Consider the following 144,179-nt stretch of genomic DNA (forward strand, 5'->3'; position numbering starts at 1 on the left):
CAAGGGTTTTCCTAGTTCCTCTGTTCTCCCCTTTCTGAGCCTACCCTCTGCTTGGTGAAGTTGTCAGAGTAGTCTTCTCACAGACTTTCAGGCATCAGAATCATAAACATTATCTTGGTGTCTCCATCATCCTTTGGAAACTTTAATCCCAAATTGGAAGAAGGGAGAAGACCCTGTACTAATGTCTTAACCCTTTATAGTTGTTCTATAGCATTTTTACCTGATCCAAGAAGGGATTCTTCTCCTCCCAGGGGGTGGTAAAATGCAATTTTACATTACCCAGCACCCTTCCATGTGCGCTGATTAACTTTTTAATTTTTTTTTTATTTTTTAACTTTACAATATTGTATTGGTTTTGCCATATATCAAAATGAATCCGCCACAGGTATACATGTGTTCCCCATCCTGAACCCTCCTCCTTCCTCCCTCCCCATACACATTTATATATGTTCTGGTCCTTTACCTTGGCTCCTTGTATTACACAAATTCTTTCCTTTTTGAATATAGCTTAGCTCTCCCAAGTGAAAGCCTTGTCTCCAAATTGGACTTTGTTTTGTAAGTGTAAAGATGAACATTTCTCCTTTGGTTCTGAGTTCTGCTTTCCTCAGATGATGGACATCACATTCCTATTGAGGGGAGGGCTGTCTATTAGCAAGAATTACCACATATGATATCATTTTATATGGAAAACATTCTCTCCTTCCTACTCTTTATATAGGAAATACTAGTTCTATTACTTCCTAGATCACATTCCTGCATTGTTACTTCCTCCCAGCTCTAATGATCACTCTAGTCCCTATTAAGCAGTGTATGCTCAAATGATCTCAAACTCTGCAGCTCCAGGGAGAAAAGTGTTCCTTGTCCTATACAACTAAACTAAAGGAAGCTCAGAAGCTTCATGCTCTGTGCTAATTTCTGTTCTGGTTCCTCTGTCTCAACCATGTCATGTATTCAAGGCTCTTGACATCTTCAGAAGAATAAAGGAACATTTCTTCATTATTTAGGCCCATCTTCTCCAGTGCCTATAGTACTGAAGAGAGTATGCCCAAGACCAGCCACTTAGCAAAACCCAAAAGCTTACTTCTGAAATTATTAAAGATGAAACTCTCCAATTCAAAGAGGGCTTTATAGAATGTCTGATTTTCAGAAGCTTCTGAGATCACTTCCTGCTTCTATGACCAGCATTTATGAGTATAATGAATTCTTCTGGCAAGGAGTTAGCAGAAGTGTTTTTACAGCCAAAATCTACCTCAGGGAAAGGGATTTAGGAGTGAAACACATGAAATGTCCTGCAGAGCAGGCTTTCCTTTTGCCCTTCTGGACATACACCTGTCAGCTGTAAGCCTGGGCTCTGTGCCAGTTTAAAATGCTGGATCACAGATCTGCAGGGTCCAGACAGGGACATTCCAAACCCAAAGGCATCCCCCCATTTTCTGTTAAGTCTTCTCTGAGAAGCTGGGGAGGCGAAATCATTTTTGTTTAGTTGTTAGCAAAACTTTGATCTTTATAGACAACATTTCTAATGTACCTGTTTGTCTTTGGCCTGCCCATTCCCTTATAATTGTCCCCCAGAACTCCAGAATGGTGCCCCAGCTGTATACTCTGATATTATCCTATGTGTGTCTTCATAGGTTTTAGTTGTTTATAAGTGTTTGTCTCATTTTCTCTCTCAGCTCATGAATGCCATGGGGGAGTCACCTTAATATCCCTAGTCCCTAGTCCAGTTCCTGGCATCATATGCATTTGTGGCTGAGAAGATAATGGGCTTTTCCTTTTCTTAACACTCTTGGAAACGGCTCTTTATCACAGCTCACGGGAACTGGATATTAAACTGGGTGAATGTTTAATATCCAGTTCTGTTTAGCTGGATATGCCTTTGGGTGTCATTTAGCTTTGGTTTCTTAACTCATAAGAACATTTAAGATATCTTTTGACTTTGATTGCCTAACATTCTAAACATCTAACATATCCTTCCATATATTCCAATATTAGCCATTGGAACTTGTTCCCCAGTGAATTTAATAGGACTAAACACATTTATCTTTATAGTGCTTTAAGAGGAAATAAATTAAAATTCTTTGTAGTACTTATGTTTTTAGGAAACAAAGTGATAATTTTACTTCATGGGCTCAGCAGTTTATAATTATCAATAAAGTTAACAACTATAGCAAAAACCAGGGTCTTGCCAGGTGGTGCTAGTGGTAAAGAACCTGCTTGCCAATGCAGGAGACATAAGAGACGTGGGTACAATTCCTGGGTTGAGAAGATCCCCTGGAGGAGGGCGTGGCAACCCACTCCAGTATTTCTGCCTGGAGAATCCCCATGGACAGAGGAGCCTGGTGGGCTACAGTCCATAGGGTAGCAAAGAGTTGGACAGGACTGAAGCGACTTAGGGTACATGTACATAGCAAGAACACTCTCAAACATTCGTTAGTAAAGGATATTCTTATAGAATTCTCTCCATTGGTATTTCAGAGAATTATCCACTCAATCCTACAGCACAGATCTTATTTTGCTGAATCTGTTCCTGGGTAGTTATTTTCTTTTCTTGCCTTCATCTTCTCCTTTCCCTTCCCTTTCTCATTTTCCTTCTCCTTACCTTTTCCTGTATTCATTAAGTCAAAGGCCTTTTTCTCTTTCATTCATTGCAACTCAAAGTAACTTTAGTTACTTTTTGGCATACCTGTTTACCATACTCTGGGCTGTTAGCAGCCTTGCTAATATTTCTCTCTTTTCATTTGAAAGCATATTATCTTTTGTCCTTTACAGAGAGCTTCTTTGCCTGCAGAAACCTCATCTCCATAATTCTAGGAGCCTTTTACTTCCCTGGGTATTTCTGACCTGAATTTTGGCCAGTTGTGTCTTACAAAGTCAGCAAGTTTCCTCCAAATATTATCATTAAGTGTTTCCTGTGTGAAATCCTGTCCTTTCCAGTGTACTTAGAAGAAGGAAGTAGAAAAAAACAATGTGGATATTTTTATAGGCTTTTTTTTCTCCTTGAAACCGACTGCTTGCAAATCCTTAGATAATTTCAGTGAGAGTAAAGTAAACTGCTGATAGGGACTAGGCAAATAGAGGTTAGGATGGTTGAAGTATTTTCCAGTGTTCTGTAGGGGATAATCAGGCTTGCGTGATTTTAGCAGAACTGTTTGAGTTAATTCCCTTTATGTCAGGGAATCTGAGTATTTCTCTAGAATTGAAGGTATTATTGTACCCTTTGCAGAGTGGAGAAGTACAAAGCACACAGATTAATCCTAGATCTAGGAAATTCTATAGAAGTTTAGTCCTAGGAAGGATGAACACTAATGACTGATTCTTACTTTTCAGGTATTAGGTATCTGAAATGGGAGGGTGGGGTAGTTCTGGAGAGTGAGCAATAATATTTAAGTGAGTATAATTGGTAATGAAATGATGGAGAAAATCTTGAATAGAAACTTTGGATTAAAATTATTTTTAGAGAATATAAATATTGAATGTGGGTTATAAAAGTAATGTTGAACCTTGTTGAAACTTAACTCTTAGAAGACTTAAGAAAAAAATCTTTGTGTTTATTGTATTTCTATGAAAATATTACATAATTTTCTTTTGCTCCTCATTCCTTCCTTTTTTCTCTCATCAACCACTTATGGGGCCTTGGAAAAGCGCCAGGTTTATGCTATGCATTACTGATTTCCCTTTTCTGGGCCAGCACTTCCACCTTTTTTTAAGTCATAAATCTAATACTGCTTCTATGCCTTCTGTTCTATGAAAACATCTGATAAACTAGTCAGCAGTAAAGTGATACTAACAATATTTTACTTCTTTCAGAAATATTTATATTTAAAATAAGTCCAGGAAAGGTCTAATGCTAAAATGAAAGAAAGGAAGCCAGTAGGAAACTTTCAGGCTTCTTGAGTTGATTGAATGAAGAATTTAGACACTGATTTTTCTCTGAAGGCTCAGCATATATTAACTTACTGAGATCGACAATGAAGTACCTCAAAATGACTGTTATCTACTCTAAACCCCAGAAATCCCCATTAATTCAAAAGTTTTCTTTTCCATAAAATGGAAGGTATTTGGTCAGTTGTACTCAGGAGTAGCTCAGTTTTAGCCAGCTGACCAGGAACAGGTGCCAAGTGTGAAGAAGGAGAGTGAAAAGATTTGCTCATATGGCAGAACTTGCTCTGGTCTTTACCACGGAGGTCTACAGTGCATCTCATAGAAGGTATTGGCAAGGCTGTCTATTGCTGCCTCCCTGCAGAGAAGTTGAAATCAAAGTCATCAGTCTAGGAGTGAGTGAAGGGAGGTGAGTGGGTTGGAATATTTTGGGGACATATCATTAGATATCTTTAGCTGTTTTCTAAATAAATCCTGGAGAAATTTCTGGTAGTGTGAATCACATTTCATTTTCACAAAGTACAAGTCTATGTTTGTTGTTTGGCCTAGGTTGACTGTGAAAAATGAATCTCAGCCTCAATTATGGCAATTATGAGTATAGTGAGCAAAGTAGAAAGAATAAAGCAGGTTGTTAAAATTAATATTTGTGGTACTGAAGGTGTAATCAAGTGTTCTGTTTAGAATGAATGGAATTTGCAGTTTATAATTACAAAGAATTAACGTACTATGGAAAAAGAACAAAGAAGTCATAGCTTGTATTATAACATTTATAGGCAAAATAACTATTAAGCAGCTAGTATGTTGCAAAAGAAAGTACACTCTTTTCATGAAAGTTATATATTACATAATTAGCACAACTTTAGGACAGTGTGGCCTAGAAAAGTGATTTTGTGCGTGAACTTTGGGGTCAGAAAGTCCTGGATTTACATTATGTTTCAGGTTGTTACTGGCTAAGTGACCTTAGGCAGTCATTTAAAGTCTTTCTGAGACACTCTTATCTGCAAAAATAGGGATAAAAATGATTATTATAAAGTATTGCTTAGTCTCAGATTTTAATTATACCATTGACGGGAGACTCATGAGACATCCAGAAGAAAATCTTCCACTCTATTCTGTTTGCATTCAGATTAGAGGACTGGGTCTGATATGGTCTGTTCCCTTATCACACACACACAGGCATGCATACTTCATGGATTAAAGAAGTTGAAGAATTTCCAGAGAAGTGAATTCATAAACGAATAATATTGATAATTGATACTGAGGAAAATAGTGCAGTAAAGAGGAATAGGAAGTATTGTAGGAAAAGAGAGGTTATCATTTTAAATAGTGGCATTTAAAAAATTCCTGAAGAAGATAAAAGAGATAAGCTGTGATAATCATTGGGGAAAAGGAATTGCAAGTACAGGGCTTCTGCTTGGCTTGTTTCAGCAACAATGAGGAGACCAGTATGTTGGAATGAAGTGAACAAGGCAGACTGAGGACATAGGAAGATATGAAATCAGAGTGGTAGTGGTCACGTCACTTAAATCCCTGTAGGCTATACTAAGGATTGTGGTTTTTCCATATACTGAAATGGGATGCTATTGGAGGGTTTTGATGGGATCAGTTATGTTGTAACAAGGTCGCTTTGGGTGCTGCATTGAGAAAACCTGTAATGTGGCAAAGATAAGGGCAAGGAGATCTGTTATGATGCTACTGCAGTAATCCACACAGGTAATTTGTAGAGAAACAGGAAGCCTAGTAGTTTGTACTCAGGTGGTACCTGCATAGGGTGCTGACATATTGGATGTGCAGTATGAGAGAAAGAAAGATTTCAGCCTACTCTCCTGGAAAAATAGAGTTGAAATGGGGAAGACTTTAGAGGTGAAAGCTTGAGAAGGAAGATCAAGAGCTCAAATTTGGACATTTTAAATTTTAAATAGCTTTTAGACATTTAGATGTTATTTAAGGTTATTGAAGCACAAGCTGGAATCAAGATTGCTGGGAGAAATATCAATAACCTCAGATATGCAGATGACACCACTTTTATGGCAGAGAGTGAAGATGAAAGTGAAAGAGGAGAGTGAAAAAGTTGGCTTAAAGCTCAACATTCAGAAAACGAAGATCATAGCATCTAGTCCCATCACTTCATGGAAAATAGATGGGGAAACAGTGGAAACAGTGTCAGACTTCATTTTTTGGGGCTCCAAAATCACTGCAGATGGTGACTGCAGCCATGAAATTAAAAGATGCTTACTCCTTGGAAGGAAAGTTATGGCCAACCTAGATAGCATATTGAAAAGCAGAGACATTACTTTGCCAACAAAGCTTCGTCTAGTCAAGGCTCTGGTTTTTCCTGTGGTCATGTATGGATGTGAGAGTTGGACTGTGAAGAAGGCTGAGCACCGAAGAATTGATGCTTTTGAACTGTGGTGTTGGAGAAGACTCTTGAGAGTTCCTTGGACTGCAAGGAGATCCAACCAGTCCATTCTGAAGGAGATCAGCCCTGGAATTTCTTTGGAAGGAATGATGCTAAAGCTTAAACTCTGGTACTTTGGCCACCTCATGTGAAGAGTTGACTCATTGGAAAAGACTGATGCTGGGAGGGATTGGGGGCAGGAGGAGAAGGGGACGACAGAGGATGAGATGGCTGGATGGCATCACTGACTCGATGGACGTGAGTCTGAGTGAACTATGGGAGTTGGTGATGGACAGGGAGGCCTGGCGTGCTGAAATTCATGGGGTCGCAAAGAGTCAGACAAGACTGAGCGACTGAACTGAACTGAACTGAACTGAAGGTTATTGAGAAGGTGCTTGGGTTTGTGAATCTGGAGTTCAGGGTTATAAATTAGGGAATTATTAGTATATGCATGATATATGTGGTAAAGAAAGTGCCTGAAATGCAGGAGACATGGGTTGGATCCCTGGGTTGGGAAGATCCCCTTAAAAAGGAAATGGAAGCCCACTCCAGTATTCTTGCCTGGAGAATTCCATGACAGAGGAGCCTAGCAGGCTACAGTCTATAGGGTGATGACAGGCTACAGTCCATAGGGTGATTTGGACATGACTTAGTGACTAAACCACCACCACATTCTATATAAAGCCATGAATCTGGGTGAGATCGTCAAAGGAAGAAGACTGGAAAGAGAGGAGAAATGGTCTGAGGACTCAACCTTAGAGTATATCAACAGTAATAGATTGAGGAAAAGACAAGGAGCCAGCAATGTAGACTGAGAAAGAATGGCCAGTGAGATAGAAGGTAAAGCAAGTGAGTATGGGATGCCAGACATTATTGAATGAAGTGTTAACAAGGCAGGGGGTGTAAAGTAAAGAACAGTAAAGAACTGTTTCAAATACTGCTGCAAGTCACATAAAAGATAGCTTGGAAACATAGAGCATTGGGTTTTAACAACTTCAAGGTGAATTAGGTAAATGAAGTTTTGTGGGAGTGGTAGTTGTGAAATAACAGAAACTGTATCTATTGGTCTCTACATTTCCTCGGAGAAGGCAATGGCAACCTACTCCAGTACTCTTGCCTGGAAAATCCCATGGACGGAGGAGCCTGGTAGGCTGCAGTCCATGGGGTCACGAAGAGTCAAGGACTGAGCGACTTCACTTTCACTTTTCACTTTCATGCATTGGAGAAGGAAATGGCAACCCACTTCAGTGTTCTTGCCTGGAGAATCCCAGGGATGGTGGAACCTGGCGGGCTGTGGTCTATGGGGTCGCACAGAGTTGGACATTACTGAAGTGACTTAGCAGCAGCAGCAGCTACAGTTCCTGGTATAGGGGTCCTGAAACTTCTGTAATTTCATGAATGATAAGAGAACTAGGAGCATCCTTTGTTCTAATACTTGTTGTTTGATTCTGGTTCCTGACCCAGAGCCCCCAAATCTCTTGGAATTTCCTAGGTGATAGGAGTGATTTTGTTCTAATGATGTGACTTTGGGTGAGCTCCTTGATAGTTTCTGGATGTGGCCCTGTTATCTGAAAGACCAAGCCATGAGGTGAAGCTTGAAACTTTCAGTACTGCCACTACCTACCTCCTCTAGAGAGGGGAGAGGAGCTAGAAGTGGAGTTAATAGCTCATCATGCCTATATGATGAGGTGCCTATATCCTGTCTCATGCATCGAACCTGGACTGGCTATCTGTTTTATATATGATAATATACATGTTTCAATGCTATTATCTCTAAATTTAAATGATAAATTAATATCAATGATACTTATAAAGGGCTCCCCAGGTGGCTCAGTGGGTAAAGAATCCACCTTCATTGCAGGAGTTTCAGGGGTCACAAGTTGGAAAGAGCCCCTGGTGGAGGCCAAGGCACCTCACTCCAGTATTGTTTCCTGGAGAATCCCAAGGACAGAGGATCCTGGTAGTCCATGGGGTTGCAAAGAGTCAGGCATGACTAAAGCAACTGAGCACACATGCATGCATGCATACTTAAAAAAAAAGCATGTATTTGGAAATTAAATTTCCATTTGTAAATGATGGCTACATCTAAGAAGCCATAAACAAGGAAAATTAGAAATATTTGTAGCAAAATAAAAATATTTGTAACAGAATTTATCAGAATTTGTTGTATGCAGCTGAAGCTGCTCAAAGCAACTAAATACAATACGGAATTCTGAATAAGGTATGAAAACAAATAATAGCACAAAACGTGAAACTTGAATAAAACCCATACCTTAGTTACTAATACTGTGTGTGCTTAGTCATTCAGTTGTGTCTGACTCTCTGCACCACATGGACTGTAGCCCCCCAGGCTCCTCTGTCCATGAGATATTCCAGGCAAGAATACTGGAGTGGGTTGCCATTTTCTTCTCCAGGGGATCTTCCTGACCCAGGGATCAAAACCTGGGTCTCCTGCATTGCAGGCGGATTCTTTATACTTATCACATGTTAATTTTCTGTTATTATTTTTTTGCAACAAGTATTTCTTTATATTTTAAGAATTGGATTAGAAGCTTCAAATCTCATTCAAAAAAATTTTTTTTAAAGTCTCTAAAATAAGCTTTCTAGACTTTTAGCAGTAATACTAGATGCCAGAATAAATGGAACTATATCAAAGTTTTGAGTGAATATAAATTAGGAAACTAACATTCTGTTCATATTTAGTCAAGCAAGTAGAAACAAAAGCTAAGCAAAAATTCACAAGTTTTCAAAAAAAATATATAATATACTTATTATACATATGTATGTATGCATACAAAAACTTTTATACTGCACTTGATAAAGGCTTGATAAAGAACAATAAAAAAGGAGATGGAGAAATTGGAAAACACAAACTAAATGAAGTAAATAATATGAAATAGAAAATGTGAAACAAACTAGAGTCAAAGATCATCATATATTCAAGTTTTTTAAAAACATGGCTGCTCAATAGAATCACATTTGGAGCTTTGGAGGAAAAAAAAATTGGGGCATCTGTATTTTTTAAAAAATTCCAAGATACATCAACATGAATTAACCTCCAATTAAATTAAATAAATTTGTATTAAAAAATCCAAAATAATTCCAATGTGCATCTGGACTTTAAAAAGTGATTACAGGTTTTTCTATTAAGTGGTAGTTTTAGTGATATAGGATTCTAATTTTTCTGTTGACCAGTCATGATGGTACAGTAGTATTAAAATGAATACTAGTTGCATAATCACAATAGTAAAAGATGTCTATCCTTTTTCACAATTAATAGCTAGAAAAAAGATTAAAGATAATTACAATTGTAAGCCATAATGGAAACATGATTAACCTAACAGTATTAAATAATTACATACAATTTGGGGGTTTAAGTAGAGTGATGTGATAAGTGGAAATGTATACATGCACATGTCTTCATCCACCCAGCCAGTCTATGTCTTTTTGTTGGTGCATTTAATCCATTTACATTTAAAGTAGTTATCCAGAAGGTATGATCCTATTACCTTTTCCTTAATTGTTTGGGGTTTAATTTTTGTAGATCTCTTCTTTCTCTTGTGTTTTCTGCATAGTGTGGACGTTCTGTGGTAGGGGTAATGCTGTCCTCCAAGAGGGCTCACTTGCCAAGGAGCACCTCCCAGGACTTCTGCTGCCAGTGTCCCTGTCCACACAGTGAGCCACTGCTGACCCACACCTCCACAGGAGACCCTCCAAAACCAACAGTTAGGTCTGATTCAGTCTCCTGTATGGTCATTACTCCTTTCCCCTGAGTCCTGGTGCATATAATATTTTGTTTGTGCCCTCCAAGAATGGAATCTCTGTTTCCCCCAGTCTAATGGAAATCCGATAATCAAATCTCACTGGCCTTCAAAGTCAGATTCCTTGGGAATTCTTAGTCCCTTTGGTGGATCCCCAGGCTAGGAAGACTGACATAGGGCTCAGAACCTTCAGAACAGTGGAAGAACTTCTTTGGTATTATTCTTTTCCAGTTTGTAGGTCACTCATCTAGTATGGGATTTCATTTTATCATGATTATGCCTATTCTACCATCTCATTGTGGCTTCTCCTTTGTCTTCAGACTTGGGGTATCTTTTTTTTCTTTTATTTTTTAACTTTAGAATATTGTATTGGCTTTGCCATATATCAACATGAATCTGCCACAGGTATACACGTGTTCCCCATCCTGAACCCTCCTCCCTCCTCCTTCCCCGTACCATCCCTCTGGGTCGTCCCAGTGCACCAGCCCCAAGCATCAGACTTGGGGTATCTTTTTTAGTGTGTTCCAGAGTCTTCCAGCTGGTTGTTCGACAGCTAGTTGTGGTTTTGGTGCTCTCATTGGGAGACATGAGGGTACATCCTTCTACTCTGCCATCTTAATTTGATCTTCCCTGGAATATATTTTAAAATGAAGTTGATAGAAGTTGCTAATGAATTGGATGTGGGTATAAGCAAAAGAGAGAATTAAATATTATTCCTAATTTTTAGATGAACTGACAACTGGTGCTGTAATGCTGAGGTTGAAAAGAAGCATATCCTATAGGAGGGAAGCAGGAGCACTCTTTTGAAGATATTCAGTTTGAGATAGTAGTACCCAAGAAGAAATATCAAATAGCATGAATACAATTCTAAAGCAAGAGATAGAGGTCAGGATTGCAGCCTGAGGGTGAGCAAGAGGATGGCGTTAAAATTGGTGAGTCTGTGGGAGCTCATTCAGGGAGTGACACTAGGAAGAGAGTACACACTATGTATTTATCAGTGAGCACGGAGACAAACATGAAGTATGTTCAACCAAATAAAATCAAGGTCAATAAGAAATGAATTTGACTTTCAAGGAAGACATAAGATATCTTCTTTAATTCCTCTAGGAAGAGAAAGCAAAACCACCTTCCAGGATGTTGGGCAGCTGGAAAAAAACTACCTTTGCTCCTCCACAGGTTCCTCTACACCTCTACACAAACTTACTTTAACCAGGTCAGACCATCACCAGAATCACTAAGGAAGCTATTTTCCTTCTATAGTTTTTGTAATAGAATAGTCATTGAATGCTGTCAACATATTCTAATATCTGATGAGTCAGCTGACACTTGTTTTCATATTTATGTGTTTAGTGCAAGGCTGACCTTGTAGAACCATGAAGACAAATGCTAAAGTCTTAGATCTTTAAAATAATAATTTATAAGTAGTGATATTAGGATAGTAAGGCAATTTTAACTTTTTATTTATGATTGAAGAACACCTTCATTAATGAATACTATTTCACACGGAAACTGAGGAACCTTTAGCTTGTCTAGAATTGTTTACTGACTGAGAGGTTTTTCATATAAGTGTATTGCTCCTTTCTACATGGAAAATTCACAGCTTCAAATTTTTGATTGTTCCTTTGGTAACAGCCCACAAGTACACCAATCAAATGTTCTTTTGTGGTTTGATAATAATTTTACCCCAAGGAGCTCTAATTATTTTAGGAATATGAAAATCTGATCCCCATTTGGTGAAAAACAAGAATAGGGGTCCTGAGAGAGAGGATGAATTTTGTAATGTTTCAAAATGAATTAAAGGCTAAATCAAGAAAACATCTCAGAATCTAAGGAGCTATGGCTAAAAATGTGTATTCGTTTTGAGAGATTGTTTTCCCTTCCTTTCCCATCTTTCTCTTATCCCTCTTGCCATACCTTCCTTTTATTTTTTCCATCCTTTCCTTTCCTTTTATTTTTGCCTTAACTTTTCCTAATTAGAAACATCTATGGGTGGAATCAGTAATGATCATTTCCTCTGTTCTTTGAAGAGAGACTTCCTTTTGTTTCACGGTTTTAGCTACACAGAGAATTCAATTCAATAAGTATCCACTGTGCACTTAGAATTAGGTATTGTGCATGTACTACTATGGAGGAAAACATATGACCTTTTGCAGTAAGTTTTTTAACTGAAGAATAAAGGATTTATATCATAAAGTTTAAGAGTGTGAACTTTGGAGCAAGAGTGCATGGTACTAATGTAGGATGTTGGGCAAGTTACTTAACCTCTGTGTGTCTTAATTTTCTACTTAATAAAACAGGAATGCTAGTAGTACTTATGTCCTAGACATATACTTGGACTGTACCCAGCATGTAGTAAGCATTATATAAGTGTAACTTTTATTTATAATTAAATATATATGAAAATTTGCAAAATTATAATTATAGTGTTTCATAGGTTGCTTCCCGTTTCCCTTATATTACCAACATATTGGAAATAGTAAGTCACAAAAATTCCTCCTTCCCTAGTTTCTTAGCCTTTTTTCTTTTCTTTTGTCATCTACTTGACTATCCCTTTCCTTTGTTCTATGACTCTACATGTGCTCAGTTTCTAATTGTTGATGTATTCTTCTGTCCTCATTTTTTCTCATTCTAAATATTGTTATGAGAAATCTTACCATTCTCAAGGCTTGTATAATAAGCCATATACAACTGATCCCAATTTGATTTCTAATGTCTAGGCTTATGTTCTGAGCACTAACCTCCATCTCTAACCATCTACTGAACTATGGAAAATACTGGGTAGACTATGGCACTCTCACCTTACCACTTTTCACCTATCCTCCAAAGCTGCTCCATGACTTGGATTTCCATTCTAATTAATGGTACCACCATTACCCAGTAACCCAACTTGAAAGCCTGGAAGTCACCCATAATTACATTCAATCAGTTACTTCAGCTCTGCCAATTCTAGCTTTCAAGGAAGCCCCAGCTTTCTCTACCTTTCCTTCTGTGTATAACTCACATTCTCTCCTCAGTTATTAGATCTACCATAATGTTCTCCTATCTGGTTCTTTTACCTCCAGAGTCACCCTACCTCCCTTCAGATCAGCATTCACATTGTCACTAGATACCTTCTACAGTGAAAATCAACTCACACTTTCCTGAAGAGTTTCTGAAGGGAAAAGTAGAGAAGGCCTCAGACCTTCATTAAAAAAATCACCTAGGATTTCTTTTAGAAGTGAAAATTGCTTGACCTTGATTAGAAAACTGGAGGTTGAACACAAGTTTAGGAATTTATACTTTTAAAAGCTCTTCAGTGTTGATTTTACTCAAACTAAAGCTTGAAAATCATTGTCCTATAGTGTAAATTCTAGACACTGAAGCCATTCCTGATTCTGTTTCACCCTTACTATTCCTTCTTTGCACCTTTCTTAGATCTACAGAATTGTTAGATTTTTCCAAGCACAAAACAAAATTTCCTACCTAGGTAGGATGTCTTACCTCCCAATTCTTTTCCCACATCCAATTTTTCATGAGTGCTCTTTTTCTCCTTTGAATACCCCCCCCCTTTTTTTATCATCTTAAGATTTACCACACAAAACATCACTAAATCACTAAAGAAGTGTAGGTTTACCTTCTCCTTGATCCTTCATACTCCTTGCTTCACCATCATTCTTCAACCAAGTTAAAAATAAAGACCAGAGTCCCAAACATGGCCCAGGGTTGCATGAACTGCCTCCTGCTCTTGCTGTACCTCCTCCTATTTTATCTCCCCTCCCTGTAGTGTTTTGTAATTGGTCTTTCTTCAGTTCTCACATGTGCCATTTTTTTTGCTAACTCAAGGCTTTCATATCTGCTGTTATCTCTGCCTAGAATTCCATTTCTACTCTGCTCTTTCAGTAAATCAGTATAAATTCTTCAGAGGTCAGTTTAAAGGACATTTCCATGATCTTGTAGGTGGGGTCAGAGTTTCCCAACAGTGTCACTATGACATTGTGGAAAAGATAATTTTTGAGTGAGAGCTTCCTTGTGCATTGTAGGGTGTTTAGCAGCATCTGCTGGTAGTTCTCCCAAGTTGCAACAATAAAACATGTCTTCAGATGTTGTCACATGTCCCCTGGGAAGCAAAACTGCTTCCATTTGGACTAGATTTATTGTCATGACTCTATGCTGTCATACTTTTTATTCTCCAAGTTGTGCCTGTAATTAAAGAATCATGTTTAATTGCTATTTTCCTACTAAAATGAAAGTGCTATGAGAAAAGGGACCATTCTTATTAAATTTTCATCCCCAGAATTTAGCACAGTGCCAATTACTAAGTGTTATGGCCTAATTTGGGTCCCCTCAAGATGCATATGTTGAAGTCCTAAACCCCAGTATCTCATAAAGTGACTCTACTTGGACACAGGGCCTTTAAAGAGGCAATTAAGGTAAACGGCAATCATATGGGTGGGCTCTAATATGACAGATGTCTTGGTAAGAAGAGGAAACTTGGGCACAGACCATGCACATAGAGGGAAGACCATGTGGACACACTAGAAGGAGATGGCATCTACAGGCCAAGGAGAGAGACCTTGAAAGAAAACATCTTACTCATAGATTTCTAGCCTCCAGAACTGTGAGAAAATAAATTTCTGTTTTAAATCACCCAATATGTGGTATTTGTTATGGTAGCCTGTGGTGGGACTCTTTTTTCATGTCACACTTTAATATACCATGCAGTTAATGTCCTGAGTAAATCAATTTGGCTATATTTAGCTGCAAATCAACTCAATGACCAAATGTTGGGAGACAGGTATTTCTAGGTTTGGTTAATTCACTGGTCCAACATGTCATCAAGCGTTTTCACTTTGTTTTCTAGCTTTCTATTGTGTTAGGTCCGAGTTAGTTGGGACCTTAGGCTTCTCCCCACCAGGGTATTAAGATATCCCATTTTTAGTCAATGCAACAGACAGAGCAAGTTGAACAGAGGAGGCAATGTTGCTTTCTTGTGTGTTAGTTGAAAACTTTAAAAAACTCCTTCTCTCTCAATTCCTTTTAAGTCTGTTTCATTATTCCAAACTGGATTACATACCTGTCCATAAACCTGCCATTGGCGAAATAATGGGATAACTACAGTTGGTTTGGGCTAACCAACATTTACCTGTGGTTTGCAGGTAAGAATACCTTTCCCAGGGGTGGAAATGTGAGTAAAATAGCTGTTCTGTTTTAAAGGAAGAAGGGGACAACAGGTGTTGAGTGTACAATCAAAATATCTGCTGTACCATGGAATAGACATGAGTAATCTCATGTAGAAGATTAAATGATCGGTTTCCAGTTTCTGAATTCCAATTTGTATTCAGTTGTTTTTCAAGGGTTAAAAATGTCTTTGAATATAAGTTCACTTTGTGTATACAATCAGGAATCTACTTCTATTACAGAGGAATATGTGTCTCTCTTAATTCCTACTGTTAAGTCTACTCCACTGTAATTGTAACAGCTTTGCATTTTGTTCAATTTGGATATTTCACCCTCTCACTTCTTGTCTTTGTTTCAGATTCAAGCAATAGTCTTTCAGGCAACAGTCTTTCTTGTGTGCGTACTGTGTGCTTACTCGCTCAGTAATATCCAACCCTTTGTCACCCCATGGACTGTCATCCACCAGTCTCCTCTGCCCATGGGGATCCTCCAGGCAAGAATACTTGAGTGGGTTGCCATCCCCTCTTCCAGGGGATCTTCCTAACCCAGTAATCAAACCCAGGTATCCTGCATTGCAGGTGGATTCTTTACTGTCTGAGCTACCAGGGAAGCAAAGTAAAAATTGCTCAGTCATGTCTGACTCCTTGTGACCCCATGGACTGTAGCCTGCCAGGCTCTTCTGTCCGTGGAATTCTCCAGGCAAGAATACTATAGTGGGTAGCCGTTCCCTTCCTCCAGGGGATCTTCTCAACCCCGAGATCAAACCCATGTCTCCCATATTGTAGGTGGATTCTTTACCATCTGAGCCACCAGGGAAGATCTTCTTGTAATCAAATTCAAATATTGCTGTCTAAATCTTCCCCTAATTATATCTTTCTATTGATATTCTTCCACCATACCATTTCCTCCGTGTCAATTAAAATCCATGCTCCTTGACACTTCGATGCTTTGCACAACACTCTAAGTTCTTTTCATAAGTAGTGTCTACCTTTGATTTCCATAAGATGTCTTCTTGATAGAGTCTTCTCCTGTCCCTAATTTCAATGTGTAATGAATCAGGAAGTTGGAGCAGCCATTTTCTTACTTGCCTAGTGCTGTTTCTAAGACATTACACTTAACTCTTGTTCTAAATAACTCTTTTGTAGGATTTGGGTATTCCAAATAGATAAACTTCTATTTTTCCTTCCAACAAATGAGTCATTGAAATATTTATCAAGAACATTAAGCATCCATATCATGTTCTTCCTTTCCATTCTTTATTCTGACCATGTGTGATTGTTCTGGGCTCACAGTTTCTTTATTCCATCCTCTCTGCCCCCTCCCTGCATCTCTCTCTCTCTCCCTTTGCCTATCCCTCTCTACTTTCCTCTCCCTCTCCCTCATTTTCCCCTTCATGCTCCCTTTTTCTTCCTCTTCCCTCCTTCCTTTATCTTTTTTCTTTCTTTTCAGCTTTATTGAGGTTTAACTGATAGGCAGTTTAATAACTGCACATATGTTTAAAAGGTACAATCTTATAAGTGTATGAGTTATCTATTACTTTATGATAAATTACCTTAAACCATAGTGATTTAAAACAACAAAAATTCTGTATTTCCTCATTTTTAACTGCTGAGTTGGGTACTCTGGCTTAAATGAAAGTGTTGGCCAGAGTTAGTCATCTCAATGTGGAACAAAGTGTGAATCTTCTTTGAAACTCACTCCCATGACTATTGGCAGGCTTCAGAGATCCATTTCCAAGTTCACTCATGTGGATTGTTGGCTGGATATATCAACCCTTGCTATTGTGAACCTCTTCAGGGCAGCTTTTTCCCCTCAGAGCAAAGTATATATACAGCTTGAGAGAGAGAAAAAGAAAGAGAAAGAGAGAGAGAGAAAGTGTCCCAGGTTGAAGCCATAGTTGTTTCTTTGTAATCTAATCTTGAAGTGACTATGCATCACTTCTATCATATTTGATTCACTAAAAGTGAGTTGTGCATTTGTGCTAAGTCACTTCAGTCATGTCTAACTCTTTGAGACCCTGTGGACTGTAGCCCACCAGGCTCCTCTGTCCATGGGGATTCTCCAGGCAAGAATACTGGAGTGAGTTGCCCTGCCCTCCTCCAGGGGGTCTTTCCGATCCAGGGATCAAACCTCATCTCTTACGTCTCCTACATTGGCAGGCTGACTCTTTACCACTCAGTTTAGTCAGTTCAGTCTCTCAGTTGTGTCCGACTCTTTGCAACCCCATGAATCGCAGCACACCAGGCCTCCCTGTCACCAACTCCTGGAGTTTACTCATACTTATGTCCATCGGGTCGGTGATGCCATCCAGCCATCTCATCCTCTGTCGTCCCCTTCTCCTCCTGCCCCCAATCCCTTCCAGCATCATGGTCTTTTCCAATGAGTCAACTCTTTGCATGAGGTGGCCAAAGTATTGGAGTTTCAGCTTTAGCATCAGTCCTTCCAATGAACACCCAGGTCTGATATCCTTTAGAATGGACTGGTTGGATCTACTTGCAGTCCAAGGGACTCTCAAGGGTCTTCTCCAACATCATAGCTCAAAAGTATCAATTCTTCAGTACTCAGCTTTCTTTACAGGCACCACCTAAATAATATGTTATGTGTCAACTATGACTAGATTACAAAAAAGTGAGTTACTAAATGCAACTTACACTTAAGCAAAGGGGATTCCACCAGGGCATGACTCCCAGGAAGTGGGGATTGTTGGGGCCTTCTTAGGAGTGTCTACCATATGAACGATGACATATGTACACAATGAGGCTATTGCCACATCCAAAATAAAGCCATTTCCATAACTCCCACCCCCCAAACTTTTCTCACCTCCCTTTGTAATTCATTCCTCCTCCCATCTTCTTTTCCTGGCATGTACACCTCTCTCTCTCTCTTTTTTTCTTTTCTGTAAATGTAGATTGCACTTTCTGGAATTTGATTAAATGGAATCATACAATGTGTATTCTGGTTTGGTTTTTCATTCAGCATAATGATTTTGAGAGTCATTCATGTAGCTTACATTTTATTAGGGAGTGATATTTCATTGAATGGACATTATAATTTATAATTTATATCTGTTAATCTGATGATGGGCATTTTGAATTGTTTCTAGGTTGGAATCCTTATGAATAAAGCTGATACTAACAATTGTGTACAAATCTTTATGTAGAGGTGATGGTTAATTTTTTGTGTGCCCTTGGCTATGGTGCCCAGTTATTTAGTCAAATACCAGTTTAGATGTATCTGTGAAAATATTTTTTAGATGTAATTAACATTTAAATCAGTAGCTTTTAAGTAAACTGGATTACATTCCCCAAGGTGGTGGGCCTCATCCATTCAGTTGAAGGCCTCAAGAGCAAAGACAGGTTTCTAAAAGAAGGAATTCTCAAATTTGCAACATAGAATCCTTGCCTGATTTTCCAGGCCTTTGATCCATGAAATTCATACCCTAGACTACAACATCAACTATTACATGAATTTCTAGCCTGATATCCTGCCATACAGATCTCCAACTTTCTGGCTCCCACAATTGTATAAAACAATTCCTTAAAAATCTCTCCCTTTCTTGATACTGAAAGAGGTTATAGAAGTGTGTAATCTTAAGGATGAATTTTCTGAATTGGTTCTCAGACTTCTGGAATTGATTCTCTAACCTTATTAGATGTAAGGCATTGATGACTGTATATCTAGTAGTAAAAGGAGCACTGCCAATATAGGTCATGATCTAGTAATGGAGATAGACAAAAATCACCATTAGATACTGCTGCTGCTGCTGCTGCTAAGTCGCTTCAGTCGTGTCCGACTCTGTGTGACCGCATAGAGGGCAGCCTACCAGGCTCCCTGGTCCCTGGGATTCTCCAGGCAAGAACACTGGAGTGAGTTGCCATTTCCTTCTCCACCATTAGATACTACTAACCAAATAATTATATATAATACATAAGGTTCTGAATGACCATGTATATGATAGTTATCTTAATCAGCTAGGGCTGCCATAACAAAATACCATAAACTGGGTGGTTTAAATAACAGGAATTTATTTCTCACAGTTCTGAAGATTGGGGGTCAAAATTCAAACTGCCAGCAGGATTGGTGTCTGGTGAGAACACTTTCCTTGAGTTTCTGTATCCTCACATAACCTTTCCTCAGTGCATGTAAGTGGAGAGAAAAAGAGAAAACACTCTCTCTATAAGAACACTAACTCCATCAGACCAGGCCCCTCCCTCATGATCTCAGATCACCCTGATTATTTCCCAAAGACCCCATCTCCAAACACCATTTGTGGAGAGAGAGCAAATTAGCCAAGATGGCATGTTCAGGCTCTCTTGCCCCACATTTTCTAAATAATGACTGGGTAACAGCTGAGATCAAATACAGTACTGCACATGCACATCATGAGATATCCATTTGATCATGGTTACTTTGTGTGGTATGCCTGTATGAGCTTCACCTGGAAAAGTCCTGAAGGGTTGTGTGCAGTTATGTTGTGATATTATGTCTGCTGCTATGGCTGCTGCACCAGCCAGGAGAGAATAAATGTGTCTACAGTTTCTATGGATCCTCACATCTTCCAGCCTCTTAGCTCATGCCTTGGCTACACTGGGTTCAACGAAGTGTGCACAGTGTGAACAGCAAGACAGTTGGCACTGTGAGCAGGATCAGCAACATTATCACCTTAGGGTTAAGGTTTCAGAACAAATGTTGGGAAGGACACAGACTTTCAGTCCATAACAGTATGTTAAAACACTTTTGTCAAACCAATGTGGAAAATGAGTTTGGATGGTTACTTCTAATTATGCTGGACAATGTCTTTAAAAAAAAAATTACTTTATTTTAATTGGAGGCGAACTATTTACACTATTGTGGTAGTTTCTGCCATACATTGACATAAATAAGCCATGGTGTGCATGTTTCCCCACATCCTGAAACCCCCATCACCTCCCTCCCCACCCCATCCCTCTGGGTTGTCCCAGAGCACCATCTTTGAGTGCCCTGCTTCATACATCAAACTTGCACTGGTCATCTATTTTACATATGGTAATATACATGTTTCAATGCTATTGTCTCATATAATCCCACCCTTGCCTTCTCCCACATAGTTCAAAAGTCTGTTCTTTACCTCTGTGTCTTTTTTTGCTTTCTTGCATACAGGGTTGTTGTTACCGCTTTTCTAAATTCCATTTATATATGTTAACATACTGTATTGGTGTTTCTCTTTCTGGTTTACTTCACTCTGTATAATAGCCTCTAGTTTCACCCACCTCATTAGAACTGACTTAAACACATTCTTTTTTTTTTATAGCTGAGTAATATTCCATTGTGTATATGTACCATAACTTTCTTATCCATTTGTCTGCCAATGGACATCTAAGTTGCTTCCATGACCTAGCTATTGCAAACAGTGCTGCAATGAACATTGGGATACATGTATCTCTTTTATTTCTGGTTTCTTTGGTGTGTTTGCCCAGCAGTGGAATATCTGGGTTGTATGGCAGTTCTATTTTCAGTTTTTTAAGGAATCTCCACACTCTTCTCCATAGTGGCTGTACTAGTTTGCATCCCACCAGCAGTTTAAGAGGCTTATCTTTTCTCCACACCCTCTCCAGCATTTGTTTGTGGGCTTTTTGATGGCAGCCACTTCAGCCGGTGTGAGATGGTACTTCATTGTGGTTTTGATTTGCATTTCTGTAATAATGAGTGATATCAAACATCTTTTCATGTATTTATGAGCCACCTGTATGTCTTCTTTGGAGAAATGTCTGTTTAGTTCTTTGTCCCACTTTTAGATTGGGCCATTTATTTTTCTGGTATTGAACTGTATAAACTGTTTGTATATTTTGGAGATTAATTCTTTGTTGGTAGCTTTCCCCATTCTGAAATCTACCTTTTTACCTTGCTTATAGTTTCTTTTGTTGTGCAAAAGCTTTTAAGTTTAATTAGGTCCCATTTGTTTATTTTTATTTCCATTACTCTGGGAGGTGGGTCATAGAGGATCTTGCTGTGATTTAAGTCAGAGAGTGTTCTGCCTATGTTTTCCTCTAAGAGTTTTATAGTTTCTGGTCTCACATTTAGATCTTTAATCCATTTTGAGTTTATTTTTGTGTATGGTGTTAGAAAGTGTTCTAGTTTCATTCTTTTACATGTTGACCAGTTTTTCCAGCACCACTTGTAAAAGAGATTATCTATTCTCCATTGTATATTTTTGCCCCCTTTGTCAAAGATAAGGCGTCCATAGATTTATCTATGGGCTTTCTATCTTGTTCCACTGATCTATATTTCATCTTTGTGCCAGTACCATACTGTCTTGATGACTTTAACTTTGTAGTATAGTCTGAAGTCAGGAAAGTTGATTCCTCCAGGTTCGTTCTTCTTTCTCAAGATTGCTTTGGCTATTTGAGTTTTTTTGTGTTTCCATAAAAATTGTGAAATTATTTGTTCTAGTTCTGTGAAAAATACCATTGGTAGCTTGATAGGGGTTGTGTTGAATCTATAGATTTCTTTATGTAGAATACTAATTTTCATTATATTTATTCTTCCAGTCCATGGGCATGGTATATTTCTCAGGATTTATTTGTGTCATCCTTGATTTCTTTCATCAGTGTTTTATAGTTTTCTGTATAGGTCTTTTGTTTCTTTAGGTAAATTTATTCCTAAGTACTTTATTCTTTTCATTGAAATGCTGAATGGGATTTTTCCCTTAATTTCTCTTTCTGTTTTTCATTGTTAGTGTATAGGAATGCAAGGGATTTCCATATTAATTTTATATCCTGCAAATTTGCTATATTTATTGATTAGTTCTAGTAATTTTTTTTTTTTTTGTCTTTAGGGTTTTCTATGCAGAGGATCATGTCATCTGCAAACAGTGAGTTTTACTTCTTCTTTTCCAATCTGGATTCCATTTATTTCTTTTTCTTCTCTGAGTGTTGTGGCTAGGACTTCCATAACTATGGTAACAATAGTGGTGAGAGTGGGCACCCTTGGCTTGTTCCTGACTTTAGAGGAAAGGCTTTTAATTTTTCTCCATTGAAGATAATGTTTGCTATGTGTTTGATGTATATGGCTTTTATTTAGTTAAGGTATGTTGCTTCTATGCTTGCTTTCTGGAGAGTTTTTATAATAAATGGGTGTTGAATTTTGCCTAAGGCTTTCTCTGCATCTATTGAGATAATCATATGGTTTTTATCCTTCAATTTGATAATATGGTGTATCACATTGACTGATTTGTGAATGTTGAAATTGTAAAGTTTAAAAATAAAATAAAATTTAAAAAAAAAAAAAGAAAGAAAAATCCTTGCATCCCTGGGGTATCTCACTTGGTCATGATGTATAATCTTTTTAATATGTTGTTGGATTCTGTTTGCTAAGATTTTGTTAAGGATTTTTGCATCCATGTTTATCAGTGATATTTGCTAGTAGCTTTCTTTTTTTGTTGCATTTTTGTTCGGTTTTGGTTTCAGGGTGATGGTGACCTCATAGAACGAGTTTGGGGGTTGACGTTCCTCTGCAATTTTCTGGAAGAGTTTGAGTAGGATAGCTGTTAGCTCTTCCCTAAGAGCTAATTCTTTTTGGTAGAATTCACCTTTGAAGCCAACTGGTCCTGGACTTTTGTTTGTTGGAATTTTTAATTACTGTTTCAATTTCCGTGCTTGTGATGGGTCTGTTAGAATTTTCTATTTCTTCCTGGTTAACTATTGAAAGGTTATACTTTTCTAAGAATTTTATAATTTTCTAAGAATTTTTCCATTTCTTCCAAGTTGTCCATTTTATTAGCCATGTGATTACTTTAGTAGTCTCTTATAATCTTTTGCATTTCTATGCTATCTGTTGTAAATTTTGCATTTTTGTTTGTAATTTTATTGATTTGCTTCTTCTCTCCTTTTTTTCTTGATGAGTCTGGCTAACAGTTTGCCTATTTTATCTATCTTCTCAAAGAACTAATGTGGACAAAGTCTTAAGGATCTTAAAATATATTAGGGATTTTTTCTTTTTTATTATCTTTATTTTCCTCTTTGGTTTTTATTCCTCGTGGTTGACTTCATTATCAGGCTGGCTTTTCTCTTCTGCACAGTGAACCCTTACACTCAAAGCTTGCTTTATTCTGGTATGTAGCATTTTAAAAAGAGAAAATGGCTCTGTCTTGATACTTAATAGTTAAATAATATTCTGTGAAGGATTTTGACTTAGACTGGGTCACATGTCCATCCCCTAGTCACTGAAGGATAAGTTATTCTGATTATCTGGCCCAGGGTTGTATGCTTATCCTGCAGCTGGAAATCTTGGTCAGTCTTTTCAAACCATGTAGACTTTGTTGAGTGAGAAGATTTTGCAAAAGCATGAGAAGAGTTCATTTAATGAGAAGAGATAAAATGGATGTACAGCATCTTCTATAACTCTTTGCTTCCCCTCATATTTTTATTACAATTGGTACATGCCTTAATTAAAGTCATTACTGCATAATAATTTTCTGTTAGTCATAGATGATTCTCCTTGTGAATATAGATTCTGTGGGGACAGAAACAGTGTATTTTCATCTTCATATCTCCATTGCTTAGCATGGTTTTCAGTTCATAATGGTGCTAAACAAATATTCGTGACTGGATTTTATGTTTAATTTTATCTATAATTGATCTCTTGCTGGAGGTCTCTTGGTTCCTGAACACTAGGCTTTGTCTCATCAAGTATATTTTTCTTAGGTACCTTTTAATTCATTATTTACCTTTTACCAAACAGTCTCTCTTTTAAAATTTCCCTTTCAATTTTTTTGAAATAGGAGTTAAGACTCTCTGCCTCCTGTTTTCTGCCACCCACTGATTAACCCCTTATTTTTCTCTTTATTGTCATGTTGCCCTATGAAAAGCTATCAGTCATTTAGTCCTTCTTAACCATGCCACAGCCTCTGGCATTGATTTTTCTTTGGTTTTCACTGTTCTGTGTATGTTCCTAACTTACTTCTAAATCTTTGCTTATTAGCAAACCATTTTCTTGTCTTTATACAGTATAAGGTGCTGGGTACCTTGAGTATAAAAAGTAATGATGATGCCATCAGAGTTTTTAAACCAGTTTTTCACTTCCCATTAAGAAAAAAAAAAACTTATACCTACTTCTATTAACTGAATTTTGTACCTGCAGTTATGCTCACTAGTCAATTCAAAACACTTGAAAGTTTATCATACTAAATATGTTCCTTTGCTTAGGAGCTTTCCGTTGCCTTTATTAATGATTCAGCTACCTTGGAGAGTTGACCTTCTTTGTTAGGCCCTGCCTGTTTTCACAGTGGAATCTCTTTTGCTTTCCTTGCTATATCCAGCTTTCTAGGCAACCTTGAATGGCTCCTACCTACTCACTTACTTTCTGTAACATTACACTTAGGATTTTTGCCTTCATTCTGCCTGTAATATGTAGGAATTAATTTCCTTCACATCTTTGCCTTTTGAGGCACTTCCAACCTATTCCAACTTAGTTCTTCCATGATACCTTTCTGGACTTCCCATTTAGAAGTGATTACTCCTGCCTGTAAATGTCAGTAGGATTTAGGTTATGCTAGTCTTTAGTTTTCAGAGGAGTTGCATTTAGAATTTAATCCAGATCCCAGATGGGCAGGGAAAACTGCTTAGTATCTGCCAGATCACAGGTTTTAACTAGTAAATTTGAGATGATAGAATGAATAAATAGCTGCTGTAAAACAAGCCCTGCAGGATTATAAAATATGTGCTCAAGAATGCTTCCATTGGCTGTGTAGAACCCAGTGTGGAATTTTCCCAGTGGGTTCTGAGCATTGTGCCAGAAATAATAAATAATTCGTCAGCTACTGCTGAACAATTCCTGACCATCTAAGACAGACTAGATGAGGGAGATCTGGGGCAGAGTGAACTAGGAATAACCAAATGAGTTCCACCTCTCTGAGTGCTTGAGAATTCATTACCTTCAACAGAAGGGAGGTTATCAAATGAAAAAAAAAATACTGTCAGGAAACTATCCATTCTGGATTACTGATTATATCGTATCTGTCCTTTTATCTCTAATTATTAGGAAAGGATCTAAACAGAATTAATTGAAGTGGTGTTGTTACCTGTTGGCATCATTTTCATCAACAATCTACTAAGGACTTTTATTTCAGATGCTAGATTGATTAGCAATTTTATGTGATACTTTAATTAAAAGTGATCATTTGACAATCAAACTGACAATCAATAAATTTTATAAAATATAAGAATAAATTAGAAGCAAATATAGAAGTGTCAGGTTAGTTTTAATTCACAAATCCCTTCTCATAAGGGTATTTATCATAGTTCTCTACCTCCTATTATTAGAATAATAAACCCCAATGGCTATATCAGTATTTCAAAGTTGCCTTTGTTATCTGTGCATCTTTATTTATTGTTACTTCCATGTCAGAAAGTGCTTTCAGGCTCTTTTGGAGGTTTGTTCAATTTCTATTCAACATCAGTTCCTTTAATAAGTCTTCATTGTCTTTACTCTAACTCCTCATACATTCATGACCCCTTTGCCTTATATTCTTTATTTGTGGTTGACTTTTTTTTTCTTCTTCTTTAGAACTCACTCTTTTTTACAGTCATGCTCTGTTTCCTGCATTACAATAAAATCTCTGCACATTTCCTTCCCTAGAGACTCCCCTTCCTAAGCTTTGCACTACACACTGTTGCCTTTTTATTTTCTCAAAACTCTGTCTTCTGGTATTGTTATTATTATTATTATTATGTATTACTATTATTAATGACACAATTTATGCTGACAGCATTCACATTGAAGCTTATACTTCACACAGCTCTATTATCCTTCAGTTTATTCCTGACTCTCTGCTGTTGAAAAGATTTGCATCTTTTCCCCAAGGAAACCCTGTTTTTTGGGAAGCAAGAGTGGTATTTGACAGAAGCCTCAAGGATTTCATTCTCCTGGGAGACAAATAAATAAATAAACAACAAGCACATACAAACATTTAAAGTTTCTTATTTTCCTTCAATTACAGCACTCTAAGCTTTCAGCGAAAGCTTTATCAGCATATACAACAAAAAGCTGTGGAGCTGCTGCCTCTGGAGGTTGCAAGCTTCCTTTTAAGCTCTTCTCTTTAAGCTCCCTTTAAGACTTATAATATTCTTCCAATAGCATAATATTCAAGTAAAAATGTGACATAAGGTTGTAAGATCATTTACACTTAATTTTGTTTTGTACAATATAGGTAATACTTATTTCTTGATAACGTTTTAAAATGCACACAACTTTTGTTTTCAGCAAACCATTCACCTGTGCAGTTTTATATTTGCTGCTGCTAAGTCGCTTCAGTCGTGTCCGCCTCTCTGCGACCCCATCGACGGCAGCCCATCAGGCTCCACCGTCCCTGGGATTCTCCAGGCAAGAACACTGGAGTGGGTTGCCATTTCCTTCTCCAATGCATGAAAGCTAAAAGTGAGAGTGAAGTTGCTCAGCTGAGTCCAACTCTTAGCGATCCCATGGGCTGCAGACTACCAGGCTCCTCTGTCCATGGGATTTTCCAGGCAAGAGTACTGGAGTGGGCCACCATTGCCTTCTCTGTTTTGTATTTAGACCTATCAATTTAGAGTTATTGTGAATCAAGTAATGGCTTTAAACATTTATGTAGGAAAAAATGGTACCTTTTTATCAGAAACATGAAATACTCAGATTCTTCCTGGTCAAAGACCATTTGAAACTGTTCTCTGGAATGGTAAGTAAATGAATAAACGTTAATACACATGGAATAAAGCTGTCAGTGTGTTTCATTCTGATCTTTGGAGTAATTTAGAACCTATTTTTTTCTTTTAAGAAAAGCCGTACATCAAATTCAAATAAACAATGGTTAAAGTATATAAAAGACCAGCAGACGTTTATGTGAAACTACAAGACATCTTTTCATTAGCTATCTCAATTTGAGATTTGAATTCAGACTCATCAAAAGAAAAAAATATATATTAACACATTACACATTCTCTAAAGAAAAAAATCAGAATTTCAAATGGTTAAAAGGGTTTTAATCCTTTTGTGGACCAGGAAGGGAGACATACTATACCAGGAAGATTGCATAGACCATCAGAATAGAAACCACAGAGTATGTAGTGTCAGTTCCATCACATCAGAACCTAGTAGCAGGTTGTCTGTTACTTTCCTCTCAGTCTGGATTCACTAAACCCGTTTCTGAGCAGGTGCATTCTTCAGACATGTGCCATTTTATTAGAGAAGATTTAGTCAGTATAATATGGAGACAGTGATGTATTGCTTTAAGCAGATTGAAAAATAGAAAAAGAACAATGAACCTTACATTAGATAGTTAAACAAAGTGGCAGTAAGCAGATGGGCATGATGCTTACAGAAGAGCCACTGTTTTGTGTGTATGGTGTGCCATATTGCACTTGATATTTATAATATTAAGCAAATATATGTTTTAATAAATATCCTTTCATGTTCACATGAAGTGTAGAAAGCATTCAACTATTGAATGAAAATAACAATATATTATGTATAAAGAAAACTGGTTTAAAACTTAAGAAGCAGAATTTGTCAACTAGTAGTTTTGACATTTTGAACCAGATGGATCTTATTGTGAAGGGCTGCCTGTGTACTCTAGGGTGTTTAGCAGCATCCTTTGCTTCCAGACCCACTAGGTGCCAGCAGCTACTCCTCCTGTTATGACAAAATATTTCCAGATGTCTCCAAATGTCCCCTAGATGTCTTATCTCCTCTGATTAAGAACTACTGATGGGAAGGGAAGTTACAATTAGCATGATTGATTGAATTTTATTTACATAGATTTCTATGCTTTCGATTTTCAAAGCTAGTTTATGATTGAGTAGGGAGAATGAGTTCACTTTCCTTTTAACTACTAGTGCATTAACAGTATTTATTTGTTTGGTAAAGCCGCTGTAACAAAGTTCTACAAATTGGGTGGCTTAAAGAGCAGAAATGTACTATTTCAAAATCCTGGAACCTAGAAGACTGAAATTAGGGTGTTGGCAGAGTTGATTCCTTCTGAGGGAGGGCTGTGGGATAAAATCTGCTCGAGATATCTTCCTCTGATTCTGGTGGCCTCAGGCATCCCTTGGCTTGTAGACAGAAATCTCCTGGTGTCTTCAGATGCTCTTCTCTTTGTCCACGTCAGTCAAATCAGTGTGAAAATTTCCCCTTTTTATGAAGACACAAGCAATATAGGATTAGGATCCACACTAATGAACTCATTTTAATTTGATTACTCTGTAAATAACCTATCTCCAAATAAAAGAACATTCTGAGATACTGGGGCTTGAAAAAAAAAATATATATATATATATTAAACTTTTAAATTTTGTATTAGGGTATAGTGAATTAACAATGTTGGGATAATTTCCGGTGAATAGCAAAGCGACCAAGTCACACACGTACATGAATCCATTCTGTACTCATAATACATGCAGGCTGCAACATAACATTGAGCAGAGTTCCATGTGCTATACAGCAAATCCTTGCTGGTTATTCATTTTAAATATAGCAATGTGTACCTGCCCATTCCCAAACTCCCTAACTGTTCCTTACTCCATCCTTCTACCTGGTAACCTTAAGCTCCTTCTCAAAGTATGTGTATGTTTCTGTTTTGTAACTAAGTTCATTTGTATCATTTCTTTTTAGATTTCACATACAACGTGTGTCATGATATTTCTCCTGCTTTGTCTGGCTTACTTTGCTCAGTATGACGTGCTCTAGTTCCATAAATGTTGCTGCAAATGGCATTATTTAATTTCTTTTAGTGGCTGTATATATGCATATTCCATTGTATATGTGTACCACATCTTCTTTATCCATTCCTCAATCTAAATCCTACAGATTTAGGTTGCTTCCATGTCTTGGCCATTATAAACAGTGCTATAATGAATATTGCAGAGAAGGCAATGGCACCCCACTCCAGTACTTTTGCCTAGAAAATCCCATGGAGGGAGAAGCCTGGTAGGCTGCAGTCCATGGGGTCGCTAGAGTCAGACAGGACTGAGCGACTTCACTTTCACTTTTCACTTTCATGTAATGGAGAAGGAAATGGCAACCCACTCCAGTGTTCTTGCCTGGAGAACCCCAAGGACGGGGAAGCCTGGTGGGCTGCCATCTATGGGGTCGCACAGAGTCTGACACTACAAAATTGACGCAGCAGCAGCAATGAATATTGGGATAGATGCATCTTTTCAGACCATGTTTTTCTCCAAATATATGCCCAGGAGTGGGATTACAGGGTCATATGGTAACTCTTGGAGAAGGAAATGAACACCCGTCTAGTATTCTTACCTGGAAAATCCCATGGACAATCCCATGGAGGAGCCTGGCAGGCTACAAAGTGGATAGCAAAGAGTCAGACATGAATAATTGACTGAGCATGCATGCACACGCATGGTAGCTCTATTTTTAGTATTTCAAGGAACATCCGCTGGATCATTGAAAAAGCAAGAGAGTTCCAGAAAAACATCTATTTCTGCTTTATTGACTATGCCAAAGGCTTTGACTGTTTGGATCACAATAAACTGTGGAAAATTCTGAAAGAGATGGGAACACCAGACCATGTGACTTGCCTCTTGAGAAATCTGTATGCAGGTCAGGAAGCAACAGTTAGAACTGGACATGGAACAACAGACTGGTTCCAAATGGGAAAAGGAGTACATCAAGGCTGTATATTGTCACCCTGATTATTTAACTTATATTTTGAGTACATCATGAGAAATGCTGGGCTGGAAGAAGACAAGCTGGAATCAAGATTGCCAGGAGAAATATCAATATACTCAGATATTCAGATGACACCATGCTTATGGCAGAAAGTGAAGAGGAACTAAAAAGCCTCTTGATGAAAGTGAAAGTGGAGAGTGAAAAAGTTGGCTTAAAGCTCAACATTCAGAAAACGAAGATCATGGCATCTGGTCCCATCACTTCATGGGAAACAGATGGGGAAACAGTGGAAACAGTGTCAGACTTTATCTTTTTGGGCTCCAAAATCACTGCAGATGGTGATTGTAGCCATGAAATTAAAAGACGCTTACTCCTTGGAAGAAAAGTTATGACCAACCTAGATAGCATATTGAAAAGCAGAAACATTACTTTGCCAACAAAGATCCGTCTAATCAAGGCTATGTATGGATGTGAGAGTCAGATTGTGAAGAAAGCTGAGCACCGAAGAATTGATGCTTTTGAACTGTGGTGTTGGAGAAGACTCTTGAGAGTCCCTTGGACTGCAAGGAGATCCAACCAGTCCATCCTTAAGGAGATCAGCCCTCGAATTTCTTTGGAAGGAATGATGCTAAAGCTGAAACTCCAGTACTTTGGCCACCTCATGCGAAGAGTTGACTCATTGGAAAAGACTCTGATGCTGGGAGGGATTGGGGCCAAGAGGAGAAGGGGACGACAGAGGATGAGATGGCTGGATGGCATCACTGACTCGATGGACGTGAGTCTCAGTGAACTGCAGGAGTTGGTGATGGACAAGGGAGGCTTGGTGTGCTGCGATTTATGGGGTCGCAAAGAGTCGGACACGACTGAGCGACTGAACTGGACTGAACTGAACTGAAGAAACCTCAATAACGTGCTCCATAGTGGCTGTACCAGTTTTCATTCCCATTAACAGTGTATGAGGGTTCCCTTCTCTCTCACACTCTCTCCAGGATTTACTATTTGTGGATTTTTTGATGATAGCTATCTGGTGTGAGGCCATTCTGACTGGGGTAAGGTAATATCTCATTGTAGTTTTGACTTGAATTTCTCTAATAATTAGTGATGTTGAACATCTTTTCACGTGCCTATTGGCCATCTGTATGTCTCCTTTGGTGAAATGCCTATTTAGGTCTTCTGCTCACTTTTTGAGAGGGCTATTTGTTTTGATCTGTTAAGTGTCATGAAAGAAAGTGAAGTAAAAGTCACTCAGTCTTTTCTGACTCTTTGCAACCCCATGGAATATACAGTCCATGGAATTATCCAGGCCAAAATACTGGAGTGGGTAGCCTTTATTCTCCAGGGAATCTTCCCAACCCAGGGATCAAACCCAGGCCTCCACATTTCAGATGGATTCTTTACCAGCTGAGCCACAAGGGAAGCCCTAAGTGTTATGAGCTGTTGGTAAATTTTTAGACTACTCTCTTATCGGTCACATCATTTGCAAATATTTTCTTCTAATCTGTGGAATTTTTTGTTGGGCTTATTGTATTCTTTTCTGTGCAAAAGCTTTTGAGTTTAAGTAGGTCTCATTTATTTATTTTTGATTATATTTCCATTATTCTGGTAGATGGATTGAAAAAGATATTGCTGTGATTTATGTCAGAGAATGTTCTGCCTATGTTTTCCTCTAAGGTTTTTATAGTGTCTGTTCTCACTTTGAGGTCTTTAACCAATTTGGAGCTTAGTTTTTTGTATGGATTTAAATAAGGATCTAATTTTATTTTTTAACATGTAGCTGACCAGTTTTCCCAGCACCATTTGTTGAGGACATGGTCTTTCCAACATTGTGTAGACTTGCCTCCTTTGTCATAGATTAATTGTCCATAGGCTTATTATGTTCCATTGATCTACATTTCTATTTTTTTTTTTGTCAATTCCATACTATTTTTGAGGAAGCTGTATTCCTCCAGCCCTACTTTTCTTTTTCAAGGTTGTTTTGACTATTCAGGGTCTTTTGTGTCTCCATATACATTTTGAGATTTTTTTGTTCTAGTTCCATGAAAAATGCCGTTGGTAATTTGATAGGGATTGTATTGAATCTGTAGATTGCCTTGGGTAATGTAGTCATTTTAACAATATTGATTCTTCCAATCTACGAACATAGTATATCTTTCCATCAGTTTATGTGTTCTTTGATATATTTCATCAAGATCTTATAGTTTTTGGAGTATAGGTCTTTTGTCTCCATAAGTATGTTTATTCCTTGGTATTTTATTCTTTTTGATGCAATAATAATGTACTTCTTTCTTGAATTTTTCTTTCTGATTTTTTTTTTTTTTTAGTGTGTAGATATGCAACAAATTTCTGTGTATTAATTCTGTAACCTGCAACTTTACCAAATTCATTGATGAGGTTCAGTATTTTTCTGGTAGCATCTTTAGGATCTTCTATGTATAGTATCATGCGAAGAGTTGACTCATTGGAAAAGACTCTGATGCTGGGAGGGATTGGGGGCAAGAGGAAAGGGGACAACAGAGGATGAGATGGCTGGATGGCATCACTGACTCAATGGACGTGAGTCTCAGTGAACTCCGGAAGTTGGTGATGGACAGGGAGGCCTGGTGTGCTGCGATTCATGGGGTCGCAAAGAGTCGGACACGACTGAGCGACTGATCTGATCTGATCTGATCTGATGTATAGTATTACATCATCTGGAAACAGTGGCAGATTAATTTTTTCTTTTCTAATTTGGATTCCTTTTACTTCTTTTTCTTCTCTAATTGCTGTAGCTAAGACTTCCAAAACTATGTTGAATAAAAGTGGTGACAGTGGACATCTTAGTCTTGTTCCTGATTTTATTGTGTTACTGTAAACTTCTCCTTTTATGACTGTTAGTATGAGGTACTCTATGTTGGGCAGATATATATTTATAATCGTTATGTCTTTTTCTTGGATTGAATCCTAGATCATGTAATGTCCTTATTTGTAGCGACAAAACAATCTTATTAACAATCTTTATTTTTAAAATCTATTTTCTATGATATAAGTATTGCTTCTCCATCTTTGTTTTGGTTTCTAATTGTGTGAAATACTTCTCCAATCCCCTTACTTTCAGTCTGTAAGTGTTCCTAGGTCTGGGGTGGGTCTCTTATAGACTGCATATATACCAGTCTTGTTTTTGTATTCACCCAGCCAGTCTACGTCTTTTGGTTGGTGCATTTAACCCGTTTACCTTTAAGGTAATTATTGATATGTATAATCCTACTACCATTTTCCTAATTGTTCGAGGTTTATTTTTTGTATGTCTCTTCCAAGAGAAGTTTCTTTAGTACTTGTAAAGCTGGTTTGGTGGTGCTGAAATCTCTTAACTTATGCTTCTCTGGAAAACTTTTGATTTCCTTGTTAAATCTGAATGAGAGTCTTGCTGGGTAGGGTATTTTTGGATGCAAATTCTTCCATCTAATCACTTTGAATATATCTTGCTATTCTTTTCTGGCTCGTAGAGTTCATGTTGAGAAATCAGCTGATAACCTTATGGGAGTTCCCCTGTATATTGTTTGTCATTTTTCCTTTGCTGCTTTTAATATTTTATCTTTGTCTTTAATTTTTGTCTGTTTGATTAGTTTGTGTCTTGGGGTGTTCCTCCTTGGGTTTATCCTGCTTGGGACTGTAAGTTCCTGGACTGCATTGACTATTTTCTTTTCCACGTTAGACAAATTTTTAGCTATTATCTCTTCAAATATTTTCTTACATCCTTTCTCTCTTCTCCTTCTTGGACTCCTATAATGAGAATGTTGGTGCATTTAATGTCCCAGAGGTCTTTTATGCTGTCTTTCTTTCTTTTCATTCTTTTTTCTATATTTTGCTTTGCAGCAGTTATTTCCACCATTCTATATTACAAGTCACTTATCCATTTCTTTGTCTCAGTAACTCTGCTATTGATTCCCTTTAGTGTGTTGTTCATCTCTGTTCATTTGTTCATTAGTTCTTCTAGGTCTTTGGTAAAGGTTTCTCATCTCTTCTCCATTATTATTCCAAGATCCAGGATCATCTTCATTTTCATTATTATGGATTCTTCTTCTGAAATGTTGCCTATACTTCATTAAGTTATTTTTCTGGGTATTCATCTTACTCCTTCACCTGGGCCATAAGTCTATGCCTTTTCTTTCTTTTTTTTTTCAAACTTTTTCAGTTTATTTTCTCATATAGGTTATTACAGAGTATTGAGTAGAGTTCCCTGTGTTATACAGTAGGTGCTTGTTGATTATCTGTTTTATTTATTTATTTAATTTTTTATTTTTATTTTTTTAAATTTAATTTTATTTTTAAACTTTACAATATTGTATTAGTTTTGCAAAATATCGAAATGAATCCACCACAGGTATACCCGCGTTCCCCATCCTGAACCCTCCTCCCTCCTCTCTCCCCTACCCTCCCTCTGGGTCGTCCCAGTGCACCAGCCCCAAGCATCCAGTATCGTGCATCGAACCTGGACTGGCGACTCGTTTCATACATGGTATTATACATGTTTCAGTGCTATTCTCCCAAATCTCCCTACCCTCTCCCTCTCCCACAGAGTCCATAAGACTGATCTATACATCGGTGTCTCTTTTGCTGTCACGTACACAGGGTTATTGTTATCATCTTTCTAAATTCCATATATATGCGTTAGTATACTGTATTGGTGTTTTTCTTTCTGGCTTACTTCACTCTGTATAATAGGTTCCAGTTTCATCCATCTCATTAGAACTGATTCAAATGTATTCTTTTTAATGGCTGAGTAATACTCCATATATGTACCACAGCTTTCTTATCCATTCATCTGCTGATGGGCATCTAGGTTGCTTCCATGTCCTGGCTATTATAAACAGTGCTGAGATGAACACTGGGATACATGTGTCTCTTTCCCTTCTGGTTTCCTCAGTGTGTATGCCCAGCAGTGGGATTGCTGGGTCATATGGCAGTTCTATTTCCAGTTTTTTAAGGAATCTCCACACTGTTCTCCATAGTGGCTGCACTAGTTTGCACTCCCACCAACAGTGTAAGAGAGTTCCCTTTTCTCCACACCCTCTCCAGCATTTATTGCTTGTAGACTTTTGGATCGCAGCCATTCTGACTGGCGTGAAGTGCTACCTCATAGTGGTTTTTATTTGCATTTCTCTGATAATGAGTGATGTTGAGCATCTTCTCATGTGTTTGTTAGCCATCTGTATGTCTTCTTTGGAGAAATGTCTATTTAGTTCTTTGGCCCATTTTTTGATTGGGTCATTTATTTTTCTGGAGTTGAGCTGTAGGAGTTGCTTGTATATTTTTGAGATTAGTTGTTTGTCCATTCCTTCATTTGCTATTATTTTCTCCCATTCTGAAGGCTGCCTTTTCACCTTGCTTATAGTTTCCTTTGTTGTGCAGAAGCTTTTAAGTTTAATTAGGTCCCATTTCTTTATTTTTGCTTTGATTTCCAATATTCTGGAAGGTGGGTCATAGAGGGTTCTGCTGTGATGTATGTCGGAGAGTGTTTTGCCTATGTTTTCCTCTAGGAGTTTTATAGTTTCTGGTCTTACATTTAGATCTTTAATCCATTTTGAGTTTATTTTTGTGTAAGGTGTTAGAAAGTGTTCTAGTTTCATTCTTTTACAAGTGGTTGACCAGTTTTCCCAGCACCACTTGTTAAAGAGATTGTCTTTAATCCATTGTATATTCTTGCCTCCTTTGTCAAAGATAAGGTGTCCATATGTGCGTGGATTTATCTCTGGGTTTTCTATTTTGTTCCATTGATCAATATGTCTGTCTTTGTGCCAGTACCATACTGTCTTGATAAGTGTGGCTTTGTAATAGAGCCTGAAGTCAGGTAGGTTGATTCCTCCAGTTCCATTCTTCTTTCTCAAGATAGCTTTGGCTATTCGAGGTTTTTTGTATTTCCATACAAATTGTGAAATTATTTGTTCTAGCTCTGTGAAGAATACCATTGGTAGCTTGATAGGGATTGCATTGAATCTATAAATTGCTTTGGGTAGTATACTCATTTTCACTATATTGATTCTTCCAATCCATGAACATGGTATATTTCTCCATCTATTAGTGTCCTCTTTGATTTCTTTCACCAGTGTTTTATAGTTTTCTATATATAGGTCTTTAGTTTCTTTAGGTAGATATATTCCTAAGTATTTTATTCTTTTCGTTGCAATGGTGAATGGAATTGTTTCCTTAATTTCTCTTTCAGTTTTCTCATTATTAGTGTATAGGAATGCAAGGTATTTCTGTGTGTTGATTTTATATCCTGCAACTTTACTATAGTCATTGATTAGTTCTAGTAATTTTCTGGTGGAGTCTTTAGGGTTTTCTGTGTAAAGGACCATGTCATCTGCAAACAGTGAGAGTTTTACTTCTTCTTTTCCAATTTGGATTCCTTTTATTTCTTTTTCTGCTCTGACTGCTGTGGCCAAAACTTCCAAAACTATGTTGAATAGTAATGGTGAAAGTGGGCACCCTTCTCTTGTTCCTGACTTTAGAGGAAATGTTTTCAATTTTTCACCATTGAGGATAATGTTTGCTGTGGGTTTGTCATATATAGCTTTTATTATGTTGAGGTATGTTCCTTCTATTCCTGTTTTCTGGAGAGTTCTTATCATAAATGGATGTTGAATTTTGTCAAAGGCTTTCTCTGCATCTCTTGAGATAATCATATGGTTTTTGTTTTTCAATTTGTTAATGTGATGTATAACATTGATTGATTTGTGGATATTGAAGAATCCTTGCATCCCTGGGATAAAGCCCACTTGGTCATGGTGTATGATCTTTTTAATGTGTTGTTGGATTCTGATTGCTAGAATTTTGTTAAGGATTTTGCATCTATGTTCATCAGTGATATTGGCCTGTAGTTTTCTTTTTTTGTGGCATCTTTGTCAGGTTTTGGTATTAGGGTGATGGTGGCCTCATAGAATGAGTTTGGAAGTTTACCTTCCTCTGCAATTTTCTAGGAGAGTTTGAGCAGGATAGGTGTTAGCTCTTCTCTAAATTTTTGGTAGAATTCAGCTGTGAAGCCATCTGGACCTGGGCTTTTGTTTGCTGGAAGATTTCTGATTACAGTTTCAATTTCTATGCTTATGATGGGTCTGTTAAGATTTTCTATTTCTTCCTGGTCCAGTTTTGGAAAGTTGTACTTTTCTAAGAATTTGTCCATTTCTTCCACGTTGTCCATTTTATTGGCATATAATTGCTGATAGTAGTCTCTTATGATCCTTTGTATTTCTGTGTTTTCTGTTGTGATCTCTCCATTTTCATTTCTAATTTTATTGATTTGATTTTTCTCCCTTTGTTTCTTGATGAGTCTGGCTAATGGTTTGTCAATTTTATTTATCCTTTCAAAGAACCAGCTTTTGGCTTTGTTGATTTTTGCTATGGTCTCTTTTGTTTCTTTTGCATTTATTTCTGCCCTAATTTTTAAGATTTCTTTCCTTCTACTAACCCTGGGGTTCTTCATTTCTTCCTTTTCTAGTTGCTTTAGGTGTAGAGTTAGGTTATTTATTTGACTTTTTTCTTGTTTCTTTAGGTATGCCTGTATTGCTATGAACTTTCCCCTTAGGACTGCTTTTAAAGTGTCCCACAGGTTTTGAGTTGTTGTGTTTTCATTTTCATTAGTTTCTATGCAAATTTTGATTTCTTTTTTGATTTCTTCTGTGATTTGTTGGTTATTCAGCAGCGTGTTGTTCAGCCTCCATATGTTGGAATTTTAAATAGTTTTTCTCCTGTAATTGAGATCTAATCTTACTGCATTGTGGTCAGGAAAGATGCTTGGAATGATTTCTAGTTTTTTGAATTTACCAAGGCTAGATTTATGGCCCAGGATGTGATGTATCCTGGAGAAGGTTCTGTGTGCACTTGAGAAAAAGGTGAAATTCATTGTTTTGGGATGAAATGTCATATAGATATCAATTAGGTCTAACTGGTCTATTGTATCGTTTAACGTTTGTGTTTCCTTGTTAATTTTCTGTTTAGTTGATCTATCCATAGGTGTGAGTGGGGTATTAAAGTCTCCCACTATTATTGTGTTATTGTTAATTTCTCCTTTCATACTTGTTAGCATTTGTCTTACATATTGCGGTGCTCCCGTGTTGGATGCATATATATTTATAATTGTTATATCTTCTTCTTGGATTGATCCTTTGATCATTAGGTAGTGACCATCTTTGTCTCTTTTCACAGCCTTTGTTTTAAAGTCTATTTTATCCGATATGAGTATTGCTACTCCTGCTTTCTTTTGGTCCCTATTTGCATGGAAAATCTTTTTCCAGCCCTTCACTTTCAGTCTGTATGTGTCACCTGTTTTGAGATGGGTCTCTTGTAGACAACATATACAGGGGTCTTGCTTTTGTATCCATTCAGCCAGTCTTTGTCTTTTGGTTGGGGCATTCAACCCATTTACATTTAAGGTAATTACTGATAAGTATGATCCCATTGCCATTTACTTTATTGTTTTGGGTTCGAGTTTATACACTGTTTTTGTGTTTCCTGTCTAGAGAATATCCTTTAGCATTTGTTGGAGAGCTGGTTTGGTGGTGCTGAATTCTCTCAGCTTTTGCTTGTCTGAGAAGCTTTTGATTTCTCCATATTTGAATGAGATCCTTGCTGGGTACAATAATCTGGGCTGTAGGTTATTTTCTTTCATCACTTTAAGTATGTCTTGCCATTCCCTCCTGGCTTGAAGAGTTTCTATTGAAAGATCAGCTGTTATCCTAATGGGAATTCCCTTGTGTGTTATTTGTTGTTTTTCCCTTGCTGCTTTTAATATTTGTTCTTTGTGTTTGATCTTTGTTAATTTGATTAATATGTGTCTTGGGGTGTTTTGCCTTCGGTTTATCCTGTTTGGGACTCTCTGGGTTTCTTGGACTTGGGTGATTATTTCCTTCCCCATTTTAGGGAAGTTTTCAACTATTATCTCCTCAAGTATTTTCTCACGGTCTTTCTTTTTGTCTTCTTCTGGGACCCCTATGATTCGAATGTTGTAACATTTAATATTGTCCTGGAGGTCTCTGAGATTGTCCTCATTTCTTTTAATTCGTTTTTCTTTTATCCTCTCTGATTCATTTATTTCTACCATTCTATCTTCTAATTCACTAATCCTATCTTCTGCCTCTGTTATTCTACTATTTGTTGCCTCCAGAGTGTTTTTAATTTCATTTATTGCATTATTCATTTTATATTGACTCTCTTTTATTTCTTCTAGGTCCTTGTTAAACCTTTTTTGCATCTTCTCAATCTTTGTCTCCAAGCTATTTATCTGTGATTCCATTTTGATTTCAAGATTTTGGATCAATTTCACTATCATTATTCGGAATTCTTTATCAGGTAGATTCCCTATCTCTTCCTCTTTTGTTTGGTTTGGTGGGCGTTTATCCTGTTCCTTTATCTGCTGGGTATTCCTCTGTCTCTTCATCTTGTTTAAATTGCTGAGTTTGGGGTGTCCTCTCTGTATTCTGGCAGTTTGTGAAGTTCTCTTTATTGTGGCGTTTCCTCGCTGTGTGTGGGTTTGTACAGGTGGCTTGTCAAGGTTGCTTGGTTAGGGAAGCTTGTGTCAGTGTTCTGGTGAGTGGAGCTGTATTTCTTCTCTCTCCTTTTGAAGACTTGGGTTGCTTTTCTGGGTGCCTGTTGTCCTCTGCCAGCTTTCAGAAGTTGTTTTGTGGAATTTACTCGGCGTTTAAATGTTCTTTTGATGAATTTGTGGGGGAGAAAGCGTTCTCCCCATCCTACTCCTCCGCCATCTTATGTCCTCCTCCGATTATCTCTGCCTTTTCATTTTGATTAGCTTTCTGTGACTGTGGTTTTCATTCTGGAGACTGCCGGATTATATCCCTTTTTGCTTTTATGTCTACCATCTAGTTCAGTTCAGTTCAGTCACTCAGTCATGTCCGACTCTTTGCGACCCCATGAATTGCAGCACGCCAGGCCTCCCTGTCCATCACCAACTCCCGGAGTATACTTAAGCTCATGTCCATCGAGTCAGTGATGCCATCCAGCCATCTGATCCTCTGTCATCTCTGTCTTCTCCTGCCCCCAATCCCTACCAGCATTGGGGTCTTTTCCAATGAGTCAACTCTTTGCATGAGGTGGCCAAAGTATTGGAGTTTCAGCTTTAGCATCAGTCCTTCCAATGGACACCCAGGACTGATCTTTAGGATGGACTGTTGGATCTCCTTGCAGTCCAAGGGACTCTCAAGAGTCTTCTCCAACACCACAGTTCAAAAGCATCATTTCTTCGGTGCTCAGCCTTCTTCATAGTCCAACTCTCACATCCATCCATGACCACAGGAAAAACCATAGCCATGACTAGACGGACCTTTGTTGGCAAAGTAATGTCTCTGTTTTTGAATATGCTATCTAGGTTGGTCATAACTTTCCTTCCAAGGAGTAAGCCTCTTTTAATTTCATGGCTGCAGTCACCATCTGCAGTGATTTTGGAGCCCCCCAAAATAAAGTCTGACACTGTTTCCACAATTTCCCCATCTATTTCCCATGAAGTGATGGGACCGGATGGCATGATCTTCGTTTTCTGAATGTTGAGCTTTAAGCCAACTTTTTCACTCTCCACTTTCACTTTCATCAAGAGGCTTTTTAGTTCCTCTTCACTTTCTGCATATCTGAGCTTATTGATATTTCTCCTGGCAATCTTGATTCCAGCTTGTGTTTCTTCCAGTCCAGCGTTTGTCATGATGTACTCTGCATATAAGTTAAATAAACAGGGTAACAATATACAGCCTTGACAAACTCCTTTTCCTATTTGGAACTAGTCTATTATGATGGGGCTAATAGCAATCTCCAAGAAGGCTTACACCAAACTGCCCCTCTAGGGATTGTTGCTGCCAGTACCTCTATTTCCATGATGTGCCATCCCTCCAGAGGAGACCCACCCCCCTCACCCCGGCAACACTTGCAGGTGGGTCTGGCTCAGTCACTTGTGGGGTTACTGCCCCTTTCCCGTAGTTCGTGGTGCACACAAGATTTTGTTTGTTATTTTGTTCCAATAGTGGAGTCATTGTGTCCTCCAGTCCTGTGGAAGTCCTGTGATCCATTCCCACTATCCTTAAAAGTCAGATTCCCTGGGGATTCCTAATCACTTTGCTGGACCTCCAGACTGGGAAGCTTGATGTGGGGCTCAGAATCTTCCAACAGTGTGAGAATTTCTTTGGTATTATTGTTCTCCAGTTTGTGGCTTGCCCACCTAGTAGATATGTTATTTGATTTTATCATGATTATTGTTCTTCCTTGGTAGCTCAGATGGTAAAACATCTGCCTGCAATGTGGAAGACCTGGGTTTGATCCCCAGGTCAGGAAAATCCCTGAGTTTGGAAGATCTTCTGAAGAAAGTACTGGCAACCCATTCCAATATTCTTGCCTGGAAAATCCCGTGGACAGTGGAGCCTGGCGGGCTACATTCAGTGGGATTGCAAAGAGATGGACACAACTGAGCAACTAACACTTATGCCCTATCATTTCATTGCAGCTTTTCCTTTGTTGTTGGATGTGGGTATCATTATTTGGTGGGTTCTAGCATTCTACTGTCAATAGTTGTTCAACAGCTAGTTGCAATTTAGATGCTTTCACAGGAGATGACTACACATCCTTCTACTCTGCCATCTTGAAACAATCTTCTGCAATATATATTTTTTGACAAGAGGAATTCTAAGACACATCTTCTGCTTAAAAGGTGTAAAATATTTCTTTTTTACTTTAAATTAATTAATTTATCTGAATTGGAGGATAATTATTTTACAATATTGTGGTGGTTTTTGCCATACATCAACACGAATCAGCCAGATGCACATGTGTCCCCCCATTCTGAACCCCTCTCCCACCACCCTACCCTATCCCTCTGGGTTGTCCCAGAGCACCAGCTTTGAGTTCCCTGCTTCATGCATTGAACTTGCACTGGTCATCTATTTTAAATGGTAATATACATGTTTCAATGCTATTCTCTCATATTGTCTCACCCTCGCCTTCTCCCACATAGCCCAAACATCTGTTCTTTACCTCTGTGTCTCTTTTGCTGCCTTGCATATAGATCATCATTACCGTCTTTCTAAATTCCTTATATATGCATTAATATACTGTATTGGGGTTTCTCTTTCTGGCTTACTTCACTCTGTGATAGGCTCCAGTTTCATCCACCTCATTAGAGCTGACTCAAATGCTATACTTTTTATAGCTGAGTAATATTCCATTCCTTATCCATTGTCTGCCGATGGACATCTGGGTTGTTTCCATGTTCTAGCTATTGTAAACAGTGCTGCAATGAACACTGGGGTATGTGTGTCTTTCAGTTCTGGTTCCCTTGGTGTGTAAGCCCTGCAGTGGGATTGCTGGGTCATATGGAAGTTCTATTTCCAGTTTTTTAAGGAATCTCCATATTGTTCTCCATAGTGGCTGTACTAGTTTGCATTCCCACTAGCAGTGTAAGAGGGTTCTCTTTTCTCTACGCCCTCTCCAGCATTTACTGTTTGTAGACGTTTTGATGGCAGCCATTCTGATTGGTGTGAGATGATATCACATTGTGGTTTTGATTTGCATTTCTTTGATAATGAGTGATGTTGAGCATTTTTTTCATGTGTTTATTAGCCACCTGTATGTCTTCTTTGGAGAAATGTCTGTTTAGTTCTTTGGCCCACTTTTTGATTGTGTTGCTTGTTTTTCTGGTATTGAGCTGCTTGAGCCACTGTATATTTTGGAGATTAATTCTTTGACAGTTGTTTTGTTTGCTAATGTTTTCTCACTTCTGAAGGCTGCCTTTTGACCTTGCTTATAGTTTCCTTCATTGTGCAAAAGATTTTAACTTAATTATTTCTCATTTGCTTGTTTTTTTTTTTTTCTCTCCCTTACTCTGGGAGATGTATCATAGAGGATCTTGCTGTAATTTATATCATAGTGTTCTGCCCATGTTTCTCTCTAAGAGTTTATAGTTTCGGGCCTTACATTTATTTATTTTTTTATAAATTTATTTTAATTGGAGGTTAATTACTTTACAATATTGTATTGGTTTTGCCATACATCAACATGAATCCACCACAGGTATACACGTGTTCCCCATCCTGAACCCCCCTCCCTCTCCTTCCCTGTACCATCCATCTGGGTCTTCCCAGTGCATCAGCTCCAAGCATCCAGTATCATGCATTGAACCTGGACTGGAGTTTCGTTTCATATATGATATTATACATGTTTCAATGCCATTCTCCCAAATCTTCCCACCCTCTCCCTCTCCCACAGAGTCCAAAAGACTGTTCTATACATCTGTGCCTCTTTTGCTGTCTCACATACAGGGTTATCATTACCATCTTTCTAAATTCCATATATATGCATTAGTATACTGTACAGGCTGTATATTGTCACCCTGTTTATTTAACTTGTATGCAGAGTACATCATGAGAAACGCTGGACTGGAAGAAAAACAAGCTTGAATCAAGATTGCCGGGAGAAATATCAATAACCTCAGATATGCAGATGACACCAACCTCATGTCAGAAAGTGAAGAGGAACTAAAAAGCCTCTTGACGAAGGTGAAAGAGGAGAGTGAAAAAGTTGGCTTAAAGCTCAACACTCAGAAAACAAAGATCATGGCATCTGGTCCCATCACTTCACGGCAAATAGATGGGGGAAACAGTGGAAACAGTGTCAGACTTTATTTTTGGGGGCTCCAAAAGCACTGCAGATGGTGACTGCAGCCATGAAATTAAAAGACGCTTCCTCCTTGGAAGGAAAGTTATGACCAACCTAGATAGCATATTCAAAAGCAGAGACATTACTTTGCCAACAAAGGTTCGTCTAGTCAAGGCTACTGTTTTTCCTGTGGCCATGTATGGATGTGAGAGTTGGACTGTGAAGAAGGCTGAGCACCGAAGAATTGATGCTTTTGAACTGTGGTGTTGGAGAAGACTCTTGAGAGTCCCTTGGACTGCAAGGAGATCCAACCAGTCCATTCTGAAGGAGATCAGCCCTGGGATTTCTTTGGAAGGAATGATGCTAAAGCTGAAACTCCAGTACTTTGGCCACCTCATGTGAAGAGTTGACTCATTGGAAAAGACTCTGATGCTGGGAGGAATTGGGGGCAAGAGGAGAAGGGGACGACAGAGGATGAGATGGCTGGATGGCATCACTGACTCAATGGACGTGAGTCTCATTGAACTCCGGGAGTTGGTGATGGATGGGGAGGCCTGGCGTGCTGTGATTCATGGGGTCACAAAGAGTCGGACACGACTGAGTGACTGATCTGATCTGATACTGTACTGGTGTTTTTCTTTCGGGCTAACTTCACTCTTTATAATAGGCTCCAGTTTCATTCACATCATTAGAGCTGATTCAAATGTATTCTTTTTAATGGCTGCGTAATACTCCATTCTGTATATGTACCACGGCTTTCTTATCCGTTCATCTGCTGATGGACATCTAGGTTGCTTCCATGTCCTGGCTATTATAAACAGTGCTGTGATGAACATTGGGGTACATGTGTCTCTTTCAATTCTGGTTTCTTCGGTGTTTATGCCAAGCAGTGGGATTGCTGGGTCATATGGCAGTTCTATTCCCAGTTTTTTAAGGAATCTCCACACTGTTCTCTATAGTGGCTGTACTAGTTTGCATTCCCACCAACAGTGTAAGAGGGTTCCCTTTTCTCCACACCCTCTCCAGCATTTATTGCTTGTAGACTTTTGGATTGCAGCCATTCTGACTGGAGTGAAATGGTACCTCATTGTGGTTTTGATTTGCATTTCTCTGATAATGAGTGATGTTGAGCATCCTTTCATGTGTTTGTTAGCCATCTGTATGCCTTCTTTGCAGAAATGTCTATTTAGTTCTTTGGCCCACTTTTTGATTGGGTCATTTATTTTTCCAGAATTGACCTGCAGGAGTTGCTTGTATATTTTTGAGATTAGTTTGTCGGTTGCTTCATTTGCTATTATTTTATCCCATTCTGAAGACTGTCTTTTCACCTTGATTGTAGTTTTCTTTGTTGTGCAGAAGCTTTTAAGTTTAATTAGGTCCCATTTGTTTATTTTTGCTTTGATTTCCAATATTCTGGAAGGTGGGTCATAGAGGATCCTGCTGTGATGTATGTCGGAAACTGTTTTGCCTATGTTCTCCTCTAGGAGTTTTATAGTTTCTGGTCTTACGTTTAGATCTTTAATCCATTTTGAGTTTATTTTTGTGTATGGTATTAGAAAGTGTTCTTGTTTCATTGTTTTACAAGTGGTTTACCAGTTATCCCAGCACCACTTGTTAAAGAGATGGTCTTTAATCCATTGTATATTCTTGCCTCCTTTGTCAAAGATAAGGTGTCCATAGGTGTATGGATTTATCTCTGGGCTTTCTAGTTTGTTCGATTGATCTATATTTCTGTCTTTGTGTCTTTGTAGTAGAGCCTGAAGTCAGGCAGGTTGATTCCTCCAGTTCCATTCTTGTTTCTCAAAATAGCTTTGGCTATTCGAGGTTTTTTGTATTTCCATACAAATTGTGAAATTATTTGTTCTAGCTTGTGAAAAATACCATTGGTAGCTTGATAGGAATTGCATTGAATCTATAGATTCCTTTGGGTATATACTCATTTTCATTATATCGATTCTTCTGATCCATGAACATGGTATATTTCTTCATCTATTAGTGTCCTATTTGATTTCTTTCACCAGTGTTTTATAGTTTTCTATATATAGGTCTTTAGTTTCTTTAGGTAGATATATTCCTAAGTATTTTATTCTTTCCGTTGCAATGGTGAATGGGATTGTTTCCTTGATTTCTCTTTCTATTTTCTCATTATTAGTGTATAGGAATGCAAGGTATTTCTGTGTGTTGATTTTATATCCTGCAACTTTACTATATTCATTAATTAGCTCTAGTGATTTTCTGGTGGAGTCTTTAGGGTTTTCTGTGTAAAAGATCATGTCATCTGCAAACAGTGAGAGTTTTACTTCTTCTTTTCCAATTTGGGTTCCTTGTGTTTCTTTTTCTGCTCTGATTGCTGTGGCCCAAACTTCCAAAACTATGTTGAATTGTAGTGGTGAAAGTGGGCACCCTTGTCTTGTTCCTGACTTTAGGGGAAATTATTTCAGTTTCTCACCATTGAGGATAATATTGCTATGGGTTTGTCATATATGGCTTTTATTATGTTGAGGTATGTTCTTTCTATTCCTGCTTTCTGGAGAGTTTTTATCATAAATGGATGTTGGATTTTGTCAAAGGCTTTCTCTGCATCTATTGAGACAATCATATGGCTTTTATTTTTCATTTTGTTTATGTGCTGTATTACATTAATTGATTTGCAGATACTGAATAATCCTTGCATCCCTGGGATAAAGCCCACTTGGTCATGGTGTATGATCTTTTTAATGTGTTTTTGGATTCTGATTGCTAGAATTTTGTTAAGGATTTTTGCGTCTCTGTTCATCAGTGATATTGGCCTGTAGTTTTCTTTTTTTGTGGCATCTTTGTCAGGTTTTGGTATTAGGGTTATGGTGGCCTCATAGAATGAGTTTGGAAGTTTACCTTCCTCTGCAATTTTCTAGAAGAGTTTGAGTAGTATAGGTGTTAGCTCTTCTCTAAATTTTTTGGTAGAATTCAGCTGTGAAGCCGTCTGGACCTGGGGTTTGCTTGCTGGAAGATTTCTGATTACAGTTCCAATTTCTGTGCTTATGATGGGTCTGCTAAGATTTTCTATTTCTTCCTGGTTCAGTTTTGGAAAGTTGTACTTTCCTAAGAATTTGCCTATTTCTTCCCCGTTGTCCATTTTATTGGCATATAATTGCTGATAGTAGTCTCTTATGATCCTTTGTATTTCTGTGCTGTCTGTTGTGATCTCTCCATTTTCATTTCTAATTTTATTGATTTGATTTTTCTCCCTTTGTTTCTTGATGAGTCTGGCTAATGTTTTGTCAATTTTATTTATCCTTTCAAAGAGCCAGCTTTTGGCTTTGTTGATTTTTGCTATGGTCTCTTTGTTTCTTTTTTTTTTTTTTTTATTAAACTTTACAATATTGTATTAGTTTTGTAAAATATCGAAATGAATCCGCCACAGGTATACCTGTGTTCCCCATCCTGAACCCTCCTGCCTCCCGATACCCTCCCTCTGGGTCATCCCAGTGCACCAGCCCCAAGCATCCAGTATCGTGCATCGAACCTGGACTGGCGACTCATTTCATACATGATATTATACATGTTTCAATGCCATTCTCCCAAATCTCCCCACCCTCTCCCTCTACCACAGAGTCCATAAGACTGATCAATACATCAGTGTCTCTTTTGCTGTCTCGTACACAGGGTTATTGTTACCATCTTTCTAAATTTCATATATATGCGTTAGTATACTGTATTGGTGTTTTTCTTTCTGGCTTACTACACTCTGTATAATAGGTTCCAGTTTCATCCATCTCATTAGAACTGATTCAAATGTATTCTTTTTAATGTTTGTTTTGCATTTATTTCTGCCCTAATTTTTAAGATTTCTTTCCTCCTACTAACCCTGGGGTTCTTCATTTCTTCCTTTTCTAGTTGCTTTAGCTGAAGAATTAGGTTATTTATTTGACTTTTTTCTTGTTTCTTAAGGTATGCCTGTATTGCTCTGAACTTTCCCCTTAACACTGCTTTTACAGTGTCCCACAGGTTTTGGGTTGTTTTGTTTTCATTTTCATTCATTTCTATGCATATTTTGATTTCTTTTTTGATTTCTTCTGTGATTTGTTGGTTATTCAGCAGCGTGTTGTTCAGCCTCCATATGTTGGAATTTTAAATAGTTTTTCTCCTGTAATTGAGATCTAGTCTTACTGCATTGTGGTCAGAAAAAATGCTTGGAATGATTTCATTTTTTTTTTAATTTACCAAGGCTAGATTTATGGCCCAGGATGTGATCTAACCTGGAGAAGGGTCCGTGTGCGCTTGAGAAAAGGGTGAAATTCATTGTTTTGGGGTGAAATGTCCTATAGACATAAATTAGGTCTAACTGGTCTATTGTATCCTTTAAAGTTTGTGTTTCCTTGTTAATTTACTGTTTAGTTGATCTATCCATAGGTGTGAGTGGGGTATTAAAGTCTCCCACTATTATTGTGTTATTGTTAATTTCCCCTTTCATACTTGTTAGCATTTGTCTTACATATTGTGGTGCTGCTATGTTGGGTGCATATATATTTATAATTGTTATATCTTCTTCTTTGATTGATCCTTTGATCATTATGTAGTGTCCTTCTTTGTCTCTTTTCACAGCCTTTGTTTTAAAGTCTATTTTATCTGATATGTGTATTGATACTCCAGCTTTCTTTTAGTCTCTATTTGCAGCTCTATCTCTCTTTTTCCAGCCCTTCACTTTCAGTCTGTATGTGTCCCCTGTTTTGAGGTGGGTCTCTTGTAGACAACATATATAGGGGTCTTGCTTTTGTATCCATTCAGCCAGTTTTTGGTTTTGGTTTGGGGCATTCAACCCATTTACATTTAAGGTAATTATTGATAAGTATGATCCCGTTGCAATTTACTTTATTGTTTTGGGTTCGAGTTTATACACCCTTTTTGTGTTTCCTGTCTAGAGAATATTCTTTAGCATTTGTTGGAGAGCTGGTTTGGTGGTGCTGTATTCTCTCAGCTATTGCTTGTCTGTAAAGCTTTTGATTTCTCCTTCGTATTTGAATGAGATCCTTGCTGGGTACAGTAGTCTGGGCTGTAGGTTATTTTCTTCCATCACTTTTAGTATGTCTTGCCATTCCCTCCTGGCTTGAAGAGTTTCTATTGAAAGATCAGCTGTTATCCTTATGGGAATCCCCTTGTGTGTTGTTTGTTGTTTTCCCCTTGCTGCTTTTAATATTCGTTCTTTGTGTTTAATCTTTGTTAATTTGATTAATATGTGTCTTGGAGTGTTTTGCCTTCGGTTTATCCTGTTTGGGACTCTCAGGGTTTCTTGGACTTGGGTGATTATTTCCTTCCCCATTTTAGGGAATTTTTCAACTATTGTCTCCTCAAGTATTTTCTCATGGTCTTTCTTTTTGTCTTCTTCTGGAACTCCTATGATTCTAATGTTGGGGCATTTAACACGGTCCTGGAGGTGTCTGAGATTGTCTTCATTTCTTTTAATTCGTTTTTCTTTTTCCCTCTCTGATTCATTTATTTCTACCACTCTATCTTCTACTTCACTAATCCTATCTTCTGCCTCTGTTATTGTACTATTTGTTGCCTCCAGAGTATTTTTTGATCTCATTTATTGCATTATTCATTATATATTGACTCTCTTTTATTTCTTCTAGGCCCTTGTTAAACCTTTCTTGCATGTTCTCAATCCTTGTCTCCAGGCTATTTATCTGTGATTCCATTTTGATTTCAAGATTTTGGATCATTTTCACTATTATTATTTTGAATTCTTTATTAGGTAGATTCCCTATCTCTTCCCTTTTGTTTGGTTTGGTGGGCATTTATCCTGTTCATTTACCTTCTGTGTATTCCTCTGTCTCTTCATCTTGTTTATATTGCTGAGTTTGGGTGGTCTTTCTGCATTCTGGCAGTTTGTGGAATTCTCTTTATTGTGTAGTTTGCTCGCTGTGGGTGGGGTTGTACATGTGGCTTGTCAAGATTTCTTGGTTAGGGAAGCTTGTGTCGGTGTTCTGGTGGGTGGAGCTGGATTTCTTCTCTGGAGTGCAATGAAGTGTCCAGTAATGAGTTATGAGGTGTCAGTGGTTTTGGGGTTACTTTGGGCAGCCTGTATACTGGAGCTCAGGGTTGTGTTCCTGTGTTGCTGGAGAATTTGCTTGGTATGTCTTGCTCTGGAACTTGTTGGCCCTTGTGTGGTGCTTGGTTTCAGTGTAGGTATGGAGGCGTTTGATGAGCTCCTGTCAATTAATGTTCCCTGGAGTCAGGTGTTCTCTGGTGTTCTCAGGATTTGGACTTAAGCCTCCTGCTTCTGGTTTTCAGTCTTATTTTTACAGTAGTCTCAAGACTTCTCCTTCTATACAGCACCACTGATAAAACATCTAGGTTAAAGATGAAAAGTTTCTCCACACTGAGGGACACCCAGAGAGATTCACAGAGTTACATGGAGAAGAGAAGAGGGAGGAGAGAGTTAGAGGTGACCTGAATGAGATGAGATGGAATAAAAAGAGGAGAGAGCAAGCTAACCAGTATGTACACTCCACAACTGGACCGCTCAGAGATGTTCATGGAGTTATACAGAGAAGAGAAGAGGGAGGAAGGAGACAGACGTTGCCAGGAGGAAAAAAGAGGGGATAAAAGGATAAAACACAGAGAGAGACAGATCCGGCCAGTAATCAGTTTCCTAAGTGTTCTCCACCGTCCAGAATACACAGAGATTCACAGAGTTGGTAGAGAAGAGAAGGGGGAGGGAGGGGATAGAGGTGACCTGGTGGAGAAAAAGGAGAGTCCAAAAGGGGAGAGAGCAGTCAAGCCAGTAATCTCGCTTCCAAGTAAAAGTGGGTACTGAAGATTGGGTTCTAAAAGGTACAAAATTGATAACAAATACCAAAAAGCAAAGATTAAAAATCTACAGTAGAGTGTGGAATTTAAAAAATACAATAGCAAAGAAAAGAAGAAAAAAGGAGAAAAAAAATAAAACAAAGTCACAAAAATTATAATATATATATATATAGTTTGCTTTTAAAAATAAGGTCTTTTTTTTTTTTTTTGCAAAGTAATAGGAGGTTATAAAAGTGAAAATTAAAAGAGTAATAGAAGACTTAAAATTTTCAAAAAATTAAAAAAGAATGATCATAAAAATGGTAAAAATATATCTAGGACTTTCTCTGGTGGTGATGTGGGTATTGTGGGGTCATTTCATTTTCGGATAGTTCCTTGGTCTGGCTTATATTTCTCAAGATCTATAGGCCCCTTCCTATGTAGTCAGTACCAACGACAGGGTTTTAATCTATTGTACCTGTCATTTCCAAGGCGATTCCCTCTGTTTTAACTTCTTCTGTTGCTGGTCTCTTCAGTGTCTGATTTCCACCCTGACACAAAGCGGGCAGTAGTGGACACTTTTTTTAGGCTCACTTGTTCAGTCACACTGTAGGGAGGGAGGGATGCTGCAAATAAATAACACTTGTGTGTGTTTGCAGTGCCTCAGCCACACTGGGCCTGCCCCCGCTCACGGGGCATGTACCCTCCCTGCCCACACTGTTCAGGCTCTAGGTTGCTCCACTGGGAACCATCCAAGGCTGGCCCTGGGCTACATGCACCTCCCAGGTCTAAGCTGATCAGGTTCAGGCACTCGGGTAGTCCTCAGAGGCACAGACTCAGTTGAGTCTGTTTTGTGCCCTTCCCAAGTCCGAGCAGCTCAGGTGATGGGCTGTTTGGTGAATGTGGTTGCTGTGACTTATTACCTCCCCCATCCCTGCCACTCGTTTTTCTGGGTGTACAACCGGCCCACCTTCTCAGGCAGATGTTGACCATCCAGAACGCCAAGAAGTCCTTGTTAGCAAAGAAGCCTGCTTACAGTTTTGTAGATAATGTCTCTCTGGGGCTGCGATTGCCCCCTTCTGGCTCTGGGTGCCTGTCACCGGAGGGGGATGGTCTGCAGCTGGCTATCTCTGTTCAGTCCTTTGTTCTGTGCGCGGGCCTGGTTGGTGTCTTAGGTTAAGGGCTGGCTTTTCGCGTGGTAGTTATCCCACAGTCTGGTTTGCTAGACCAAGTTAGTTCGCTCAGTTTGTGCTCGGGGCATTCAGGCCAGATCCTTACTCTAAGCAATGCAACCTGCGCCTCCCTGCCCAGCCCCTGCTTGCTAGTGGCCGGTGCAAGCATTTGCTCTGCTTCTCCGCTGGGGGAGTTACCATTGGGTTCGTAATCTGTGGGTTTTAATTATATGTTTATTTTTCCTCCCGGTTATGTTGCCCTCTGTGCTTCCAAGGCTCACCACAGACTCAGCAGTGAGAGTGTTTCCTGGTGTTTGGAAACTTCTCTCTTTTTAAGACTCCCTTCCCTCGACAGAGCTCCATCCCTACCTCTTTTGTCTCTTTTTCTGCCTTTTGTATTTTTTCCCTACCTCCTTTCGAAGACAATGGGCTGCTTTTCTGGGTGCCTGATGTCCTCTGCCAGCATTCAGAAGTTGTTTTGTGGAATTTACTCAGCATTTAAATGTTCTTTTGTGAATTTTTTTGGGATAAAGTGGTCTCCCAGTCCTATTCCTCCACCATCTTAGGACTGCCTTCTGGCCTTACATTTAGATCTTTAATCCATTTTGAGTTTATTTCTGTGTGTGGTGTTAGAAAGTGTTTTAGTTTCACTCTTTTACATGTATTGGCCAGCTTCCCCAGCACCACTTGTAAAAGAGATTGTCTTTTCTCCATTTTATATTTTGTCCCCCTTTTCAAAGATAAGATGTCCACAGGTGCGTGGATCTATCTCTGGGCTTTCTATTTTGTTTCATTGATCTATATTTCTGTGTTTGTGCCAGTACCATACTGTCTTGATTACTGTAGTTTTGTAGTATAGTCTGAAGTCAGGAAGGTTGATTTCTCAGTTCCATTCTTCTTTCTCAAGACTGCTTTGGCTATTCGAGGTTTTTTGTGTTTCCATACAAATTGTGAAATATTTTGTTCTAGTTCTGTGAAAAATACCACTGGTAGTTTGACAGAAATTGCACTGAATCTATTGATTGATTTGTATAGTATACTCATTTTCACTGTATTGATTCTTCCAATTCATGGGCATGGTATATTTCTCCATTTATTTGTGTCGTCTTTGATTTCTTTCATCAGTCTCTTATAGTTTTCTATCTATAGGTTTTGTTTCTTTAGGTAGATTTATTCCTAAGTAATTCATTCTTTTCATTATGATGGTGAATGACATTGTTTTCTTAATTTTTTCTGTTTTTTTTTTTCATTGTTCTTGTATAGGAATGCAAGGGATATCTGTGTATTAATTTTATATCCTGCAAATTTACTATATTCATTGGTTAGTTCTAGTAATTTTCTGGTGGCATCTTTAGGGTTTTATATATAAAGGATCATGTCATCTGCAAACAGTGATGTTTATTTCTTCTTTTCCAATTTTGATTCTTTTTATTCGCTTTCCTTTTCTGATTGCTGTGGATAGGACTTTCAAAACTATGTTGAATAGTAGTGGTGAGAATGGGCACCCTTGTCTTGCTACTGATTTTAAAGGAAAGGCTTTCAATTTTTCAAAATTGAAGATAATGTTTGATGTGATTTGTCGTATATGGCTCTTATTAAGTTGAGGTATGTTGCTTCTATGCTTGCTTTCTGAAGAGTTTATATCATAAATGGGTATTGCATTTTGTCAAAGGCTTTCTCTGCATCTATTGAGATAATCATATTGTTTATTTTTCAATTTGTTAATATGGTCTATAACATTGATTGGTTTGTGGATACTGAGGAATCCTTGCACCTCTGAAATAAAACCAACTTGGTCATGATGTGTGATCTATTTAATATGTTGTTGGATTCTCTTCGGTAGGATTTTGTTGAGTATTTTTGCTTCTATGTTCATCAGTGATATTGGCCTGTAGTTTTCTTTTTTTGTGGTATCTTTGTCTGGTTTTGGTATCAGGGTGATGGTGGCCTCATAGAATGAGTTTGGAAGTTGACCTTTCTCTGCAATTTTCTGGAAGAGTTCGAGTAGGATAGGTGCTAGCTCTTCTCTAAATTTTTGGTAGAATTCCCCTGTGATCCCATCTGCTGCTAAGTCGCTTCAGTCGTGTCTGACTCTGTGTGACCCCATAGAAGGCAGCCCACCAGGCTCCCCCACCCCTGGGATTTTCCAGGCAAGAACACTGGAGTGGGTTGCCATTTCCTTCTCCAATGCATGACAGTGAAAAGTGAAAGTGAAGTTGCTCAGTCGTGTCTGACTCTTATTGACCCCATGAACTGCAGCCTACCAGCCTCCTCTATCCATGGGATTTTCCAGGCAAGAGTACTGGAATGGGTTGTCACTGCCTTCTCTGTGATGCCGTCTAGTACTGGACTTTTGTTTGTTGGAAGATTTTTTATTACAGTTTAGATTTCCATACTTGTGATGGATCTGTTCAGATTTTCTATTTCTTCCTTACTGGTTCAGCTTTGGGAGCTTATACTTTTCTAAGAGTTTGTCCATTTCTTCCAAGTTGTCCATTTTATTGGCATAGAATTGCTCTCTGCAGTGTCTTATGATCTTGTGCATTTCTGTATTGTCTGTTGTGATTTCTCCATTTTCTTTTCTAATTTTGTTGATTTGATTTTCTCCCTTTGTTTCTCGATGAGTCTGGATAACAGTTTGTCTATTTTATTTATCTTCTCAAAGAACCAGCTTTTAGCTTGGATGATCTTTGCTATAGTCTGTTTCATTTCTTTTTCAATTATTTCTGCTCTGGTTTTTATGATTTTTTTCCCCTTCTACTTTGGGGTTTTTCTGTTCTTCTTTTGTGTTGCTTTAGGTGTAAACTTAGGTTGTAAATAAACAACATCAAATAAGATGTTTCTCTTGTTTCTTGAGGTAGGCTTGTATTGCTGTGAACCTCCCTCTAAGCACTGCTTTTACTGAATCCCATAGGTTTGGCATTGTTGTGCTTTTATTTTCATTTTTTTCTATGTATATTTTGATTTTACTTTTGATTTCTTCCATGATCCATTGTTTATTCACGTTTGTTGTTTAACCTCCATAGATTTGTGTTTTTTATAGTTTTTTTTTCTTTTTTTTCCTGTAGTTGATATTCAGTGTTACCCTATTGTGATCAGAAAAGATTTTTGAAATGATTTCAAGTTTAAAAAATTTACCAAGGTCAGATTTGTGGCCCAGGATGTGACCTATTCTGGAGAATGTTCCATGTGCACTTAAGAAAAAGGTGAAATCCATTGTTTTTGGATGAAATGCCCTGTAGATAACCATTATGTCTAACTGGTCCATTATATCATTTAAAACTTTTGTTTCTTTGCTAATTTTGTGTTTCATTGGTCTATCCATAGCTGTGAGTTGGGTATTAAAGGCCTCCACTATTACTGTGTTACTGGTAATTTCCCCTTTCATACTTGTTTAGCATTTGCCTTGTGTATTGAGGTGCTCCTATGTTGGGTGCATATATATTTATAATTGTTATGTCTTCTTCTTGGATTAATCCCTTGAGCATTATGTAGTGTCCTTCTTTGTCTCTTGTCATAGTCTTTATTTCAAGGTCTATTTATCTCATATGAGTATCACTGATCCTGCTTTCTTTAGGTCTTCTTTTGCATAAGATATTTTTTTCAGTCCCTCACTTTCAGTCTGTATGTGTCTCTAGGTTTGAGGCGGGTGTCTTGTAGACAGCATATGTAGGGGTTTTGTTTTTGTATCCATTCAGCCAGTCTTTGTCTTTTGGTCAGAGCATTTAACCCATTTACATTTAAGGTAATTGTTGGTAAGTATGATCCTATTACCATTTACTTTGTTGTTTTGGGTTCTTTTTTATAAACATTTTCTGTGTTTCCTGTCTAGAGAAGATCGTTTAGCATTTGTTGAGGATCTGGTTTGTGCTGAATTCTCTCAGCTTTTGGTTCTCTGTAAAGCTTTTGATTTCTCCTTCATATCTGAATGAGATCCTTGCTGGATAGAGTAATCTTGGCTGTAGATTTTTCATTCCCTTCTGACCTGAAGAGTTCCTATTGAAAGATCAGCTGTTGTCCTTATGGGGACCCCTTTGTGTGTTATTTGTTGTTTTTCCCTTGCTGCTTTTAAAATTTGCTCTTTGTGTTTTATTTTTGTTAGTTTGATTAGTATGTGTCTTGGGGTGTTTTGCCTTGGGGTGATCCTGTTTGGGACTCTCTGGGTTTCTTGACGTGGGTGACTATTATCTTTCTAATTTAGGGAAGTTTTTGACTATTATCTCCTCAAGTAATTTCACTTGCCTTCTTTTTGTCTTCTTTTGGAACACATATGGTTTTAATGTTGGGGCATTTAACATTGTCCCAGAGCTATCTGAGTTTGTCCTCATTTCTTTTAATTCTTGTTTCTTTTTTCCTCTCTGTTTCATTTCTTTCCACCATTCTATCTTCCATCTCACTTATCCTCTCTTCTGCCTCCATTATTCTACTGTTGATTCCCTCTGGAGTGCTTTTTTTTTTAAATTTAATTTAATTTTTAAACTTTACAATATTGTATTGGTTTTTAATATGAGTTATTGCATGGTTCATTATTGATTGACTCTTCTTTATTTCTTCTAGGTCCTTGTTAAACATTTCTTGCATCTTCTCAATCCTTGTTTCTAGTCTATTTATCTGTAATTCCATTTTGGTTTCAAGATTTTGAATCATATTCACTATCATTATTCTGAAATCTTTTTCAAGTAACTCCTTATCTCCTTCTCCTTTTTTTTTTTGTTGGTTGGTTTTGGTTTGGTGGGCTTTTATCTTTATCATTTTCCTTCACCTGCTGAATATTTCTCTGCCTTTTCATTTTGTTAAGATTGCTGTGTTTGCATGCCCTTTCTGCAGGCTGGAATGTCATGGTTTCTCTTAATTGTGGAGTCTTCTCCCTGTGGATACGGTTAGACCAGTGGCTTGTCAATGTTTCCTGGATGTGGGAACTTTTGTCTGTCTCTGTTGGGTGGAACTGAATCTCTTTTCTCTGGAGTGCCATGAAATTTCCAGTAGTGAGTTTTGGGGTGTCTATGGATTTGATATGGCTTTGGATAGTCTTTCTTTTTATGTTCTGGATTGTGTTTCTGTTTTGCTGGAGAATTAGCGTGGTTTATCTTGCACTTGAACTTGTTGGCTCTTGGGTGGAGCTTAATTTCAGTGAAGGTATGGAGACTTTTGGGTGGGCTCTTGTGTATTAATGTTCCTTGGAGTCAGGAGCTTTCTGGTGTTCTAAACTTCTTGAGGTGAGACTCCTGTCTCTGCGTTTCAGTCCTGTCCTTACAGTAGCCTCAAGATATCTCCATCCATACAACACAGAAGATAAAACCCCTAGGTTAATTGTAAAACAACTCTTTACAGCCAGGGACACTCAGAGAGATTCACAGAGTTATATAGAGAAGAGGGAGGAGGGAGATAGAGGTGACCAGGAGGAGAAAAGTGAGAGTGAAAAGGCAAGACAGATATCAAACCAGTGATCAAATCACTAAGTGAAAATGGATACGAAGGTTAGATTCTGAAAAGATACAACATTGATAACAAATATCAAAACGCAAAGGCTAAAAACCTAGAATAGAGGTTAGAGTCTCAAAAACACAATGTGAAAACACAAAACAAAATCGATCTCAATAATTGAAATACATATGGAATTTGTTTTTGAAAAATAAGCTTTTTAAAGACAGTTTTTTTTTTTAAGTTAATAGTAAGCTATAAAGCATCAGACCTTGCTTCTATCACCAGTCACATCCACAGCTCAGTATTGTTTTTGCTTTGGCTCCATCCCTTCATTCTTTCTGGAGTTATTTCTCCACTGATCTCCAGTAGCATATTGGGCACCTACTGACCTGGGGAGTTCCTCTTTCAGCATCCTATCAATTTGCCTTTTCATACTGTTCATGGGGTTCTCAAGGCAAGAATACTGATGGACATCACCAGATGGTCAACATCGAAATCAGATTGATTATGTTCTTTGCAGCTAAAGGTGGAGAAGCTCTATACAGTCAACAAAAACAAGACCAGAAGCTGACTGTGGCTCAGATTATGAACTCCTTATTGCCAAAATGAGACTTAAATTGAAGAAAGTAGGGAAAACCACTAGACCATTCAGGCATGACCTAAATCAAATCCGTTATGATTATACAGAGGAAATGAGAAATAGATTTAAGGGCCTAGATCTGATAGAGTGCCTGATGAACTATGGAATGAGGTTCATGACATTGTACAGGAGATAGGGATCAAGACCATCCCCATGGAAAAGAAATGCAAAAAAGCAAAATGGCTGTATGGGGAGGCCTTACAAATAGCTGTGAAAAGAACAGAAGCAAAAAGCAAAGGAGAAAAGGAAAGATATAAGCATCTGAATGCAGAGTTCCAAACAATAGCAAGAAGAGATAAGAAAGCCTTCCTCAGCGATCAGTGCAAAGAAATAGAGGAAAACAGCAGAATGGGAAAGACTAGAGATCTCTTCAAGAAAATTAGAGATACTAAGGGAATATTTCATGCAAAGATGGGCTTGATAAAGGACAGAAATGGTATGGACCTAACAGAAGATATTAAGAAGAGGTGGCAAGAATACACAGAAGAACTGTACAAAAAAGATAATCACAATCCAGATAATCATGATGGTGTGATCATTGACCTAGAGCCAGACATCCTGGAATGTGAAGTCCAGTGGGCCTTAGAAAGCATCACTACGAACAAAGCTAGTGGAGGTGATGGAATTCCCGTTGAGCTCTTTCAAATCCTGAAAAATGATGGGGGAAAGTGCTGCACTCAATATGCCAGCAAATTTGGAAAACTGAGCAGTGGCCACAGGACTGGAAAAGGTCAGTTTTCATTCCAATCCCAAAGAAAGGCAATGCCAAAGAATGCTCAAACTACCAAACAATTGCACTCATCTCACATGCTAGTAAAGTATTGCTCAAAATTCCTCAAGCCATGCTTCAGCAATATATGAACTGTGAACTTCCTGATGTTCAAGCTGGTTTAGAAAAGACAGAGGAACCAGAGATCAAATTGCCAACATCCACTGGATCATGGAAAAAGTAAAAGAGTTCCAGAAAAGCATCTATTTCTGCTTTATTGGCTATGCCAAAGCCTTTGACTGTGTGGATCACAAGAAACTGTGGAAAATTCTGAAAGAGATGGGAATACCAGACCACCTGACCTGCCTCTTGAGAAATGTGTATGCAGGTCAGGAAGCAACAGTTAGAACTGGACATGGAATAACAGACTGGTTGCAAATAGGAAAAGGAGTATGTCAAGGTTGTATATTGTCACCCTGTTCCTTTAACTTATATGCAGAGTACATCATGAGAAACGCTGGGCTGGAAGAAGCACAAGCTGGAATCAAGATTGCCAGGAGAAATATCAATAACCTCAGATATGCAGATGACACCACCCTCATGTCAGAAAGTGAAGAGGAACTGAAAAGCCTCTTGATGAAAGTGAAAGTGGAGAGTGAAAAAGTTGGCTTAAAGCTCAACATTCAGAAAACGAAGATCATGGCATCCGGTCCCATCACTTCATGGGAAATAGATGGGAAACAGTGGAAACAGTGTCAGACTTTATTTTGGGGGGCTCCAAAATCACTGAAGATGGTGACTGCAGCCATGAAATTAAAGATGCTTACTCCTTGGAAGGAAAGTTATGACCAACCTAGATAGCATATTCAAAAGCAGAGACATTACTTTGCCAACAAAGGTTCGTCTAATCAAGGCTCTGGTTTTTCCTGTGGTCATGTATGGATGTGAGAGTTGGACTATGAAGAAGGCTGAGTGCCAAAGAATTGATGCTTTTGAACTGTGGTGTTGGAGAAGACTCTTGAGAGTCCCTTGGACTGCAAGGAGATCCAACCAGTCCATTCTGTAGGAATCAACCCTGGGATTTCTTTGGAAGGAATGATGCTAAAGCTGAAAATCCAGTACTTTGGCCACTTCGTGTGAAGAGTTGACTCATTGGAAAAGACTGTGATGCTGGGAGGGATTGGGGGCAGGAGGAGAAGGGGACAACAGAGGATGAGATGGCTGAATGGCATCACTGACTCGATGGACGTGAGTCTGAGTGAACTCTGGGTGTTGGTGATGGACAGGGAGGCCTGGTGTTCTGCGATTCATGGGGTCACAAAGAGTCAAACACGACTGGAGCAACTGAACTGAACTGAACTCAAACTATAAAGCTGAAAGGGTAATATAGAATTAAAAATTTTTTAAAATTAAAGTTATAATAGTAAAAAGATATCTAGAAATTTTTCTTCAGCTGTTGTGGGTCATGTGGGGTTAGTTTATTGTTACAAAGTCCTTTTACTTGCTTGTACTTGTTCTCAAGGTTTATAGTTACCCCTCAAATGCACAGAGTCAGCATTAGCTTCAGGTTTTAAGCTCTTGCTCCTGTCACTTCCAGGATGGTTCCCCTTCTTTGTGTATTTTGGCTTACTCTGTTTGCAAGTCTTTTCAGTGTTTAATTTCCACCCTGACATGGTGGTGCCAAAGTGGCCACTTATTTAGGCTCACTTGTTCAGTTGTGCTGTGGGGAAGGGAGGAACACTGAACACACATACGGATGGCATGTGTGGGGAGTGCTCACAGTGGATGGACCACACTGGTTTGCCACAGCCCAAGGTGGTCCACACTGCTCAGGCTCCAGGCTGCTCTGCAAGGGCACTGTCCCAAGTGGACCCTGTGTTGCATGAACTTCCCAGGTCTAAGCGACTCAGGTTCTTAGGTGCTCTGCAAGGGCACAGATCTAGATAGGCCGTGGGTTTTTTTTGCTCTTTTCAGGTCCAGGCCACTCAAGCGACTGGGTGCTTGGTAGGCGAATGGTCCTATGCGGTCTGTGCATCTTATGCATCTCCCTGGTTCCTGCCACTCGATATCCTGTGTGTGCTGTGAGGGCACGGTCCCAGGTGTTCCATTTGTCTCCTTTGGGGAGCTGATCTCAGGCTGTAATCCTGCTGGTCGATGCAAACTATCCAGGATCCCAGGAAGACATGGTTAGCAACTGGCAGCCTGCTCAGAGTTTGGTGGAAGATGCGATTTCTGGGGCTGAAATTTGGTAGCCCTTTGCCTTCTGACTCTGGTTGTTGAACACCTACCTCTCTGCCTCTGGGGAGGGAGGGTCCTAAATGGCAGCCAACTTGCTCTCCTTTGGTTCAGTAGGGCACAATCTTTTGTTCTGTGAGGACACCAGGGGTCACTGTGCAGTGTTAGAGCCTTTTGTGGGAAATGTTCTTTTTGTCTCTCTGGTGATCCTAAGGTTTGGGTTGCTATGTCACATCAGCCCTCTCAGATTGCTCTCAGGGCATTCAAACCAGTCCTTGCCCTAAGGAACAATGATGCAGCCCACACCTCCCTGCCTAGTCCCCAGTCGCTGCTGATAGATGGGAGTGTCTGAGCAGCTTCTCCACTGGTAGCTGTGGTTAGGCATGTATTGTGTGTGTGTGTGTGTGTGTGTGTGTGTGTGTGTGTTTCCTGTTCTATTGCCCTCTGAGATTCCAAAGCTCCCCAGTATCACACCTGTGAGAGGGCTTCCTATTGTGTAGAAACTTTTCCTTCAAGACTCCCTCCCCAGGATGGCTCTGTGCCTAAATCCTTTGTCTCTCTTTTCATCTGTTTTATTTTGTTCTACCTCCATTTGAAGAGATTGGGCTGCCTTTCTGGGTGCCTGGTGTCCTCTGCCAGCGTTCAGAAGTTTTTTTGTGGATGTTGTGCAACATTAAAATGATCTTTTGTTGAATTTGATGTCAAAAGAGAAAGTGGTCTCCCAATCCTATTTCTCCACCATCTTGGGACCACCAGTAATAAATTTTTAAAAATTTAAAAATTCCAAATAAAAACAAAGAAGAGAAAAGAAAACCCTAAAAACATCGAAAAAGCAAGAGAGTTCCAGAAAAACATCAACTTCTGCTTTCTTGACTATGCCAAAGCCTTTAACTGTGTGGATCACAAGAAACTGTGGAAAATTCTGAAAGAAATGGGAATACCAGACCACCTGACCTGCCTCTTGAGAAACCTATATGCAGGTCAGGAAGCAACAGTTAGAACTGGACATGGAACAACAGACCAGTTCCAAACAGGAAAAGGAGTACATCAAGGCTGTATATTGTCACCCTGCTTATTTAACTGCTATGCAGAGCACATCATGAGAAACGCTGGGCTGGAAGAAGCACAAGCTGGAATCAAGATTGCCGGGAGAAATATCAATAACCTCAGATATGCAGATGACATCACCCTTATGGAAGAAAGTGAAGAGAAACTAAAAAGCCTCTTGACGAAGGTGAAAGTGGAGAGTGAAAAAGTTGGCTTAAGCTCAACATTCAGAAAACGAAGATCATGGCATCTGTTCCCATCACTTCATGGGAAATAGATGGGGAAACAGTGGAAACAGTGTCAGACTTTATTTTTTGGGGGCTCCAAAATCACTGCAGATGGTGACTGCAGCCATGAAATTAAAAGACGCTTACTCCTTGGGAGGAAAGTTATGACCAACCTAGATAGCATATTCAAAAGCAGAGATATTACTTTGCCAACAAAGGTCCATCTAGTCAAGGCTATGGTTTTTCCAGTGTTCGTGTATGGATGTGAGAGTTGGACTGTGAAGAAAGCTGAGCACAGAAGAACTGATGCTTTTGAACTGTGGTGTTGGAGAAGACTCTTGAGAGTCCCTTGAACTGCAAGGAGATCCAACCAGTCCATCCTAAAGTAGATCTGTCCTTGATGTTTATTGGAAGGACTGATGCTAAAACTGAAACTCCAGTACTTTGGCCACCTCATGCGAAGTGTTGACTCATTGTAAAAGACCCTGATGCTGGGAGGGATTGGGGGCAGGAGGAGAAGGGGACTACAGAGGATGAGATGGCTGGATGGCATCACCGACTCAATGGGTATGGGTCTGGGTTGACTCCGGGAGTTGGTGATGGACAGGGAGGCCTGGCATGCTGTGATTCATGGGGTCACAAAGAATCGGACACCACTGAGCGACTGAACTGACCTGAACTGGAAAACTACAAAAGGCCAACTAGAGTCAAAAGTATATAACAGAAATAAGTGTGATTAAAAAAAAAATTTTTCCAAAAGTTTAAATAGATTTAATAGTACTGATAAAATCAACAACTGCAATAACGGAGGAAAAGTAGGGGAAAAAAAGTGAAAAATATTCAGAATCAACTACAGAACAAGTCTAAATATAAGAATAATAAACGTTTTTCTTGAGTATCTTCTGTCAGTGTCCTTTCCCTCTCTGGGAGTCACAATCCACCTTACTTCTCTAGGATGCCCTCCAGCAATGGACTGGTCTCTGCACCTCCTGTGAGGGCAGCTGATATTCTAATCTGGTTGTACTCCTGTGTGTTCTTGTTTCCAATGTCCACAGCTGTCAGACCTAGTGCATTTTCTTCTGTGAGAAATCATTGTCCTTTTATATATTCCATAGAGATAGAGTCTGACTAGTTGATTGTGTGGATTTAATCTGCAGCTTATACAGCTGGTGGGAAAATTTTAGGTCCTCTTCCTTAGCCAATTGCCCCTTGGTTTCCATTGTGGTTTTATCTCCACCTCTGTATGTGGATTGTCCACAGGGGTTTGCTCCTGAGGCTGCCCTGGAGGACTTGGATCTGCAACAGTGAGGGCCAGGTGTGGACATGGCACATTTGCTTAGGTCACAGGGGCCCTGGCAGCATTAGGTACTCAAGGGGGTTGGAGTCTAATGCAGAAGGAAATACATGGCAACCCATTCCAATATTCTTGCCTGGAGAATCCCATGGACAGAGGAGCCTGGCAGGCCATGATCCATGTAGTCTCAGAGAGTCGGACACAACTGAAGTGACTGAGCACAAACGCAGAAGGAAATATGGTGCTCTAGAAGGGCATGGCAACCTACCCCAGTATTCTCGCCTGGAGAATCCCCTGGACAGAGAAGCCTGGCAGCCCATAGCCCACAGGGTTGCAAAGAGTCAGACACAACAAAAGCAACCCTGCATGTTCAGACCCAGGACTTTTTCTAGCCTCTGGCAGCTCTGTCCCAGTGGGGACCGTGTATGGATGTTGGGTGGTTGCTTGGATCATGGGGACCCTGGCAATGCTGGCTATGCTGGAGCACCAGTGGCTATTGTCACAGGAGATATGGTACTGTTGGGGTTTTTTCTAGCCTGTGGCTGCTCTGCCCAGTGAGGATTGTGCATGAAGCTGCTTGTGTCACGGGGACCCTGGTGGCACCAAGTGTGCAGGGACATGGACTGCCTCAGTCGCTGGAACTATGGCCCTATCAGTCTTTTCTAGCCTCTGGCAGCTGGCACTCAGAATGCCACTTTGGCTAGTTAGTCCTTCTCCATTGCTCAGCCTGTTCAGACACTTAGAGGGCTCCACTAACTGGGATCCTTCTCTGTTGTTTGGCATGTCAGGCTTTTAGAGGGCTCCCCTGGCTGGGGTCCTACTCTGATTGGCATGTCAGGCACTTTAAGGGCCAGCCTCTCTATTGTTCAGCTGCTGGTGCAGGCATGAGGGAGAGAGTGGCTGCCATGATGGCTCCATCCTGATGGCTACACATGACTGTCTTGCCTCCATGGCTGCCTGCTTTTCCTTCACAGGCAGTTCCCACCACAGACTCCTCCCTCACATCCCCTTGGGCCACTCCCTCCAGTCAGCAACAGACCTCACCCTGGGATTGCTCCACAATCCAGCTCCGAGCTCCCAGCCGCTGTTTTTTTCTAGGGGACTTATGTATGGCTGCTGCAAGGATTGTCTGTGTGATTCTTATTCCATTCGGACTGTCACAGATCAGCTGCTTCACTCTCAGCCTCAAATGTTTCTCCTCCTCAAATTGTCCTGATATGGGGATCAGACCCCTGCTTCAGTTCCTTCATCTGCTGAGGGCAGTTCCAGTCCTACTAACTCTCCTCTTTCCCCCCTACTTCCTTCACCCTACTGAGTTTTGAGTGTTTCTACATATTCTTTTCCAGTTGTCAGGTACTCCTGCCTGCTCAGAGCTGGTGTTCTGCAAGCACTGCTCTGTCTGGAGGTGTAGTCCTGATGTATCCATGGAGAGAGATGTACTCCACGTCTACTTATGCCTCAGCCATTTTGTCCTCATCATAGAATATTGAGCATAGTTCCCTGAACAATACAGTAGGACCTTGTTGTTTATTCATCCTGTATATACTAATTTGGATCTGCTAATCTCAAACTCTCAATCATTCCCTCTCCAAGTCTCCCTCACTTTTGGCAACCACAAGTCTATTCTCTTTGGCTATGAGTTTGTTTCTGTTTCATAGATATTTTCAATTGTGTCATATTTTAGATTTCACATATAAGTGATACAATGGAATATTACTCAGCCATAAAAGGAATGAAATAATGCCATTTGCAGTCACATCATGGATGGATCTAGAAATTGCCATACTAAGTGAATAAGTTATAAAGAGAAAGGCAAATACCATATGATATAACTTATATGTGAAATCTAAAATATACATTTCTTTATTTCTTCATTGGCCTTTTATATTTTCCACTCTTCTGGTGCTCCTTACATGGAGTGTGCGTGGCATCACATATCTTATTGACTAAATCAGGTGAAATTCCTCTCAGGCACCTACTTCCCTGACTTAGTGGGAAATGTCTCAAAACTCCCTTCCTCTTTTCAACCATTAAGCTAGATAGGTAGAAGAGTTAGTTATAAAATAAATTTGTTGATTGTAGAAACTAAAAAATTTAGGAAAAAAAAAGTCGAGTTAATTTTTAATATTTAGGTATATATCTTTATAGACTATATGGATGTATTTGTAGAAATAAATATAAACACAGAAACTAGGCTAAGACAGTAATGTATATTTATTGTTGTTGTTTAGTTGCTAAAGTGAAGGTAGCTCAATCATGTCCAATTCTTGGCAACCCCATGGACTGTAGCCTGCCAGGCTCCTCTGTCCATCGAATTCTCCAGGCCAGAATACTGGGCTGGGTATCCATTCCCTTCTCCAGGGGATTACAAGTTGTGTCCAACTCTTTTGTGACCCCATAGACTGCAGACTGTCAGGCTCCTCTGTCCATGTGATTTCCCAGGTGAGAATACTAGAGTGAGTTGCCATTTCCTTCTCCAGGGGATCTTCCCAACCCAGGAATCAAATCCATGTCCCCTGTATCACAGGTGGATTCTTTACCACAGAGCCACCAGGGAAGCCCAATATATATTTATGTATATAATTAGCATCATGCTATATTAAGAATTGTATGCTCATTGTAATTAAATTTCTGTAAGAAGAAATTTTCTGTCAATATACATTCTTTAGAAATGATTTTAATGTTTATTCCTAATTTAATTTTTTTTTCTTTTACTGTTAACCATTTGGGTTACTTGAGAATACTTTGAAAATTGTAGGTCAAGTATGTAAATAAGAATTATCCTGATTACACTGTAACAGTCCCAGGAAGATTATAGTGCAACTTGAGTGTTGTCCTTTGTTGTGAAAAGATGGCCACAGTTTACATTAATATAGGAGTAAATTAACTAATAAGAAAGAATAATTTATTTGAAAATAAATGCTTTGACACCTAAACAAGTCAGTTAACTTTTCTTAAAAGCCTGTTACAGGATAACTGTAGAATAACTACCCACTTTTTTCTAATGAACTTTTCTAAATGGTTTGTCCTGTCTAACTTTATCAGTCTAATAAGAATCTATGCTTCAGCTTCCTCACTTCTTTAGGCAGAAGTTCCTGTGAACACATCAAATGCATGAGTGAATGGACAAATTGGCATAGTGGGAAAGCACACACACAAAAGTGAGATGATGGCTGACTGATTTCCCTGATTACTGAAGTTTTAATGAAGTGATAAAGCCCTTACTAAGGATTTTCTAAGTTTTATTAGAAGTCAATACTCTCTTTCTATTTGCAAAATAAGTGCAGCCCAAACTGATTCATAAAAGGGCAGTGTCATACTCAGTTTACAGTTGATGGTCACTGTTAGTGCCAAATGAAGCAATAATGCACAACACTGCTGAACATGCAAACAAAGCAAAGCAAAGCAAAACCAAATTAAACAAAACATTTTTAAAAGGGGAAGTGATCTCACGTGGCAAGCATGACAAAACAGTGAGACTGAAGCCAAAATAACTGAATCTCATTACTTCTTTAAAATTGTAGCCCTGAGTCTTCACTCATCTGGGCAGCTAATCTATAAAAAATGACTGCATCATGTTAATTCTCTTCTAATTTATGCCACAGCCTATCTTTCCAACAAGCATAGATCTGAAGAATAGGCTCTTTTCTTACTAAAGTATTTGTGTTTCACTTAAATTAATCCAGTTGACATCTTTTGTTCATTATGCCCACCTTATTGTTATATAATGTTACTTAATATTTACATATTAATATTAAATATATACACATTATCTCTAAACCTTAATTCCTATGATTTCCTCTTGCAGGATGCTCCTACATAGCTACACAACTGTGAATAGTTTTCAGCTGTTTCTGAAATCCTTTACTTTCCCCCCCAAATCAATGAAATAAGAACAAAAAGGAAAATCAGGAAGAAAGTGACATAAGTCCTTTATTTCCCATGTTTCAGAATAACTCTTTGGTGACACAGCGTACTTAATGCTTTCTACTCTAGGCACATCAGAGTATTGCAGTTTACTCCTCTGCCCTGTAGAAAAATGTAGACAATTATAAATGCTCAAGAAAATTGCATAGTCTCTACTCTGCTACTAGTCCCAGAGTTTTTACTCTGCTTAAGAAAATTGCATGGTCTGTTACTCTTACTACATTTAGTAACTAGACTGTAAATAGCAGAGTCATTTGACATGAAAGTATATTAAATGATTTTGCATAGTCATTATCCCCAAGGAGGCAATTTCTATCTTAATCAACACAAAGTAGATTGCTGTTTTATCAATTGCATAAATTATTTTCAATCTTTGAAAAGAACTCGGGGGGAAAAGGCCTTCATTATATTTTGTAAAGGATTTATTTAAAAATTTACTAACAATATGGTATTTAGTGAATGTCATTTTTTAATAATCATGAAATGCATATTTGATTTCTTATAACTAATTAAAAATACATTTGATATTTTTGAAATGCTGGCTTTTGCAGTAGGTTTATTCAGTGAGTGTTCCTCCTCTCAGAAATATATTTTTGGGAGTGGCCTTGGTGATTATGCTTGTTTAGGCAACATTAATGTTATTGTCCCCAGGCCAATTAATGTTGCCTGAGCAAGCATGATCACCAAGAAGATTCAATCAGGGATAGGCACATGACTTAGATTATCTTTCACAGGAATTAGTAATTGTGATAAAAAGAAAATAGTTTCCTTAGTTTGCAGGCAGAACTAGTATTTACACTTAGGAGATATGGCATAGTCATGTTTGCAGGGAAAATTGTGACACACAGAGCTTTGAAAAATACAGAAGGAAATTGAGACACAAGGCTATTTGGTCACAGAGAAGCTGAGACAATAGCTGCCTTAGTTTCTGAAAGCTTTTCAGTTTTTACTGAAACTCCTTCATGGTATGATTAACTCCTGGATCCTTATATATCCTTTTATTTTTTATATTCATTCAGAAGATATTGTGCGGTTTATTTAGAACCTGAAGGACACTACAGCTGTAGAAATGATGGTATTTTTCATATTATATATATATATTTCAGTTCAAAATTTTCCATTTGGTTCCTTTGTCTTGGCTATTGTGCAACTTAGATTTAATGAACTCTTCTTTGCAGTTTCTCCTCCAGGGTAAATTTTCCAGACAATCTAGCTGCTTCACTAACCCAAACTTTGATTTCTGCTATATCAGGTCAGCAAGACCACTGTGCTCAAGGTGGCTTTCCCCTATTTTGATGAGAAAGTGTCTTCAAACAGAAAGCCAGAGACATCCTAGAACTTACTTCATGTTATATGCACAACCGAGGAATTGCAGTCTTACACCTTTTATTCAGAGTCTGAAAGGAATTATTTTATATAACTTGTCCTGTTTAATAATCATTTATGCTGATTTATATTATGTACTTAGTCTGGGACCAGTTAGCTTTTTATGAAAAACATCTAGACAGGCTTATTGTAAGCTATTCCTTAAATTTTTCTGAAGTAAATTCATGGTATTGACTATATTTTTCATTTACCATCTTGATTAATATTAGGTTTCTTCAAACATTTTTAGAATTATTTTAATAGGCTTAATGTAAGTCAAAGGTATTTTTATTACATTGGTCTCACTTTTGTTTCCTCTGTGCTGCTTTTACCCAACCCATGGGCTGCCTTTCCAGTACTAGCTATTGAAATGATATTTTGGGCTATCTGTCCTGTCATGATATCTCAGATCTAGACACAAAGATGATTACAAGGGTCTCTGTACATTCCTTATAAGCCTCCATTTCAGAATTATAACAGTGTGTAAATCACTTATCACTCACCCCACAAATACTTTGGTCTCCTTTACAGTGAACTTTACAATAGAACTCCTTTGCAGTAGAACTCAAAGCTGCTACTACATGCTTGTGGATCTGAAGCCCAATAGATAAGCCATTATTGTTCAACAGTAAGATTTTTCTAGTTTCTGGTTAACTGCTTTATACTTTATCTACTATTGTTATGTATTTGGAGCTAGTTCACTACAGTTCAGTCATTCAGTCGTGTCTGACTCTTTGGAACCTCATGGACTACAGCACACCAGGCCTCCCTGTCCATCACCAACTCCTGGAGTTTACTCAAACTCATGTCCATTGAGTCGGTGATGCCATCTAACAATCTCATCCTCTGTCATTCCCTTCTCCTCCTGCCTACAATCTTTCCCAGCATGAGGATCTTTTTCAATGAGTCAGCTATTTGAATCCAAGTAATAGAGTTTCAGCTTCAGCATCAGTCCTTCCAATGAGCACTCAGGACTGATTTCCTTTAGGATGGGCTGGTTGGATCTCCTTGAAGTTCAAGGGGCTTTCAAGAATCTTCTCCAACACTACAGTAAAAAGCATCAATTCTTCAGTGCTCAGCTTTCTTTATAGTCCAACTCTCACATCCATACATGACTACTGGAAAAACCATAGCCTTGACTAGATGGACCCTTTGTTGGCAAAGTCATGTCTCTGCTTTTCAACATGCTAAGTTGATCATAACTTTCCATCCAAGGAGCAAGCATCTTTTAATTTCATGGTTGCAGTTACCATCTGCAGTGATTTTGGAACCCCCCCAAAAATAAAGTCTGTCACTGTTTCCACTGTTTCCCTGTTTACCATGAAGTGATGGGACTGGCTGCCATGATCTTAGTTTTCTGAATGTTGAGTTTTAAGCCAACTTTTTCACTCTCCTCTTTCACTTTCTTCAAGAGGCTCTTTAGTTCTTCTTCACTTTCTGTCATAAGGGTGGTGTCATCTGCATATCTGAGGTTATTTCTTCTGGCAACCTTGATTCCAGCTTGTGCTTCATCCAGTGCAGTATTTCTCATGATGTACTCTGAATATAAGTTAATGGCACCCCACTCCAGTACTCTTGCCTGGAAAATCCCATGGACAGAGGTGCCTGGTAGGCTGCAGTCCATGGGGTCGCTAAGAGTAGGACACGACTGAGCGACTTCACTTTGACTTTTCACTTTCGTGCATTGGAAGAGGAAATGGCAACCCACTCCAGTGTTCTTGCCTGGAGAATCCCATGGACAGAGGAGCCTGGTGGGCTGCAGTCTATGGGCTCGCATAGAGTCGGACACGACTGAAGCGACTTAGCAGCAGCAGCAGCAGCAAGCATGGTGTTAATATTCACCCAAGGTAATGTATTCCTTTCCCTATTTGGAACCAGTCTGTTCCCTGTTCACTTCTAACTGTTGCTTCTTGACCTTCATACAGATTTCTCAAGAGGCAGGGCAGATGGTCTGGTATTCCAATCTCTTTCAGAATTTTCCATAGTTTGTTGAGATCTACACAGTCAAAAGTTTTGGCATAGTCAATAAAGCAGAAATAGATGTTTTTCTGGGACTCTTTTGCCTTTTCAATGATCCAGCGGATGTTGGCAATGTGATCTCTGTTTCCTCTGCCTTTTCTAAAACCAGCTTGAACACCTGGAAGTTCAAGATTCACATACTGTTGAAACCTGGCTTGAAGAATTTTGAGCATTACTTTGATAGCACATGAGATGAGTGCAATTGTGTGGTAGTATGAGCATTCTTTGTCATTGCCTTTCTTTGGGATTTGAATGAAAACTGACCTTTTCTAGTCCTGCTGAGTTTTCCAAATTTGCTGGCATATTGAGTTCAGCACTTTCACAGCATCATCTTTCAGGATTTGAAATATCTCAACTGGAATTCCATCACCTCCACTAGCTTTGTTCGGAGTGATGTTTCCTAAAGGCCCAATTGACTTTGCACTCCAGGATGTCTGGCTCTAGGTGAGTGATCACAGCATTGTGATTATCTGGGTCATGAAGATCTTTTTTGTATAGTTCTTCTGTGTATTCTTGCCACCTCTTCTTAATATCTTCTGCTTCTGTTAGGTCCATACCATTTCTCTCCTTTATTGTGCCCATCTTTGTATGAAAAGTTCTTGGAGCTAAGCATGAAATAACTGAGGTATCATGACTAGAATACATTTCCAACTACCAGTCAGACATTTTTTCTCTGAAATTTCCATAATTTAAATATGGGATAGATTAAAATTTTTCATTTTTATATAGTTAAAGCAGAAAAAAAACTTTAGAGAGTATATCCTCATTATAAAGTATTACTTTGTATTTTTAAAATAAATAAAATAAAGATTTATGAAAGTGGGTACGGAGGGAACACATCTTAACACAAGAAAAGCTGTTTATAACAAATCCATAGCAATACAATACTAAAGTGTGAAAAGATGAAAACTGAAACAACTCAAGGATGCCCACTCTCACCAGTTCTCTTCAATATAGTATTGGGAGTCTGAGCCACAACAATCAGCTAATAAAAAGAACTCAAAGGTATTCAAATTGGGAAGGAAGAGGTAAAACTGTCAGTATACATGATGAATGATACTATATATATATATGTAGAAATTCCCAAAAACTCCTGGAAAAAACTACAAGAACTGATAAATGAAGTTAGCAAGGTAGCAGAATACAAGATTAACATACAGAAATAAGTTGGAATTTCTTTACACTAACAATGAAACATAAGAAATAATCTCTTTTAAAAATACATCAAAAAATAAAATTCCTAGAGGAAACCTCACCAAGAAGTTGGAAGATTTATATGCTGAGAACTTATATTTATATATTGAGAAAGCATTAAAAAGGAAATTAAAGATGATTCAAAGAAATGGGAAGATATTCCATGCTCTTGAATTGGAAGAATAGTGTAAAAATCATAGAACTACTCAAAGCAATATAGAGATTTAAGTGATCCCTATCAAATTACTCAGGACAGTTTTCATAGAACTAGAACAAGTAATCCTAAAATTCATGTGAAACCAAAAAAGACCCAGAATTGCCAAGGCAATCCTGAGGAAAAAGAACAAGTCAGAAGGCATAACCCTCCCAGATTTCAGACACAGTAATCAAAAGCTACAGTTATCAAATGTTGGCACAAAAACAGACTCACAGATCAATGCAACAGAATAGAGAACCCAGAAGGAAACCTGCATGCTTATGATTAATTAGGAGGCAATAATGTGAATTGAGAAACAGTCTCTTCAGCAAGTGGTGTTGGGAAGTTGGGCTTCTGCAGGTAAATCAATCACTTTAGAACACACACTCATATCATTCACAAAAGTAAACCCAAAACAGCTTAAGGACTTCAACATAAGACATGACACCATATAAACTCCTTGTTCTGTCGTTCAGTTGTGTCTGATTGTTTGCGACCCCATGGACTGCAGCACTCCAGGCTTCCATGTCCTTCACTATCTTCCATAATTTGCTCAAACTCACATCCATTGAGTCGACGATGCCATCTAACCATCTCATTCACTGTTGCCCTTTTCTCCTCCTGCCCTCAATGTTTCCCAGCATTAAAGATGTTTTCAGTGAGTCAGCTCTTCCCATCAGGTGGTCAAGTATTGGAGCTTCAGTATCAGTCCTTCCAATGAGAATATTCAGGGTTGATTTATTTTAAGATTGACTGGTTTGATCTCCTTGCTCTCCAAGGATCTCTCAAGAGTCTTCTCTAGCACCACATTTCAAAAGCATCAATTCTTCAGTGCTCAGCCGTCTTTATGGTCCAACTCTCACATCTATACGTGACTATTGGAAAAACTATAACTTGAGTAGACAGAGCTTCATTGTCAAAGTAATGTCTCTGCTTTTTAATACGCTGTCTAGGTTTGTCATAGCTTTTCTTCCAAGGAGTAAATGTCTTTTAATTTCATGGCTACAGTCACTCTCAGTTATTTTGGAGCCCAAGAAATAAAGTCTGTCACTGTTTCTGTTTTTCCCCATCTATTTGCCATGAAATGTTGGGAACCTATGCCATTATCTTAGATTTTTGAATGTTGGATTTTAAGCCAGCTTTTTCACTCTCTTCTTTCACTCTCATGAAGAAGCTCTTTAGTTCCTCTAAGCTTTCTGTCATTTGGGTGGTGTTATCTGCATATCTGAGGTTATTGGTATTCCTCCCAGCGATCTTGATTCCAGCTTCATCCAGCCCAGCGTTTTGCATGATGTACTCTGCATGTAGGGCTTACTGTGTAGCTCAGGTAGTAAAGAATCTGGCCGCAATGCAGGAGACCCTGGTTTGATTCCTGGGTTGGGAAATTCCTCTGGAGAAGGGATAGGCTACCCAGTCAAGTATTCTTGGGCTTCCCTGGTGGTTCAGATGGTGAATAATCTGCCTTTAATGAGGGATACCTGGCTTCAATACCTGGGTTGGGAAGACCCCCTGGAAGAGGGCATTGTGACCCAGTCCAGTTTTTTTTTGCCTGGAGAATACCCATGAACAGAGGAGCCTAGTGGACTACAGTCCATGGGGTTGCAAAGAGTTGGACACAACTGAGCAACTAAGCACAGCACACATCACACTCTGCATGCAAGTTAAATAAGCAGGATGACAATAAACAGCCTTGTTATACTCCTTTCCAAACTTAGAATCAGTCCATGGTTCCATGTACGATTCTAACTGTTGCTTCTTAACCTGCATACATGTTTCTCAGGAGGCAGTTTAGATTGTCTGGTTTCCCATGTCTAAGAATTTTCCACAGTTTGTTGTGATAGCATAGTCAATGAAGGAGAAGTAGACGTTCTTTTGGAATTGCCTTGTTTTTTCTATGATCCAATGGATGTTGGCAATTTGACCTCTGGTTCCTCTGCCTTTTCTAAGCCCAGCTTGAACATATGGAATTTCTCAGTTCACATACCACTGAAGCCTAGCTTGAAGGATTCTGAGCAAAATCTTGCTAGCATATTAAATGAGTGCACTTTTATGGTAGTTTGAATATTGTTTGGCCTTGTCTTTCTTTGGTATTAGAATGAAAACTGGATCTTTTCCAGTCCTGTGGTCACTGCTGAATTTTCCAAATTTGCTAGCATATTTAGTATAGCACTTTCACAGCATCATCTTTTAAGATTTGAAATAGCTCAGCTAGAATTCTGTTACCTCCACTAGCTTTGTTTGTAGTATTTTTTCTTAAAGGCCCACTTCACTTCACACTGCAGGATGTCTGGTTCATACCATTGTGGTTATCCAGGTCATTAAGACCTTTGCTGTAGCAATCATAGGCAAAACATCTTCTGACATAGTTGCAACAATGTTTTCTTAGGCCAGTCTCCCAAGGTAATAGAAATAAAAGTGAAAATGAACAAATAGTATCTAATCAAACTTATACTTTTTGCACAATAAAGGAAACCATAAACAAAATGAAAAGACAACCTTCAGAATGGGAGAAAATAGTTGCAAAAATGGAGCTGACAAAGGCTTATACAACTCAACAACAACAACAGCAAAACAACAACAAAAACAACCCAATCAAAAAGGGGAAGAAGACATAAATAGACATTTCTCCAAAAAAGACCTGCAGATGGCCAATAAGCACATGAAAATATGCTCAACATTGCTAATTATTAGACAAATGCAAATAAAAACTACACTGAGTCAGGACACTCTACATACATACACCCATGGCTGGTTCATGTCAATGTATGGCAAAAATTACTACAATATTGTAGTTAGCCTCTGATTAAAATAAATTAATTAATTAAAAAAAAAAAAGTACAGTGAAGTACCACCTCAGACCAGTCAGAATATCATCATTAGAACATCACCAAGTAACAAATGCTGTAGAGAGTGTAGAGAAAAGTGAATACTCTTATTTTGTTGCTGAGAATGTACATTGATGCAGCCACTATGTAAAACAGTATTGATATTCCTCAAAAACCTAAAAATAGAGTGGCCATATGATATAGCAATCTCACCCCTGGGCATATACCCAGACAAAACTATAATTCAGAAGGATACAGACACACTTATGTTCCTAGAAGCAGTATTTACAATAGCTAAGAAAGACATGAAAACAACCTAAATACCTAAATGTTTATCAACAGAATGGATACAGAAGATACTGTGTGTGTGCGTGTGTATGAGTATTATTTCATGAGATATTACTAAGCCATCAGAAAGAATCAAATAATGCCATTTTATATGAAGTAAGTCATAAGGAGAAAGACATATATCGTGTGATATCACTTATATGTGGAATCTAAAATAGAGTACAAATCAATGTATCTACAAAATAAAAATTGTCACAGATTTAGAGAACAGACTTGTGGTTGCCAAGAAGGAAGGGGTTGGAGTGATGGAATGGGACTCTAGGATTAGAAGGGGCAAGTAATTACATATATATGGGACACATATATGTATAACTGAGTCATTTTGCTGTATATAAGAAATTAATACAACATTGTAAATCAACTATTCTTCAATAAAAAATTTCAAAAAAAAGGAAGAGAATCATTATATGTAATGTAACTAAAAAGTTTTTAAACCCCAGAACACAATCACATTTTTTTATTAAATTTGTCTCCTTCCTTTCTGTACTCACAATGAAATAATATCAGAAAAGAATTGAAGTTTTGTTGAAATTGCTATCATATAACTTATGCTTTGAAATTGGTAAGCATGAACTTTATATTTATTTTTTAAAAAGGTATAGATAAATCAGAAGATAGTCATGATTTATTAATAAAGAAAGATACATTATATAGCATTTTTAGCAATTAAAAATCAGTATGTGTATACATGTGTGTGAACATGTGTACATATACTTTTTAATATATATATAAATTTACTTTAAATAAATTTATATAACAAAAATATGCATAAATCTGTTAACAGTGTTTGACTGTGGGTAGTGGCATTACTACCCTTCCCTTTCATGTATCACAGCCTTGTCATGGTAAAGGGGCTTGCATAATTCAATGAAGCTATGAATCATGCCATGCAGGATAACCCAAGATGCATGGATCATATTGAAGAGTTCTGACAAAATGTGGTCCACAGGAGAAAAAATTACAACCCACTCCAGTATTCTTGCTTGGAAAACTCCATGGACAATAAATATGAAAAGGCAAAAAGATATGATGCTGGGAGACGAGCCACCCTAGGTTGGAAGGTGTCCAATATGCCACTAGGGAAGAGCAGAGGGCAGTTACTAATAGCTCTAGAAAAAATGAAGTGGCTGGGCCAAAGCAGAAACGATGCTCTGTTGTAGGTGTGTCTAGTGGTGAAAGTAAAGTCTAATACTGTAAAGAGTAATATTGCATAGGCACCTGGAATGTTGAGCTTCCCAGGTGGTGCTAGTGGTAAAGAACCCACCTGCCAATTCAGGAGATACAAGTTACATGGGTTCGATCCCTATGTTGGGAGAATCCCTTGGAGAAGGGCATGGCAACCCACTTCAGTATTCTTGCCTGTAGAATCCCAATGGAAAGAGGAACCTGATGGGCTACTTTCCATAGGATCACACAGAGTCAGACATGACTGAAGTAACTTAGCATGGCACATCATCTGGAATATTAGGTCCCTGAATCAAGGTAAATTGGATATGATCAAGCAGGAGATGGCAAGGTTGAACATTGATATCATAAGAATCAGTGAACTAAAATGGATGGGAAAGGGTGAATTTAATTTAGATAACCAGTATATGAACTACTATGAGCAAGGATCCCTTAAAAAATGGAGTAGCCTTCATAGTCAACAAGAGACCGAAATGCACTACTTGGGTGCAATCTCAAAAATGACAGAATGTCCTTCATTCATTTCCAAGGCAAACCATTCAACATCATAGTAATCTAAGTCTATGTCGAACCACTGATGCCAAAGAAGCTGATGTTGATCAGTTCTATAAAAGCCTACAACACTTTCTAGAATGAACACTGAATTAAAAAAAAAAAAAAAAGATATCTTTCTCATCATACAGGATTAGAATGCAAAAGTATAGACCCAAGAGATACCCATAATAACATGCAAGTTTGGCCTTGGAGTACAAAATAAAGCAGGGAAACTCAGATATGTTTCTAATAAGCAGCCATGTTTAAAAACAATTGGACTGTATGAGGATCATTTTCTTTTATCCTGTTTGTTTCACTTTTTCTATTTCATATTCACTGCTCCCATTTAATTTAGTCTATATTTTTTCAATTTCTCCATCTCTCTCTCTTTTAATACAAATTTATTTATTTTAATTGGAGGTTAATTACTTTACAATACTGTATTGGCTTTTCCATACATCAACATGAATCTATCACGGGTGTGCACATATTCTCCATCCTGAACCCCGCTTCTAGCTCCCTCCCCATACCATCCCTTTGGGTCATCCCAGTGCACCAGGCCAGAGCATCCTGTATCATGCATCGAACCTGGACTGGAGATTCTTTTCACGTATGATATTATACATGTTTCAAAGTCATTCTCTCAAATCATCCCACCCTCACCCTTGCCCACAGAGTCCAAAAGACTGTTCTATACATCTGTGTCTCTTTTCCTGTCTCGTGTACAGGGTTATCATTGCCATCTTTCTAAATCCATATATATGAATTAGTATACTGTATTGATGTTTTAATTTCTGGCTTACTTCACTTTGTATAATCGGCTCCAGTTTCATCCACCTCATTAGAACTGATTCAAAAGCATTCTTTTTAAAGGCTGAGTAATAGTCCATTGTGTATATGTACCACAGCTTTCTTATCCATTCATCTGCTGATGGGCATCTAGGTTGCTTCCATGTCCTGGCTATTATAAACAGTGCTGCAATGAACATAGGGGTACATGTGTCCCTTTCAATTCTGGTTTCTCCGTGTGTATGCCCAGCAGTGTGATTGCTGGGTCATATGGCAGTTCTAGTTCCAGTTTTTAAAGGAATCTCCAGACTGTTCTCCATAGTGGCTGTACTAGTTTGCATTCCCACCAACAGTGTAAGAGGGTTCCCTTTTCTCCACACCCTCTCCAGCATTTATTGCTTGTAGACTTTTGGATCGCAGCCATTCTGACTGGTGTGAAATGATACCTCATTGTGGTTTTGATTTGCATTTCTCTGATAATGAGTGATGTTGAGCATCTTTTCATGTGTTTGTTAGCCATCTGTACGTCTTCTTTGGAGAAATGTCTGTTTAGTTCTTTGGCTCATTTTTTGATTGGGTCGTTTATTTTTCTGGAATTGAGCTTCAGGAGTTGCTTGTATATTTTTAAGATTAATTCTTTGTCAGTTGCTTCATTTGCTGTTATTTACTCCCATTGTGAAGGCTGTCTTTTCACCTTGCTTGTAGTTTCCTTTGTTGTGCAGAAGCTTTTAATTTTAATTAGGTCCCATTTGTTTATTTTTGCTTTTATTTCCAATATTCTGGGAGGTGGGTAATAGAGGATCCTGCTGTGATTTATGTCAGAGAATGTTTTGCCTATGTTCTCCTCTAGGAGTTTTATAGTTTCTGGTCTTACTTTTAGATACTTAATCCATTTTGAGTTTATTTTTGTGTATGGTGTTAGAAAGTGTTCTACTTTCATTCTTTTACAAGTGGTTGATCAGTTTTCCCCCCACCACTTGTTAAAGAGATTGTCTTTTCTGCATTGTATATTCTTGCTTCCTTTGTCAAAGATAAGGTGTCCATAGGTGCATGGATTTATCTCTGAGCTTTCTATATTTCTGTCTTTGTGCCAGTACAATGCTGTCTTGATGACTGTGGCTTTGTAGTAGAGCCTGAAGTCAGGCAGGCTGATTCCTCCAATTCCATTCTTCTTTCTCAAGATTGCTTTGGCTATTTGAGGTTTTTTGTATTTCCATACAAATTGTGAAATTATTCTCTCTGGCTCTGTGAAAAATACCGTTGGTAGCTTGATAGGGATTGCATTGAATCTATAGATTGCTTTGGGGAGTATACTCATTTTCATTATATTGATTCTTCTGATCCATGAACATGGTATATTTCTCCATCTATTAGTGTTCTCTTTGATTACTTTCACCAGTGTTTTATAGTTTTCTATATATAGGTCTTTAGTTTCTTTGGGTAGATATATTCCTAAGTATTTTATTATTTTCATAGCAATGGTGAATGAGATTGTTTCCTTAATTTTTCTTTCTGTTTTCTCATTATTACTGTATAGGAATGCAGGGATTTCTGTGTGTTGATTTTATATACTGCAACTTTACTATATTCATTGATTAGCTCTAGTAATTTTTTGGTGGAGTCTTTAGGGTTTTCTATGTAGAGGAATATGTCATCTGCAAACAGTGAGAGTTTTACTTTTTCTCTTCCAATTTGGATTACTTTTATTTCTATTTCTGCTCTGATTGCTCTAACCAAAACTGCGAAAACTATGTTGAATAGTAGTGGTAAAAGTGGGCACCCTGTCTTGTTCCTGACTTTAAGGGAAATGCTTTCAATTTCTCACCATTGAGGATAATGTTTGCTGTGGGTTTGTCATCAGATCAGATCAGTCGCTCAGTCGCGTCCGACTCTTTGCGACCCCATGAATTGCAGCACGCCAGGCCTCCCTGTCCATCACCCACTCCCAGAGTTCACTCAGACTCACGTCCATCGAGTCAGTGATGCCATCCAGCCGTCTCATCCTCTGCCATCCCCTTCTCCTCTTGCCCCCAATCCCTCCCAGCATCAGAGTCTTTTCCAATGAGTCAACTCTTCGCATGAGGTGGCCAAAGTACTGGAGTTTCAGTGTTGGCATCATTCCCTCCAAAGAAATCACAGGGCTGATCTCCTTCAGAATGGACTGCTTGGATCTCCTTGCAGTCCAAGGGACTCTCAAGAGTCTTCTCCAACACCACAGTTCAAAAGCATCAATTCTTCGGTGCTCAGCCTTCTACACAGTCCAATTCTCACATCCATACATGAACACTGGAAAAACCATAGCCTTGACTAGACGAACCTTTGTTGACAAAGTAATGTCTCTGCTTTTGAATATGCTATCTAGTTTGGTCATAACTTTCCTTCCAAGGAGTAGGTGTCTTTTAATTTCATGGCTGCAGTCACCATCTGCAGTGATTTTGGAGCCCAGAAAACTAAAATCTGACACTGTTTCCACTGTTGCCCTGTCTGTTTCCCATGAAGTGATGGGACCGGATGCCATGATCTTCGTTTTCTGAATGTTGAGCTTAAGCCAACTTTTTCACTCTCCACTTTCACCTTCGTCAAGAGGCTTTTTAGTTCCTCTTCACTTTATGCCATAAGGATGGTGTCATCTGCATATCTGAGGTTATTGATATTTCTCCCGACAATCTTGATTCCAGCCTGTTTTTCTTCCAGTCCAGTGTTTCTCATCATGTACTCTGCATATAAGTTAAATAAACAGGGTGACAATATACGGCCTTGACGTACTCCTTTTCCTATTTGGAACCAGTCTGTTGTTCCATGTCCAGTTCTAACTGTTGCTTCCTGACCTGCATACAAACTTCTCAAGAGGCAGATCAGGTGGTCTGGTATTCCCATCTCTTTCAGAATTTCCCACAGTTTCTTGTGATCCACACAGTCAAAGGCTTTGGCATAGTCAATGAAGCAGAAACAGATATTTTTCTGGAACTCTCTTGCTTTTTCCATGATCCAGCAGATGTTGGCAATTTGATCTCTTGTTCCTCTTCCTTTTCTAAAACCAGCTTGAACATTAGGAAGTTCATGGTTCACATATTTCTGAAGCCTGGCTTGGAGAATTTTGAGCATTACTTTACTAGTGTATGAGATGAGTGCAATTGTGCGGTAGTTTGAGCATTCTTTGGCATTGCCTTTCTTTGGGATTGGAATGAAAACTGACCTTTTCCAGTTCTGTGGGCCACTGCTGAGTTTTCCAAATTTGCTGGCATACTGAGTTCAGCACTTTCACAGCATCATCTTCCAGGATTTGGAATAACTCAACTGGAATTCCATCACCTCCACTAGCTTTGTTCGTAGTGATGCTTTATAAGGCCCACTTGACTTTACATTCCAGGATGTCTGGCTCTAGGTGAGTGATCACACCATCGTGATGATCTGGGTCGTGAAGATCTTTTTTGTACAGTTCTTCTGTGTATTCTTGCCACCTCTTCTTAATATCTTCTGCTTCTGTTAGGTCCATACAATTTCTGTCCTTTATTGAACCCATCTTTGCATGAAATGTTCCTTTGGTATCTCTGATTTTCCTGAAGAGATCTCTAGTCTTTCCCATTCTGTTGTTTTTCTCTATTTCTTTGCATTGATTGCTGCAGAAGGCTTTCTTATCTCTTCTTGCTATTCTTTGGAATTCTGCATTCAGATTTTTATATCTTTCCTTTTCTCCTCTGCTTTTTGCTTCTCTTCTTTTCACAGCTATTTGTAAGGCCTCCCCAGACAGCCATTTTGCTTTTTTGCATTTCTTTTCCATGGGGATGGTCTTGATCCCTGTCTCCTGTACAATGTCACGAACCTCATTCCATAGTTCATTAGGCACTCTATCTATCAGATCTAGGCCCGAAATCTATTTCTCACTTCCACTATATAATCATAAGGGATTTGATTTAGGTCCTACCTGAATGGCCTAGTGGTTTTCCCTACTTTCTTCAACTTAAGTCTGAATTTAGCAATAAGGAGTTCATGATCTGAGCCACAGTCAGCTCCTGGTCTTGTTTTTGCTGACTGTATAGAGCTTCTCCATCTTTGGCTGCAAAGAATATAATTAATCTGATTTTGGTGTTGACCATCTGGTGACGTCCATGTATAGAGTCTTCTTTTGTGTTGTTGGAAGAGGGTGTTTGTTATGACCAGTGCATTTTCTTGGCACAACTCTGTTAGTCTTTGCCTTGCTTCATTCCATATTCCAAGGCCAAATTTTCCTGTTTCTCCAGGTGTTTCTTGACTTCCTACTTTTGCATTCCAGTCCCCTATAATGAAAAGGACATCTTTTTTGGGTTTAGTTCTAAAAGGTCTTGTAGGTCTTCATAGAACCGTTCAACTTCAGCTTCTTCAGCATTACTGGTTGGGGCATAGACTTGGATTACTGTATTATTGAATGGTTTGCCTTGGAAACAAACAGAGATCATTCTGTCGTTTTTGAGATTGCATCCAAGTACTGCAGTTCAGACTCTTTTGTTGACCATGATGGCTACTCCATTTCTTTGAGGGATTCCTACCCACAGTAGTAGATATAATGGTCATCTGAGTTGAATTCACACATTCCAGTCCATTTCAGTTTGCTGATTCCTAGAATGTCGACATTCACTCTTGCCATCTCTTGTTTGACCACTTTCAGTTTGCCTTGATTCATGGACCTGACATTCCAGGTTCTTGTGCAATATTGCTTTTTACAGCATCGGACCTTGCTTCTATCACCAGTCACATCCACAACTGGGTATTCTTTTTGCTTTGGCTCCATCCCTTCATTCTTTCTGGGGTTATTTCTCCACTCATCTCCAGTAGCACTTTGGGCAACTACTGACCTGGGGTGTTTCTCTTTCAGTATCCTATCATTTTTGCCTTTTCATACTGTTCATGGGGTTCTTACGCAAGAATACTGAAGTGGTTTTCCATTCCCTTCTCCAGTGGACCACATTCTGTCAGATCTCTCCACCCTATGTTGAGGTATGTTCCTTCTATTCCTGATTTCTGGAGAGTTTTTAGCATAAATGGATGTTAAATTTTGTCAAAGGCTTTCTCTGCATCTATTGAGATAATCATATGGCTTTTATTTTTCAGTTTGTTCATGTGGTGTATTAACATTGACTGTTTTGTGGATATTGAAGAATACTTGCGTCCCTGGGATAAAGCCTACTTGGTCATGATGTATGATCTTTTAAATGTGTTGTTGGATTCTGTTTGCTAGAATTTTGTTAAAGATTTTTGCATCTGTGTTCATCAGTGATATTGGCCTGTAGTTTTCTTTTTTTGTGGCATCTTTGTCAGGTTTTGGTATTAGGGTGATGGTGGCCTCATAGAATGAGTTTGGAAGTTTACCTTCCTCTGCAATTTTCTGGAAGAGTTTGAGTAGGATAGATGCTAACTCTTCTCCAAATTTTTGGTAGAATTCATCTGTGAAACTGTCTGGACCTGGGCTTTTTTTTTTACTGGAAGATTTCTGATTACAGTTTCAATTTCTATGCTTGAGATTGGTCTGTTAAGATTTTCTATTTCTTCCTGGTCCAGTTTTGGAAAGCTGTACTTTTCTAAGAATTTGTCCATTTCTTCCACGTTGTCCATTTTATTGGCATATAATTGCTGATAGTAGTCTCTTATGATCCTTTGTATTTCTGTGTTGTCTGTTGTGATCTCTCCTTTTTCATTTCTAATTTTATTGATTTGATTTTTCTTCCTTTGTTTCTTGATAAATCTAGCTAATGGTTTGTCAATTTTATTTATCCTTCAAAGAACCATCTTTTGGCTTTGTTGATTTTTGCTATGGTCTCTTTTGTTTCTTTTGCATTTAGTTCTGCCCTAATTTTTAAGATTTCTTTCCTTCTACTAACCCTGGGTTTTTCATTTCTTCCTTTTCTAGTTGCTTTAGGTGTAGAGTTAGGTTATTTATTTGACTGTTTTCTTGTTTCTTAAAGTATGCCTGTATTGCTCTGAACTTTCCCCTTAACACTGCTTTTACAGTGTCCCACAGGTTTTGGGTTGTTTTGTTTTCTTTTTCATTTGTTTCTGTGTATACTTTGATTTCTTTTTTGATTTCTTCTGTGATTCATTGGTTATTCAGCAGCCTGTTGTTCAGCCTCCATATGTTGGAATTTTTAATAGTTTTTCTCCTGTAATTGAGATCTAATCTTACTGCATTGTTGTCAGAAAACATGCTTGGAATGATTTCTTTTTTTTTGAATTTACCAAGACTATATTTATGGCCTAGGATGTGATCTATCCTGGAGAAGTTTCCGTGTGTGCTCGAGAAAAAGGTGAAATTCACTGTTTTTGGGTGAAATGTCCTATACATATCAATTAGGTCTAACTGGTCTATTGTATCATTTAAAGTTTGTGTTTCCTTTTTAATTTTCTGTTTAGTTGATCTATCCATAGGTGTTAGTGAGGTATTAAAGTCTCCTGCTATTATTGTGTTATTGTTAATTTCCCCTTTCATACTTGTTAGCGTTTGTCTTACATATTGCGGTGCTCCTATGTTGGGTGCATATATATTTATAATTGTTATATCTTCTTCTTGGATTGATCCTTTGATCATTATGTAGTGTCCTTCTTTGTCTCTTTTCACAGCCTTTGTTTTAAAGTCTATTTTATCTGATATGAGTATTGCTACTCTTGCTTTCTTTGATCTCTATTTGAGTAGAATATCTTTTTCCAGCCCTTCACTTTCAGTCTGTATGTTTCCCTTGTTTTGAGTGGGTCTCTTGTAGACAATGTATATAAGCATCTTGTTTTTGTGTCCATTCAGCCAGTCTTTGTCCTTTGGTTGGGGCATTCAACCCATTTACATTTAAGGTAATTATTGATAAGTATGATCCCATTGCCATTTGCTTTATTGTTTTGGGTTCGAGTTTATATACCCTTTTTCTGTTTCCTGTCTAGAGAAGATCCTTTAGCATTTGTTGGAGAGCTGGTTTGGTGGTGCTGAATTCCCTCAGCTTTTGCTTGTCTGTAAAGCTTTTAATTACTCCTTCATATTTGAATGAGATCCTTGCTGGGTACAGTAATCTGGGCTGTAGATTATTTTCTTTCCTCACTTTAAGTATGTCCTGCCATTCCCTTTTGGCCTGAAGAGTTTCTATTGAAAGATCAGCTGTTATCCTTATAGGAGTACCCTTGTTGTTATTTGTTGTTTTTCCCTTGCTGCTTTTAATATTTGTTCTTTGTGTTTGATCTTTGTTAATTTGATTAATAAGTGTCTTGGGCTGTTTTGCCTTCGGCTTATCCTGTTTGGGACTCTCTGGGTTTCTTGGACTTGGGTGATTATTTCCTTCCCCATTTTAGGGAAGTTTTCAACTATTATCTCCTCAAGTATTTTCTCATGGTCTTTCTTTTTGCCTTATTCTTCTGGGACTCCTATGATTCGAATGTTGGGGCTTTTAACATTGTCCCAGAGGTCTCTGAGTTTGTCCTCATTTCTTTTAATTCATTTTTCTTTTTTCCTCTCTGATTCATTTATTTCTACCATTCTATCTTCTACCTCACTAATCCTCTCTTCTGCCTCCATTATTCTACTGTTGGTTCCCTCCAGAGTGTTTTTGATCTCATTTATTGCATTATTCATTATATATTCACTCTTTTTTATTTCTTCTAGGCCCTTGTTAAACCTTTCTTCCATCTTCTTAATCCTTAATCTAGGCTATTTACCTGTGATTCCATTTTGTTTTCAATATTTTGGATCATTTTCAGTATCATTATTTGGAATTCTTTATCAGGTAGATTCCCCATCTCTTCCTCTTTTGTTTGGTTTGGTGGGCATTTATCGTGTTCCTTTACCTGCTGGGTATTCCTCTGTCTCTTCATCTTGTTTATGTTGCTATGTTTGGGGTGGGATTTCTGTATTCTGGCAGTTTGTGGAATCTTTTCATTGTGGAGTTTCCTTGCTGTGGGTGGGGTTGTATGGGTGGCTTCTCAGGGTTTCCTGGTTAGGGAAGCTTGTGTCAGTGTTCTGGTGGGTGGAGCTGGATTTCTTCTCTCTGAAGTGCAATGAAATGTCCAGTAATGAGTTATGAGATGTCACTGGGTTTGGAGTGACTTTAGGCAGCCTGTATATTGAAGCTCAGTGCTGTATTCCTGTGTTGCTGGAGAATTTGTGTGGTATGTCTTGCTCTGGAACTCGTTGGCCCTTGGGTGGTGCTTGCTTTCAGTGTAGGTATGGAGGCAGTTGATGAGCTCCTGTTTATTAATGTTCCCTGGAGTCAGGAGTTCTCTGGTGTTCTCAGGATTTGGACTTAAGCCTTCTGCTTCTGGTTTTCAGTCTTATTTTTACAGTAGCTTCAAGACGTCTCCATCTATACAGAACCATTGATAAAACATCTAGGTTAAAGATGAAAAGTTTCTCCATGGTGAGGGACACCCAGAGAGGTTCACAGAGTTACATGGAGAAGAGAAGAGGGAGGAGAGAGATAGAGGTGACCCGAATGAGGTGAGTCGGAATAAAAAGAGGAGAGAGCAAGCTAGTCTGTAATCACTTCCTTATGTGCTCCACAGTCTGGACCTCCCAGAGATGTTCACAGAGTTATACAGAGAAGAAAAGAGGGAGGAACGAGACAGAGGTGGCCAGGAGGATAAAGGGGGGAATCAAAAGGAGAGAGACAGATCCATCCAGTAATCAGTTTCCTAAGTGTTCTCCACTGTCCAGAACACAAAGAGATTCACAGAGTTGGGTAGAGAAGAGAAGGGGGAGGTTGGAGATAGAGGTGACCTGTTGGAGAAAGGAGAGTCCAAAGGGGGAGCGAGCAGTCAAGCCAGTAACCTCGCTCCAAAGTAAAAGTGGGTACTGAAGATTGGGTTCTTAAATGTACAAAATTGATAACAAATACCAAAAAGCAAAGATTAAAAATCTAAAGTAGAGGTTGGATTTTCAAAAATATAATACTAAAGAAGAAGAAAAAAAGCAAAGTCTCAAAAATTATAAATATATATATATATATATATATATATGTGTGTGTGAAGTTTTCTTTAAAAAATAGGGTCTCTTTTTTTTCCTTCAAAGTAATAGTAGGTTATAAAAATAAGAATTAAAGGAGTAATAGAGGACTTAAAATTTAAAAAGTACAGAATGATAGTAAAAATAGTAAAAATATATCTAGGGCTTCCTCTGGTGTTGTGGGCAGTGTGGGGTCAGTTCATTTTTGGATAGTTCCTTGATCCGGCTTATATTTCTTAAGATCTATGGGCCCCTTCCTATGTAGTTGGTATTAACTACAGGGTTTTAATCTATTGCACCTGTCACTTCCAAGGAGGGTCCCTCTGTTTTAGCTTCTGTTTGCTGGTCTCTTCAGTGTCCAATTCCCACCCTGACACAAGGGGGCGGTGGTGGAAACTTTTAGGCTCACTTGTTCAGTCGTGCTGTGGGGAGGGAGGCACGCTGCAAACAAATAACACTGGCATGTGCTCACAGTGTCTCGGCCACACTGGGTTTGCCCTCGCTCATGGTGTGTGTGCTTTCCCTGTCAACACTGCTTAGGCTCTGGGTTGCTTTGCCGGGAACTGTCTGAGGCTGGCCGTGGGTTGTATGCACTTCGCAGGTCTGAGCAGCTCAGGTTCAGGTACTTGGATAGTCCTCAGAGGTGCAGACTCGGTTGGGCCTGCGTTTTGTGCCCTTCAGGTCCGAGCAGCTCAGGTGTTTGGCGAGTGCGGTCGCCAGGACTTATCACCTTCCCCATCCCTGCGATTCAGTTTTCTGGGTGTACAACAGGCACACCTTCTCAGGCGGATGTTGACCATCCAGAATCCCAAGAAGTCTTGGTTAACAATGAAGCCTGCTTGCAGTTTGGTAAATAATGCCTCTCTGGGGCCATGATTGATCCCTTCCAGCTCTGGCTGCCTTTCACCAGAGGGGGATGGTCTGCAGCTGGCTAGCTCTGCTCAGTCTTTTGTTCTGTGAATGGGCCTGATGGTGTCTTAGGGTAGGGATTTTTGCGTAGCTCTAGTCAGTCTTTTCTTCTATGAGCGGACCTGGTGGTGTCTTAGGTTAGGGCTTTTTGCTTGGTAGCTATCCCACAGTCTGGTTTGCTAGCCCAAGTTAGTTCCTTCAGATTGCCCTTGGGGCATTCAGGCCCAGTCCTTACTCTAAGCAATGCATCCCGCGCCTCTCTGCCCAGCCCCCGGTTGCTAGTGGCGGATGCAGACGTCTGTACTGTTTCTCCACTGGGGAAGTTACCATTGGGCACATAATCTGTGGGTTTTAATTATTTATTTATTTCTCCTCCTGGTTATGTTGCCCTCTGTGGTTCCAGGGCTCACCACAGACTCAGCAGTGAGAGTGTTTCCTGGTGTTTGGAAACTTCTCTCTTTTTTAAGACTCCCTTCCTGGGATGGAGGTTCATCCCTACCTCTTTTGTCTCTCTCTCTCTCTCTCTCTCTTTTTTTTTTTTTTTTTTATAGTTTTTCCTACGTCCTTTCAAAGACAATGCTTTTCTGGGTGCCTGATGTTCTCTGCCAGCATTCAGAAGTTGTTTTGTTGAATTTACTCAGTGTTCAAATGTTCTTTTGATGAATTTGTGGGGGAGAAAGTGATCTCCCTGTACTATTCCTCTGCCATCTTAGGACCACCTCCTCTCTCTTTTTTTGATGTTCTTTTTCAAGCCTTTATCAAACACAGTAGTAAAGCTTTCATATACATATATATATATAAAATAATACATATCATGTATATATTTTAGAAAAGTTATGACTTTTTGCTTAACTAAAAATTCTATGACATTTTGACCCCACATGTTTGACTTTGTATTAATAGAATTCTAGTTTCTAATTTAAAAAAATAGATATTCAACAGGAAACTCCAATACTTTGGCCACCTGATGTGAACAGCTCACTCATTGGAAAAGATCTCAGTGCTGGGAAAGAATTGAAGGGAAAAGGAGAATGGGTGACAGAGGATGAGACGGTTGATAGCATTGCCAACTCAATGGACATTAATTTTTTAAAATTAATTTATTTTAATTGGAGGTTACTTTACAATATTATGGTGTTTTTTTGCCATACATCAACATGAATCAGCCACAGGTGTACATGTGTCCCCCCATCCTGAACCCCTCTCACTTCCCTACCCACCCCATCCCTCTGGGTTACCCCAGAGCACTTGCACTGTCATCTGTTTTACATATGGTAGTATACATGTTTCAATGCTATTCTCTCAAATCATCCCACCATCACCTTCTCCCACACAGACCAATAGATTTTTGAGCAAACTCCCAGAGATAGTGAAGGACAAATGACTATGGCATGGAGTCACAAAGAATTGGACATGACTTACTGACCAAATAACAATAGAATGATCATATCTGACTCTTTGTGACCCCATGGACTATACAGTCCATGGAATTCTACAGACCAGAACACTGGAGTGTGGACCTTTCCTTTCTCCAGGAGATCTTCCCAATCCAGGGATCAAACCTAGGCCTCCTGAATTGCAGGCGGATTCTTTACCAGCTGAGCCACAAAGGAAGCCCAAGAATACTGGAGTGGGTAGCCTATCCCTTCTCCAGCAGATCTTCCTGACCTGCATTGCAGGTGGATTCTTTACAACTGAGCTATCAGGGAAGATTCGTAAGTGCCGAAAAATCAACAAGTCTTGAAATTTCCATTATGTTTTGCTAAAAACTATAATTATATTAGTAATTATAACTTTAATTTAAAAACCAATAACATTTACTATACACATGCAAGTTGTACAGCTTTAGCAACCACATATGAATGAGGAGCAGTGGCAAAACTTTTCTTCTATTCCTCTATAACACAGAGAGCTCAACCTGGTGCTTTGTGACAACCTGGGAGCGTGGGTTGGAAAATTGGAAAATTCAGCCATGGCCACAGGACTGGAAAAGGTCAGTTTTCAGTCCAATCCCAAAGAAAGGCAATGCCAAAGAATGCTCAAACTACTGCACAACTGCACTCATCTCAAACACTAATAAAGTAATGCTCAAAATCCTCCAAGCCAGGCTTCAACAATACATGAACTGTGAACTTCCAGATGTTCAAGTTGGGTTTAGAAAAGGCAGAGGAACCAGAGATCAAATTGCCAGCATCTGTTGGATCATTGAGAAAGCCAGAGAGTTCCAGAATAACATCTATTTCTGCTTTCTTGACTATGTCAAAGCCTTTGACTGTGTGGATCACAAGAAACTGTGGAAAATTCTGAAAGAGATGGGAATACCAAACCACCTGACCTGCCTCTTGAGAAACCTATATGCAGGTCAGGAAGTAACAGTTAGAACTGGACATGGAACAACAGACTGGTTCCAAATAGGAAAAGGAGTACGTCAAGGCTGTATATTGTCACCCTGCTTATTTAACTTATATGCAGAGTACATAATGAGAAACACTGGGCTGGAAGAAACACAAGCTGGAATCAAGATTGTCGGGAGAAATATCAATAACCTCAGATATGCAGATGACATCACCCTTATGGTAGAAAGTGAGGAAAAACCAAAGAGCCTCTTGATGAAAGTGAAAGAAGAGAGTGAAAAAGTTGGCTTAAAGCTCAACATTCAGAAAACAAAGATCATGGCATCTGTTCCCATCACTTCATGGGAAATAGATGGGGAAACAGTGGAAACAGTGTCAGACTTTATTTTTTGGGGCTCCAAAATCACTGCAGATGGTAAATGCAGCCATGAAATGAAAAGATGCTTATGACTTGGAAGGAAAGTTATGACCAACCTAGACAGCATATTAAAAAGCAGATGACTTTGTCAACAAACGTCCATAGAGTCAAGGCTATTGTTTTTCCACTGGTCATGTATGGATGTGAGAGTTGGACTATAAAGAAAGCTGAGCACTAAAGAATTGCTGCTTTTGAACTGTGGTGTTGGAGAAGACTCGTGAGAGTCCGTTGGACGCAAGGAGATCCAACCAGCCCATTCTAAAGGAAATCAGTCCTGAATATTCATTGGAAGGACTGATGTTGAAGCTGAAACTCCAATACTTTGGCCACCTGATGCAAAAACTGACTCATTTGAAAAGACCCTGATGCTGGGAAAGACTGAAGGCAGGAGGAGAAGGGAATTACAGAGGATGAGATGGTTGGATGGCGTCACCAACACAACGGACATGAATTTGGGTAAACTCCAGGAGTTGGTGATGGACAGGGAGGCCTGGCCTGATGCAGTCCATGGGGTTGCAAAGAGTCGGACACGACTGAGCGACTGAACTGAATTGAATTGACTGAAAAAGGTGGGATGTGGTGGGGAGTGGGAGGGAGATTCAAGATGGAAGGGACTTATGTATACTTATGGCTGATCCATCCATGTTGTTGTTTGACAGAAGCCAATACAGCATTGTAAGGCAATTATCCTCCAATTTGAAATAAATCAAAAAAAAAAAAAAACTTCTACTAAACACACGTAAAATGATTTCAATGAGAAAATCTTTATCATTCAGAAAAATTAACAAATTATATTTAAATATATATCATTAAGCAAAACTAGTCATGGATCTATGAAAACATTATTCAGCAATAAAATAGTAAGAATTTCTAGATGAAAACAGACATGATATATAAATAGTGTAGGAGTCCCCAGACTGCACCTTTCTCAAAAGACCAACAATTAAAGAGTTTTCTACAACAAAAACAACACTGGGAAGAGCTCTAGAGTCCATTTAAGAAGTTTCAGGCTCAAAAATCTCAGAATAACTGAACAAGAAGAAAAAGCAGACTGCTTCATCCCATTCCTCAAGCCAGCACTGCTCTAAGCCAAGAGAAAACTTCCCAGCTACAGAGGAATTTTCCTCATGGGAATGGTGGAGTGAGCAACCACCTCCCAAGTCATTCGTAGCACTGTGTGAAGGCCCCCCTTACTTTCACCCAACCTAGACTGGCAAAGTTGAGGTGTATAGAAACAGCTAGAAACAAGGGTAAAAAACAGGGGCTACTAGTAGCAGTCACTCAGAAAGAGTGGTCACATTTCACAGTGACCTGCTCTGCAAACAAACCCAGTGGCTTTCACCACTGAAGGAAACAACCCTGAAGATTTCACCAGCTTTGACCCCACAAGTATTAACATTTGCCATCTCAGTACCTCCCTACTTCCTGCTCCCCAGCCTCACTGGGGCCCAGAAACTGTATCAGCTGTCAGCCCAAGCCTCTGGAGCTGTACAAATACAAGACACTACTCTAGACCACTGTGGGTGACATTCACTACCATAGACATACTCAGAGCTAACCTCTCCAGCTGTGCACTGGCATGCCACTGACCTTCCACTTGTCTCCACCTTCCAGTGCAGTGTATGCCTCTGTGGGGAGACTGTGCAGCTGTAGGAGAACATGCCAATAGCCAAAGTCCCAAATCTGTCGTGGGCCTGGATCAGGCCTGTGTCTGTCACTGGGCTATACCACTGTAGCTAGGATGTCCAGCAACTGTCTTCCCCAGCCTTCTGTCTCTCAACAACCCCTAGTGCCATGCTCCCATGGCAATGTTACAAAACATTGCCAAGTCCATGTGCCCAATGCACAGTAAGGCCAAACAATAATAAAACATTGGAATTTGGAACAGAGAAAGGTTTATTACAGGGCCATGCAAGGAGATGAGTGGCTCATGTCTTAAGAGCCCCAAAGCTACTGAAGGCTTTCAGCAAAGCCCTTTTAAAAGCAAAATGGGGAGAAAGGAGCATGGTTAGTTGCAAACTTCCTGGTGTCAGATCCTTTGTTCTTGAAGTCAGATCATGGTCAGGTAATGATGTTTCTGTAAATTTTCACCAAAGAATGTTATTATCTGTCCTGACAAGAAAGGGCAAGGTCCCAGGGTATAACTTTCACCCTCCAAGGTCCTGGGCCTGGCTAAGAGGAGGCAGCGCTCAATCGGCAGCTCACTCAGGACCAAGTCCCCAGACTCTGCTCAACTGTCGTCCCTGAGAGAGCCAGGCATCCAACCCAACTTCAGGCGTGTCAAGCCACCCAAAGTGGGGAGACTTAAGTCCCACAGGTTACAACCCAGGCAGACTGCCACTGTTATTACATCACAGAGACCTTGATAGGGGAGAGGTTCACCATTTCCTGGGCCAAGGTTAGTGGGTGACCTTTGTGAAGGCTCTGAAGCCCTTGCAGGACACAGCTCCAAGCTTGTTATCTGGGTCCCCCAGCTCACCCACTAACCCAAGTCTGGGTGAGCTGGAGGGCCTCAGGGAGAAGGATAGCATCCACCTCTTACCTCATTCTCCACCTCGGGATCACCACTCCACTGTTGTCTGAATCCTCTCATTAACTGTCTTTTTTCTTAAGTGTTAGTTGCTTGTGGGCAGGGCCCACTTTTGTGCAATCCAATGGCTGAATAGGACTGCTAATGGTCCCATGGCAACCATTGCCTGGTAACAAGGTGCAGTGGGGTGGGAAGTGTAGTAATGGTCCACAGCAATGGCTCTGTGCTAAGGACTGGGTTCTGTCATGCTCTGTTACACTTGGACCTGGTGCCACTACACACTCTTGCACATGACACTCTGTACTATTAGACTCAGAGTCATAGCATGTTCAAACATGCCTCTGCCCACAGATAAATGTCTTCTCTTATTAAATTGGCTCATAAAGTCTGGAAGATGTGGCTGCTTCTTCAAATGTGCAAACACCTATGCAAATCTATAGGGATCACAAACAGTCAGGGAACATGATTCCACCAAATAAATACAAAGAAATGGAGATTCAGAAATTGCCTGAAAAGGAGTTCAAAATATTTGTTCTGAAGATGCTCAGAGATCTTCAAGAAAATGCAAATACAAATTAAAAAAAAAAACTGTAAAAATATAAACAGAAAAAATATAAGAGTGAAATGAGTTTATCTAAGAGATAAAAGTATGAAGAAGAACCAAAAAGAAGTTTTGGAGATAAATAATCCAAGGACTGAACTAAAAAATTCAATAGAGAGTTTGAATAGCAGACTTGACTAAACAGAAGAAAGAATCAGTGATTTCAAGGACAGATCAATTAAAATTACCCAATCAGAAGTGCAAAAAGAAAAAAAAAATGGAATGAAGAATGAAAAGCAATGAAGAAAGCCTACATGACTTACAGGACTCCATTAGGAGAAGCAATTTTTTACATCACTGGTGGCTCAGAAGAAGAGAAAGAGGGAGGATAGGACACTTAAATAAAGAAACAGTGACAGAGAACTTCCCAAATCTGGGGATAGACTTGGACACCCAGGTTTGTGAAGCTAATAGGTCATCCCCAAATTTCAATACAAAATGACCTTCTGTAAAACATAATAAATTAAAAAAAAAAGAAACTATAATCAAAAGACAAAAAAATAAAGTTTTGAAAGAACCAAAAGAAAAAAAAAAACCTCTCATGCAAGGAAACACCCATAACACTATCAGCTGAATTCTCAGTAGTGGTCAGGAGGGAGTGGGATGATATTTTCAAAATGTAGAAAAAGAAAACTATGAATCAAGAATACTTTACCCCAAAAAAGTTGCCTTTCAGAAATGAAGGTGTGATACTCTTCCTAACAAACAGAACTAAGAGAGCTCATCATCACTAGAACTGCCTTACAGAAAATTCAAAAAGGAGTTCTTCAAACTGAGATGAAAGTACATTACTTTAATATAAAAACATATGGAAACATACAACACAGGCATGGACTCAGACTCATAATTTTCTAATATGATGGTGTGTTAAAGCACTTAATCCTCATATAAAGGTTAATGGACAAAAATATTAAAAATAGCTATAGTAACAAAGGATATAAAATATAAAAAGATCTAAGTTGTGACTTAAAAAACATAAAAGGAAGATTGGAGAAAGGCAGAAATTTGTATATGATTGAAGTTAAATCAGTATCAACATAAAAAAGACTACTGTGTCTATGAGGTATTTTTTGTAAGCCTCATGATAATCACAAAGCAATAACGTTACAGTAAATTTGCAAAAAATAAAGAAAAGGGAATCAAAGTAAACCACTACAGGAAATAATATATTCACAAAGAAAGGCATCAAGAGAGGAAGAAAAGAACAGAGAACTACAAGACAACCAAAAACAATAAGATACATTACTAAGTCTTTACTAATAAAAATTTGCTCTAGTGGTAAATAGATCAAAATTTTCAGTCAAAAGACACAGAGTGACTGTATGGATTAAAACAAAACAAACAAACCAAAAACCAGACTCAACTGTATCATATTCACAGTGTCAATAATAGAAATTCTCAAGGAAATCAAAATGAATTGAATAAAATGAGACAAAATCAGCACTTGAAAGAATAATAAGATCATTCAGTAATAAGAGTTTTGAAATAAGCATAAAAAATGGAATTTAAATAAAAAAGTAAAATTTTATGTTTCATATCACTATATTATTATTATTGTAGAGTTGTATAATGATCATTGAATTGATACTGAACTTCTTCAGAAGTGAGAAAATGGTCATTAAGAGGAGAAATATCATTGTTAATAAATATAATTATCAAATATTTTGTATTAAAATGAAGTAAAAAAAGAGTACAGAATGTTGTTAGATTCATATATGTGAAAAGTGTCAGGATGAACAATAGCAACAAAAACTAAAGGCAAAATTAAGTACATGATTTCATACTTTATTTATGGAGTCCCTGTTAGTGCTAAGACTTACTTCAATTTAAAAATTAAATTGTTATTTATACATAGAGTTCAAAATGATTGAAGAATGTTTGTTGAAATATCACGTTAGTATTGTGTTAAATTTGCAAATAATTACCTATTTCTTTAAACAAGCATTTATGGAATGTCAAGAGGTTGAGGCAAGATTCTTTTTGTGAGAAATTTTAACTAAAAAAAATTAACTCCAAAATCATCAAAAACGCAAAAGGCATAAAATTCTAATTATTACTTAATAAACCTCTACATTACTTTTTCCTAACTTTATCTGATATTTTTTACCATTCTTCATAGAACATTTTTTTGTTTGCTTTATTCATTTTTAAAATTTACATACAGTAATGAACTGTAAGTACATTACACTGAATGAAAGTAACCAGGCTCACAAGACAATGTACTGTATGATTCTACTTTTTGGAAAAGGTAAAATAATAGGAATATAAAGTGGGTCAGTGATTTTGAGGAACTGGTTGTATAAGGTATTCTGGGAGGTGATGGAGCTATTCCATATATTGATTGTTTTATGTCAAATTCAAGAACTGTACATTCTGAAGCAGGAAAAGTCCAGTTAAACCTGGAATATCTTATTCAGAAAATAAGAAAATTCTACAAGAATGATGTAAACATATCAAAAAACTTATGACCTTACTGAAAAGGGATCCTATTAGCAAAATTTGGCACAATTTGAATTTCAAAAACAAAAATAGTTATAATGAAGCATCAGTTCAGTTCAATTCAGCTGTGCAATCATGTCTGACTCTTTGCAAACCCATGGACTGCAGCATGCCAGGCTTCCCTGTCTATGACCAACTCCCAAAGCTTGCTCAAACATATATCCATTGAGTCAGTGATGCCATCCAATCATCTTGTCCTCTGTTATCCCCTTCTCCTCCTGCCTTCAGTCTTATCAGGTGGCCAAATTGGAGCTTCAGCATCAGTCCTTCCAATGAATATTCAGGGTTGATTTTCTTCAGGATTGACTGGTTTGATCTCCTTGCTCTCCAAGGGACTGTCAAGAGTCTTTTCCAGCACCACAGTTCAAAAGCATCAGTTCTTCAGCACTCAGTCTTTTTCAGGGTCCAATCCTCACTCGTATCTGTACATAACTACTGGAAAAACCATAGCTTTGATTATACAGACCTTTGCTGGCAAAGTAATGTCTGCTTTTTAATATGCTGTCTAGGTTTTTCATAGTTTTACTTTCAAGTAGCAAGTGTCTTTTAATTTCATGGCTGCAGTCACTGTCTGCAGTGATTTTGGAGCACAAGAAAATAAAATCTGCCACTGTTTCCACTGTTTCCCCATCTATTTGCCATGAAATGATGGGACAGGATGCATAATCATAATTTCTGAATGTTGAGTTTTAGACCAGATTTTTCACTCTCTTCTCTAACCCTCATCAAGAGGCTGTTCAGTTCCTCTTTGCTTTCTGCCATTAGAGTGGTATCATTTGCATATCTGAGGCTGTTAATATTTCTTCCAGCAAACTTGATTCCAGTGTGCTTCATCCAGCCCAGCATTTCACATGATGTACTCTGCATATAAGTTCAATAAGCAGGATGATAATATACAGCCTTGACATACTCCTTTCCCAATTTTGAAACAATTCACTGTCCCATGTCTGATTCTAACTGTTGCTTCTTGACCTGCATCCAGGTTTCTCAGGAACCAGGTAAGGTGGTCTGGTATTCCCATCTCTTTAAAAATAATAGACTAAAAAAAATTGAAATAGTATTCTGACTATAAGACAAATAAATACTACAAACAAGAGTTGGTGTAAGACTAAATAAGTATTGAATAAGAAAAAACATAGCATTATAACTATCAAAATGTCATAAAAGATAGAACCACTGTATAATTGTACAAGGCATGGTAAATAATGAAGAAGAATATATGGAAGATAACTTGTGGTAAACAGAATGGAAACTATTAATCAAAATCCATTAAACTGCAAGGAAAATATACAGAGATTTAGCTAAAGGTTTGACCATAATTGACACTTCAAAATAAAATAAAAAAACACACTATCATAAATACAATTAATTAATAGAATAAGTAGGCATAGTAAATATCAACCTGAAACAAGAAATGTATCTTATTTTATAGCATATGCCAATATTCATATGACCATTTACTTAGCTGCTCACAAAAAGAACCCCATGAAGCCTGGCATGTTACAGTCCATGGAGTTGCAAAGAGTCAGTTATAACTCAGCAAGTGAACAATTATGTATTTAATTCTAAACAATCTGTTAAAAAATGTTCCTCTAGCAAGTGAGTTTAAGAAGGTCACAGGATGCATGATTATTATGCAAAATAATGTATTATTATGCAAAAATTTATGTTTCTATATATCAGCAATGGTTAATTGAAATGGAAATAAATATAATACATCAAAAATAAAATACTTAGGTATAAGCCTATAAAAGTATGTGCTAGATGTATATGCTGAAAATTACAAAGACTGTTGAAAAAAATCAAAGAAGACCTAAATAAGTAGTATCTTTCTACTTACCTTATGTAGTCTAAAATTTTTCCACAGTTTTTTTGTGGTCCACAAAGTCATTGAGGCTTTAGTGTACTCAATGAAGAAATGAATGTTTTTCTGGAGTTCCCTTAGTTTTCCTATGATCCAGCAGTTATTGGCAATTTGCATTCTGGTTCTTCTGTCTTTTCTAAATCAGGCTTGTATACCTTGCTAGCATGTGAAATGAGCTTTTTTGGGGGGTATAAATTGGTGCTTATTTTTTGTGTGAAGTACAATGTATGAGTCAAGGTACTTTTCTTTGCCCTATGAATTTGTAATTATTTCAGCACCATTTGTTGAAAAACTGTCTTGCCTTACACCTTTTAAAAACAAATATTTGACCATATCACTGTTGGTGTGGGGCTTTCCTCATAGCTCGTTTGGAAAAGAATCTGCCTGTAGTATTCTGGCCTGGGGAATTCCATGGACTGTATAGTCTCTGGGGTCACAAAGAGTCAGACACGACTTAGAAACTTTCACTTACACTTTCTGTTGGTCTATTTGTGGACTCTATTCTGGTTTATGTTCTCTATGGGTCTATCTTTTCACCAATATCACACAGATTTCTGTAACTTTATAGTCTTGAAGGTTCCCAGCATTTTCTTCACATTTAAAGCTGTGTTGGCTATTCAAGTCCATTTCCATATAAATTTCAGAATCACATTGTCACTATCTATAAATAGTTTTTTAGATTTTGATCAAGACTACTTCAAATATAAGTATATGTGTATATATGTATATTTATACTTATATTCATTACATTATGTAATTCTGTTAGAATACAGAATTATTCTGTATTATTCTGTTAGAACAGAATGGAGGAATGAATATATTCTCATTTTACATCTAGTAAAAAGAAACAACAACTAAATATAAGACATATATTTATATTCATTATATTATGTATATATATTCATTATATATATACACACATATAATGTATATATATATTCATTATATATACATATATAATGTATATATATATTCATTATATATACATATATAATGTGTATATATTCATTATATTATGTAATTTGTTAGAATACAGACTTATTCTGTATTATTCTGTTGAACAGAATGGAGGAATGAATATAATCTCATTTAACATCTAGTAAAAAAAAAAAAAACCTAAATATAAGACATAGATGTATTCTTACTTTTACTATATTGACTACAATATATTAATTTATAAATTAAAAGTAAAACACTTGTGAGTGGAAATAATAAAATTAAATAATAAAATAATCTTAATAAAATAACAAATTGAAGAAAAAATTAAGAATATATTTCAAAGGATGAAAATAGTGAATATAAATACAGTGTATACAACTAAAACATTTCTATTAGAAAATAAAAATAATAATTTGCATTCTTTTATTTTGAATAGACAAAATTAATCAGTTATAAAAAAGTTTATTGTTTCAAATTTAAAGAATATGAACATAAGTATAATAAACTTGAAAATCAAGATGAGAATGATAAGCTTATAGTAAATTTTAGTATGAAATCTACAGAACTAAACTGGAAAACTCACAGAGAACTATTTCAGTAGCAAATTGAAAAAACATCCAAGAGCTACTCTCAACCACAGCTGGGGAAGGAAATCAGTTAAATTTGACGACTCTTTAGAGAAATATTTTAAGCTTTCAAATTTATGATGTTAAAAAGTTTATAAAAATTCTGAAATTGTTATTTCATAACACAAATGTGTTTGTTTACTCAAATTCATTTAGTGCCAAAGAGTCTATCTCAATTATGAACATAAGTGTGAAAAATTTGCTTTTAAAATGATATACTAACATAGAAAATTTAGTTTTACAATATAAAATATCCCACTATAGCTAAACAAACTTCCTGAGAAATCTGTGTATAGCTAAACAGATTTGCTGAGAAATCTGTATGTAGGTCGAGATGCAACAGTTAGAACCGGATATGGAATAACAGACTGGTTCCAAATCGGGAAAGGAGTACGTCAAGGCTGTATTTTGTCACCCTGCTTATTTGACTGATATGCAGAGTACATTATGTGAAATTTTGGGCTGGATGAAGCACAAGCTGGAATCAAGATTGGCAGCAGAAATATCAATAACCTCAGACATGCACCATACTTATGGCAGAAAGCAAAGAAGAACTAAAGGGCCTCTTGATGAAAGTGAAAGAGGAGAGTGAAAAAGTTGGCCTAAAACTCAACATTCAGAAAACTAAGATCATGGCATCTGGTCCCATCACTTCATGGCAAATAGATGGGGAAACAGTGGAAAGTGAGAAACTTTTAACTTTTTGGGCTCCAAAATCACTGCAGATGGTGACTACAGCCATTAAATGAAAAGACGCTTACTCCTTGGAAGGAAAGTTATGATCAACCTAGACAGCATATTAAAAAGAAGAGACACTACTTTACCAACAAAGGTCCATGTAGTCAAAACTAGTTTTTCCAGTAGTCATCTATAGATGTGAGAGTTGGACTATAAAGAAAGCTGAGTACTAAAGAATTGATGCTTTTGAACTGTGGTGTTGGAGAAGATTCTTGAGAGTCCCTTGGACTGCAAGGAAATCCAAGCTGTCCATCCCAAAGGAAATCAGTCCTGAATATTCATTGGGAGGATTGAAGCAGAAGCTGAAACTCCAATACTTCGATGAGAAGAGCTGACTCATGGAAAATACCCTGATGCTGGAAAAGACTGAAGGCAGGAGAAGGGGATGATAGAGGATGAGATGGTTGAATGGCATCACCGAATCAATAGACTTGAGCTTGAGCAAGCTCAGGGATTTGGTGATGGACAGGGAAGCCTGGCATGATGCAGTCCATGGGGGTCACAAAGCGTTGGACATGATTGAGTGAAGCAAGGTGACAATATACAACCTTGACATACTCCTGTCCCGATTTTAAATCAGTCCGTTGTATACATGTCTGGTTTTAACTGTTGCTTTTTGACTTGTAAACAGATTTCTCAGGAGGCAGGCAGGTATGGTGGTCTTGTATTCCCCTCTCTTTCAGAATTTCCCATGATTTGTAGTTGTCCACACAGTCAAGGCTTTAGTGTAGTCAATGAAGGAGAGGTAGATGTTTTTCTGGAATTCTCTTGATTTTTCTATGAATCAATGGTTGCTCGCAATTTGATTTCTGGTTCCTCTGCCTTTTCTAAATCCAGCTAGAACATCTGGAATTTCACAGTTCTCATACCGTTGAGGCCTGGCATGCAGTACTAGTTCAATGAAATCAAGTTAAAACAATATATGAGTGAAAAGATAGAACTGAATAAGAAAGAAAACTCTTATATCAGAGATTCTTGACCTAATAAAAGTCTAAATGACAATTACAGGAGGCACTGAAATTACTGACATTCCTCTTTGAAAAACACTCATGGATTTATGTTCTATGCACTATATTTATAGTAATAAAGGATTATAAAGTATTTTTCTAATATCAACATAAGAAAATATTGATGAGCTATCCAAACTGTATTATTGAAAAAATAATAATATATAAGAATCTACAAATGAACATGTCTACTTTGATAATTCTATTGAAAAACATCAGATAGACATACATGTAAGAAACTAAAATTTGCATTGGGTCCTTCTTTCTGTTATATCTACTATAATACAGGGAAAGGCTACAAACATCTGTTTCAAATTCTCCCATTAAAAATTTTACATGAAGATTCAGTAAAAATTCAATAGAAAGGAAAATATGCACATGTAATTTCTTTAGGAATAAGTTCTGATCTAATTTTAGAATTCTGGGGCATCTGTTGATATGTTTGTTTCTAATGTTTTTAATATTTACACTCAACACTGATCTTCATTCGGAGCCCAGGAATTGCTTAAATATGATGGGATAAACATTTTTTAAGCAGTGACCTAGAATCCTGAAAGTTGAGAGAACTCCAAAAGATTATAACTTATCTTTTGACAGATTTAATGTAGTGGGTTGGATGGAGCGTCTCCCCCACTCCACAAACCAAATTCTTGTCTATCCAAGAATTTCAGACTCTGATCTTATTTGGAAATGGGAGCTTTGCAGATGTAATTATTTAAGGATCAAGATGAACCCATGGGCTTCCCAGGTGGCACTAGTGTTAAAGAACCTGCCTGCCAATGCAGGAGATGTAAGAGATGAGGGTTTGACCCCTGGATTGAGAATACCCCCTGGAGGAGGGCATAGCAACCTACTCCAGTATTCTTGCCTGGAGAATCCCATGGACTGAGTAGCCTCCCGGAATACAGTCCATAGGGTCCCAAAGAGTCAGACAAAACAGAAGCCACTTAGCACACACCCATGCAAGGTGAACTCATGCTGGTTTAGGGTTGGCCCTAAATCCAATGAAAAAGACATTAATAGGCAGGGGGAGAAGGCCACTTGAAGACAGAGACAGAGATTAGAGTGATGCGGCCAAGGACCCACAAAGAGCTGGTAGAGGCAATGAAATATTTTCCCTAGTACCTTTAGAAGTAGTGTGATTCTGCCAATACCTTGACTTCTGTCCTCCAGAACCATGAAAGGATAAATCCCTGTTATGTTTGCAGCAATTTGTTTCAGCAGCCACAAGAGACTAATACAATGCCCATGATCTACTCCAGTGTTTCACAGATGCAAATTTAATCTGTAGGCAGGTGTTCATGTCTGTTGAATTGGTGATGTGATCCAACCATCTCATCCTCTGTTGCCCTTTTCTCCTGCCTACAATCCTTTATAACATCAGGGTCTTTTCCAATGAGTTGGCTGTTCACATCTGGTGGTCAAATTATTAAAGCTTCAGTTTCAGCATCAGTCCTTCCAATGAGTATTCAGGATTTATTTCCTTTAAGATTGACTGATCTCATTGTTGTCCAAGGGACTCTCAAGAGTCTTCTCCAGCACCACAGTTTGAAAGCATCAATCCTTCAGCCCTCTGTCTTCTTTATTGTCCAGCTCTCACACCCATACACGACTGCTAGAAAGACTATAGCCTTGACTATCAGGATTTTGTAGGCAAAGTAATGTCTTTGCTTTTTTAGCATACTGGCTAGTTTGACATAGCTTTTCTGCCAAGAAGCAATCGTCTTCTTATTTCATGGCTACAGTCACCATTCACAGTGATGTTGGAGCCCAAGAAGGGTAAATCTGTCACTACTTCCACCTTTTCCTCTTCTATTTGCCATGAAATGATGGGACTGGATGCCATGATCTTAGTTTTTTTTCATGATCTGAGTTTTAAGCCAGCTTTTTCACCCTCATTAAGAGGTTCTTTAGTTCTTCTTCGCTTTCTGCCATTAGAGTGGTATCATCCCCATATCTGAGGCTGTTGATATTTCTCCAGGCGGTCTTGATTCCAGCTTGTAATTCATCCAGCCTGTCGTTTCACATGACATGATCTGTGTATGAGTTAAATAAACAGGGTGACAATAAACAGCCTTGTTGTACTCCTTTCTCAATCCTGAACCAGTCAGTTGTTCCATATAAGGTTCTAACTGTTTCTTCTTGAACAGCATACAGGTTTTTCAGGAGACAGGTAAGATGTTCTGGTTTTCTCATCTCTTTAAAAGTTTTCCCAGTTTGTTATGATCCACACAGTCAAAGACTTTAGAGTACTCAATGAAACAGAGGGTTTTTTTTGGAAATTCCTTGCTTTTTCTATGATTCAGCAAATGTTGACAATTTGATCTCTGGTTCCTATCCCTTTTCTAAACCAAGCTTAAACATCTGGAAGTTCTTAGGTCACATGATGCTGAAGCCTAGCTTGGAGGATTTTGAGCATAACCTTACTAGTATGGGAGATGAGTGCAATTGTCCAGTGGTTTAAACATTCTTTAGTACTGCCCTTCTTGGGAATTTGAATGAGGATTGATCTTTTCCAGTCCTGTGGCCACTGCTGGGTTTTCCATATTTGCTGACATATTGAGTGCAGCACTTTAACACCACCATCTCTTAGGATTTTAAATAGCTCTGCTGGAATTATATCACCTCCACTAGTTTTATTGGCAAAAGTGCTTCCTAAGGCCCACCTGACTTCATACTCCAGAATGTCTGGCTCTAAGTGAGTGGCCATACCATTGTGGTTATCTGGGTCATTAAGATATTTTATGTAGGGTTATACTTTGTAATCTTGCCATCTCTTCTTGATCTCTGCTGCTTTCGTTAGGTCTTTACTGTTTCTGTCATTTATTGTGCCCTTCTTTGGATGAATGTTGCTTTGATATTTCCAATTTTCTTGAAGAGATCTCTAGTCTTTCCCTTTTATTGTATTCCTCTATTTCTTTGCATTGTACATTGAAGAAGGCTTTCTTGTCTCTCCTGGTTATTCTCTGGAACTCTGCATTTAGTTTGGGTGTACCTTTCCCTCTCTCTCTTGCTTTTAACTTCTTCTCTTTCCTTGGCAATTGTAAAGCCTCCTCAGACAACCACTTTGCCTTCTTGAATTTCTTTTTCTTTGGGATGGCTTTGTTTACTGCCTCCTGTACAATGTTACAAACCTCTGTCCATAGTACTGCAGGCACTCTGTTTACAGATCTAATCCCTTGAACCTATTTATCATCTCCACTGTATATTCATAGGGGATTTGATTTAAGTCACCTGATTGGCCTAGTGGTTTTCCCCACTTTCTTTAAGCCTAAAGTTTGCTATAAGGAGCTGATGATCTGAGACAGTCAGCTCCAGGTCTTGTTTTGCTGACTGTACATATCTTCTCCATCATCAGCAGCAAAGAATGCAATCAATTTGATTTCAATGTTGACTATTTGGTGAGGTCCATGTGTTAAGTCATCTCTTGTCTTGTTGAAAATGGGTGTTTGTTATGACTAGTGCGTTCTCCTGACAGAATTATGTTAGCCTTTGCCCTTCCTCATTTTGTACTTCAAGGCCAAACTTGCCTATTACTCCAAGTATCTCTTGAATTCCCTCTTTCACATTCCAATTCCCTGTTGGAATGAAACAGAACTTTTTTTTTGGGGGGGGGGGTGTTAGTTCTAGAAGGTCTTATAGGTCTTCATTGGAGAAGGTAATGGCAAGCCACTCCAGTACTCTTGCCTAGAAAATCCCATGGATGGAGGAGCCTGGTAGGCTGCAGTCCATGGGGTCACTACGAGTCAGACGCTACTGAGTGACTTCACTTTCACGCAATGGAGAAGGAAATGGCAACCCACTCCAGTGTTCTTGCCTGGAGAATCCCAGGGACGGCAGAGCCTGGTGGGCTGCCGTCTATGGGGTCGCACAGAGTCAGACATGACTGAAGCGACTTAGCAGCAGCAGCAGCAGCAGCAGCAGCAGCAGCAGCATAGGTCTTCATAAAACTTCATAAAACTTGAGATTCTTCAGCATCGGTGGTTGAGGCATAGACTTGGATTACTGTGATGCTGAGTGGCTTGCCTTGGAAATGAACTGAGATCGTTCTGTCATTTTTGAGGTTGCAACCAAGTACCGCATTTTGGACTCATTGATTTTGAGGGCTACTCCATTTCTTCTATGGGATCCTTGCCCACAGTAGTAGATATAAGGGTCATCTGAATTAGATTCACCTATTCCTGTCCATTTTAGTTCACTAATTCCTAAGTCGTCAATATTTACTCTTGCCATCCCCTGCTTGACCATATCCAATTCACCTTGATTCATGGACCTAACAGTCCATGTTCCTATGCAATATTGTTCTTACAGCATTGGATTTTACTTTCATCACCAGACACATCCACAACTGAGCGTCATTTACACTTTGGCCCAGCCACTTCATTCTTTCTGGAGCTATTAGTCATTGTCCTCTGCTCTTCCCCAGTAGCATATAGAACACCTACCAACCTTGAGGGCTTATCTTTCAGTGTCATACCTTTGAGCTTTTTTATACAGTTCATGGGGTTCTCACCTCAAGTATACTGGAGTGGTTTGCCATTCCCTTCTCCAGTGTATCACATTTTGTCAGAACTCGTCACTACGACCCTTCTGTCTTGGGTAGCCCTACACAGCATGGCTCATAGTTTCATTGAGTTATGCAAGCCCCTTCACCATGACCAGGCAGTGATCCATGAAGGGGATTTAATACATCACTGAATCAATTGTAAATAATGTGTAATCGTGGTGCTAAAATTTTAATTCTTCTTCTTAAGTACGTATTTTTTGGGAAAAGTTAATTCAATAATTCAAACCTCTATTTCTTCATATCTTCTTCCTTTTAAATATATTTTAAGTTAATTTTAAAGCTTACAATTAAAAGTTTAAATTTAAAGTTTACAATTAAACTTCAAATTTAATTTGTCAAACCACAGACTCCCCTGGTGGGTCAGTGGTAAAGAATCCACCTGCAATGCAGGAGACACATGTTCAATCCCTACATCAGGAAGATCCCCTGGAGGAAGGCATGGCAATCTACTTCTGTTCTTGTTGGGAAAATCCCATGGACGGAGGAGCTGAGCAGGCGACTGTCCATGTGTAGCAAAGAGTTAGACACGACTGAATAGACTGAGCATGCACATACAGACTTTATAAATTACCTTTTTTTCAAAATGTGTTTTATTAATATCAATTTAGCCTTCACGTTTTACAAAATGTTATAATCGAAGTACTTTAAAAATTTTACACAAATGGTATTTTACCTTCTCTTGAAATCCACCAAAGAATAAAGAGCAAATTTAACCCTCCATATGCAACCCATCATAGGTAAGGTGATCTCTGCTGTTGCTTTACATATTGTATCCAAGAGTGACTTTATTTATTCCTTCCTAATACTTCTTATTATATATGAAATGACTTATTCACACTTTTCCATGCTTGCATTCTTTCCCTGCCTAAGGACCAGTAATTTTGGCTCTATCTGAGCTTCCTCGGGATTTTCCACATGGTCTACATGTTAAGGCCAAAAGGGTTCCAATATCACTCAACCTTTATGGGCTATTTTCCCCACCAACATATTGTATTAGGTTGACATCTAAAGGGTATGTAAGATTTATGGCTAATTCAATGGTCCAAAGCCCTAGTAGCAGAAATCTGTTAAGAAACGATCATATTATTTTAAGAAAACTATCTGGTCATGATTTGCTACCTTCAAAACCTACTAGACCAGATTATAAATCCTGTGAAAATTAAAACCAAAGTGACACTGATTACCAACCTTTTGACATCGATATAAACAAAAGAGATATATACCATTTAGAATACTGAAAGCCAGAGAAATGCCTTTTTTCTTTAAAACTGAAACATGTCAACATTTTCAGAAAGTATTCATATTGTTATTCTTATGGTTGTTTGGTGGTTTAGTCGCTAAGTTGTGTCCAACTCTTGTGACCCCATGGACTGTAGCCTGCCAGGCTCCTCTGTCCGTGGGGTTTCTCCAGAATTCTCAAGAATACTGGAGTGGGTTGCCATTCCCTTTCTAGGGGATCTTCCTGGCCCAGGAATTGAACCCAGGACTCCCGCATTACAGGCAGATTCTTTACTGACTGAGCTACAAGGGAAATCCATTATTCTTATATATGAGTCCAAAACAAAAAAGGACAACTATCATTCTCAATTTTTTCATCATATGAGGATAGAGAAATTTGTCATTGTTCCAGGGAGGGGGGCATTTTATCATTGAACCTCTGAGTTGCCAGTGGTTGAGCCCATATGTATGTGTTGACAAGGGCAAATCCAAGGGAAACTGCAAAGTAAAAATGTCCCTGCCTTAGGCTCCTAGAATACACAATGCAGAAGAAAGACGAGAGGACAGGATACTATGCAGAACAAGTGTGCACTTCACAACACAATCACCATCTCTTAAGCATCTGAGGGTTTATTTTATGAATAGGAACAACTGCTGGGCCCTGTCCCATCAAATGTCAGATATATGCCTGGAAAGATAATGTACCAGCAGAATTAAATAGTTCCCCATGGGTTCCTGGTATCTAGTATAAACATATTTTTAATCAATTGATTTTATTTTTTGTTACTCTAAGACTTGGTGGCAGTGCAAATTACTACTATGTTTTAGGATGTTTATGAGCTCTAATTTACACCGAGTAGATGTTTGGATCATAACCAAATTCCTTAATGTTCTTTTGAGATTCTTCATAATTTGGCCACTTTTTACAGCTTTCCTGACTCCTCATCTGACTTCAAGTTCTAGTAAATCTGAAACACTTTCAGCTAGGAAGAGCTGTGCTGGGTTAGCCAGACACCATTCCTGTCTTCAAGAAAATCAATGAGGATTATAATAAGTATAATAAAAGCTACATATATACAAGCACAGACCTAATTCAGTCTTGGGAGCATAGCAGGCTTCCAGGGAAAATGTCTAATATAGGAAGATAGTTAAATATTAGGGAATTGAGTTTGTGTGGACAAGTATTTTTTACAAAGAAAATAGCCTGTGCAGATCCCTGGAGATCAGAAGTTCCTACAAACATTCTTTAGCTTATCCTGAGTTTCAATTTGTTCACAGTGTCTAAAGTGCTAATTATCATGGGTATATGTGAGATGAGTTCTCAGTATAAGTTTTTCTCCTAGGTTCTAAGTTTCACAAGTTTACTATGCCCATACTAATTACAGAAAAATAAAAAACAAGTCTACAAAAATTAAGAATAGAATGATATATGTATCATTTTACAAACTGTTATTCCCTAAGTACAGTATTCTTCCTAAACTATAATGCCTGTTAATTGTTTTATTTCACTCACTGTTAAATTGTTCTCTATCTTCATTAGAATGAAGGCAGGTAGTCTCCATGAAAGATAAGTCTTTACATTAAACTTGGCTTTGAGCAGCTGTTTCTCTTCTGTAATCTTTTACATTTCATACAATTCAGGCTCACTGCTCTTCCAGACAATATCCTCATTCAAAAACACAAAAGCAAAGCAGGAAGAATGTTATGAACTGTCTGTTCTAAAAGCATTACATTTCTCCACCTTCATTTCAGCCTGATCCCTCTCATTTATCATCCCTGGCCTCATTACCAAGTTCTTCTAGTCACCCCTTATGCCACTAGAAAAATACATTGGATGAGAACTTGGCAAAATGTAGCTCTTCTTTAGCTAAATATACACGTGTGATACACAAATGTGTTCAGCAAAGAGGTAGGGTGAATGAACTTCACATGTACCACTGTGGCACATCTGTTCTCCACAAATTTCAATTGAGAAGAATTAGCTTGAAGCTGGTCCAGCAACTAGAAAGGTTTGTGTTCAATTATGGGTACTTTCTTTTGATTCACAATGAGAAATGTCACAAATATCTTACCCTTTTGTCACTCAGTTTTCCTCTTCTGTTAAACAGCTATGAAGCCTCCTGGTCTCCATTCTCCCACTGCTTGTGGTTCCTAATTTCTGTGTATAGTTTTCACTGACTTCAGTGCGTCCACTTAGGAAAGGAACTACACACAGGTGAAGAAAAAAAAAAAAAAAAAGAGGTTTTTGTGGTTTGCAGAACAAGTTGATTAGTCAGAATTTGAAGTACAGATATAATCTTTGTAAGTCTATTGTGAATGCCAAGTTTTGATGTTGAAATATGTCCACATTTTTACCTATCACTGTGGCATTTATTTTTTACTCCAAAAGATAAAATACCATGTTATAATTCTAGAGGTTTTTATAGGAAATATTAACATCCTTCAGTTTAGTTTTCTAACACATTTTCTTTGCTGAAGCTCTAAAGACACACACACAAAAAAGTCTTTTTTTTTTTAATTTCTACAGTAAATAACTTTTGATTCTAATTACCTTTGTGTGCTGCCTAATTGTGCTGCCTGATGTTTAAAAATAAAAGTAAAAATTTTGATGAAAATGAATCTGTGGCAATACTCTTCTTCTGAAGATCACAAATAAATCTATAAATACTTTTTCAACCATTTTTTATTTTCTAATTTGAAATGATACATCATATGAGAATTACAGACAATTGTTTCTTATGAAATTACTTCCCATATGAAGTTTAGTATCAGTTCTTACAAGTCATTTCCTATGACTTCCGAATCATTTGGAGAAGAGTTACACATCTGTACATAGTTAAGTGACCTAAATTACTTTAGCTTCTGATTCATCATGCCTCCTCCCTATTTTTATGTTTAGCTCCATCTTTTCCCAAACTTCAGTGTTAATATAGAGCAAGTTCATACATAGTCTCCAAACCTATAGCTTTCTTTTTTGCTTCACCAAAGAGATTTTTGCATCTTTTCTCCTCCTAGCTGTCTCTTATTCAAGTTCTAATTATACAATCATGGCAAGCAAATATACAACATCTTAAAGCTGGAAATATGTATCAAAGTTGACTAGTTGCAACCTCATAAATAATGCATAAGTAGCCTTCTTAAATTCCCTGGCAAGTAAGGCAGACTCTGAACAGTGCCAAGACAGAGAGTCCACTAAATCACAAAGAAACTTATTTCTCATATTTCCAAATTAAGATATTTTACTTACTCTTCTAATGGGAGATTTTACTTGCTCTGATGGGAACAATCTCCCTCCAAGGCTTTGCACAACTTGCTTCCAAAATAATTTGTCTACTTTTAATGTCAAGTCAGCAAGACTTGTAGTCATTCTTATTCTTTTATCCATTTTATTTTTTTTCACAATTCTTATTGCTCCTTGACTTTACACTATAGATGTATTTGTTTATTTGTTGATGATGCACAGAATATAAACTTCAAGAAAGGAGGGACTATATTTTATTACCACAGAATCCCCAGTCCCTAGAATAATGCCTGGTATATAGTAGGTACCAGAAATATTTGTTGATAATTGAATATTGAACTTAAATGAGCATCCCTATAATTTTACCTACTAATCCAAGCTCTGCTTTTTGGAATCCAATAAGAGCAAACATTCTCCATGTGAATTGGTACAGCCATTATGGAGAACAGTATGGTGATTATATTAAAAACTAAAAATGGAGCTACCATATGATTCAGCAATCCCACTCCTGGGTATATTTAAGAAATAAACATACTTCAAAAAGATATATGCACTCCAGTGCTCAAAGCAGCTCTATACAGTGGACAAGACATGGGGAAACCTAAATGCCCATCAATAGATGAATGGATAAAGAAGATGTGGTACACATATGCAATGGAATACTACACAGCCATAAAAAAGAATGAAATAGTGCCTTTTGCAGCCACATGGATGGACCTAGAGATTATCATACTAAGTAGAGTAAGTCAGACAAAGAAAGAGTATATATCTTATTCCACTTATATTTGGAATCTAAAAAAAATAAACTTATTAACAAAACAGAACTGAGCTAGGGAACTTTAAAAGTAATAGAAAGGAGGATATTGAGTATCCATGAAGAACTCATTTAGAGGTATGAGATTAGACTCTGTGGACATCTCACAGTTTGGGGACTTTCTCTACTAATGTTTTATGGACCAAAAGGAGATGAGGGGAAGACACAGTGTTAATGGCCCAGGTCTGAGGCTGGGAAAGGTGGGTGCCTGACCTTTTAATGTAATTATGAGGGTGATATTCTGGTCATATGATACATGTTGAAAGGTAAATAGAGAAATTAAACAAGGAATATAAATTTTTGACACAGAAAACATTTTAAGAAGTTGAAGTATGCCCAGTAACTATTTACAATGATGGATGCATTAATATATATTCTTTATTCCTTTCCTCTATTCTTTATTACCAGTCTTGGCTTTCAAAGTATCTTAAAAACTTGCCCTACATTAAAATTATTTGTAAAATCTCACACTTCTTTGAGGTGTCTTGACTTTTTGGTTCTACTTCTTAGCATCTTTGTATGTGGAAAATTCTCTATTTCATATTTGAGTATAAATAAAATGTTACCAAAATGACTAAAATTGGGTATTGCATACTATCTTGCATACCTGGCATACCCCAGCTTATTTACAATCTTGTCCAAGTATCTTTCTTATTAAATGAGTATGTACTAAATCGCTTCAGTCATATCTGAGTCTTTGCGACCCTATGGACCATAGCCTGTCAAGTTCCTCTGTCCATGGAATTCTGCAGGCAAGAATAATGGAGTAAGTTGCCATGCCCTCCTCCAGAGACTTTTTCCGACCCAGGACTGAACCCATGTGTTATGTCTCCTGAATTGGCAGTTGGGTTCTTTACCATTAGTGCCATCTGGGAAACTCAAATGAGTAAAACTAATCCTGAATAATTGATAAAAATGGAGGATGATCGTAATGTGAATAAATTCTATCCACAAACCTGATTCTAGACAATGGTTTCAACTAGCTTGTCAACAAATATTGAGTAAATATTCCTAATTAGAAGAATTATTTGGATTTCAGTCACATCTGCTTACCAAAAAGGTAAGCCCATCCCAAAGAGCCCAGGGCAGAGCATAATAACACTCAGGGGCACACTTGCTGGTTCTGTCAGGCTTCCTCCCCCCAAAATCAAGTATACAAACATCTTCAGGTCTTGGTGATTGAGAAAATAATCTTCCTTAAGAGTTGTTTGACAGGTACATCTTCCCCATTATTTCATCCTCAACATGAAGTCTTCCTTTTCTTAATCTCCAAGTCTTTCTTTTCTATCAAATGCAACTTAGAGTAAAATCAGAAATAACCTCTGGGAATTCACTTAGACATCTCTCAAATAGATGACTGTCAGTGTCCTGCTTTGAAAGGACTTTTTATATTACTCTGCTTTAGATATTCAACTTTGTATTTCTTTAGATAAAGTGATAAAATGCATCCAATAACATTTTCCAGAAAGAAGAGTTAATTTTAGGTATTCTTTCTGACAGTGTCCTAAAATGTTTATAATATAACCTGGGCAATTTTTAAGATCCATGATAGAACTTGGATTCCTAGGTAAGGATCCTTTGGTTACTTTTCCATTGCTATGTTGTTACATTATCACAGTATCACAAACTTTGTTTTTGTTGTTCTCCAGTCGCTCAGTCTTGTCCTATGGACTGTGGCATGCCAGGCTTCCTTGTCCTTCACCATCTCCTGGAGCTTGCTCAAACTCATGTCAATTGAGTCAGTGATGCCATCTAAACATCTTGTCCTCTGTCATCCCCTTCTCCTGTTTTCAATCCTTCTCAGCATCAGGGTATTTTCTAATAATTTGGCTCTTCACATCAGGTCATCAAAATATTGGAGCTTCACTTCAGTATCAGTTCTTCCAGTGAATATTCAGGACTGATTTCCTTTAGAATTGACAGGTTTGATCTCCTTGCACTCCAAGGGACTCTCAAGAGTCTTCTTCAACACCACAGTTCAAAAGCATAAATTCTTCAGTGCTCAGCCTTCTTCATGGTTCAACTCTCACATCCATACATGACTACTAGAAAACCATAACTTTGACTATACAGACCTTTGTTGGTAAAGTAATGACTCTGCTTTTTGATATGCTGTCTAGGTTTTTCATAGATTTTCTTCCAAGGAGCAAGTGTCTTTTAATTTTGTGGCTGTGGTCACCATTTGCAATGAAATTTTGGAGCCCAAGAAAAGAAAGTCTGTTACTGTCTTCATTGTTTCCCCATCTATTTACCGTGAAGAAATGGGACCAGATGCCATGACGTTTGTTTTTTGAATTTTGATCCTAAGCCAGCATTTTCACTCTCCTCTTTCATGAATTTAACAGCTTAAAACAAGATGAATTTATTAACTCAGTTTCCAAGTGTTAGGACTCCAGCACAACTTGCTGGTTCCTCTGCTTACAGTCTCACAAAGCTATAAAGTGCTAGCTATGGTTATGATTTCAACTGAGGCTTAAGGTCTTCTTCTAGGCTTCTTAGCTGTTGGTAGAATTCAGCTCCTTCGATTATAGGGCTGAAATACTATCTTTCTTTCTGGCTACTACTTGAGGCCCATCAACTTTAAGGAAGATGTTTATTCTCAATCACCAGGACCTGGGGATGTCTAGATGGTTGAATTCTAGAAGAGGAGGCCAGACAGAGCCATTCTCAGCTCCTTAAAGCTATCCATGGTTCTGTCATGGGCTCGTCTATACAATGTGGCACCTTATTCTCCAAGGCCAGCAGGGCAGCAATTCTTTTGCTTTTAATCTCCCCTTCTAGTCTGTTAAGACAAAATCTCCTATAAAACAATAAAATCACAGTAATGACTAGCCTGTCATATTCACAGGTCCCACCAACAATCAAGCAGGGTTGATTGTACTACAACAAATGATGGGAGCATGGTCCCAAGATGATGGAGGAATAGGACGGGAAGACCACTTTCTCCCCTACAAATTCATCAAAAGATCATTTGAATGTTGAGAAACTTCCAGAAAACAGCTTCTGAATTCTGGCAGAGGACACCAGGAACCGAGAAAGGCAGCCCAATCTCTTCAAAAAAGGTAGAACAAAATATAAAAGATAAAAACAGACACAAAAGAATTAGAGACAGAGACCCATTCTGGGGAGGAAGTCATGAAACAGAAGAAGTTGCCACACAATAGGAAACCCTCACAGGCATGTCAGTGGGGAGCTTTAGAATCTCAGAGGGCAATAGAACAGGACAAAAAATCAGAATATGCACCTAAGTGCAACTACCAGTGGAGAAGCTGCTCAGACTCTAATGTCCACCAGCAGTGAGTAGGGGCTAGTCAGGGAGGTGTGGGCTCAATTATTGGTCCTTAGAGTAAGGACTGGCTTAAATGTCCTGAGAACCATCTGAGGGAGCTAATGTGACATAGCAGCCCAAACCTTTGATCGCCAGAGAGACGAAAAGGAAAAGAACCTTTCTTGCAAAAGGCTCTAACACTGCACAGTGACCCCAGGTGTGCTCACTGAATAAAGGATTGTGCCCTAGTGAATACCAAAGGAGAGCAAGCCAGCTGCCATTTAGGGACTTCCCTCCCTAGAGGCAGAGAGGCAGGTGTGTGACAGCCAGAGCCCAAAAGCAAGGGGCTACTGCAATCTCAGCACTAGCACCAAACTGTGAGCAGGGTGCCAGTTGCTAACACATTTTCCTGGGATGGTTCACATCGAGAGAGTCAATTCCTAGGCAGATTGATAAGAAGTCCAGGGTCCCCAAGGGGGAGAAAGGGGTCTGGAGCTCTCGAAGTGGACATTGGGGGTCTGGAATTCTCAAGAAGGACAAAAGGACAAACTTTTTTCCCTCTACATTCCTTAGTCTTAGTTACATAACTCAATTAAACTCTGTACTAGGAATTGTACAACAACAATGTATCTGGCTGGAGGACAGTTTCTCCTTCCTGAAAACCTACTGACTAATCCTGATGTCTTAGAATGTATATTGTGGGAGTGGGTCTGGTAAAATTTCCACAAACTTGAGACTTTTTTTGATTCATTGTAACAACTAATTAAAAGGTATATAACTCCATTGCTAACACTAGCAAGGGGGTACTCTTTCTGACCCCTTCTGATGCCTATGTCAGAAGCTTTCTCTATCCCTTTTATACTTTAATAAAACTCTATTGCACAAAAGCTCTGAGTGATCAAGCCTCGTCTCTGGCCCAGATTGAATTCTTCTCTTCTGGAGGCCAAGAATCCCAGAGTCTTTTCGTGGGTCAGCAACAACCTTTCATCTTGGGGCTCATCTGGGATTCTTCAGGACAAGGTAAGGATGCTCGGAGCTCTAGTTCTTTGTTCTTCTAGCAAACACGTTTTCTGCTGTACTTTACTAACTCTACGGTGTGCTTGTGTGAATGAAGGACACACCCTGTGTGAAGCAAGTGAGGAGCCCTGCTCTGCACTTCCGTGGTGACCTCATACGGCTTATGGCAGAAACCTGTCCGAGGTTTATACCGACCTGCCAGTGCCAAGAGGCACCCAATGTCTCCTTCAGGGACCAGCCAGAAATGGGCAAAGTATGTGGACTGATCTCTCCTTTCTTGGTCAAACTTTTTGACCATTTCATAACTCCTTGGGAATTAGAAGTACTAACCTAATCTGTTGGATCATAGACTTTCAAGGGACTTGTGATCTATGGTGTTACTGTGTACTGTGACTTAGGTCCCAGACTTGGATTGGTAGTCAGGAAGTGCCTAGCCTCACTAGGAACCGGAAGTTCAGATGCTAGACGGATCTCTAGCTCCAAGAACATATCTGAGGTTAAAGGTTATTCAGATTGGAACTACAATGGGTTTTTTTTTTCCCCCCCTTTGGTAATGCTAGCTCTTAGCGGACTAGAGGAGGCTTTTATACTGGTATGGTGATGCTTGGAAGGGACATCTCAATTTTATGTTTGTACCAGTCTTAGTGTGGTCAGGAATATACTCAGGGTGGTGCACAGGCACTCAGGTGACAAATGTTTCCCCCAGCGGTCTTAGCTTGGGAGGCATTCTGGGAGGTTATTCTGACTGCACCCTGGGCGGTATCAGAGGCAAGCAAGGTTTTAATGTTGAGCTGGACATCAGACTGGGATGCCATCAGGTCTACCCCTGATGCATCCCCACCCCGTCTCGGTGGTAAAACCGGGAGGGATGAGTACGGTGCCTGTGCTGGTAAGGGACAAACTAAGTCCGACCAGGAAAGAAGAGCTTTGGTGTTTAGTCTGTCTACACCCCCATCTAGAGCAGGAGGGGATGCCTCCGTTAGAAAGATGGCTCTGCTCACTTCTTTTCTCTCTTACAGATGGGAGCTAACAATTCCAGCCTCACTCCTTTGAACTATATCCTGAAAAACTGGGATAGATTTGATCCCCAGAGCTTAAAGAAGACACATCTGGTCTTCCTATGTGATACTGCATGGCCAAGGTACCCATTGGAGGACGGTGATCTGTGGCTGGTTGGAGGGTCTCTTAATTATAATACTGTTTTACAATTAGACCGGTTCTGTAGAAAACAAGGGAAACGGGTAGAAGTAGCATATGTGTTGCCCTTTTTCTCTCTGCGAAATATGCCAGACTTATGTCCTTAGGGTATAGATTTAGGTGTGAAACCTTCAGCTCCCTCCTGTCCTCCTACTTTGCCCCCTACCTGGGGCTCCAAACTGAGCAAAGTCAGAGAACCCCCCACCCCCTTTCCCCTCAAGAAGGGTTGCCTTTGTCTCAGTAAAAACCCAAACTGAGATTCAAACTGCCCAAGTAGAGGTCCAAACAACATGACCTCAGACTACTCTGGTTTCAGTAGAAACCCAAACCATCGAAATAAGAGATGAGATGGAGGACAGGAGACAAAGAGATAAAGAAAAGCAGGTTTCTCCAATCTGTCCCTGGGATCATATGCTCAGAACAGCTAGAGAGTCTGAGAAACAGCCACACAAGCTGTTGCCTCTTCATAAAGCACCCACTGGGAGAAATAATCAGTCTATGAGAGTTAATAAGCCCTTTTCTTATCAAGAAATACAAAGAATCAAGGAGGATCTTGGAGACTATTTACAAGACCCAGAAAAATATATTAGAGCCTTTAAAGGTGTTACTCTGCTTTATGACCTTACATGGAAGTATGTGATGTATATCTTGGGACAAACGCTGACTCCCGACTCAAAGACTCGAGTTTTGGAAAAAGCGGTTGCTTATGGAGATGAATGGTTTTGTAATGAGTCAGTAGGGAAGAGGGAGGACAAGATAACCGCCCTCCCGACTGGGAATCAGGTGGTCCCAACTACAGAACCAGACTGGGACTACAACACAGCTAAAGGAAGATGGGATCAGAGTCATTTTTTCAAATGTATTCTTGAAGGAATACATCTTTCTTACATGTATTCAGGCAGGCACGTGCTAAGCCTTTAAACTATGGAAAATTGGCAAACACAGAACAGGAGAAGAAGAAAGCTCCTGGTAAATTCCTAGATAAACTGAGAGAAGCCCTTTGCAGATTCACTGAGATTGATCCTGAAATTGAGCAATATCCAGGCCTCCGTTTTCATGAATATGGAGCCCTCCCTTTCTCTTCCTTTAATTGAACAAAATGCAAACCCTAGAGTGTGGGATGTTGGAAAATCTGTGGGTCAAGGACGAAATGCTATTCCTATAGTTGTCAGGCTAAAAGACCCACACTTATTTTCACATAAGAAGCAGTATCCACTGAAACCTGAGGTGATGGAAGGGTTAAAACCCATCATCGAGAATTTAAAGGAGCGGGGGCTATTAATTCCCTGTTACAGTCCATACAACACTCCTATTTTGGGTATAAAGAAACCAAATGGTAAATGGAGACTAGTTCAAGATTTATGTATAATAAATGAGGCTGTAGTTCCTTTACACCCCGTGGTGCCTAATCCTTATACTCTATTGTCTGAAATTCCTGAATGAGCCAAATATTTCTCAGTAATTGATTTAAAAGATGCCTTCTATTCAGTCCCTTTGGAGGAGAAAAGTCAATTTCTATTTGCCTTTGAAGACCCTAGCAGCCAGCTTCTCAGTTAACCTGGCCAGCTTTGCCCCAGAGATTTCATGACAGTCCTCACTTATTTTGACAAAGTTTGTCACAGGATCTACAAAACTTTAATAGCTCTGAAGCAGTGGTACTACAGCAGGTAGATGATATTCTACTCTGTGCTGAGACAGGGGAAGCTTGTTCACAAGCCTCAGAAGATGTCTTAAACTTTCTGGCAGGCTGTGGTTACAAGGCATCAAGAGAAAAGGCTCAGCTTTGTCAACAATCAGTTAGATATCTGGGCCTAATCATATCAGGGGTCTTCAGAGTGACAATGGCTCCACCTTTAAAGCTGCTGTAACTCAGGGCGTATCTAAAGCCCTAGGAATAGAATATCACTTACACTGTTCCTGGAGACCCCAATCCTCAGGAAAGGTGGAAAAGGCTAATGACATTATTAAATCAAAAGACATCTGTGCAAATTAACTCAAGAGATTGAAGGACAATTGGATTAAAGTTCTACCCATAGCTTTAATGAGGGCTTGGCCTGCCCCCCAAAATATCCCCCTTTGAATATATTTATGGAAGGACTTTCTTGTGCACAGACATTGTTATATACCCTGAAGCCTTGGAATTAACTAATTATGCACCTCAGTTCTCAGCTTTTCAACAAGCATTAACAGAACTTCAGGAGATTACTCCTGACCCAGCCTCTGAGTCAAGCAAGCCTCTGTTTGAACCAGGAACCGAGGTTCTGATAAACACTTTGGGATCTGGGGGCCAATCCCTTGAGCCCCTTTGGGAAGGCCCTTACCAGGTTATTCCTTCTACTCCCACAGCTGTCAAAGTGCCAGGAATTGATTCGTGGGTACATCACTCTTGACTTAAGAGGTGGCACTCTGACCAGAACTAAGTGGCATCATTTTATGTCTTTACTTTCTATGCTCTGACTTTGTACTTTTCAGATGGGCTTGATAATCTATGTGAGCCTACATCTGCTGACTCCAAAAATCCTGAGTCTGCCATTTGACCCTCAAGATAATGCATTCCTGTCCTGGGCTCATTCCTATGCTGCATTCCACAATCAGTCTAATTGCTGGGTCTGCAGAGCACTCCCCTCCTCATCAATTGACAACCAGTCCATTCTGAAGGAGATCAGCCCTGGAATTTCTTTGGAAGGAATGATGCTAAAGCTGAAACTCCAGTACTTTGGCCACCTCATGCAAAGAGTTGACTCATTGGAAAATACTCTGGTGCTGGGAGGGATTGGGGACAGGAGGAGAAGGGGACGACAGAGGATGAGATGGCTGGATGGCATCACTGACTTGATGGACGTGAGTCTGAGTGAACTCTGGGAGTTGGTGGTGGACAGGGAGGCCTGGCGTGCTGCGATTCATGGGGCCGCAAAGAGTCGGACATGACTGAGTGACTGAACTGAACCGAACTGAACTGAACGTGGTGGATTTCTCCACTCAAAGAAAATGGCTTTCTTCAACTCTGTGATGACACCTAACAATCCTAAGATGGACTGATATAATTATGGACATAATGTAACTTTTAATTTTGATTAGGTTTTAACTTGGTTTAATTACTATTTTGACTTACATCTGTAACTGTAAAACAGGGCTTGTTTCTAACCGTCTGAAAGCTTTTAAGCTACAAATGGTTGTACAAGCTCCTACGAGTGCCACAGCCTCCTCCAACTATTACTTGGGGCCCCTGGATCAGAAACCTTCAATATGAGGGTTAGGAGAATATGTTGTCTCACCAATTTAGGGACAGCACCCTTTATCAGCTCAGAAGCAATTGTGGAATAAGAATGATGCCCTTTTCCCTAGGCAACATAATTCTCCTAAAAGAAAAGTGGGGAATGAGAGAGTCAATTCCTAAGCAGATTGATAAGAAGTCTAGGGTCCCCAAGGAGGAAAAAGGGGTCTGGGACTCTCAAAGTGGAGATTGGGAGTCTAGTATTCTCAAGGAGGAGAAAAGGACAAAAAAAATTTTTTTTTCTCTCTACATTCCTTAGTCTTAGTCAATTACATAACTCAGTTTAAACTCTGTGCTAGGGATTGTACAACAACAATGTATCTGGCTGGAGGGCAGTTTCTCCTTCGTGAAAACCTACTGACTAATCCTGATATCTTAGAATGTATATTGTGGGAGTGGGTCTGGAGGATCTTTCTATTGTTAAATTCTAATCTTGTTATCCTAAAATGTAAATTGTGGGAGTGGGTCTGGTAAAATTTTCACAAACTTGAGACATTCTTTTGATTCATTGTAACAACTAATTAAAAGGTATATAACTCCATTGCTAACACTAGCAAGGGGGTACTCTTTCTGTCCCCTTCTAATGTCTAAGTCAGAAGCTTTCTTTGTCTTTTATACTTTAATAAAACTCTATTGCACAAAAGCTCTGAGCAATCAAGCCTCGTCTCTGGCCCCAGATTGACTTCTTCTCTTCCAGAGGCCAAGAATCCTGGCATCTTTTTGTGGGTAAGTACTGAGTGACTTCACTTTCACTTCTCACTTTCACGCATTGGAGAGGGAAATGGCAACCCACTCCAGTGTTCTTGCCTGGAGAATCCCAGGGACGGGGGAGGCTGGTGGGCTGCCGTCTCTGGGGTCACACAGAGTTGGACACGACTGATGCGACTTAGCAGCAGCAGCAACAACAACTTTTCAACATCCACCAGGAGGATCACAGCCTGAGATCACCTTCACAGAGCAGATATATGACAACACTTGGAACGGTGCCCTTGCAACATACCTGGGGAAAAGGTAGCAGGGACTGGGGAGGTGCATAAGATGCACAGCCAACCTGGGACAGTGAGCTTACCAAGAACCTGGTCACCTTAGTGGCTTGGGCCCAGTAAAGGTAAAAACCACACAGCTCATCTGGGTCTGTTCCCTTGTGGAGCATCGGAGACCCTGAGCACATAGACATGGGAAGTGCATGCAATGTAGGGCTCACTTGGGACACTTCCTTTGCAGAGCGGGCTGGAGCCTGTGCAGTGTGGACCCATGAAGTACATGCTGCCTTGGGTTGAGGCAAACCCAGTGTGGTACATCCACTGTGAGCACTCCCCACACAAGCCAGCGGTATTTGTTTGCAGTGTCCCTCCCTCCCCACAGCACAGCTGAACAAGTGAGGCTAAATAAGTGTTCACCTTTGCACCCTCATGTCAGAGAAGAAATTAGACATTGAAGAGACTTGCAAATAAAGGAAGAAAAAAATAAACAAAGAAGGGGGAACCGTCCCCAAAGTGACAGGTACAACAGATTAAAACTGCAGTTAAGGCTGAGACTGTGCATTTGAGGGGCAACTATAGACCTTGAGAAAAAGTGCAAGCAAGAACAAGGGACTATCTGATGTTGAACTGACCCCACATTGTCCACAACGGCACCAAAGAAAGTCCTAGATATATTTTTACTTTTATCACTTATCAATTAAAAAAAATAATTCCATATTACTCTAACTTTCATTTTTGTATCATACTGATACCTTTAAAAAATACTGTTTTTAAAAGACAAATTCCACATATATATTTTCAATTATTGTGATCAATTTAGTTTTGTATTTTTATATTGTATCTTTGAGAACCTAACCTCTATTCTAGGTTTTTAGTCTCTGCTTTTTGATATTTGTTATCAATTTTGCACCTTTAAGAATCTAATCTTCAGTATCCAGTTTCACTTAGGGATTTGATGACTGGTTTGATTGCTCTCTCCCCTTTTGACTGTCCCTTTTATCCCCCTGGTCACCTCTGACTCCTTCCTTCCTCTTCTCTATATAACTCTGTGAATCTCTCTGGGGGCTCCTGGGTGTGAAGAGTTGTTTCACCATTAACTTAGGGGTTTTATCTTCTGTGCAGTATGGATGGAGAAATCTTGATGCTACTGTAAGAGGAGGACTGAAACCCAGAGGCAGGAGGCTCACCTCCAGAAGTTTATAACATCAGAGAAGTCCTGACTCCAGGGAACATTAATAGACAAGGCCCCACCCAGAAGTCTCCATACCTACACTGAAACAAAGCTCCACCCAAGAGCCAACAACTTCCATTGAAAAACATATCATGATATTCTCCAGCAAAACAAGAACACAATTCTGAACTTTAAAAGACAGGCTGCCCAAAGCCATACCAAATCCATAGACACCCACAAAACTCACTACTGGACACTTTATAGCACTCCAGAGAAAAGGGATTAAGCATCACCCACCAAAGCACAGATACAAGTTTCCCCATTCAAGAAAACTTGACAAGACACTGGTAAAACCCTATCCACGGAGAGAAGACTCCAAAGTTAAGAGCAACCATGATATTCCAACCTTCAGAGAGGGCATCCCAAACACAGCAATTTAAACAAAACAAAAAGGCAGGAAAAAGTTCCCTAGGTGAAGGAACATGATAAAAATCAAACAAAAGAGGAGGAGATAAGGAGTCTACCTGAAAAAGAATTCAGAATAATGATAGTAAAGAGGATCCAAAATCTTGAACACCAAATGGAGTTAAAGATAAATAGACTAGAGACAAAGATTTAAAAGATGTTAAGAAATGTTTAACAAGGAGCTAGAAGAAATGAAGAAGAGTCATCAATAATGAACCACGTAATAACTCATATTAATAACACTCTGGAGGGAATCAGCAGTAGAATAACAGAGGCAGAAGAGAGGATAAGTGAGGTGGAAGATAGAATGGTGGAAAGAAATTAAGCAGAGAGACAAAAAAGGAAAAAGAATAAAAAGAAATAAAGACAACCTCAGAGACCTCTGGGACAATGTTAAATGCCCCAACATTAAAACCATATATGTCCCAGAAGAAGAAGACAAAAAGAAAGTGCATGAGAAATCACTGAGGAGATAATAGCCAAAAACTTTCCTAAAATGGGAAAGATAATAGCCACCCACGTCCAAGGAACCCAGAGAGTCCCAAACAGGATCAACCTAAGGCAAAACATCCCAAGACAAAACTAACAAAAATTAAACGCAAAGAGCAAATATTAAAAACAGCAAGGGAAAAGCAACAAATAACACACAAGGAGATCCCCATAAAGATAATAGCTGATGTTATAGAAACTCTTTAGGTCAGAAGGGAATGGCAGGATATACTTAAAGTGATGAAAGAGAAAAACCTACAACCAAGATTACTCTACCCAGCAAGGATCTCTTTCAGATATGAAGGAGAAATCAAAAGCTTAACAGACTAGCAAAAGCTGACAGAATTCAGCACCACCAAACCAGCTCTTCAACAAATGCTCAAGGATTTTCTCCAGACAGGAAACACAGGAAAGGTTTATAAAAACGAACTCAAAACAATGAAATAAATGGTAATGGGATCATACTTATCAATAATTACCTTAAATGTAAGAGGGTTAAATGCTCTGACCAAAAGACAAAGACTAGCTGAATGGATACAAAAACAAAACCCCTATATTTGCTGTCTATAAAAGACCCACCTCAAATTTACAAACTGAAAGTTGTGGGGGGCGGGGGGCGTGGAAAAAGATATTTCATGCAAATGGAGACCAAAAGAAAACAGGAGTAGCAATACTCCTATCAGATAAAATACACTTTGAAATAAAGACTGTGATAAGAGACAAGAAGGACACTATATAATGCTCCAGGGATCAATCCAAGAAGAAGATATAACAATTATAAGTATATAAGCACCCAACAATGGAACACCTCAATATGTAAGGCAAATGCTAAAAAGTGTGAAAGGGGAAATTACCAGTAACACAAAATAGTGAAGGCTTTTAATATCCAACTCACACCTATGGATAGATCAACCAAACACAAAATTAGCAAGGAAACAAAAGCTTTAAATGATACAATTGACCAGTTAGATCTAATTGATATCTACAGGACATTTCACCCCAAAACAATATATTTCACCTTTTTCTCAAGTGCACAAGAAATATTCTCCAGGATAGGTCACATCCTGGGACATGAATATAACCTTGGCAAATTTTTAAAAATTGAAATAATTTCAAACATCTTTTCTGATCACAATGGGGTAAAATTAGATATTGAATACAGGGTGGGGGGGGGAAACTATAAAAAAACCCACAAACGTCTGGAGGCTAAGCAACAGGCTTCACAGTAACCAAAAGATCATGGAAAAAATAAAAAAAAAAAGGAAATCAGAATATGCATAGAAATAAATGAAAATGAAAACACAACAACCCGAAACCTATCGGATTTAGTAAAAGCATTGCTTAGAAGAAGGTTGATAGCAATGCAAGCCTACCTCAAGAAAAAAGACAAACATCAAATAGGCAACCTAATTTTACACCTACACCATCCAGAAAAAGAACAAAAGAAGAATCCCAAGGTTACTAGAAGGAAAGAAATCATAAAAATCAGAGAAGAATAAATTAAAAAGAAATGAAGGAGACCAAAGCAAAAATCAATGATGCTAAAAGCTGGATTTTTGAGAAGATAAATGGAATAGACAAACATTTTAGCCAGACTTACCAAGAAAAAAAGGGAGAAGAATAAAATCAGTAAAATTAGAAATGACAATAGAGAAATCACAATAGACAACACAGAAGTACAAAAGATCATAAGAGACTACTATGAGTAATTATATGCCAATAAAATGGACAACTTAGAAGAAATGGGCAAATTCTTTAGAAAGTATAACCTTCCAAACTGAACCAGGGAGAAACAGAAAGTCTCAACAGACCCATCAGAAGAACAGAAATCGAAACTGTGATAAAAAATCTTCCAACAAACAAAAGCCCAGGAAGATGGCTTCACAGGTGAATTCTCCCAAGAATTTAGAGAAAGGCTAACACCTATGCTACTCAAACTCTTCCAGAAAATTGCAGAGGATAGCAAGATCCCAAACTCATTCTATGAAGCCACCATCACCCTGATACCAAAGCCAGACAAAAATGCCACAAAAACATAAAACTGCAGGCCAATACCACTGATGAACATAGATGCAAAAAATCCTCAACACAACTTTTGCAAACAGAATCAAACAACATATTAAACAGATCATACATCATGACCAAGTGAGCTTTATTCCAGGGATGCAAGGATTTTTCAGTATTCCCAAATCAATTAATGTGATACATCATATTAACAAATTGAAAGATAAAAACCATATGATTATCTCAATAAATGCAGAGAAAGCCTTTGACGAAATTCAGCATCCATTTGTGATAAAAACTATCCAGAAAGCAGACATACAAGGAATATACCTCAATATAATAAAAGCCATATATGAGGAACCCACAGCAAACATTACCCTCAATGGTGAAAAAGTGAAAGCCTTTCCTCTAAAATCAGGACAAGGGTGCCCGTTCTCACCATTACTATTCAACATAGTTTTGGAAGTCCTAGCAACAGCAAGCAGAGAAGAAAAATAAATAAGAGGAATCCAGATTGGAAAAGAAAATATACAACCCTCATTATTTGCAGATGACATGATCCTCTACATAGAAAGCCTTAAAGACTCCACCAGAAAATTACTAGAGCTAGCCAATTAGTATAGTAAAGTTGTAGGATATAAAATTAATACACAGATATCCATTGCACTCATATACACTAACAATGAAAAAACAGAGAAATTTAGAAAAATCCCATTCACCATTGCAACAAGAAAAATAAATTACTTAGGATTACATTTACCTAAAGAAACAAAGGACCTAAATATAGTAAAGTATAAGACACTGATGAAAGAAATCAAAGATGACACAAATAAATAGAGAAATATAGCATGCCTATGGATTAGAAGAATCAATGTAGCAAAAATGAGTATACTACACAAAGCAATCTATAGATTCAATGAAATCCCTATCAAGCTACCAATGGTATTTTTCACAGAACTAGAGAAAATAATTTCACAATTAGCATGGAAACACAAAAAACTTCAAATAGTCAAAAGCAATCTTGAGAAAGAAGAATGGAACTGGTAGAATCATCCTGCCTGATTCAGACTATATTACAAAGCTACAGTCATCAAGACAGTATGGTACTGGCACAAAGACAGAAATATAGATCAATGGAAGAAAATGGAAAGCCCAGAGATAAATCCACAAACCTATGGACAACTTATCTTAGACAAAGGAGGCAAAAATATACAATGGAGAAAAGACAATCTCTTTAACAAGTGGTGCTGGGAAAACTGGTGAATCATGTGTAAAAGAATGAAACCAGAACACTTTTTAACACAATACACAAAAATAAACTGAAAAGGGATTAAAGATCTAAATGTGAGACCAGAAACTATAAAACTCTTAGAGGAAAACATAGGTAGAACCTTCTCTGACATAAATCACAGCAAGATCCTCTATGATCCATCTCCCAGAGTAATGGAAATAAAAAAAAGAAAAACAAATGTGACCTAATTAAGCTTAAAAGCTTCTGCACAGCGAAGGAAATTATAAGCAAGGTGAAAAGGCAGCCTTCAAAATGGGAGGAAATAATAGTAACTGGAGCAACTGACAAAGGATTATTTTCCAAAATATACAAGCAACTCATGCAGCTCAATACCAGAAAAATGAACAATACAATCTAAAATTGGGCCATACATTGACATGAATCAGCAATGGGTACACATGTGTCCTCTCATCCAGAACCTCCCTCCCACCACCATTATCAGTTCAGTTCAGTCACTCAGTCATGTCTGACTCTTTGGGTCCCCATGAATTGCAGCACGCCAGGCCTCCCTGTACATCACCAACTCCCAGAGTTCACTCAAACTCACGACCATTGAGTCAGTGATGACATCCAGTCATCTCATCCTCTGTCATCCCCTTCTCCTCCTGCCCCCAATTCCTCCCAGCATCAGAGTCTTTTCCAATGAGTCAACTCTTCACGTGAAGTGGCCAAAGTATTGGAGATTCAACTTTAGCATCAGTCCTTCCAATAAACATTGAGGACTGATCTACTTTAGGATGGACTGGTTGGATCTCCTTGTAGTCCAAGGGATTCTCAAGAGTCTTCTCCAACACCACAGTTCAAAAGCATCAATTCTTTGGTGCTCAGCTTTCTTCACAGTCCAACTCTCACATTCATACATGCCCACTGGAAAAACCATAGCCTTTACTAGACGGACCTTTGTTGGCAAAGTAATGTCTCTGCTTTTGAATATGCTATCTAGGTTGGTTATAACTCTCCTTCCAAGGAGTTAACATCTTTTAATCTCATGGCTGCAATCACCATCTGCAGTGATTTTGGAGCACCAAAAAATAAAGTCTGACACTGTTTCCACTGTTTCCCCAACTATTTCCTTTGAAGTGATGGGATCAGATGCCATGATCTTCATTTTCTGAATGTTGAACTTTAAGCCAACTTTTTCACTCTTCTCTTTCACTTTCATCAAGAGAGTTTTTTTTTTTTTCCTGCCATAAGGGTGGTGTCATCTGCATATCTGAGGTTATTGAGATTTCTCCTGGCAATCTTGATTCCAGCTTGTGCTTTTTCCAGCCCAGTGTTTCTCATGATGTACTCTGCATAGAAGTTAAAAAAGCAGGGTGACAATATACAGCCTTGACGTACTCCTTTTCCTATTTGGAATTAGTCTGTTGTTCCATGTCCAGTTCTTACTGTTGCTTCCTGACCTGCATACAGATTTCTCAAGAGGCAGGTCAGGTGGTCTGGTATTCTCATCTCTTTCAGAATTTTCCACAGTTTATTGTGATCCACACAGTCAAAGGCTTTGGCATAGTCAATAAAGCAGAAATAGATGTTTTTCTGGAACTCTCTTTCTTTTTCCATGATCCAGCAGATGTTGGCAATTTGATCTCTGGTTCATCTCCCTTTTCTAAAACCAGCTTGAACATCTGGAAGTTCATGGTTCACATATTTCTGAAGCCTGGCTTGGAGAATTTTGAGCATTACTTTACTAGCATGTGAGATGAGTGCAATTGTGCAGTAGTTTGGGCATTCTTTGGCATTGTCTTTCTTTGGGATTGGAATGAAAAGTGACCTTTTCCAGTCCTGTGGCCACTGCTGAGTTTTCCAAATTTGCTGGTATATTGAGTGCAGCACTTTCATAGCATCATTTTTCAGGATTTGAAATAGCTCCACTGGAATTCCATCACCTCCACTAGCTTTGTTCATAGTGATGCTTGCTAAGGCCCACTTGACTTCACATTCCAAGATGCGAAGGTGAGTGATCGCTCTAGGTAAGTGATCACACCATCGTGATTATCTTGATCATGAAGATCGTTTTTTACAGTTCTTCTGTGTATTCTTGTCACCTCTTCTTAATATCTTCTGCTTCTGTTAGGTGCATACCATTTCTGTCCTTTATCAAGCCCATCTTTGTATGAAATGTTCCCTTGGTATCTCTAATTTTCTTGAAGAGATGAGATCTCTAGTCTTCCACCATAATATTGTAATGTAATTATTCTCCAATCAAAATAAATTAATTAATTTTGAAAGTGGGCTGAAGAACTAAGCCGACATTTCTTCAAACAAGACATACAGATGGCTATGAACACATTGAACGATGGTCAACCTCACTCAATATTGAAGTAATGCAAGTCAGATACACATAGAAGTACCATCTTCCACTGGTCAGAATTGCTGCCATCAAAAAGTCTACAAACAATAAATTTTTGAGAGTGTGTGGAGAAAAGAGAACTCTCTAACACTGTTGGTGCAAATGCAAACTGGTACAGCTATTATAAAGAACAGATTCCTGTTCTTTATAATAAAAAACAACTTTAAAATAAAACTTAAGATAAAAAGTGGAGATTCCTTAAAAAAACTGGAAACATAACTGCCATGTGACCCAGCATTCCCACTTCTGTTCATAAACACTGAGGTAATCAGAAATGAAAGAGATACATGTCCAATGTTCGTTGCAGTACTGTTCATAATAGCTAGGACATGGAAGCAACTTAGATGTCTATCAGCAGATAAATGGATAAGGAAGTTGTGGTATGTATACACAATGGAATATTACTCAGCTATAAAATGGAACACACGAGTCAGTTCTAATGAGGTGGATTAAACTGGAATCTATTATACAGAGTCAAGTAAGTCAGAAAGAGAAACACCAATACAGTATATTAATGCATATATATGGAATTTAAAAAGACAGTAACAATAGTTCTATATGCTAGGCAGCAAAAGAGAGAGATGTAAAAACAGACTGTTGGACTATGTGAAAGAAGATGAGGGTGGTATGATTTGAGAGAATAGCATTGAAACATGTATATTACTGTATGTGAAATAGATGACCAATGCAAGTTTGATACCTGAAGCAGGGCACTTAACCCAGAGGGATGGGGTGGGGAGGGAGGTGGGATGAGTTCCAGGATGGGGTGGGGAGACACATACATACTCATGTCTGATCCATGTCGATATATGGAAAAACCACCAAGTATCATAGAGTAATTATCCTCCAAATACAATAATTTAAATAAATGACTAAATAAAAGTGTATTATTATTATTTGTACATTTATTCCTTTGTTTGCTTTTCTACTCTTATTTTCCTATTGCAATTAATGTTTAATATATATAAATCTTCTTTATCTACCACTATTTAACTTAGCATTTCTATTCTTTCTTTTTCTAACCATATTTGTTAGATTGTTTTGTTTTAATTGCTTTATTCCCCAGTTGACACTTTGCCTAATTTTGTTTTCCAGTTTATTTTTTATTTTACTTTTTAACTTTACAATATTGTATTGGTTTTGCCATATATCAAAATGAATCTGCCACAGGTATACATGTGTTCCCCATCCTGAACCCTCCTCCCTCCTCCCTCCCCATACCATCCCTCTGGGTCGTCCCAGTGCACCCGCCCCAAGCATCCAGTATCATGCATCGAACCTGGACTGGTGACTCATTTCATATATGATATTATACATGTTTCAATGCCATTCCCAGATTATCCCACCCTCCCCCTCTCCCACAGAGTCCAAAAGACTGTTCTGTACATCCATGTCTCTTTTGCTGTCTCGTTTATGCTTTAATTAGTTTTTTTCTTAACTGTTGGATATCATTTTTGGTTTCTTTGTTTGCTGGCTTTCTCTATTGTATTTTGTTTATTGGGCTGTTTTGGTTTTGCTTATGGGTGTATATGTATGTGCATATATTACATGACTTTACTTATTTGCCTGATTTTGTAATTGGCATATGTCTGGGGGTGTGCCTTCTGTATCTCATTTTTGTGAATTTGCTTCAATCCTGTTTAACTCCATATCAAACCACCTGTGGAATCTCTTTTCCTGGCCAGAGATCAAGCAATGAGCCTTTGGAGTGGGAGCACTGACTCCAATACCCTACACTAACAGAGAACGCCTAACCCTAGGGAGTATCAAATAGTGAGAACTCCCACAAAGGCAACGACTTGCATACAAGGCCTGGCATTACACAACTGCCAGTAGAACCTTGTGCAGGATGCCCCATCCAAATAACAAGCAAGACAAAAATAGAAACCTAATCATCAGCAGACAAGATTACCACCTCACTCAACCCTGCCCATCAGAGGAAAAAAACACAACAACTCACCTCCTCCCACCAGAATGTAAACACAAATCACACCCTATGTGGAGCTTACACAAAACACTGGACCAACCTTATAAGGGCAGAAACCAACAGGAAGAAAGAATTTGACTATGAAGCCTGGGAAAGGGAGGCTTTAACAATAAGTTTTAAAATAATAATAGTAATAAAAAGACAGAAATACTGCACAAAGGAACAACCTAGAGACACAGAAGTCTAAATAAATGAAGAGGAAATAGGCAAACTACCTGAAAAAGAGTTCAGAATAATAAAGCAAAGATGATCCAAAACGTCAAAAATAGAACAGAGAAAATGTAAGAATCAATTAGCAAAGACCTAGAAGAAATAAAGAATAAACACAGAGAGACAAGCAACACAATTACTGAAACTAAAAATACTCCAGAAGGAATCAATAGCAGAATATCTGAGGCAGAAGAATGAATAAGTGAGTTGGAAGATAGAATAGTGGAAATAACTGCTGAAGAGCAGAATAAAGTAAAAAGAATGAAAAGAACTGAGGATAGTCTCAGAGACCATTGAGACAATATTAAATGCACCAATACTTGAATTATAGCGTTCCCAGAAGAAGAAGAAAAAAAAAAGATATGGGAAAAATTTTTTAAAGATTATAATTGAAAATTTCCACTACATGAGAAAAGAAATAGTCAATCAAGTCCAAGAAGAGCAGAGTCCTGTACAGGATAAACCCAAGGAGAAACATGCCAAGACACATATTAATCAAATTAACAAAGATTAAACACACAGAAAGAATATTAAAAGCATCAAGAAAAAAGCAACAAGTAACATACAAGGGAAACCCCATATGTTTAACAGCTGATTTTTCAGCAGAAGCTCTGCAAGCAAGAAGGGAATGGAACGATATATTTAAAGTACTGAGAGGAAAACATCTACAATCAAGATTACCCTACCTGCAAAGATCTCATTCAAAATTGATAAAGAAGTCAAAAGCTTAACAGAGAAGCAAAAGATAAGAGAATTTAATACCACCAAACCAGCTTTACAACAAATGGAAAAGGGACTGATGTGGTCAGGAAATAAAAGAGAAGGAAAAGATCTACAGAAATAAGCCACAAACAATAAAGATAATGACCATAGAAATATATATATATATATATATATCAATAAATATTTTAAATTTAAATGGATTAAATGTTCCAGCCAAAAGACACAGATTGGCTGAATGGATATAAAAACAAAACCCAAATATATGCTGTCTACAAGAAACCCACTTCAGACATCAAAACACATATGGACTGAAAGTGAGAGGATGGAAAAATGTAATCCATGAAAATGGAAAATCAAAGAAAGCAAGAGTAGCAATCCTGATATCAGACAAAATAGACCTTAAAATAAAGAATAGTACAAGAGACCATGAAGGACACTACATAATGATCAAGGGATCAGTCCAAGAGGAAGACATAACAATAGTAAATATCTATGCACCCAACATAGGAGCACGTCAGTACTTAGGACAAACACTAAAAGACATAAAATGAGAAACAGATAGTAACATAATAATAGTAGAAGAGTTTAACATCCCACTTACAAATATGGACAAATCATCAAAATAGAAAATTAACAAGGAAATACAAGCCTTAAATGACACATTAGGACTGCTGGAACTCACTGATAACTTCAGGACATTCCATCCAAATGCAGAATACACTTTCTTCTCAAGTGTACATGGAACATTCTCCAGGATAGAGCATATCTTGGGTCACAAGTCAAGCCTCAGTAAATTTAAGGAAATTGAAATCATATCAAGTATCTTTTCTGACCACAACACTATGAAACACTATGAAAGCCTCAGTAAATTTAAGAAAATTGAAATCATATAGAGCATCTTTTCTGACCACAACACTATGAAACTAGATATCAATTACAAACAACAACAAAAAAAACCCTGTAAAAAAAACACAAGCACATGTATATGAATACATTTCTAAATGGACAGGTTACTGAAGAAATCAAAAGGGAAATTAAAAAAAAATTCCTAGAAACAAATGACAAATGAAAACAAGACAACTCAAAACCTACGGGATGCAGCAAAAGCAGTTCCAAAAGGGACATTTATAGCAATACGATCCTTCCTCAAGAAATAAGAAAAACATTGACTAGACAACCAAAATTTACACTTAAAACAATTGTAAAAAGAAGAACAAAAAAACCCCAAAGTTAGCAGAAGGAAAGAAATCGTAAAGTTCAGAGCAGAAATAATTGAAAAAGAAATGAAAGAAACAATAGTAAAGATTAATAAAGCTGAAAGCTGGTTCTTTGAGAAGATAAATTAACAAAACTTTTAGCCAGACTCATCAAGAAAAAAAGAAAGAAGAATCAAATCAACATAATTAGAAATGAAAAAGTAGAGGTTACAACAGACAATGCAGAAATACAAATGATTATAGCAGACTATTATTAGCAACTATATAGCAAGAAAATGGACAACCTGAAAGAAATGGACAGATTCATAGAAAAATTCAATCTTCCAAGACTGAACCAGGAATAAATAGATATCATGAACAATCCAATTACAAGCACTAAAATTGAGAGTGTTATCAAAAATCTCCCTAAAAACAAAAGCCCAGGACCAGATGGCTTCACAGGTGAATTGTATAAAATGTTTAGAGAAGAGTTAATGCCTATCCTTCTAAAATTCTTTCAAAATGTTTCAGAGGAAGGTAACGTCCAAACTCATTCTATGAGACCACCATTACCCTGATACTGAAGCCATACAAAGACAACACAAAAAAGAAAATTACAGGTCAATATCACTGATGAACATAGATGCAAATATCCTCAACAAAATTCTAGCAAACAGAATTCAACAGTACATTAAAAAGCTCATACACCATGATCAAATCAGGTTTATTCAACACGTGCAAGGATTCTTTGATATATACAAATCATTCAATGTGATACACTATATTAACAAATTGAAAGATAAAAATCATATGATAATTTCAATAGTTGCAAGAAAATCCTTTGACAAAATTCAGCACCTATTTATGATACAAATCCTTCAAAAAATGGGCATAGAAGAAAACCTGTCTTAACACAGTAAAGGCCATATACAATAAGCCCACAGTAAACATTATTCTCAATGGGGAAAAACAGAAAGCATTGCCTCTAAGATCAGAACAAGACAAGGGTGTCCACTCTCACCACTATTATTCAACATAGGTTTGGAAGTCCTAACTGTGGCAATAGGAGAAGAAAAAGAAGTAAAAGGAATACATATTGAAAAAGAAGTAAAACTCTCACTGTTTGCAGATGACATGATACTATACAAAGAAAACCCTAAAGATACTATCAGAAAATTACTAGAGCTAATTAGTGAATTTAGTAAAGTCACAGAATACAAAATCAATACACAGAAATCACTTGCATTCCTATATGCTAACAATGAAAAATCAGAAAGAAAAATTAAGGAATCAATCCTATTCACCATTGCAACAAAAAGAATAAAATATCTAGAAATAAACCTACCTAATGAGACAAAAGAACTGTATACATAGAAGTATAAAACACTGATGTTTTATACTTTTTTAAATATATGTTCAAGTCAAAGGTGACATGAACAGAAGGAGAGATATTACATGTTCCTGGGTTCAAATAATCATTATTGTGGAAATGTCTATACTACCAAACACAATGTACAGATTCATCTTAATCCCTATCAAATTACCAGTGGGGGTAATTTTTCACAGAATTAGAGCAAAAATTTCACAGTTTATGTGGAAACACAAAAGACTCTGAATAGCTAAAACAGTCTAGAGAAAGAAGAATGGAACTGGAGGAATCAACCTTCCCTGGCTTCAGATTATATTACAAAGCTGCAGTCATCAAGACAGTATGGTATTGGCACAAAAACAGAAATATAGACCAATGGAACAAGATAGAAAGTCCAGAAATAAACCCATGCACCTATGGGTACCTTAATTTTGACAAAAGAGGCAAGAATATACAATGGGGCAAAGACAGCCTCTTCAATAAATGGTGCTGGGAAAACTGGACAGCTACATGTGAAAGAATGAAATTAGAACACCTCCTAACACCACACACAAAGATAAACTCAAAATGGATTAAAGTCTTAAATGTAATACCAGAAACTATAAAAATCTTAGAGGAAACCATAGGCAGAACACTCGATAACATAAATCAAAGCAAGATTCTCTATGACCACCCCCTAGATTAACAAAAATAAAAACAAAAGTAAACAAATGGGGCCTGATTAAACTTAAAAGCTTTGCACAGCAAAGTAAAATATAAGCAAGGTGAAAAGACAACCCTCAACATGGGAGAAATAATAGCAAATGAAACAATTGACAAAGGATTTGTTTCCAAAATATACAAGCCCTCATACAACTCAATGCCAGAAAAGCAAATAACCCAATCAAAAAGTGAGAAAAAGGTCCTACACAGACATTTCTCCAAAGAAAACATACAGATGGCTAACAAACACATGAAAAGATGCTCAACATCTCTCATTATTAGAGAAATGCAAATCAAAACCACAATGAGATGTCACCTCACACCTGTCAGAATGGCCATCATCAAAAAGTCTACAAACAATAAATGCTGGAGAGGGTGTGGAGAAAAGGGAATGCTCTTGCACTGTTGGTTGGAATGTAAATGGATACAGCCACTATGGAAGACTATATGGAGATTCCTTTAAAAACTAGGAATAAAACCACCATATGACCCAGCAATCCCACTCCTAGGCATATACCCTGAGGAAACCAAAATTGAAAAAGACACATGTATCCCATTGTTCATTGTAGCACTATTTACAAAAGCTAGAACATGGAAGCATCCCACTCCAGTACTCTTGCCTGGAAAATCCCATGGATGGAGGAGTCTGGTGGGCTGCGGTTCATGGGGTTGCTAAGAGTCGGACACAACTGAAGTGACTTAGGAGCAGCAGCGGAACTTGAAAGCAACCTAGATGTCCATGGACAGATGAATGATAAAGAAGTTGTGGTACATATACACAATGGAATATTATTTAGCCATAAAAAGGGACATATTTTTGTTAGTTCTGATGAGGTGGATGAACCTAGACCTTATTATACAGAGTGAAGTGAGTGAGAAAGAGAAAGATAAATATAATATTCTAATGTATGTATACAGAATCTAGGGAAATGGTACTGAAGAATTTATTTACAGGGCAGCAATGGAGAAACAGACATAGAGAATAGACTTATGGACATGGGGAGAGGAGAGGAAAGGGTATGGAAACAGTAACGTGGAAACTTACATTACCATATGTAAAATAGATAGCCAAGGCAAATTTGCTGTATGGCTCAGGCAACTCAAACAGGGGCTCTGTATCAACCTAGAGGTGTGGGATGGGGGGAAGATGTGAGTGAGGTTCAAAAGGGAGGGGATATATGTATACCTATGGCTGATTTCATGTTGAGGTTTGACAGAAAACAGCAAAATTCTGTAAAGCAATTATCCTTCAACAAGAAAATTAAAAAAAAAAAAAAAACATGAAGGGGAAAAAAAAAAACTCTCTGGGACATTCAAATCATATTTCTGTTTGATAGCTGACTGTTCATATTTTGATGCTCCACCAAATCCTCATTCTCAAAATTTCAAAAAGCCAAGACCATAATCAAAGTCCCAAACCTGATTTCTTTTAATATTGGGTTGACCAAAATGTTCATTCGGATTTTATGGACTTTTGGCCAGCCCAATAATTACCATTCTTATTTTCAGTGTTGAAACTTCAGAATTATTTTTATGTCTTTCTACATCACTCCCTACATTGAACTACTCAATAAGCATTATCAATTTTTCCATTACAATGTTTCTCACATAGGACTCCAGAAACCTAGTTCAATATTTCATAACACATTTATGAACTATAAAAGTATCTCCTAATTGTTTCCTTCATTTCAAGTAATATTTGCTCTAGTGCAGTCATTTCCATATAGAAATAAAATAACTCTAAGTACTCAAAGTACTCAAAATGGCCCTCTAGATTTCAAGACAGAAAATCATAGATTTGTTTTACATTAATTTGATGCCTTAAAAATCAGAAAGAAGCTTATTTTTACCAATATTTAACATATATGTTGATGCTGGCTTCCAACTCAATTTATAAGTATATGATTATTTGACAATATTGGGAGACATGTTATCTTGAAGAAAGAGAGGAAGGGCCATAATATGGAGGAGTTGGAGCCTTCACTCTTCATTTTTCTTCAGTTTGCATTAGATATTATTGTTTATTCATTCCAGTTCAGTTGACTTAAAGACTATATTGTTTACTTTTAAGGAAATGAATGATCAATATTGACCAAAGTCCCTAAAAATATGTTGATGTTGACTTAAAAATATTCACAATCTAAAAGTGAGAGTGTTTTATTCAGTAAGAAATTTTAGGACTTCAAGTCCAGGAGATAGCACCTCAAGTAACCATGAAAGAATTGCTCTGAGGAGGCAGGCGGAAGAGGAAGGTTATATAGAAGTTTTTCAACAAAGAGTAGCTAGTCTGAATGTCAAAAGTTTTCTGTAAATTAAAGAAAACCAGATATCCCAAGTTAATCTATGTATGGGGAGATGTAAGAATCTGGGCTTACTTAAATCATTCCTTTGATATAAACCTCAGCTATCCTGGGCCAGTATCCTGTTTTCATATCCTGAGTTCCTCAGAACTCACAGTAGGGAGTGGCAGTAGTCTAATTACTGCTAGAAAGCAGACATTCTCCATGCTGAGTTCCCTAAAGGCTCACCTGGTCATATTGGAGGGCTGCAATTGCTGATGACTATGACATCTTTGTTTACTGATATGGCAGGAAATATTCCATTTCTCTAAAGATGGAAAATTATATTATTATTGCAAATACAAATGGATTTTATGAAAATTCAGCATACACTTCTAAAAGTAGCACTTCTTCAGTCTATTACAAGATAAAAATGACATTAGATCAGATATAAGAAATTTCCAAGTGTTGCTAACATTAGCAAAAATATTTAAATATATATTTATATCCAATACTGTTAATGATGATGTACATGTGCTTTGAGATAGTGGCTAGTGCTAATGCAAAGTATCACAATAAGAAATACATTGTAAAATAATATTTATGTCATTTAAATTTCATCTTTCTTAAATTTTTACTTTTGAATATACTTTATAATATGCATATATAGCACAAAAGGAAATGTATATACTTTCAACCAAATAATTATCTCTATATTAGAAAGTGTATAATCAAATAGTTTTTATTGAGTATATGATCAAAAAAGAGACCATTGTTCTAGTACATCTTTTGTATCACGTTGATTATGCTTTATGAAATACTATATAAGTCCTGCCACTTCCATGTTAAAAGTCTCCATAACTTTCCCATTGTTACTGAATAAAGTATAACACTTTAGCAAGGCTTCTAGTGTGTAGTTCCAGCTAATGTTTCCACCTTTTTTTTTTTTTTTCCATTTTCCATCAATTGTTTGCATGTTGGAAATCACCAATTATTAAGCTAGTTCTGCCCCCAAAGACTTTGATAATTTGATGTTCAAGCTATTAAATTACATAGGATTATTTAACTTATTTATCCCATTACCAAAAAGCCATATTTCTCAGAAACATCTGAATTTTTGGTTTGTTTTAAATATCAAAAGGTGTGTCAATACTGGGCTTTTACTCTTGAATGGCAACAGGAAGATAGAGCTGAGTAACAGATATTCCTTTTGAACTAAACGTGTATTCTCCAGGTCATCAAATTTTCAATCTCTCTCTTTTGTCTTTGTCATTCTAAGGCAAAATGTCAATTGATATTTCTCACCAGTTTTGGGTGTGGTAAAACAAAATACACAAGGATTGTAATGTGTTTTAAGAGAAATGGAAGAGTATGTATATGTATATGGAAGAGAAGCATTTCCTTTCATCTAGGCACTTGTGTCTCTTAGCACCTACTTCAGAAGAACTTATATAACTCAGAATTACATGAAGCACATTTAGACTTATTCTTGTGGTTTTATTCACACTGTTTTCTCTACTTGAGGAATTTCTTCTTTATCCTTTATAACTAAAAAATTCATGTAACACCTCTATTTTTTTTTAAATTATAGATACTTAGATTCTTCAAGTGACCATTCAGTCCTTTAATAACTAAGACTTTGCAAGATATTGGTTATGAGACATTGAAGGTCTCACAAAAGGTATACAAAGATCCCAAGTAGTCTTCAGTTCAGTTCAGTTCAGTTCAGTCACTCAGTCGTGTCCGACTCTTTGCGACCCCATGAACCACAGCATGCCAGGCCTCCCTGTCCATCACCAACTCCCGGAGTTCACCCAGACTCTTGTCCATTGAGTCGGTGATGGCATCCAACCATCTCATCCTCTGTCGTCCCCTTCTCCTCCTGCCCTCAATCTTTCCCAGCCTTAGTGTCTTTACCCTTAAATTAAAAAAAGAGATCAGTTAAAGAAACAATAAAAACTGTGGTCCAGCTAAATTCAAAACCACAAAAAGATGTGGAAGGGTCATAAATGCCTGAGGTAGAGTTGCTATCTGAAAATTGATCTCTAGGCTGCATGGTAAAGGTAAATTTGGCCTTAAGCTCTGAAGTGAGACACTATAGGGAATGCTTATTGATTCTAGCTCAATGGTCTAGATAACTGCTAGAAATGGAAGAAGTAAATCATTTTTGCAAGAATGGTTCCCCACCTCCATTTAAAATTCCAAACAATTAACAGGTAGTAAAGTTCTATCCACCAAAGATCATAACATTAAAAAAAAAAAAAAAAGCCATTATTACAGAAAGTAATAGTTTTGGAAATTTGAACCAGAGATCAAATTGCCAACATCTCTTGGATGATTGAAAAAGGACTAGAGTTCCAGAAAAACATCTAGTTCTTTTTTATTGATTACACTAAAGACTTTGACTGTGGGCATCACAATAAACTATGGAAAATTCTTCAAGAGATGGGAAGAATCTCCTGAATTGCCTTCTGACCTGCCTCTTGAGAAATCTGTATGCAGGTCAAGAAGCATCAGTTAGAACTGGATATGGAACAATAGACTGGTTCCAAATTAGGAAAGGAGTACGTTAAGGCTGCATACTGTCACCCTACTTATTTAACTTATGTGCAGAGTACATCATGAGAAATGCTGGGCTGGATGAAGCACAAGGTAGGATAAAGATTCCTGGGGGAAATATCAATAACCTCAGATATGCAGATGACACCACCCTTATGGCAGAAAGTGAAGAAGAACTAAAGACTCTCCTGATGAAAATGAAAGAGGAGAGTGAAAAAGTTGGCTTAAAACTCAACATTCAATGCCATTCTCCCAAATCATCCCACCCTCTCCCACAGAGTCCAAAAGACTGTTCTATACATCAGTGTCTCTTTTGCTGTCTCGTATACAGGGTTATTGTTACCATCTTTCTAAATTCCATATATATGTGTTAGTATACTGTATTGGTGTTTTTCTTTCTGGCTTACTTCACTCTGTATAATAAATTTAAATATATATATATATATATATATATATATATATATATACACACACACACACATACATACATACATATATATATAACAAACAACAAAAAAACTCAACATTCAGAAAACTAAGATCATGGCTTCTGGTCCCATCACTTCATGGCAAATAGATAAGGAAAGAAAGGAAACAGTGAGAGACTTTATTTGGGTGGGCTCCAAAATCACTGCAGGTGGTGACTGCAGCCATGAAATTAAAGACACTTGCTCTTTATAGAGCATATTAAAAGCAGAGATATTACTTTGCCAACAAAATTCTGTCTAGTTAAAGCTTTGGTTTTTCAGTAGTCATGTATGGATGTGAGAGTTGGACAATAAAGAAGGCTCAGCACTGAAGAATTGAACTTTTTTGAACCGTGGTGTTGGAGAAGACTCTTGAGAGTCCTTTGGACTGCAAGGAGATACAACGAGCTAATCCCAAAGGAAATCAGTCCTGAATATTCATTAGAGGGGCTGATGCTAAGGCTGAAGCTCCAGTACTTTGGCCACCTGATGTGAAGAACTGACTCATTGGGAAAGACCATGATGGTTGGAAATATGGGAGGCGGGAGGAGAAGGGGATGACAGAGGATGAGATGGTTGAACGGCATCACTGACTAGATGGACATGAGTTTGAGTAAGCTCCCCGAGTTGGTGATGGACAGGGAAGCCTGGTGTGCTGCAGTCCATGGGGTTGCAAGAGTCAGACATGACTGAACAACTGAACTGAACTGAACTAAACTGAATTACAGAAAGTAAGTAGAGGGGGACAAAAGCTAATAGATTTAGAGCTCTAAGGGATTCAGTTATTGTATTACTCAGATATAGAATATAGAACAGCTATGCATATAATGGTTAAAAAATAAAGGACATCATCACAAAAGTCATCCATCAAGTCTAGCATATTGGAAATTGACATACAACTTCAAAATACAAGTCGAACTTCTAAATATGAAAAATAATACAATTACTCCAATACACACACACACACTCTCTCACATTTAAGAAGAAAAATAGCAGAATAGATAACTAAAAATAGAGTTAATGAAGTGGAAGATGAACCAGTAGAAATTACCAAAATAGCAGCTCACAAATGTAAAGATATGGAAATTAAAAAAAAATCATGTGAAAATATATGGAGATTTTAATTTAAATGTCTTGCGTAAGTCTAACAAAATTCACAAAAAGAGAATAAAGGTAATTTAAGGAGAAGCAGTTTTCAAGGAGATAATCACTGAAAAATTTTCCAGAACTCTTAAAAATAAGAATATACAGGTGAAGAAACCACACCCAAGCATCCAGAAATAAGGCCAGAACATGTAAAAAGAAACAATAATTATAATTACAGCACCTTAGAATACAGTGAATCCAGGTCTTCAAAGTTCTGAGACAAAATAATCTAGATTACCATATGATGTTAGATTTTCAGTAACTGTTCTAAGTAAGTTTTTTTCTACTTTTAACCATGTTCTTATATAGTCCTCTCCCACATTAACTCTAAGGTTGTTCTTGTGCTTTGATTAATATGATATTATCAAATTTGAAGCTTAAATGCCCTTGGGAATTGAAGCATAGCTTCCTGCTTCTGGGAACTCAACCTCTATAATATGAAGAAGTATAGGATAGCTCACTGAAGGATAAAAGCATGTGAACTCATTCCAAGTGAGATCCTCCCAGGTCAATTGTGGCAAAATAATACCCTTACAACCCTGCCAAAGATGTCCACATCCTAATCTATGGAATACGTGGGTATATTATCTTACTAAGCAAAAGGGACCTTGCATTCAGATGTGATTATATTAAAGGCCTTGAAATGGAGATGTTATCCTGGACTATTTTAGTGGCCTAATGTCATCACAGGATCTTTAAAAGAGTCAAAGCAAATCTAGTTCAGTTCAGTTGCTCAGTAGTGTCCAACTCTTTGTAACTCCATGGACTGCAGCACGATAGGGCTCCCTGTCCATTGCCAATTCTTGACATTTACTCAAATTCATATCCATTGAGTCAGTGATGCCATCCAACTATCTCATCCTCTGTCATCCCCTTCTCCTCCTGCCTTCAATCTTTCCTACCATCAGGGTCTTTTCCAATGAGTCAGTTCTTCACATCAGGTGGCCAAAATATTGGAGCTTCAGCTTCAGCATCACTCCTTTCAATGAATATTCAGGACTGAGCTCCTTTAGGATGGACTGATTGGATATCCTTGCAGTCCAAGGGACTTTTAAGAGTCTTCTCCAACACCACAGTTCAAAAGCATCAATTCTTTGGCACTCAGCCGTCTTTCTGGTCCAACTCTCACATCCATACATGACTGCTGAAAAACCACAGCTTTGACTAGACAGAATTTTGTGGGCGAAGTAATGTCTCTGCTTTTGAATGCTGTCTATATTGGTCATAACTTTCCTTCCAAGGAGTAAGCGTCTTTTAATTTCATGGCTGCAGACATCAGCTGCAGTGATTTTGGAGTCTCTCAAAATAAATTCTGTCACTGTTTCCACTGTTTACCCATCTATTTCCCATGAAGTGATGGGACCAGATGCCATGATCTTAGTTTTCTGAATGTTGAGTTTTAAGTCAACTTTTTCAATCTCCTCTTTCACTTTCATCAAGAGGCTCTTTAGTTCCTCTTCAGTTTCTGCCATAAGGGTGGTGTCTTCTGCATATCTGAGGTTATTGACATTTCTCCTGGCAATCTTGATCTCAGCTTGTGCTTCATCCAGCCCAGCGTTTCTCATGATGTACACTTCATATAAGTTAAATAAGCAGGGTGACAATATACAACCTTGACATACTCCTTTCCCTATTTGGAACCAGTCTGCAGTTCCATGTCCAGTTCTAACTGTAGCTTCTTGACCTGCATACAGACTTTTCAGAAGGCAGGTCAGGGGGTCTGGTATTCCCATGTCTTTCAGAAATTTCAACATTTTGTTGTGATCCACACAGTCAAAGGCTTTGTCATAGTTAATAAATCAGAAATTGAGATGTTATCTGGATTATCTGAGTGAGCCTAATGTCATTACAGGATCTTGAAAAGAGTCAACGCAAGAGATGACAACAAAAGCAGAAATGAGAGAGCGAGACATAAAGGGTGTGAGGAGAAGAGAGATTTAAAGATACTACACTGCCATACTGCTGGCTTTGAAGAGAGGAAAGATCCACAAGGCAAGGAATACATTCAACATCTAGAAACTGGAAAAATAAATAAATAGATTCTTCCCTAGAGCCTCCAGAAGGATTCATCTCTACTAACACACTGATTTTGTATAATACATTCATTTTGGAGTTATTATGACACAATAAATTGGGGTTATTTACAATAACTGCTTGTATTGGTTTTTCCAGCTAAAATGGAAAACTAATACATAACTGTTTCCCAACCATAGAGAGACAATTTTTCCTCCAAGGGGACATTTATCTGGAGATATTTTTGCTTGTCACAGTTTTGGGTGTTCTGATACCCTGGAATGTGAAGTCAAATGGGCCTTAGAAAGCATCACTATGACCAAAGCTGGCGAGGGTGATGGAATTCCAGTTGAGCTATTTCAAATCCTGAAAGATGATGCTGTGAAAGTGCTGCACTCAATATGCCAGCAAATTTGGAAAATTCAGCAGTGGCCACAGGACTGGAAAAGGTCAGTTTTCATTCCAATCCCAAAGAAAGGCAATGCCAAAGAATGCTCAAACTACCGCACAATTGCACTCATCTCACACACTAGTAAAATAATGCTCAAAATTCTCCAAGCCAGGCTTCAGCAATACGTGAACCGTGAACTTTCTGATGTTAAAGCTGGTGAGGAACCAGAGATCAAAATGCCAACATCCGCTGGATCATGGGAAAAGTAAGAAAGTTCCAGAAAAACATCTATTTCTGCTTTATTGACTATGCCAAAGCCTTTGACTGTGTGGATCACAAGAAACTGTGGAAAATTCTGAAAGAGATGGGAATACCAGAGCACTTGACCTGCCTCTTGAGAAATCTGTATGCAGGTCAGGAAGCAACAGTTAGAACTGGACATGGAACAACAGACTGGTTCCAAATAGGAAAAGGAGTATGTCAAGGCTGTATATTGTCACCCTGCTTATCTAACTTCTCTGCAGAGTACATCATGAGAAACGCTGGGCTGGAAGAAGCACAAGCTGGAATCCGGATTGCCAGGAGAAATATCAATAACCTCAGATATGCAGATGACACCACCCTTATGGCAGAAAGTGAAGAGGTACTAAAAAGCCTCTTGATGAAAGTGAAAGAGGAGAGTGAAAAAGTTGGCTTAAAGCTCAACATTCAGAAAACTAAGATCATGGCACCTGATCCCATCACTTCATGGGAAATAGATGAGGAAACAGTGGAAACAGAGTCAGACTTTATTTTTGGGGGCTCCAAAATCACTGCAGAGGGTGACTGCAGCCATGAAATTAAAAGACGCTTACTCCTTGGAAGGAAAGTTATGACCAACCTAGATAGCATATTCAAAAGCAGAGACAAGGTTCGTCTAGTCAAGGCTATGGTTTTTCCTGTGGTCATGTGAGAGTTGGACTGTGAAGAAGGCTGAGCGCCAAAGAATTGATGCTTC

The 144,179-nt window shown here is 38.3% G+C and overlaps 1 long non-coding RNA gene across 1 annotated transcript; it reads left to right on the plus strand.

Annotated features, from left to right (window-relative positions):
• Positions 1 to 67,781: 67,781 nt before the first annotated feature.
• On the plus strand, positions 67,782 to 120,020 carry LOC101903170 (uncharacterized). The gene is made up of 6 exons (XR_237986.4): positions 67,782 to 67,976; positions 68,080 to 68,153; positions 113,480 to 113,693; positions 114,820 to 114,919; positions 115,936 to 116,057; positions 118,586 to 120,020. It is a non-coding gene; the product is annotated as an uncharacterized lncRNA (long non-coding RNA).
• The last annotated feature ends 24,159 nt before the right edge of the window (positions 120,021 to 144,179 follow it).

Source organism: Bos taurus, chromosome 17 (genome assembly GCF_002263795.3).
Source record: "Bos taurus isolate L1 Dominette 01449 registration number 42190680 breed Hereford chromosome 17, ARS-UCD2.0, whole genome shotgun sequence".
NCBI classification, from domain to species: Eukaryota; Metazoa; Chordata; class Mammalia; order Artiodactyla; family Bovidae; genus Bos; species Bos taurus.